Source organism: Candoia aspera, chromosome 2 (assembly GCF_035149785.1).
Source record: "Candoia aspera isolate rCanAsp1 chromosome 2, rCanAsp1.hap2, whole genome shotgun sequence".
Classification (NCBI taxonomy): Eukaryota; Metazoa; Chordata; class Lepidosauria; order Squamata; family Boidae; genus Candoia; species Candoia aspera.
The window spans coordinates 135462401-135604789 of NC_086154.1; the positions used below are offsets into that span (position 1 = coordinate 135462401).

Here is a 142389-nt window from a genome sequence, read left to right on the forward strand (position 1 = left end):
GGAGCGCTGATGATTCTGTGGAGAAAGAAAAACCTGTGTCTTCTAGCAGCAAATTGAAGGGGAGGAATGCAGTAAGGTTATTGGCACCTCCTTATGGCTCCCATGTCTGGGCTTGACGTGCCTTATAGCCCTCCTAACCCCTGCAGTCTAGGTGTTCAGAAGGCTGCAGCCTGGTTCCGTTCTCCACCTGTCTGCATGACTCAGCAGGGCCCAGCATGGCTTTCCTAGGCTGCCCGGTGTAATGCCCTGCAGTGCGGGAAGGTGTGTGGCTTTCCTTCAGATACATCCATAGCCTTAGTTGTACACTGCGATGCCAGGAATAAAGAAGGCTGCTAATGTGCCTTTAGAAAAACAGAACAAAACACTAGCAGAGGAAGAAGCTGTATCTCATGAGAAACCAGCTGCCAAACTAATTGCTAACTCACATCAGTGGATGGGAGTGAAAGCAATGCAAAAACCAAACTCTGTGTGTGTATTTGTGTTTGCGTTATGTTGACAAGAATACCCACCAGGAAAGCAAATCGAGGAAAGTGATAATGGTTATTGCTAATTACAATTATCTGCTAGACCAAAAATTTGCCCTTATTATTGGGAATGTTTCTAAAAAAAATACTAAACTACACATTTTTTTTGGATTTCCTTGGATAACGGGGCAGAGGGGAAAGAGTTTCTCTTTCTGTAACAAGATTGTCAGGACCCAAACAGCAGCTTTCTCATAACTGACCATGTTGGGAATTCTTGTAATCTATAAATAATTCACATTTTCACTTGCAATGGAATGCATAAGTCCAAAGGGAAAAATAGATTCTGGACTTTTGTATATACTGGGCATTTTATGAGCACACTGTACTTTTTAACACTGATTGGTTGACAATACGGATCAAATTCTATCTCTGCGTGATTCCATCTTTCCTTTTTAAAGGACAAGGCTGGTTTCTATACAATTTTTACCATTTTTGAAGAATGATGACATGGTGAAAGAACTTAGATTTTGAATGCAGAAGTTTTGGTTCATTTGCAAGAAAATTTTCAGTTGAAATGAAGTCTTGCTTTGGTAATCCTGACTGGAAACAATAAAGCTGATAACTGTATTTTATGAGGAAATTATTTCTGTATTGGGTTCATCTTCTTTTCGCTAATTACTCTGCATTTCTTTATAATTAATGTTGGAGCATCTTCTCCCCAGCCTCATTCCTCACAGTGACACAATATTTCATTAAAAGGGGATTGGCAGTCATGTAAGCTACAGTATGTGAAAAATTGGCTATCATTTGGAATAGGTATTAAACCAGCATTTGCTGGAAGAAATCCAACCCATCTCCTTTAACTTTGTCTCCCCCCTATGACTGTTCCGTTGTATCCCCCGAGTGCAAAATTGGGACAGCGGAGACTTAAAATAAAATGCAGGATATGATCTGATGCTACCAAATCTAGCCCTGGTAACTTCAGCCACTAAGAATGAAGTTTGCTTTGATCAGCATAGGGAACATAATCCTGAATTTTGGTCAATAAAACAAATACAATATATAAAAATACTCTGTATAAAATACAATTACAATAATTAATATAGATCAAAATAAAGTCTGGATGGCTATGATCCAATTCAGTCCTTGCATTGGAGGAGCATTTTAGGGCACTAGCCATCCCCAGGCATGACTATTCCCCTCCCCTCCCCTCCCCAAGCCAGGTGGCAGAGCCAGGTCTTCAAATTCCTCTGGAAGGCCAGGAACAATGGGGCTAGCCTCACCTGCAGGGGCAAGATGTTCCAGAGGGCGGGAGCTGCAGCAGAGAAGGCCCGCCTCCTGGACCCCGCCAGACAGAAGTCTCTTACTGATGGGGTCCACAACGTGCCCTCTCTGCATGATTGGGTGGGACGGGTTGACGTAACAGGGAAGAGGCTTTATTTTATGTCCCTCATCCAGTCCTTCATGAAGGACTTTCACTGCCTTGTCTGGAAGCGATGAAGGGGGGATAAGAGATATGAGAGAATGCAGTGTGGTATCTGCATGCCACTGCTGACATTTAAGTCTCTGCTGCCCCAATTTTGTAAGATACAGACAGCACCCAAGGATACTATTATAAAGAGAATACTTTTCACAAATGGGTCCAAGACACTTTCTAATAACCTAATTATGAAGAACATAATCTAAGGCACTTTTCCAGGTGGTGGTGGTGGGTAAAAAGTGGACTTTTTATATTTTTGCCCCAGTTATGGAACGCTGGCTGTTCAGAGAGGGCAACAGGAGACCCTTCAGGTGGTGTCAACATCCAGTTCCCAGCAGCCCATCATCAGTGGTGAGGGATGATGGGGCTTGCACGACATGACAACATCAACTAGAGGATGATATGTGGCTTAATTCTGATCTAATGCCCAGTTGCATGACTTTTATGTGAGTCTTGGCCTTGGTTGTAAACCACATCTATTACCATTTTGCTGCTCATTTTACCTGCAGTTGGTGTTTGGCCTTTGCCTTTCAGTTTTCAGTTGGTAGAAGAGAAATGTTCTTAATTAAATAAGTGCTGAAAGAGCAAGAGATACTGATGTTGGACTCCTTGTTTTATGGTGCAGAAGGATCCCGTTGAATGCACATCCCTGGCATTAATCAGAGATGCATTTCGGTACACATTCAGGTTCAGCCACTGTTGCTTCTAGCCAGGTGTGTAGAAGTACCCTGTCTCCTTGATGAGCACTCCTTATGTGATTGTGACAAATGGAAATATTATATCTAGTAGAAAAGCAGATTTCCTAAGCTGCACTGGCAGGGGATGTTGAGACTTGTAGTTCCAACCTTCTGGAGGGCAGCAGTTTGCAGAAGGCTCCATCCGAGCGCATCATAAACATAAGGCATTCAATAAACTGAGTCTTCCTTTATTTTTTATTTTTCGGTGCCTTTGAGTCAGTGTTGACTCTTGATGACTGCCTAGAGTAGTCCCTGCAGTTTTCTTGGAAAGATTTTGGAAGTGGTTTGCCTTTGCCTCTTTCCTGGGGCTGATAGAGAGTGACTGGCCCACGGTCACCCAGTTGGATTCATGCCTAAGGCAGAACTAGAACTCAGAGCCACCTCCTGGTTTCTAACCACTACACCAAACTGGTTCTCTCTTCCTTTATTACTGTATATAAAAAGAACATCAACATGGAACACACTTGTGCCCTCATTTTCAAAATTCTGCCAGACATCAACCTTTGGATGTAACATGCTCCAGTTAATTCAGTGGACTTCTCAAGTACATCCTTCATAGAATAGAACGTAAATAAACATGTATGGACCAAGTGTGTTTTGACAGTGCTAAGAAAATGGACTTATGACTGGTCCCTGAAGTTACAGCTGTTGTGGCACCCCCCACGGTCACATGACCAAAATTCAGTCACTTGGCAGCCTGCCTGTATTTACGACCGCAAGGGTGCTTCAACTCCCCCCACCCGCCTATCTTCCCCCCATCTCTGCCCTTTTGGCCACCATGCACCCTGCCTTGAGGGGCAGCAAGCAGCCCCAAAACAGTGTGGCTCTGTGGCTGCTTGGCATGCCACAGCTCTGGGGCTGCAAGAAGCCCCTGAGCCGCAGCGCAGCACAAAGCCACCCCAGCCCAGTCCCAGCTGCAGTTGCACTCGCCACCCTGTGCTCTGCTACCCCAGCTGACCTTCACCATCTTCTTGCTCCCACTGCTGACGAGGTGTGCCTGGCCTGGCCCTTCGCGCCACGAAGCCCCTTTGTGCTGTGCCGCCGGGCTGGGGCTGGGTTTTGCATGTGCAAAACTCTGGGGTTTTGCAGGAGGAAGGAGAAAGCCTCACAAACGGCCAGCAGCTTCCAACGTGAGCTGCAGAGCGTGTGCTGGAAGTGCCCACAAGCCCTCCAGAATCACATGGTTGTTTTCCTTGCAGAGTCCTAAAATGTTGTCCAATCATTTTGTAAACCCCCAAACCTTATTTCTGTTCCAAAGAAAATCTGCAACTCCGGTTAATTCAGTGGACTTCCCAAGTTCATCCTTCATAGAATAGAGAGTAAATAAACATGTATGGACCGAGGCCTGTGGAAAGGTACAAGGTCACTTAGTGTTTGTGTTTCCAAGACATCTGTGCTCTTTCCCACCATCACCAAGAAGGGCTGGATCAAAGGAGACTAGTGGAAGACCTGGGATTCCTGAGTATAAAAGAAGCTGTACCCTAAGGATAACAAGCACTCATTCACCATGCTGAGGCTTTTCATCTTCGCTGCTGTTGTCCTTTGCAGTAAGTATTGCTGAGTTTTTCCATTAGGCTGGAGGGAGCATACAAAATTTAGAATTCTTAGTAGCTGCTGCTCAAAATAATATGTGTGTATGCAGTTGCTTTAGAGATGATTTTGGGGGGTCCATCTGGCCCTATCCTGCCCGCCCTGGGCTTCCCAATGCCCCATGCCTACACAGACTGACACAACAGGTTGTTTCATTATGCAGAAGAAAATACAATGGGTGTTGGGGCAACAGCTAGGAAAGGAGATGGAAAGAATTCCAGAAGCCCAGATTTCCCTACCTGGTTAGTATATAGACTGATCCCCGACCTACTTTTGAAGGGGCACGATCCAGAAATAGGTTTTTGCTCACTGAAAGAAAAGACTCAAACTGTCTGCTCACTTCAACAACATGGACCAGTGGTTTTCAACCTTTTGCAAGGGTTCCCCAGTAAAAGGTTTTAGTCAAAGGAAAAGGATGCTCTGGATTTCCCTGCCCAAGGCCCAGAACCTATGTTCCCCCTAAGGTGCACATGTGTGATCTTTGATTGCTTCCTGTCTTGGATGCTTTGTAGATGGCGCTTATTTTAATGTATGAATGGCTGATTGGTCAGAGTGCCACACCTCTAGGAATTCTCTTGCATTTGGGGATCAGGGTTGGTCTGAGATGTCTACAGTTTCTTGGCTGAAATTGTAGTTGAACCTGTCTTGAATTTGGTTGAACTTGTTAGACAATAGATAACATAAATTCCTGCTTATTGTTCATCTTTTTCTCTCTCTCTCTCCCTACAACTGCCTGTCTTTTGTCTCATTTTTGCCAGTGAAATGTTCTTGATGTTTGCTGGTATTTAATCAATAAACATCAAGCTATATTTTTGCCAGCTGAACTGAGTGGCATGTGTGCTTGCTCTGCTCTGGATAAAGGAATTGACTGGGTGTGCGCTGGGGAGCGAGAGCCTTGGCTTGCCACACATCTGGGGAAGTGCAGCTTTGCGTTCCACCGAGATGCTTCTGCATCCCACTTATGGGGTCCATACCGATGTTTGAGAGACATTGTGTTAGATAACAGGAATACCCCTTCATGTCTCCCTTCCCTCAAAGTGGGTACCTTAACTTGCTCAGGTGGAGTATGTTGACAAGCAAAAGAAAGTGTGAAAAAGCAGACAATGTCAGGTGGAATTGGACCACACCCCCTCATGATGTCCCTTGCAGAGTCACTCCTTTCAATACAAAAGCTTTTATAGCTTGTAATGGTATGGATGGTGTACTCATGGAAGGTGATCTCTCATGATCTATTCTTGGGTTCTTTCAAGTTGCCATTTAAAAAACAATTTTTTAAATATCTCTTGAGCTTATGCTGCTGACATCCTTTTACTCTTAAAGGCTACTGCTCAGAGGAAACACAAGTGAAAAATGGACGTGTTGTTGGGGGCCAAGAGGCAAAGAAGCATTCATGGCCATCACAGGTAAAAACAAATTTCTTTCCAGGAACTGAAGGCTATATTTTCCACCTTTTGCATTTTAATAGGTGGAGAAAACAGGGATAAAGTGGGAAACAAGTTTCAAGTGGAAAACAAAGGGGAAAAGATTCTGGAACAAGCAGAAAAAAGGTTGCAGATCCTTTCTTCTCCAACTGCTTCCACTTTTGCTTCAAATTTGCAATCTCTGTTATTTGCAGCAACTGCTGCAGTTGTTCAGGCAATGTGGGTTGTGTGTAGTCTGAGCCAGATTCCTTCCAAAAGCAAAACAACATTGTGCTGGAAGGCGAGGAGAGAAAAATAAAATGTTGTCTTTGAGCTTTTCCACATGGCAGCAGTACAGTGCTGCCATCCAGTGTGGGCGCCATCAGGAAGTATGCCAGCATGAAGAAGTGCCTCAACAACAGAGCAGAACCAGGTTCTGTCTGCAGAAGAAGCAATGAAGGAGGAGGCAGAGAGAGGCTGGGTGGGACCCTCAGGGCAGGAGACGGAGGCCTGCCCAGTCGGCTAGTAGAAGCAGGCCAGGTGCCTGTTCCAAATTTTCCTTAATACGAAGCACCGCAGCCAATGCGTACAGCTTAGGTTGTGCCAGAAGAAGGTGGAAAATACCCCTTTAAAACTGGATCAGGAAAATATGAGTTCAAACTCAGGTTGGCAGTGCCTTGAAGACAACATCCGTTCACATCTTCTAGATACAGTTGTCGAGACATCTCCAATCCGCATTTACTCAGTCATGCAGAACGAACCTTTTGAATCATGGGTTTGGAAGGAAACCTTTAGGCCTCTGAATCCAATTTCCTATTTGGTGCAGGAATCCAAAGGAAACCATTTGCAACAAATGGCACTCTATGGAGCAATCACTTTGAAAGCCGTCCCATTTTCAGTATTGGTGGGATGGTCAGCAAAGCATAGTGGTTGGGCATGGACATGCAAGGGGAATCAGCCAGGACCTGCTTTCAAAGTAGCTCTGTAGGCCTTGTAAATGATGCAGTTGCTTTAATAATTTAAAGGGAACAGTTCCTAACCTCCACTTTAATGTTTCTGTCTAGAATACTTTTTGACAAGGAACTCAGGGCTCTCTTGCTTTTACTCTCTCTCCAACTCCATGTGTAGATTTCCCTCCAGTACTCTTCCAGTGGGAGATGGTATCACACATGCGGTGGGACGCTGGTGAAACGAAACTGGGTAATGACAGCGGCTCATTGTGTGGACAGGTAACAGCGGACAAGTAGGCATTCGGGTGTTTTTTCCCCCTGGGGATTTCTTCTCCAGGGAAGAAGGCTTAACACTAGATTGGCCCTGTGCAGAAATGTTTCATCTTGGCTTTCTCAGGATCTGTAACACTGAAAATACAAAATGTACTTTTTCTTCCTTGGGCTTCCTTGGAAGACAGAAAGTCCTCAATAGTAGGTCACCTTTGTTTGTTTTTAAGATATATACCCCACTTTTCATTCAGGAGCAAAAAGTGGAATATGTAATGTTCCCATTTTCCCCTGCAGCAACCGTGCTGTGAGTTTGGTCGGGCTGAGAGAGAAGGTGACTGGCCCAAGTCACCTTCCATGGCTGTGGGTGAACTGGAACCTGGGTCTTCCAACCCCTAGTCCCACACCCTAACCATCGCACCATCTATGATCTTCTGGAGAAGAGAGAAGAGAGGAGGCACTTTGCTCCTCATGAAACTGGGCTAGAAGAGCAGCTGAAATTGATTCTATACATTGGCTTCTTCCAAAATGTGTTTCATCCTTTCAGACTGTTCACAAAGATGATTCAGTGGTGGAATATTTACAACCCTACATCATATGTAGAAGCAATAGTTCCCATCTAATGGAATCAACATAGTTTGATTACTTTTTCTGTTGGTCTGATTAAACTTTCTATTGACCAGTTCTCCCTGAAAGTCCCTACTCACATCTCTTATTTTGTTCACCTTCACCAATGCCTTTCTAGATGTTTTTCCATAGAAAGGAAGTTAAATTCTATGAAACATAAGACATTATGCAGACATGACTTCTGTCATTGGTTGATTTTATTCCAACTGCTTGAGTTCCCCAGGTTACCAGTGCAAAATATTAATAAAACAACTAGGCCTTGAATCCATCTGTGAAAATGTAACGGTATGTGGCCATGACCTTGGGACACAGAACACAGACCCACAGCCTAAGCAACGATCTGATAAGAGGCAGCTCAGTCTGCAGATGGGGGAAAAGCATGGAAGCATTTCAGAAGGGACCCCCCCCCCCAGTTTTCTGGAGAGTAAATGGAAAGGAGGGGAGAAATACTTTCAGTCTTGCAAGATTCTGATTAATGTAACCTTGCAATAAAGATAGCGCTAGTACTCCTGGGTGTGCTTCTTCTCTGGACTACCTTGCAAGGCTGACAGAAAAGGATGGGCTGCAAATATCTTTTTAGCTGTCTGTATAAGTAACATGTTTTAGCTGAGTATAATTTTGAATGAACTCCATCCAAAATAATACTTTGCATTCAAAACTTCGTTTAGTGGAGCATATTCACAGGCTACCAAGTGCTATGAAAGTAGGAAGTGACTCCTAGTCATTATCATGAACTGAATCTCTTATTTACCCCAAGTACTTTGCTACTTGTGTTCAGTCTTAGACAGTGTTCGTAAGTGAAGTTGTTGAAGCTTGTGGAAAGATTCCAAACTGGTAACACAACTCCGTTCCATTTTTTTGCCCTCTTATCTACAGAAGAATGGATTTCCGTGTGGTGGCTGGCGACCACAACATTGATAAGAACGAAGGAACTGAGCAGATCCTAAGTGTGGCACGGATCTTTGTGCATCCAAACTGGAACAGCAACAATGTTGCTGGAGGGTAAGTGGAGTTATCCTGAAAACTGCTCAGTCCTACCCATGTACTTTTTAAGCCAGGGATTCAAAATTCTTTTAGGTCAGTAGGTATGTTTGGGACACTGAGACTTCACTGGAGGTTGTTCTCAAGGAATACTCCGGATGAGTAGGGCCAGTCTCTTAATCTGAAGCCAAACCAATGAGGAGGTTCCTATGTGTGATATGGATTGCAATTATGCGTAACCATTAGAAAGTTACATGCTGAATGTCCTGTACTACTGCCCAGGTTGTCCTTGAAGGCCCTGCTGCAGTTTGGCAGTGGTTTACCAAATTGCCCAAATATTGGATACAAGTGACTTCTAGCCATTGCAAACCACAGAGTCTGTCCATGATTTGCATCAAGTAAATGAAAGAAGTGTCTCTAGTGTTTGGTTATACCTACCATTGCCAGGAGAGCCAGTTTGGTGTTGTCCTAACAACCAGGAAACACACTGAGACAAGGAACTGGTCTCTAATATTTATTGCTAGTACTTAACAGGAATCCTAACAAACTGAAGAAGCGTGGGGAAAACCCAGACATATAACCCCCAAGGGTTAAGGCGGTCCCGATCTGTGTCTCTTTGAATGGCTGAACAATTCATCAGTGCTACGCATGCGCTTGACAGTCTGGATGGGAGCCCCCTGCTCGCCATCCTTACTCATGACAAGTGTCATGGGTAAGGCACCAGCCTAGAAACTGGGAGACCGTGAGTTCTAGTCCTGCCTCAGGTACAAAGCCAGCTGGGGGATTTGGGGCCAGTCCCTCTCTCTCAGTCCTAGGGAGCAGGCAAGGGCAAACCACTTCCAAAATCCTGCCAAGAAAACTGCATGAACCTGTCCATGTAGTCACCAGGAGTCAAGACTGACTTGACAGCCCGATAGATTGATAGATAGATGATAGATAGATAGATAGATAGATAGATAGATAGATAGATAGATAGATGATTGATAGATAGATAGATAGATAGATAGATAGATAGATAGATAGATAGATAGATAGATGATAGATGATAGATAGATGATAGATAGATAGATAATAGATAGATATAGATGATAGATAGACAGATAGATAGACAGATAGATAGATAGATAGATGATAGATAGATAGATAGATAGATAGATAGATAGATAGATAGATAGATAGATAGATAGATGGTAGACAGGGATGATAGATAGATAAATCATGAATGCTGGTTTGGAAACTGCAGTGCTCCAGCTGATTGCTGAAGTCAGTGGGCAATAAGGAGTACTAGTGTGGCATATTTGCCACCTAACCATTTAATATGAAACAGGCCCATATTCTTGTTTCTGACAAGTCTTCAGTTTGTTTCTTCTTTTCTCTTCCTTCTCCGGTTTCTCTATTCCTTGGCAGCTTTGACATTGCACTGCTCCGTCTTTCACAAAGCGCAACTCTGAACACATACGTGAAGCTTGGTGCTTTGCCTCCCTCCGGCCAGGTGCTGCCCAAAAACAATAATTGTATCATCACTGGCTGGGGCAGGACCAGAAGTGAGTATTATCAGAATTCACGCAATATACAAGGGCAAGGTAAGAAGATCATTGCTAGATGGCCCAGAGACATAGGTGCTCAAGTTGTTAGTCCCAATCAATCAATCAATCAATCAATCAAGATCATAAATATTGGAATAAACAAATTGTGAATAAATGTCATCATAATTAGATGAGCATTTGCAGTGGTGGTGAAAATTTATATGGAATTCTAACATATCAGTCTACCAAGACTCAAGCAAGCACTCTGCGAGCCAATATAGATAGATTTCTTTACTGCACTGATACTTGCCTTTCTACTGAGAGTTCAGGATAATGATTAGTGGTTTCCCCTAATTTCATCTCTGCAATAATTTCCCTGTCAGATCGGTGAAGCTAAAAAAGAGTGGCTGCTGTGGAGACCCAGAGAGGTGGCCTTGAAGCAAATATTCAGAAACTGTTACATAAGCAAAAAGGACAAAAAACATTCCTTAAGTCCTGGGAACAGAGATAATATTAGGAAGAGGCTCAGGCTGACTCCTCCCTGACTTGATGGGGTATAGGAGGGAGACAAGGAGAAACACAATCAGACTTAAAAATTCTGTTATTATAGCCTACCATTATAGTACAGTTCTAGTTGTCCTGTAGAGTTGATTTTTGGGTCTGGTCTATCTCATAGGGCTGACAATAGCCAAAATCACCCAGTGAACTCCCTGTCAAATGGAGACTTGAATCTGAACCTTCTTGCTCCAAGTCTAACACCTTCACTTCTACACTGTGCTGGCTGCGCAGATCTGCCATTTGCTTTGCCCTAGCTTGATCCTGATGCCTTGGAAGAGAAAAATGAAGCCAGATAGGCAATCCACCTATCCATTGCATCAAGTATGAGGGACATGTGGCCTTTCAGATGTTGTTGAACTACAGCTACCAGCCATCCCCATGTGTATGGTCAATGGTGAGGCAGTTCAGCAGTATGTCGGGAATGAAAGATTCCCCGCACTACATTATGCTCTTCATCACTGGGAAATTCTCCTTCCATTTCACAAGATGGGAAGTCAAAATGAGGTTGGGGCTTATGCTTCCTGAGCATGCTGACACCATCACTCTGGGCATTTTTGTACAGCAAATGGACAGCTGGCGTCAACTCTGCAGCAAGCCTATCTCCCAATCGTGGATCATGCTACCTGTTCCAGTCCATCCTACTGGGGCTCAACAGTTAAGACTACCATGGTGTGTGCTGGGGGTGATGGCACACGTGCTGGATGCCAGGTAATCTCATGCTACATACACTTGCCATAAGAAGCATACGCATGTTAACAACAGACGGGAGTTTCAGGAAGGTCACCACCTGCCACAAGAACATTATCTAGCCCAGCCTTCTGCCCTGCCCTGAACCACTTCAATCTGGCAGCAAGTGTGCAAATCCAGCAAAGCTAAGCTGCGCTTCCCTAAGCTACATGTTCCCCATTCCTTCGGTCTTTCTTCCTGGGGCTTCGTTTCGGGCCCTTGGTCATCCTCCTTGCTCTGCTCTGCACCCATTCCAAATTCTATGAATCCTTCCTGAGATGGAGCGCCCAGTATTGGTTGCAGAACTTGCGGCCGGGTCCGACCCAAGCAGAGCAAAGAGGAACTTTTCCTTCCTGTGATTTGAACATAATATTGCTATTCTGCAGCACAACACTGCATCTGCTTTTTCAGTAGCCCTGTCATTCTGCTGAAACAATTTCAGCTTGCAATCCTCTACAGCAGGGTTTCCCAAGCTTGGCAACTGTAAGATATGTGGACTTCATCTCCCTGAATTCCCTAGCCAGCAAACTGGCTGGGGAATTCTGGGACTGGAGTCCATCTATCTTAAAGCTGTTCAGGTTGAGAAACACTGCACTACAGTTCCAAGATCCTTTCCAAATGTGCAAATGCAAGGCCAGGTATCCTTCATCCCATATCTGTTTCCTGAGTGATGAACTTTTCCTTATCTGAGAAACGTCTGGCAAATTTACCTTGAGAATAAATCTTTCCAGAATGGGTGATAGGATCCAGTCTGAGGATTTGGTTATTTATCAATTTTTTACTTGCAATACTGTATCTAGGAAACCAAATTTCTTCAAAACAATCATACTTCAAAAGCCCTCTTGCAGCAGCTGCTTAGAAAGCACTATGCAGGACCGCACTGGTGGATCATCTGCAGGCTGCACGTCGCCTTACCTTGGTTTATTTCAGCAGGTATTTCGTGCTTTGCAGAAAAATCAGAGAACGCAATATAATTGGTGATGTAGCTCTCCCATCTTTGCTTTGTATTCCAGGGGGATTCTGGAGGGCCTTTAAACTGCTTGGTAAATGGCAGATATGTCGTCCATGGGGTCACTAGCTTTGTTTCCAGCAGTGGGTGCAACGTTTACCGGAAGCCGACTGTGTTCACCCGTGTCTCAGCTTATATTTCCTGGATGAATAGTGTAAGTTTGTCATAGAATCAAAGAATCATCACATGTAAGGGTGGGATGTGTCTCTACTGATCATTTAGTCCAACCCATAGCCTAGTGCACAGAATCCTCTGCATGTCAAGAAATGCCCTTATGGGACCTGGGTAAAGGAGCAGGTCAGACAGCCTCCAGGAGTTTTCACAGCGAATTCTGTTCAGCTTTGTTTGTTTGTTTAGATAAATGCTATGGCCATCCAACTCAAACACTGCATAAAATATTAGATGGCAGACAGTGGACCAAAACCAAAATGAGATAAAGATTTTCATTTAAAATCCAACCAGATGTAAATAGAAAACCAGAATCTCACATTCTTGCCCCCTCCAGATGGGGATTCCAATCATCTTGGCCTAACAACCGAGGAAAAACCCAGGGGTTTTTTGAAGGCAAAAGAGTTGGGGCCAACAGTGTCTCAGTAGGAGACCATTCCAGACAGCGCAGTTGATCATTGCTAGATGCCACGATTGAAGAATTGTTGAACGATGCAGGTGGATTGCCAGCTTAGCCAAACTTTGTGATGCCTCTTTAACCATAAATAAAATTTGGTTAGAGAGCTAGTTTGGTGTACTGGTCTGTGTGCGTTAGTGAAAGTTTGAAACAATTATTTATTTCCACCAAGTCCTTTCCTTAAAAGAAAGGATTCCGAATACCAACAGAAAGAAGAAGCAATTAATCTGGGTGGGAAAACAATTGTAATGATTTATTTCCTTATTAATTCATTTAATTGCATACACTGAACGTGTTGACCTCATTATAGACCTATAAAACATCCATGGTAAAATATAAATTAACATAAATCATTAACGTAATAATAGTCAAAGCATACCAAAAAGTCACACCCATCAGTAGTGATTTTAGGCCCATGAATAAAAGTTTGATTCATGTATATCAACCACAAATTGAGGGTTGGAAGAAAACTGTATTCCGCAAAGTCAATCATGCTTGTATAGCAACAGTTTCAAGTTGCCATCTGCTATCACATCTCCTGTATGATTTAGTGCATGTCTGCAAATGGCCCAGCCCATTTCCAAAACAAGAAACGACCTACAAAATAGGAACAGAAGCTTGTTCTAGAGCTAAGCCACTCCCACAGGCTGAATACCTTCACTGGGTGGGGTTCCAGGGAGTAAATCTAGTCACTGTCCTTTACCTATAATAACCCTGTCTTTCCAAAAAATGTTATTTTTATCTGCAGAGAGGTCGCTTTGGCCTGAAATACTGAGTATGGATGTTTAAAATGTTTGTATTTCTCCTAAAGATCACAAATATATTTTGTGTGTGTATACTGTATGTATTTGTGGTCACTTTTTTTCTCTTTCAGTTAATTGTAGGGTTTTTAGTGCATATTCGTTCGTTTTTCAAAAAAGAAGAGAGAGAGAGAGTTCCTGTGAGGGCATTTTGATTAGTTGCAAATCCAGAATACTTGCTTGGATATCACATTACCACAAGTTTCATTTGTGACTAGATATTGGCATTTTAAGAACTTCCTTTTCCCCTCGATTAACAGTCTTTTCCTTCTCTTTCTCCTTCTTTCCAGGTAATTAACTCAAACTGAATTTCCATCAGAGGCTACTATCACTGGCTTCTTTATCAAAAGTATGCTACACCTGTTCAGTTTGTAGAAGTGTTGTATCTGGAACTCTTCTGAAAAAATAAAAAAGTTATACATTAGACCATCTGTTCATTACTATTTTATATCTGTGCAATGAAAACATCAGAAATGGAGGAATGTTCTATTGTTATATCAATATCAAAATATCACACATTTTCTTTGTGTTCCCTAATGGTTGATGTTCCCTTGGCTGATGTTCTTTAGCTGTGTAGGACTGTAACTCTCATATTTGTCCATGTTGTCTGAGAATTCTGGGAGTTGTAGTCCCACATATCTGCCTAGGGAAGGCTGGACTACAGGTAGTCCTCGAGTTATGACAATTCGTTCAGTGACCGAAGTTACAGCGGTGCTGAACGAATGGCACTTATGCTCATCCCCAAAGTTACGACCGTTGTAGTGCCCTCGCAGTCACATGAACAAAATTCGGGTGCTTGGCAGCCTGCCTGCACTTACAACCGCAGGGATGCTTCAACTCCTCCCACCCATCTCCCCACCCATCTCTGCCCCTTTGGCCCCCCCGCACAGCAGCACTCTTCGGCAATGGAAACAACGCTGGGGCTGAAATAGAGACCTAGAGCCTTCAGCAGTCTCAGCCAGCTGCCACTACCCCAGGGCCTCTACTTCAGCCCTAGTGCTGCAGCCGAGAAGCGCTGCCTCAAGCCCGCACTGCGGCCAGCCGCCCCAGTGCCACAGCACAGAGCCCCAGCCATCCCCAACTCCCTGCGCTTGCCAGCCCTGCCACACCCAGACGAACTTCACCGTCCGCCTCCCGCTGCTGATGAGGCACATGTTGCAGAGTGCTGGAAAGCATTTGGCCCAGAGAGATCAGAAAAATCACACACCAGGCATTTCTATAAAAATAAATTTATTTACAGAAAGCTCAGAAACATATTTACAAGCTTGTGCATTCACACGTACTCAGAGAGCACCGGGTTGCTTACTCGGCTTACTCAGCTGCAAGGCTAAAAACTAAACAAAAGTCCTGCAAGCTGCCTTCCCATCAGGCAATGCAACTATTAACACCTAAACTGAGGACAATTAAATTTGACCTCTTCACCTGGCCAATGCTTAAGGAAGTACTTAATTACCATGGTAGCCAAGAGCAGAAAAAAAATGCCAACAGCACACCCAGCCTAGCCCTATGCAAGGCAGCTGCTAGCTGGGCCAGGCCTTCTTCCTGAGGCCGCCCATGCCGTTCTCCAAATAGTGCGGGCTTTTCTTGCAATGCTTTGGAAAGCCTTTGGAAAGCATCTGGCAAATTGGTTCCCTGGACCTCTGAAGGTAATTTCAGCCATTTATCAGAGCTGCTGAGAAGACAGTCCACTCTGGTTCAGGCAACTTCTTTCTTTTTCCCCAAAATTCTGCCTTTGATTTTAAAAGAACAAAGTTTTTTCCTATCCAGGAGAGAGACGAGCTGCAGTATCTGTCTTTGCTTTCTGTAATAGAAGTCATTGCCAGTGTCTGAGACAAAGCAATGTGTATTCCTAGTCTGGGAAGCTGGCTGTCATTTCTGTGAATGCAGGTTGGCATCACAGACCCATTATTGAGCCTTCTTCCTGGCGAGATTCATAAAGGACTGACTGGGAGACAGACCATGCAAACATCTCCTGGAGTTCTCATGAAAAGACCTTCCCACCATTCAAGCAGCAGCCACTGCTCAGGACGGCTTTTCATGTGACCTGAAAGGACTAATAGCAAATTAACACCTAGAGTTTGAGTGAAGCTGGCTGCCCTCCACTTGATGTGTCTGTTGGAGAAATGTTGCTTGTCTCTTTCCTTATAGGTAGGCTAAAACCCTATGGAATGCCATAGTGTTAACACCAGGGCAGTATCATAGAAATGCCACAGGGCTACCTTCTGCAGATGAACACCCAATTATGAGCAGACCAAAGCTGTTCTATCCATGCCTAACTCAGATAATCTCTCCAAAAGATCATGGCCACTGATCACTAGGAGGTCCAGAAGAATCACCATGATCACACTGCCCATGTCCCTCTCCCAGCAAAGGTCATCCTATGAAGAATTTGGATATGTATCAGGGAACTAATTCATGGGCTGTTAATGTGGGCTCTCCTTCCTAAAATAACCTGTTGGTTTTTTTTTTAAAAAAGGGGGCCATTGTCCAATTGGATACAATGCAAAAAACGCTGTGGTTTGTGGAAATTGATACAACTGATTTCTATAGAAGGTTCACAGTTTTTTTTCCCTGATAATTTGCCTGATTATTAAAATGGACTTGTGAGACACTTTTTGAATGGGTGGTGTAAATGAAGAGGGCTTCAATTGAAACTTGGGCACCAAAATTGCAGCCCACTTTGCCAATGTGTAGCCTAATGATAAACGTGGTGTCTCTTATATGTGACCATTAGTGTTGCATATTCATAGCAATTTAAATACTGCATTTTCATGTTATTGACAATCTGCTGCTTTTAACTACTCACTTGATCTATTGTTTTCTGTTTTTCAGATCTGCACACTTTTAACTGCTGTACCCCAAGGAAGGGTAACTCTTTTTGGGCAAAGCCACACTTTAAAAATATTTTTAATTAAGAATTTTAATTATAATAGTAAAAACTAATATAAACTAAACTTAGAGAAAGAGAATGGAAAGAATTAAAAGTGCAGGAAAAAAAGGAAGAAGAAAAAGAAAAGAAAGAATATAATAGAGAAAAAGGAAAGAAATATATAAAGAAGTGACTTCCAACCTTCATCACAAGTATAAACAAATTTAATAACTTTACCCCTATAAAGTTAAACAGATATCTCTTCATCCCATACACCATCCCTTCTCTATAAGCAAATTCATAAAACATCAACTTTTCAATCCTGCTGTCAGCAGAAAGTCCATAAAGGGTCTTATTTTAACATTGATCAAATAAACCAACTTTATATTCCTTCCTTTTGCTTAACAGTCTTTAATTCAATCAAATATTTTCATAGGATTTGATTTCTCTTCAATTCTTCTTTATCCCATTGCACAGCCTCTTTTGTAGATCCAATAAAAAAATAGTTTCCAGGTCATTCTCTAGGTTTATCATTTCTTTTCTCTTTTAATTTTTAAAACTTCAGCCAGTTTCTTTCATATATCCAGTAAAGCATCCTTTTCCAAATCGTTCTCTTGGCCTGTCAGTTGTAGTTCCACTTTTGGTACTTCCTCTGTCTTGTCAGGTAAATTCATTCCACATCTGTCATTCCTTCATTAACATAGTCTATCCATAGAAGCAGACATCATTACTGACAGTGTTGATATTGTGGTTATTAATTTCTGGCTTCAGTCTTCAAAGATCTCCTTTAATATTTCTGAAGTTAAACTGTTTTGTGTCATTTTGTAAGTCCCAGTATTAACTGACATCAAGAACAGGCTTGTATCTTTTTTCTTCTAGTTAGAACTGTTAGTCCCCTCTAGTGTCTAGTTTCTAAAAGCATAAAGTTGCTTTTCTTTGTTATAACTTACAATAACCTAAGACAGTGAAAATAAATCTGTTTCCCATGAGAAGCTCTTTATTTTTCATAGTTAATTCCAAAATCTTATAATAAAAGTCAATATTCCAAATTTATCCAGACCTTTAATCTGTTTATAACTTTCTTAGATAAAAATGTTGAATTGAAGACCTGGCTATGTGCCCAGGCCTGGGTCCCAAGCGTGTGAAGGGCCCCATTTCCTGGTTGTGCTGACACTGACAGATTTTAATATCTCTTGGCTGCTATTTTTATTTAATTTCTTTTGTACTATTTTAATTGTTTGACTGTTTTTATGACTGTTAACTGCCCAGAGTCACTGGTTTGAGATGGGCAGCCATATAAATTGAATACATAAATTAAAAAAAAATTCTTATTTAGCTTTTTGCTGTTTATTTCAAATTCTTTAAGTTCTTAAGCTTCTAATTATTTTGCTTTTGTTCAGAGTTGAAGATAAACTCACCCGATGGACTTTTCAAACTTGTCATTCTGAAGACCTATAATAGCTTTAAGATGGTTAATAGGCAATTTCCAAATGATTAGAAAGTGAGGTTTGCAAACTTAGTATCCTTTAAAAAGCTCTGCCATGGTTACAAGCAAGATGGCTGATCCCGTCATCTCCCAGTGCTCAAACTCATGGAAAACCACTGTCCTGCCGTCTCCTCACAAGGAGCAGCCATCTGGAGCACATATGAGCGATCTTCCATCCTCTCCTTATCCGGAGAGGTTCCAAGAATCTGGTCTACACAGCAAGTCCTTGGTCTTTGCTGTGGTCATTGGTTCCACTTTTGCAGAGCCATCTTCAGTTCACCATACCTCCCCCAGGAGTCCACCAACAGCCACATTTTGAACCGTGAAGGAATATTGTGAATGCTCTCATAAGATGACTACCAAGAGCACGGTTTACACATTCATGAACCAGCTGCAAGGCATGTGCAAAAGCTACATCTGTCAGAACAGAACAATTTGAAATGTCGTTTCTCCCCAGACCATGCCAATCTGGTTGAGCCAGAGGTTGTCCAGTGGTTTTCTGAAAGATAATCTTCCAGAATGGACACAGTTAATTGTAGCATCCCAGATGTTGTCTATCAGGCCTGTTTCATCTAGAACACCACATCCCAAACACCACAAACTGCCTTCTGAAAACCATCAGACTATCATCCCCACCACTATTACCACCACCACCATTCCCACTGGCCAGATTACCCTGGTGCAAAGGAGGAATGCAGGGTCTGGAGTACAGACCTCTATTGGCTGTCAAGGTGGGCATGGAAAGGTATAGATACCTTCAAACCATTCTTGATTCCTGGGGACTCTACAGAAGCATCTATGTAGGTTTTCTGGTAACTTAACCAGTCGCAAAATATTCCTTTTCAGAAGGCAAATTGGCAGTCTTACTCCCTGAGCCCCAAAAGTCTCCTTATCACCCTGGTTTCCTTTTGCCCTCTCTGTTTCCTGAGAAAATGGGACCCTTTCTAAACAAAGCACTGAGCTGCAATTGTTCCCTTTACTTTTTGTGAAAGCCAGCAGGGCCAGTGTGTGGTTCAGATACATGCTTGGAAATGAAGATAAGGCCGGTGGCACATTTTAAAATTGAAATAATAAAAACTAAATGGTAAAATGGTAAAATCAGATGCTAAAGGAAGCCTGGTGGTGGGAAAGCTGTATCTGTGGGCCACTGATAAGGTATTTCTTTCTGTTGTGCCTACTCTGATGACTTTTTCGAATTTTAGCTTTAATTTGGCAGAATATAAATGTTATTAATTAAATCAGTGTAGAAGTAATTAGATCTGGTCATGCACAGGACAGATGTTTATGCATAACTGGTTGTGCTATGATAAAGAAGAGGAGGCCCAATTAAATTCCCATCCTATTCAGTGTAATGTAATGATTAGATGGCATCCATTGAAACCACTTTTGGGTATACTTTCTATTTTCAGGCATAGTTTCTGTTGGGTTTTTCTATGACTGAGGCAAATTTAACTGTTAAAGTTCATTACAAAGGGGCCGAGTTTATTCTTTCTATATTCTCTACCACTTCCCCAATCCAGTGCTCTTCAAGATTATGTTGCTTTGAACTAGTTCCCATTTTATCCATGCTGGTTTGGGATTATAAACATATATAAAGACAGGAAATGTGTTTCTTTTTAATTTGTTAATGTTATTAAGGTACTCAATATGCATAGTTTAATTTTCAACATCTTGCAAAATTTCGAACTTTTGATATTCGTGCCAGTTGTGATATACAATGATTCTTCATCCTGTGTTTGTTTCTTGAGTCTAAATGTAATTGTAAACTGAAATTTAGCAAAATGTAGCAAGAAATTGTAGAGAAAACATTGAGGAGATCCAGGCTGAAAGCCTCAAGATTATCCACTTTCATAAGCATTCACCAGGGAACAAGTAACAAGACATGCATTATGATGTCACAATGCAAACACCACCTTTTACGAACTTGCATTTGACATTACAGTGCAAGTACAAAAGGTAATCCAAGAATGGATTAATATTTCAGTTAAGCCAAGCAATCAAAGTCTGAAATGAAAAGGCAAAATCAGATGCAAACTGGGTCAAAATCCATGAAGTCCATCCAAAGCTTCAGTTTAGGGTTTCAAGCAATTGCTCAGAGACGACACCAAGTATGGACTTTGCTTCTCACCCTGGCTCACATCCAAAGGGCAAACTTCATCTCCCAGGCTTTGAGCTTTCATCCAGCTGGACAATTGCTCCACTCAGTCTGCCTGTCTACCTGGGTCAATAGCAGGCAGTCATTCACAAAGACTCTTTCCCTGCAATTCCTCCAGCCACTGATTCTTGACCTTATGCCAGTGTTGCCCTTATAGGCTTAGATAATGCTTTGAGAAATCAGGGTACTAATACTTCATTAACAGGGGGCAAGTCTTCCCAGCTTCTTTATTACTATTTTCAGTCTCTGGGTCTCCCCAGAAACTTTTTAAATTCACTTTCCCCCCCCCCCACAACCTTCCTATTTAAAAACAAACAAACAAACCTCCAGTGATGCACAGTTCACCATTTTCCAGTTCCCTAAGGTTGCAGGGTTTCATCCCAAGCTTCCAAATAACCCATTGATCTGGTTCCTTCATTCTGTTTTGTTCTTTTTTTGTTCTCTGTTTTGTTAAAAAACTTTATATACATATAAGTAGGTTGTGGCACAAGAAAGTTTGAGACACTCTGGGCTCCCAGGTCTGAGTTGTAAACTGGAGGGCAGCAAAATGATACAGAAAATTCTTACTTCTCTAGATTTTTGCCACATGATCTGGTAGCTGATATGTTGCTACCTTTTATAACGATGAGACAGGACATGGTATTATATCTTTGCTTCTGCAAATATAGCAGCAGAAACATACTGTGCTGAAGACGTTATATTAAAACAGAATAAGTACTAGATATTTTAAGGATCTATCTAGCATAGATGTTCTAAGTCTACTAGATCTACCCCCAAAAGTGCCAATCAATAACTTAATGTCAGTGTCTGCAAGAGGGATGGTTTAGATGGAGAGCAGTGACCTCCTGTGGTGAGGCCTGCTAGAACAGCAGCTCTTTATATTATTTGATTGTTCCCCAAAGAGGAAGCAGCCTAAATATAAAACCTTGTCACCTCCGGAACAATCTAAAACAATACTGAAACTCTCTTACCTTCAGTATAGACTAGAAAATGAATGTCACCTCCGACAATTATTTTCTACTTACACACCTACCTCTGTAGATCAGATACTAAGGATTGTGCATGCTTCAAAAATAATGTTACTGAAATAATTGGGGCTTTTTGTGAGTGCAGCATTTCTCTGCAATTCATTAAATTGCAGAGAAATGCTGCACTCACAAAAAGCCCCAATTACATTAAAGCAGCCAGACTTTTCCAGCCTTCCAAGTGAGCTGGACAAAAAAAAATGGTGCTGTTGCTTTAAGAATTCAATTCACCAAAGTTAACGCAACTCTGAAACCAACCCCCCCTTTAAATTAGGCTCTGGCCAAGGCCTTCCTTCCACCCCACCCAAATTTGTTTGAATGAATAGCAGAGAGGAGCTGTGCTTGCAAAAGATCTAAAGCCTTCTTTCTGATCATTTTCAAAACATACAGAGTCCTATCAGGAGTCAAAATATTGAAGGAAGTAGCCCACTAGCGGCCAAAATTGTAGGACTCTGTAGGGTCAACAAGATGCAAATATTTAAAAACCAAGCAAACAAAGGCAATAGTTTTGAAAGAAAGACATCATGACTGAGTTTCATCCCATACAACTAAGACTGGCAGGCAGCAAGATACCTAAACATGAGATGGGAAATTACAAAATCTGTGCAGGAAGGGGATTTGTAACATCTGTGATAGCCATTAGGCAAACAAATGGGGTTGGACTGACTTTGACCTTTGAAAAAAATAAGTCCATTCTTAGAAGGAATAAAAGATAGGAGACATATCAGATGAGAAATCAAAGGCTAGTATGAATTTCATTGTAACTATTGAAGAGAAGATCAACAGCCAGAGAGATCTAATCAGGGCTGATGATGCATGTTTTCCATCTCTGCCTTGTATTCTTTCCAGGGGGATTCTGTACTACCACTGTGCTACCTGCTGAGTGGCAGACACTGCCTCCATGAAGTCAATAACTTTACGTCCAAGGACTACCATGTCCGTTGGTAGCCAGTGATGTTCCCCCATATCGCCATCTTTACTTCCTGGATTGATTCTTTGTTACGTATATTTATATTCTGCCTTTCTTCCAGGAATTCAAAGTGGCTCAGATAAGTAAGTTTTATGCCAGTCAGTACACCTGTTAGAATTCTAGGAACATGTTGACCAGTTAAATAGAAATTTAAGCTGCTTTTGCTAGGGCTGGGATGAGAAAACATCCTAAGGACATCACATTTCAAAATGGTTAGCAGGGCATCTTTGTGCCCCAGTTAGAGGGATGTGAGGATGAACCCTAAGACAAGCATGGGAATCTCTGGAGCAAGAGATTTTTTAAACAACCCATTTGTAAAGTAGAAAGCTGGTTGAATATTTTTGGGGTTACTATATCTCAATAATATTTATTATTAAGCAAGGGTTGGACTAGATGATCTGTAAGACCCTTTCTAACTCAATGCTTCTCACTTCCTTCTTGTTTTTAAACACCCAGCTGGGCTTGAGACACATTAATGGCCAAGACATTTATGGTGACACCAAAAGCTTAGTTATATAAGGAACTAGGCGATGAACAAATGCAAAACTTTGTAGTCTAATCAAGAGTGTGTGTGTGTGTGTGTGTGTGTGCATATCATCCTTCAACATAAATATTCACAGGATAGAAGATACATTTAACACAATACAACTCATCCATAAGAACAAAAAGAACAGCAAAAGACAGCAGATTTTAAAGTCAGTATTTCAAATAAAAGTTCAACATTTTTACAATGGCTTAAAAGAAATAAAACAATAAATTAAACAGTAGGTAAATATGAAAACACCAAGGATAGTCCATGAGAAGAAATAGCCCAGGATCCCTGGGGAAAAGTAAAAATCAAATCTATTCTGCCGCTTTCTTGGCCTTCTTGAAATGGGGCTTAGAGGTCAGTAAAGGAGCTGTACCCAAATCCTAGAAGGACAGATTTGCCACATTTCATTCTAGTATCTCAGTATTTCACCAGCTTCATGCAACAACACAACGACTGGGGACGGCAATGGCAAACCACCCCGCTCTATAGTCTGCCAAGAAAACGTCGCGAAAGCAGCGTCCCCCCAAAGGGTCAGAAATCACTCGGTGCTTGCACAGGGGACCTTTCACTCATCAATTTAGCTTAAGACTGAAACTTCTATTGTAAAACAAATACCTTAATGTATGCTCTTCCTTCATTTTTTAATTTCATTATATATTCATTATACTTAATTTTGAAGAAAAGGCAAATAATTATAATGTTTATAACATTAATATCCGAGACTGTAATTAATATTGATAGAATATCCACTCTTTACTTGTATCTACATTTAATACTCTAAGGCACCTAAATAATAGAATATTAAGCATCTTATTATATAAATATCATTGTATCAAAATAACATATTGTACCAACACTGAGAATATGGAGCAATAGATGGTCTATATGGCTAGATTTAATAATATGTTAAAGGATGGGGCTAGTTCTATATTAACATTTTATGGATACATTTTTAGTTTCTACGAATGTCACCCATTTATTCATAATTTTACATATTCAGAAAATGATTTTATCAGCACTGCTATATTTTTGGTTGTACTTTATCACATCCTCTGGTTGTTATACTTACCAATAATATATATGGATGGGATGCCTCCGCCGAATCTTAAAGATCTGATATTTCAACCACATCACCAATGAGGAGGTGTCCTGACTCCTGACAGGAGGTGCTCCAAAGGAGTGGCTTGTGTAAACTTCATAACATCGTTGCAGGTAGAAGACTCCAACTGGCTGGTCACATCATCCACATGGAGAACAACCGGATCCCTAAAATGGCAATGACTTGGACCCCCTGACACTAAACAACAACGAGGACGCCCTCGAATAACATGGTGAAGAACACTGACACACAACCTGAAGGCATTGCATATCACATGGAAGGACACCGAAACACTCGCCCAAGACCGAAAGAGCTGGAGAACCATTACTGCCCGATATGCCATGTAGCACTGATCTGGGACTATATACACACATATATATATATATATATTCAACCAGCTTTCTACATTACAAATGGATGGTTTAAAAGAGTGAGTCAAGCAAGCCAACAAACATGTCCCTGTGGGTCAGATGCAGTCAAAGCAGCTAGCAATGTCTTACTTTCCTCTGAGTACAAATAAGCTAATTTCACTGTTTCTGGAAAACTTTCCAGGCCACCCAGAGGATGAGGATGTGTCCTACTTATACAGCCAGGTAGCCAGGTGTGACACACAACGTGCAACAGCAGATAAGGCCCAAGATGAGACAACAGTGGGCTTTTAGTTTTTTTTAAGACCCATGAATTTGTTTACACGTGACCTCAGTATAGCTATTGTGTCTTTTAGTTTTCCATTTGCCCAGGGCTGGGTTTTGACCTTGATAAAAGTTTTGTTTGCTAACTTTTTTGTGGCCTGTCACACGCAGGAACAACTTTCCACCTTACGTTCTCTGTGAGGGAAGCTTGCTTTACCCAGAACTCAGCAGAGGAAGCAAATGTGCCTCAAACTGATGGTGAGGCAGAGCCCAGCCTAGTGATCATGAACACGTCTTGACTTCCTTCCTTAAAGAAAAAAAAAATTAAACCACAAATAAAGCTGATACCGAAAACAGAAGTTACACAGCAAGACACAGCCATGGCAGAAGGCAAGACAGGAGGTGCCGGCCTGTTTGCCAAGCGGGTTCAAAAGCAGCTCAGCCGGGCCCAAGAGAAGGTATTTATGTTGAAACGTTCTTTCAATTTACTGGTTTTATTATGGCCTGAAAATTATATGCATACAGCCCTTGTCTTTTTAGTTCTCTAAAACTTCCCCACCAAAATGAGAGGTTAGATAAAGTTGAAAGGGAAGTAGGGTCGTTGTTCATTTCTCCTTTCTGGACATTTTTATACTTCATATACTAAAACTATACTCGGGCTGATATACTGTACATACTGTAGAATACTCCAGTTTTATCCCAACAATAATCTTGTAAGGTGGGCTGGGCTGAGAAGCGATGACTGGCTCAAAAACATTCAGTAAAAGTCCAGGGCTGAATGAGAACCTGAAACTGGATTTCCCCCATCCTAATCCAAGATCCAAATCATTACAACATATTTGCTCTCAGCGTTCATCAGTTATCCCTGAGCCACCTCAAGCCCTTTGCCCTCTTACTTCAAATAACATCCCAATTAAAGAATGGATTTTTCTCCAACTGTTCAATATATTTGAAACAAAGAATCTAAATCCCATCTGTCACTGACTATCTAACGGCGGGGGCGGGGGGGGGAATAATTTTTATTAATTAATCCAGAGAAGGATTAGCACAACTATGCTAAAGAATTAAACAAGTAAAATTGCTATTCTCCAGTCCAGGGATTCAGCAAATGTCAATCTGTGAAGCAGGACAGGGTGTTGTGATCTCTTCCTGGAAACACTTGCTCCAAGGCAAGCTAAGTGTTCCCATGAACGGGCCTTGCTCTGGCAGACAGTCGAGGGCGGGGGTGGGAATCTTCGAAAGAAGAAAAGAAAAACATTGGTGATTCGCCCGTATCCCCCTATAAAGTCAGTTTGCCCACAGTTCAACGTGTAAGCCCATTTTGGAAACGATCTCATCTTGTAAGAACGAAGAGGCACGCTCCTGTCAGTGTTACATTGTTGGGGGGATTTTGTGTAAAATGTTTAGAAATATGTCGACATGCATGTATTTCTGTGATACCGATAGCATGTCTGTGTTCTCCTGACTGCGGTGCCTTTTATGAGCAGCATACAGATGTCATTGTTATTAAAACCAGTTGCAGTGGGGCAGTTTAACTGGGGATGTGGTGTCCAGATGGGAGGCTTGGACTGTTTCTGTGATTTAGAGCCCACCTTTCCTCCAGAAGCTCACAGTAGCTTACAAGGGTCTGTCTCTCTTTTCACCTTATCCTTTCCACAACTTCCTTCTGAGGTAGGTTGGGCTGAGAGACAGGGACTGTCCAAAGTCTCCTGGGGATTTTCTATTCCCTGGCTGATGATTGAATCAAACGCCAGCCTTCCTGGTCATAGTCCTGCCCAGGTTTACCCACTCCACACCTCTGATGAAGCGAGCTGTCACTCACAAATCTTAGGCCTCTTAATAAAATGTGCTAGTTGGAAAAGGTGCTACCAGACTCTTTCTGATTTCTGGCCTAGGACCTCAACCACTATGCTATACTGGCTCTCAGGGTTCATATTTCCTCCAAGGCTATTTCTGTCTCTTAAATCATCTTCAAGTTGCTACTACTTGCAAGAGAATTGACCCTGCCCTTGATTTTCCACCACGTCCATAGCCTAAAAACCATCATAACACCCTCCAGCATCACACAGCACAGCCTAAATTGTCTTGCTCCTCCAGAACTGTAAATAAAAAGAAGACTGATCATCTGATGGTAAACTAACTGGGAAGGGATGATATTCAGTCAAATAGCATTGAACAAAAATGACTAAATGCTGATCAGGAAGAAGCTCATAAAGTGATAACCTACATCTTTTCGCCACACTTCCCTATGGCAGAACTGGTCAGCTGAGATCATAAAGTCCGCATGCTGCAATATTTCCCACCCCACCCCCATTAGAAGCATAAACTCATAGTATTGGTAATGACCCCAAAGGACATTTAGTCCAATCCCCTGCTTGGTGCAGGATCCACTAAAGCATCTGTGACAGATGATCATCCAGCCACAGTTTGAAGACCTCTAGTGAAGGAGAACTCACCACTTCATGGAGCAGCCTGGCTGATAGCTGGTACAGTCAGAAAGTTCCTCCTGACATCTAGCCTGGACCTCTTTGCAGTTTTAATTAATCAGTTCTGATCATGCTTTCTGGAGTAATAGAAAGTAAGTCCACTGTGTGATCAGCCTTCAGTGTGACAGCTCCATTCTTCATTCTCTGATTCCTTACCTAAATTCCCTTTCTGCCACTGGTTTGCATCCATCTTTGCAATGCTGTCTTGTCTTTAATTTGAAATGTCTTGAAAGCTTCGTTCCTGAGGATGTATAAACACACACACACACACAAAGGAATTTTCGGCAGGTTTCAATAGGTAACATCTCTGCCTGTGTCCATTCCTACTACCACCATCACAGCAGGGTGTATCCTTGTGCAGCCAAAAAAGCGTATCATCTATGGATAGGGTGGGATGGATCATCAGGTTTTGAGGGGGTGGGATCCCAAGCTTCACAGAAAACAGAACTGTGCTTGGGGTCAGTGCACGTTGGCTGATGGGGGCAGGAAGGAGAGGCAGAAAGGAAAACCGAGGAATGATGTGACACTTTCAACTAGCTGGCTGACACCCTGAGGAGAAGCACTTCTTTCTGCAGTATGTGGTCAGCAGACTTACTTGTACAATGCTTTAAGGTAACACAATGTATCATGAAACTTTCCAGAAACTCAATGTTAAAGGCCTGAGAGACCCTAAGGTTGCCCAATCCGTGCTGCAAAAATGGACCCATCCACTAGATGGCAGCCAAAAGGTACAGAGAACCCTCACTCTTGGCTGCTATCTACAGCAAAGGTCTACAGCCCCAGCAGAACAAAGTCTTCATTTGGGCACCAAAAGAAGAGCAAAAGTGAGTCCTTAGCCGTCCTCTCCAGAGATGGAGGGCTGTGGAAATGCCACCATGGAGACTGAGACTTCAGCCAGGCTGGGGAATTCTAGGAGTTGAAGTCCACACATCTTAAACCTGCTGAGGTTGAGAAACCCTGTCCTAATGGAACAGGTAGGCCTAAGCCCTACAAAACATTTTGAACTACAGCTCCCACAGTCCTTTGCCATGCCTTTGATGACTGAGGGAAACTGAACCCCAAGAAGCCTGTAGTCACCAGCTTGACCATCCATTATTGGCCAGGTTACCACCATGAAGCCTCCATCATGTTCAGAAGCAATATACTATTGAAAACCAGATGCTCCGTTCAATGAATAGAGGAAGCCACATTTTTTACACCTTGCTTGCCAGCACCTGCTTGCTGTAGAGCTTTCATTTATGGGCTGCAAAAATTCAGACAACCATTAAATACAGCAAAATGATGCAGGAAACCCTCTACTATTATCCATTGGCTGTCTGGATTTGTCCAGATACAGTAACTATGCATATCAGAATGCTGAACAGAACAGACCTTTGTTTGCCTGCTGAGTATGAGGCCAAATTCAGGAAGCATCACATACTTAAAGCATGTTTTGGTAATTAACACTTGGGTTGACTTTAATCACCCCAAAACAGTCTGCTGGTCCTGATAGACACTGAAGGAAGTCCTTTTATAGTGGTAAAATGCATTTTTGTTGTTTTCTGTGCAAGTGTATTAATAGTATCGGATGGCGATGGGAGAGAAGGAAACCACAAGAAGAATGTTCCAGAATGCAGGGCATGTCATTGACTTAGGGTGTGGGCCCTGTTGTTGTCAGACGAAAAACAGCATATCTTTCCTTTTTTTCATAACTACCCGAAGTAAATATTCCATCCAAACCCCCATTAGATGCAAGCAAGGAAATAGTAACTATGCACATAGAATGCTGTGGGATTGTTCTGTTGTTTGGTGAGGGGTGTGCATCTCTACCTCTCACCTTATTGATTTGCAAGACAGGGTAATTATCAGGGCCATCAAACACTGCAGTCTTTTAATTGGAGGAATGGGGTGGAATGGGGTGCAAAAATTGGCTCTTTGCCTGGTGTGCTTTCCAAGTTCTCATCTGCAGTTGTGAGTTATATTTGCAGCTAACAGTGCCTGTGCTGAAGCTGGTCACTAGTTCATTTTGTTATTTGTATGTTAAAAATAAAGAGTTGGGAAATGCATAATACAGTATACACCATGGTATATATCAGTGTTTCTCAACCTTGGTAACTTTAAGATGGGTGGACTTCAACTCCCAGAACTCCCCAGCCAGCCATGCTGGCTGGGGAATTCTGGGAGTTGAAGTCCACCCATCTTAAAGTTGCCAAGGTTGAGAAACACTGGTGTATACTCTTCTGGATATATGACTATATCATGGGCAGTGAGCCAAAACTCGTTGGAGTGGGGCACATAAACCATTAAGCCATTGAACAATAATGATGCTGTGCAAAATGAGAGCTCTAACTGCAGAGAATTATGGTTTCTCCATTGGATAGACCAAACCTTGTTTTGGAGAACAGAATCCTATCACTGTTAATTTCTCATGAAGTTTACTGACAGAGCTCTTTTCTTCTTATGCAACAAGAAATGGGAACTAGAAACCACTTTCAACATCATCTCTAAATGCTAGTTGCTCTGGAAGTGCATGGGTTTTCCAAACTGAACCACATTGCCTGCTATTTCATTTTGTTAATGACTGCAGTTTTATCAAATGACCATTTATCTCAGGCATTAAAAAAAAGTGGTTTGAAGAAGTCCATCAAGGCAGAAGTCAATAAAATATGGAAGAGGATGTAGAGATTTACCTTATTCTTCTGTTTCAGGGTGGTCTGTGCTGAGTGGTACTGGATCAGTGGCTACCAGGAACTGAATTTAGCCAAAATACTAGGGTTACTTGATTATGGAATGCTGAGTTATGCCAATAAAGCTAATCTTTCTCTATCTGCCCCAGGGATGCCAGATACTGAACCTGGAACCTTCTGAAAGCAAATCTTGTACTCTCTCATGTTTCTTCCACCTCTCAGCATGCTCCTTTTTGAAAGATCCTGGAAGAATGTAAGGTCCAACAAAAGGACCCCAATCCCTCAGAAGAGCCATTCTTTGGATTTTATAGGCCTATCCATATGATTTAACATCAAGGATCAGTTCATTTTGTCTGTGTGTGTGTGTGTGTGTGTGTAATTTGTGGTGCTAATATCTCTTTTGGTTAGTAATCTGTATATAAGAAGGTTGCATGGAGAAACTGAGAGAGGGCAGGGTTGTGCCTACTCATTCCACGCTTCTTATCATATCCTCCATGTGGTACAAATATCTACAAAAGGAAGAGTGCTGAATGCATGTAGACTATCCCTATGAGCTGATAGATGGGCATTGCTTGGTTGTCCCAACATCCTCCGTTGCCTTCCAACAGCTCAAAAAAGCACATCTGTGATGGGGACCTCATTCTGCATCAGAAATAAGTCCATGCAAAAAAGTAGAGCTACCAGATTTGGGCTGCATATGACCTCTAGATGGTGGCAAAGAGTTGGCAGCTTCTATATCTCTTTGCTGCCCTCTCCTGGTCAGCTGGGATTTTTCAACCCAAATCCAGTATCCTTAAGAAAGAGACTTTGCCATCTCCCTCTATATCACATGGAAGATTCAGAGGGCCTATACAGGGCTGCTGTTGGGTTTCAAGTTACTGGCGAGTCCATGTATGTTTCACTCTTTGAGTTTGTATACAGACATGTGAGGGTCAGCAGGCACTTCTCCACTCTTTCTCATGGAAAGACTAATGATTGGGGGCTTTTCTGCTGGAAGCAGAACTTGATGACACATTTCTTTCAATGCAGTGCCTTTCCTGGAAACAAATGCACCAGTCACTCCATAGATGCTCATCTCTAGAATAAGGCTGCATTCTACTCACTGTATATGTAAAGGGCATGTTGTAACTGCTGCAGCTGTTCTTTCTTTCCCTGTCTCTTCCATAGGTTCTACAGAAACTGGGGAAAACGGTGGAAACAAAAGATGAACAATTTGAACAAAGTGCCTATAATTTCCAGCAGCAGCAGGTTGTATGATGGAGTCATGGGAGCGACTTGCTTTCTGGAAATTTGGGGATGGTGGGAAGGTGACAGGTACAAGTCTAGGGCAAGTCTTCCTAGCTTTCCTGGCATGCCAGAATCTGGAATACCTGCATACCAGGTTTTGCTTAAGACTCTCAAACTGCTTTTATACAAGCTCAGCCTAACTAGGCTGCTGTGAAAGATTCTGATGATGCTATGTCTATAAATTTGTTGGATGCTAAGTTTATGGTAATAAAACATATTTGGCATAGACCTCTTCTCTGCAAGTTCCTGAATTGTAAGAACACTGGGGGATGGGTTGTGAAGTCTGAGTCCTACAAAAACTCTAATGCAACGTTTCTCAATCTTACAGCCTTCAATTCCCAGAATTTTCAACATTGGCCATGCTGAGTGGGGAATTCTGGGGTTGAAGTTTACAGACTTGGTCCAGGAACAGTATCCTAATAGGAATGATGTGCAGAAATATACTAGAAGTACAATTGGCTTTTCCTTTCCCCCCCAGATTGAAGGGCAAAAACTCTACAAAGAACTGAAGGCTTTCCTCACTGCTGTGAAAGGTACAGAAAGCCCAAATCCTAGAATGGCATATTTTCTAAGTTAAGTCATCTGGTATCTGATCTTAGATGCAAGACTCCTCTGTTTTCCCATCTCTTCAGTTATCTGATGAGGCTTTGTTTCAAAAAAAAGTAAATAGAAGCTTGCCTTTTGTCTCCAAGCTTTTGTTAAGTCCATTAAACAACCCATCCTTCCTTCAAGGAGCTTCTTGGCAGCATATATGGTCTCTTTGACCCCGAATTCTTACACAACCCCCCTGTGAAGAAATTACCCAGGGAGTTTCTTTGCTGAAATCGAATCTGAAGTGGTTCCCTGTGATCTGCCTCTAACAAGGTAGCCACTATAGCACTCTGGTCATTCTCTGAGAGAACACCATTAACCCCAATATATGCACATTTATCTCATGATTAGTTCTCTTAACAGATACAGGATGGGATATCTAGGAAGTTAGGAAGCTCCACCTGGTGCCCCCAAATGCATTTTTTCCACCTTTTTATCACATCTAAGAGGGAGATTAATTTCATTGTGCAATCACAAACTTCCCTAAAGAGCTGAGGTTCCAGCAACTTGATTTAAACCCAGGATGTAGAAGATGTGATGATGCAAACAATTTGACCTAATGAGGCCCATTAAAGAGTGAAGATTTCTAGTCATTTTCCCAGTTTACATATTATGCTATGCCCTAACAAAGCTTATTTTGATTTAGTGTGTTGCATGAATCCAAACAGTATAGTTTGTAAACTGTCATTTGTGGTTTAGCATGGTGGGTGAGCCTAGTTAGTTGTGGTTATTCAGCAAGCCATGTTTAAAATATAGCGATGTTTATATATTACTATAAAATAGTAATGTGCAAATATATAGCTACTGATTCAGAGAACATGCTGACTTAGGTTAATAGTGACTTTTGCTATCATCTATTTTGCCTTTTCTAGGAATGCATGAAAGCTCCAAGAAAGTTTCTGAAACACTGGAAGAAATTTATAGTGATGAATGGGAAGGACATGAAGACTTGAAGGCCATAGTTCAGGTCATTATGATATATTCCAAGTATCAAGGTTGTGACTGTTTAAACTGAAACAGTAGACCTGAACTAGTTCCTAGCTGTAGCTATTACAAGAAACCAGCTCTCAGGACTTGAACTTCAATTATTTTCTGGTACTCTTCAGTATCCTTGCAAATATTTAGGGTATATCCCATATTTCAGTTTTAAATGGCAGTCACCATTCTTTTCTCTTACTTTTGAGTAATGTTTGTTCTGCTGGTCAATTCTAAAAACTCCAGTGGAATAAAATGGTCTACAGGAGGAAAGTAAAGCAATTCCTCTTGTTTATTCCCAGTCTGTATATGAAAGATTTATATTTTCCTTTTTAGACTTCTGGGACTTCTTGGGAGAAGAGGATGACCACATGAAGGTTATTTCAAGAGCAGTTTGAAAAGTCTCTCTCTTTCATTACAGAGCAATGATCTTCTGTGGGAAGATTATGAGGAGAAATTGGCAGACCAAGCAATCAGGACCATGGACAACTACTTGAGTCAATTCAATGAAATTAAAGTACGTACTTCTGGAGTTGGGTGTGCGATATCCACTATCTAGAACAAAATACAGTGCCAAGAACTTCAGTTTCTCCCTGTTAAAATGTTTATAGTTTACATATAAATGTCAATCTTTTTTTGCAAGGAATTCATTTTGGCCTTATCTTCATATAACTTCTTTTGGGAAAAAATGTCACAAATCTCTCAAGAAGAACCAGCTCATTCTTGAATTTTGTCTTTAATTTTTTTTTTTAATGCATGTGTGTGTGTTCAGGCACTTTTCTTATTATTTTTTTTTATGTGAATATGCACATCCACACTCACACACTTTTCTTTTATAAAAAAAAGTGTGGGTTTTTTTTTTAATATATGGCAACGTTTCTCCCCATCCTGACATATTTCTTATATTTCCTGTTTAGTATTTTCTGCCACTTTATTTCTTTAAGTTCTTTAGAATCAAGTACTACAACAGAAGTACTTGATTCTAAAGAGCTTAGAAATCATCAGATGTAGACCTATAATTCTTTTGCTAACCTGGTACCCTCCAGATTTGTTGGATCCACATAAATTCCAAGTTGGCTGGAGGAATACATCAGGAAAGCATCAGGTTGGGAAAATCTTTGCTCCGCAGTGAGCCTTTGGGAGAAAACAAACACAAGAGCATAAGGGAAGGTGGTCTTCAGTGTCAGTGAGAGAAGAACAATCTAAGTCCTGATATGTCTAGTTTAAGTCCAAAACTCTGACCACCATTGATATCAATTAATATTTATAAAAATATATTCTAAATAATCATGTAATTGCTTACATGTTCTCACCCTCTCCACGGGGTTGGTATATTTTATAATTTTGTGATTTTATAATTTTGTGATAATATTCTTTTAATAATCATTTTATCTTTTTATAATGATTGTTTTTATTTACTCACTGTTTTTATCTCACTGTTGTACACCACCCAGAGTCACCTTGTGTGAGATGGGTGTCCATATAAATGTGAGCAATAAATAAATAAATAAATAGTACAATACTTTACTATATTTATTTTTATGTCAACAAACTTACAATTTTACTTGTATTGTTATATGATTTTGTAGCTTGTTTTACTCTTGACATTCCATGCTGTATAGGTTATACTGATATTCAACGAGTTAAGTGTGACTCTTTTGTTCTGCTGGTCAATGACTGAAATAAAATCACTGACTGGCTATAAAAATATGTGGAATACCTGCATTTTTGCAATCTCGGTACACCACCATCACTGCAACCACGAATTCTGAATTACAATGGCCAGCATTCCAGAATCCAGTGATCACATGAGTTGCAAGGAAAGTTCTATCAGAAAATTCAGAAGCTCAAACTGAGAGGCAACGAGGAGATAGCTTAGAGTTTTGCCTTTTACTGTACATATTTGCTGAATGGGATTTGCATGTAACACTGAAGCTACCGTCAAAAAGGTTCCCTCCAGAATTTTCGGAACATTCAGCAAGGATTCTCTAGATGATCCTACAAGACCTTGTGCAAAGGAATCCTTACCAACACCTTGCTCTTCTCCTACATTCTGAAGGGTGCCCTGCAGATTGATTAATTTGCAGATCAGATTCACAAGGGCTATTCAGAGTTTCTTTTAAAACAGTACGCAAAGAAGGCTATTGTCTCTAGATGACCTTTGATGTGTTCTCTTCCTTTATAGGAGCGAATTGCTAAGAGAGGGCGGAAACTGGTGGATTATGACATCAGCAGGCATCACTTGGAAACCCTTCAGAATGCCAAAAAAAAAGATGAAGCTAAAATTGCTAAGGTAAAAATGCCTGCTGGAGAATCCACTTAGATGCAGATCAAAGGGCCTCTGTTCAGACATTTCAGCTTCCATCTCAGGTCACCTTGCTTAGGATCAGTAAATTGGAGGAATCTGGATGGTGGAGGAGATCTTGGTTTGATGGCAAAAAGTGTGGCACTGAAGCCATTTCTGGCCCCGCAGATTCCTCCAGTGTGCGCAGCCAAACATTTTAGCCTTTTTTTGGTTTTGCACTGGGGGAATTTCATGGAGGGAACTAAGGGGGAAAATGGACTAAGAGATCTATTTCACCCCTGAACCTCCTCCAAAAAGATTTTGTCCTGATCCATTTTGGGATTTCAGCTCTTGAGGTGGCAGATGTGCATTCCTATATTACAGACATTTACACCAAAGGACTCTGTGCCAGTTCCACAGGAGCTTTGGACTGCTGTGATCCTGTGTTGAGCCAAGCTGATTTCTTTCTGGCTCTTTTCTTGGAAACACTGAGACCCTGGACGGTCTCTTTCCCCATTTGCAAAAACTGCAAAGGGGATAAGCAGATGAGGCCAGAGGAATAGCAAGTAAACCCACAGGGGAAAGGGAACAGTCAGCTGCTTTCCTCTGCTTTTTTAAAACAAATTCTGCTTGCCTCGTTGCTTCTTTTGTCAGGAATTGCCCCTTCAATTTTCAAAGAGGAAAAGCAGAGGCAGTTAACTGCTAAAGGAGCAATGTGACAAGCAGAAATAAACAACAGATGGAGAAAGGCTGCTTCTGTTTCCCTGTGCAGCCTGTGAAGAAAAAAAGCCACATGTAAACCAGATTAAGAAAGCCCAGGAGGCTCCTTCTGGTGGCAAGCAGTGGGGAATATAGAGCTGCTGCCTCTTGCTTCTCCTCTAGAGCAGTGTTTCCCAACCTCAGCAACTTTAAGATACGTGGACTTCAGCCAGGCTGGGGAATTCTGGGAGTTGAGGTCCACACATCTTAAAGATGCTGAGGTTGGGAAACATTGCTCTAGTGATCAGTTTTCCCTACATTTTGGAAAAAGGAAACCAGAAAGAATGAAGTGCTGAAGGAAAGATGAGTAGAGATCAGTCTTTCCCAGCTGATCTCTTCCATGTGTGTTGCAACTACAGTGTCCAGAACTCCCAGCTCAGGTGGTGAAAGGGAGTTACATTTCCAACACATCTGGAAAGCATCAACTTGAGGAAGGCTGGTATAGGAAAATAGCAGGATGGGGAAAGGCAGCCCAGGGGCTCTACAGACCCCTCTGCTTTTCCCTGCCTTTCCTCCAAAGGAACCTTGCAGAATGTCAACAATCATAGACTGTCTTACACATAGTTAACTGTTTGTGTAAAGAGCATGTAGCACAAAGATACAACATGAGGCTGCCCAGCTACAGCCACTCCCACATCTTGAAGGGTTCCCTACAAAAGGTTACCGTTAGATTGTATTTTTTTTCCCATGACAGAAGGGAAAACTTAAGAAGTAAACAGAGACTAATCATATTACTGTCATACTTCTTAACTGATTAAGTTAAATTCTAATTACCATTATACTTAAGGGAATTAAGCAATATTAAACTCAGTTTTTTACCTGCCCACCCACTTACTTTTCCTGGCTCAGGCTATTTCTTGGACAGCAGCCTCCAGTCTGAAAAACATTAGGCACCTCTGCTGAAGACTGTGTAACCAGAATCTGCATTAGGAGTCTTTGTGCTTGGCAGCCTTGCCAGTCTGCAGTTTCTGTTCCTCTAATAAATGTTTGGGTCCTGCAGGCTGAAGAGGAGTTCTATAAAGCCCAAACCATCTTTGAGGAGCTCAACAAAGAACTGAGAGAGGAATTGCCAGTCCTTTACAACAGGTAAAGCAGGCTAAAGATCCAGTGGCAACTCCAGAGGAAGTGCAGTTGATGGCCCCAGGCCCCTCAGATTAGAACTAGGCTGCAAACCTCCAGGCCTTGACTTTACACTGCTTAACTAGACTGCTAAATTCAAACTTGGGAGAAATCTAGTGGACATTTCACCAACACAGCAGATAAGAACCTCTATTACAGACTGGACTGAAACCATATTAAGATGTGGATTGCCCCTTGTCAACATGAGAATACAGTTCCCACTTATACCCATGGCAGTTTAAACCCATTGCTGCTGCTTCCAACTTTTCTCATGTTCAAATGACTCTTTGCCCTGTGCTTCATCATCCTGAAGCCAAGTTATTGTTGGCTGTTGACATAGCTGACATCTCTACCCTGAAGACCTCCAGCTCTTGGCATACCTCTCACAGGAAGGATCAGGTTTGAGACCCAGAGGTCAAAGAGTCCCACGGACAACAAGAAGGGTTGTTGTCAGTGTTCAGCTCTGGGAATGGGGTCACTGACTGTGATTCAGGCAGGAGGGGAAGGAGAGATGGAGGTATAAAAATATTACAGCATAACTAAGATGCCACTTAGTAAAAAGACTGCCTCCGGATGGATGGAAGACAGTTAACCCTCAACCTTAGAAGGCAACAGTAGACCATCTTCAAGCATGTACAGAATTTGCCTCCATGACTCAACTCAGCTCCCCAGCAACTTATTTTAAAAACATGTTATAACGGTGGGGGCACATAGAGGGTTATAGATGCTCATATTATTATATTTCCTTTAAGAATATTCTATCCTTTTCTGCACCAATTTCCCACGTGGAATATATTTAGCTGTGGAATGCAGAAGCTCTTCTAAACTACAAAACAGCAGTGAGAGTGGGAAAGAAAAATATGACTTAGGTACTTCCCAGCCAAAGTGGTGAACATGGCCTTCTAAAGGGGATCATAGTTTAAAGTCTGTAGTCGCACCACTTCTGCCTGGCCATCCTGGTCTACTTTTTCAACTCCTTCCCGGGTGTCTGGCTGGCTGCTACTCCTTAACCCTTCATACAGTCCAGAAGATTGTTCAGACAGAAGAGTGCAGCAGCAGAATAAATGCAGAGAATAAGCTGAGTTTTCTCAGGACTCTGCTAGGAAAGCACGTTATGGAGCGTGTATGAGTTGGGGTTCTTAGTCTTTTCTAATGATGCTGGGGATGTACTGAGGTCTGGTGGCCATAGGATGGCAGCAAAATCCAGGCAAGTGAATATGGGCTTCTCTGTAAAGGGGGACTTAGAACCAGATTCGCTAGTGGCTTGTAGAAGCAAAAAGAAAAGACAACACAACACAAATTCTCCAGTTTATTCCTCTTTTCTGTAACACCATCCTGAAATGCCTGATGTCACCTTATTGATCACTCTGCTGCCTCTTCCCCACAAAATCAATATTGTGGCTCATCAGGTTGAAGTCTCACATTCTGAGAGTCAGTAGGAGGCATCAGTTCAGGTTTCTGACTTAAATTGGGTTTAGGTGCCAGATGCCAGTTCAGATTTCCACTCAGGCCTCCAAGTTGGATAGGCCAGCCTAATTTAACTTCACCAAATTGTTGTAAAATGTTATGGTTTCCCAACATTTTTAGGGGGAAAAACTCAACAGTGACACTCACAACGTGCACAAGCTGGGTCCTGAATTAACCCATTACGTTCAAAACATTATATCTTTGATATTTTGCTGCCCAGAGTCTTAGTGGAGTTGGGTGACCTTATGAATGAATGAACAAATGAATGAATGAACTGGCTAATGGACTGGGCCTAAACCACAAAGAACTTTAGCCCAGCTCTGCATATAGAGCAAATGCAACCAGTAGGTCTTTGGCTGACCCAGTTAAGTGAGTTCTGCAAACGCAGCCAGAGAAACTGTTATGGCATCCCTAGAAGATGCTCAACAGATGAAAAATAAAAGAACTCCTCCCAAATCAAGAAGGAATGTAAAATCTCATGGGAGTGATACAGTTCTGCCCACATTGCTTCATTGCCCTGCTGACATACAACATGTCAACCCTTTGAGGTAGACCACACTTGGAAACCAAAGTTAGGAATACTAAAACTACTTCCATTATAGGGTTACAGTAACAGAATCTCGCAAGTCTGAAAGTGCCTTCCCCGCCCCCACCTTTGTCCTGAAGGGGAGTAGGGAGGGTCAAGTCTGAGACATTTTCTCAAAGTACATTTTTGTTTGGACTCGGATTTCTTTTATCTGACTGTTCTCTTGGTTGTGGCTCTTCCTTTTCCTCCTGTGAGGTTAGTCTCACCGCCCATTACACATCATTCCACCCGTGGAATCCTCGGCCCCCTCAAAACCCTTAGGAGTGGGCCCCAGTCCCCAAATGGTCCCACCCTCTAAATGTAAGCTTTGTTCACTACATCTCAATAGTATTGCGACATTTCCCTTTTCTTCTGTTGGCCACATTGGCTTAGAAGTAATTTTCATGGCTTTCCTGTATGGAAACATGTCCCCCAAATAATTATTTTATCCATGCATTTGTTCCTAACAGTTGTATTAGTGCCAGTATCATTATGTTGGTCTTAAGTCTTCCAGTGAATTTAACTAAGGTAGTCTGCCAGGGCACAGAAACTGAGTTGTCTGAATATCAGCAGCTGAAATTGGGGCTCATCCAGATTCTACTGGCAGAAAAATTGTGTGGAATCTGGCTATGCCCTGCTAGCATGGTTTCAATCTTTCCAAATGCCCTTCACAAAAGAGGTGTTCATAGAAACTGAATGAGGAACTGACTTCTTTTTGTGTCAAGTCTGCTTTGCATCTGATATGTACAGATGCAAACACAGAGTTTGTATCTTGTGTTAAACCATCATTTGCTTAACCATGATTTATTGAATAAACTACAGCATCCTATGCCATATAAACCCATTAGCTGGCTTCACCTCTCACCCCATTAGAATATTGTGTTTGGTTTTGGTTTAGCACATGCTGAATACCTGCTTTAATATTTGAAGGATGTCAGAGTATATTTCTTTCCTTTAGAATTCATTTCAAGGGGTTTCCCAATGTGGCTTTTATCATGCCATTTCCCAGCCTTGCTCATTGAAGTTTATGGGGCCTAAATATTATGATCCTCTCTCTGTAATATTCCTAGGGTGGTGGTGGTGGTGGTGGTGGTGGTGGTGGTGGTGGTGGTGGTGGTTCTTCTTCTTCTTCTTCTTCTTCTTCTTCTTCTTCTTCTTCTTCTTCTTCTTCTTCTTCTTCTTCTTCTTCTTCTTCTTCTTCTCCTTCTTCTTCTTCTCCTCCTCCTCCTCCTCCTCCTCCTCCTCCTCCTCCAGCTGCATGGTATCTTTTGGTAGGATCCTAACTCTAGAATACTTTTTATCACCATATATGCTTTTGTTAGAGGGAAGCGGTGGCGCTGCGGGTTAAACCGCTGAGCTGCTGAGCTTTCCGATCAGAAGGTCGGTGGTTCGAATCTGCGTGACGGGGTGAGCGCCCGTTGCTAGTCCCAGCTCCTGCCAACCTAGCAGTTCGAAAACATGCAAATGTGAGTAGATTAATAGGTACCGCTTCGGCGGGCAGGTAACGGCGTTCCATTTAGTCATGCCGGCCACATGACCACAGAAGTGTCTACAGACAAACGCCGGCTCTTCGGCTTTGAAACGGAGATGAGCACCGCCCCCTAGAGTCAGACACGACTGGACTTAATGTCAAGGGAAACCTTTACCTTTACCTATGCTTTTGTTATTTCTGGAATAAATTCTAATGACCACTAATCTTAAGAACTTTATATTGCATGATTAATTTGCATAAATCCTACAGATTTATGCAGACATTTAAGGAAATTCTCCTGTATAAGGAAATTCTCCTGCAGCTGTTTAAAGAAATTCTCCTGCATAATTTCCTTAAACAATAGCAACTGGGAACTAACTTGCTTGAGTGTTCTGTGTGTAAAAAAAAAAAAATCCTTGTACAAAACCAACCAGCCCCTCACATAGAAATCTAGGCTAAGTCCAACAGGACACCCTTTCTGGTTCCACAGACAAGGAGATTGTGAAGAGGAGCCTTCCAAAATCCAACATTCCAGTCTGCAATGGTACATTTTCTGGTACTCTCCTGTGGCTGATCTCGCTGTCTGGACTAATTTGCAAAGCAGTTTGCAAAAAGTAGCAGAATCACACAATGCAGCTCTTCTGGGGTGCAACATTTTAGATAGAGGATTATGTGTTTATACAATCTCCCATGAGAATGAGGAGCTCCATTCACCCAGAAAGCTAACATTTAATAGGATAAAATATTCTAGCTAATAGTCATTGAATTATGCTAGTTTTCTAACTGAAAGGTGGGAGGGGATGGACTGCCAAATTTGCAGTGCCTTATCTATACTCTGAAGAGGTGCAGTTCCTGCTTTCTTGCTGTAATATGTAGTTTGGCTCACAAATCTTCTATTGCTTTTCCTTATTGTGTTCCTCAGCTAACGTAACATTTTTTTTGTTTGTTTTGTCTTCATTCTTCCCTAGTCGAATTGCATGCTATGTGACAATATTCCAGAATATTTCCAATCTGAGAGATATCTTCTACAAGGAAATGAGTAAGGTAAATATGCAGTGGTGGCAAACATACAATTTGTTAAGAAAAGACTCCTGATGTCTTTTTCCCACCCTTGTTTGTTTAGAATTTCTGCAAAAATAATTTTACACACATCTGAGTCCACTGGACAGGGGACGTATTAGTTCTATGTCATTTGGACAGCCTTTGGCATGATACAGGAGCAAACGGAAATCTTTCATTAGCGGAAGAGAAAATGGCTGCAGCTTACCATGAGATTATGCATGTGCAAACCAGCAAACATGAAAGCAATTATTGCTATTTAAATGGCCAGAAACCAGGACAGAGCCAGCTCTAGGCCAAATGGTATCCTTACCTGTTTGTGAAAAGTTTGATTACCTTGACTTTGTTTTTTAATTTCACAAGGCATCATTTATCCAGTGCCAAAAAAATGACACATGAAATCTGATCGGAATTGCCCACAATTCTGCACACACACCCAAACACCATTTGTTTAATTTTGCAAATTTCCTGCAAACAACTAATACAGGATTAACTATTCAAGTTATCTGCTGCCTGCATAGGTAAAGGCAAATTCCTTCTACTATTTGCTTCAGCTATTGAATGGATATGGGAATGGCTAGCTTGTGCAGGCTGTTCCATTGATCACACTGATTAAAAGTAAAGGGGTCTTTGAGTGAAGCTCAACTCTTAGTGACTTCAGGAATGTATCCATGTAGGTAAAACATGGAATTGATTTGTTTGCGGGGGGTGGTGGTAGTTCTGAGTTGAGTCATCTTCCCAATCTAACCTATGGTCTTGTGACTTTCTGGTAGTTTCCCATCCAAGTATCCACTAGACCTGACCCTGCTCAACTTTTCAAGATCAGGCAAGGGTGGCTAAGAGCCCCCACCTGCAGTAGCCATGGACACCTAGACAGAACCCATTTTCTCCCTCTGACTGAGGATGGTTCCCAAAGCAGGGGTGCTAGATCTACCAATCCAAAGACACCAGGCAACTCTTCCACATTCCAAACAGATTCAGACAATAAACACTGGGAAAGCACAGTAGGGTTAAGGCTGAGAGATAACATCCTAGGGATCTCCACCAGAACCCTGTAAAATGCTGTGCATGGGGCAGAGCAGCTGGTCAATGAAAGCCTCGCAAGGAAAAAGCCTCTGCCTGGGCCCAGAAAAACCATAAAACCATGGGTTCTTCTGTAGCAAAACTGCCCAAGTCTTTCCTTCACATCATTGCATTTTCCCTCTGCGTGGAAATGCCTGCAGGGTAGCCATGTCCCGCCAAGCCCTGTAAAAAGCAGAAAGACGTGATTTTTTATATAACATTCAGAAACTGAGATTTCTATTGTTGAGCCACATGTCCAATTTTCACTCAGAGAAAGAACAGATATTATTCAGCCAGTGCCCCTTTGAAACCCTCATCAGGAATAAATTTGGGTAACAGATTTAGTAAGTTGAATGAGTGACAACTGTAGTAATAATAAATGGTGATGATGAAGTTGATGGTGGTGATGATGATAACAATGATGATGATGATGATTGTCCTTGTGATAGTTGGGTATGACATTTGTTTTTCCTAATTCTTGCTGCTTCTAGCTAAACCATGACTTGTATGATGTAATGAGCAAGCTGGAGAACCAACACTCTGACAAAGTTTTCATAATTAAGGGGATCTCAAGGTAAGTGATTTCCTCTTCCCTACAGAGATGTTAGGAAACAAGTAGCATCCCAGGAGAGCTCAGCCAAAAAAAGAAAAGCTCCATCTCTTCCCAAGTAGCTATCAAGTGATCCAGCTTGTTTGCTTTTTTTTATGGATTAGAAGATTTAGAGCTCATCTTCATTAAAAGAGATTCTTAAGATTATTTGGTACAAAGTATTCATAAAATCAACATGATTTTTTTTTTAATTGTAAGTGGCAACTCTAGAGCAGCCAGAGATAAAGGAAACAAACACAGAAGTCTTTCAGAAGGGTATCTCAGCTTTAGAAAAAGGTAGGTAGGTAGGTAGGTAGGTAGGTAGGTAGGTAGGAAGGAAGGAAGGAAGGAAGGAAGGAAGGAAGGAAGGAAGGAAGGAAGGAAGGAAGTTTTGCAATAATTTAAATGGTCTCAAGATTTATGCCCATTGACTCTCTCCAGGTACCTGATACTATAACTTCTGAACCATTGCTGACAAAGTTAAAGCCTATTCCGAAGTTGTCTTGACACCACTGAAATAATGAGGTGATTTTAGGCAGCAACTTGAAACTAAAAGTAATTAATAATTACACAGGCTCATTTTAAATATAACAACACTTTTTTTTCATTTAATTATCTTCAAAGGAATCTTTTAATTAGAGCTAGCACTGAATTTTTTTCTATCCATTCAATAGTGTCCGATTCTTGGAGAATACCTGGACAAGTCCCTGCAGTTTTCTTAGCAAGGTTTTTCAGAAGTGGGTTGCCCTTGCCTCCTTCCCAGGGCTGAGAGAGAAAGGGACTGGCCCAAGGTCCCCCAGCTGGCTTTGTGCTGAAGGTGGGACCAGAACTCACAGTCTCCCAGATTCTAGCCTGACGACTTAACCTCTACACCAAACTGCCTCTCTACTGAATTTTTATCTGCTTTTATCTATTGGCAAATTAAAAAACTGTCTTGCTCTATCAGTCAGGGAACCAGCTCAGTTTTTGTCATCCATTCTACAGGTGAAAGGGAATCATGCAGTTAAAGGGGCATTTAGACCACACAGCTGGCACCCTGCAAAGTTCATGCCTTCAACTTCCATACTGGCTTGGGATGATGGGAGTGGTAGTCTAATACAATCTGAAGGGCATCATGTGGGGAAAGTTTGATGGGGAATAGCCTCCAAACCACCCACTCTCAGAGTCTGTTCTGACCAAACACAAAAATTAATTCATTAATAAAGTCATTCGGAATTGGCTGTGTGGTTTTCTACTATTTCAGAGTATGGCTAATGCTTGAAGACTTAGAATAGGCTTAAGACTTTAAAGCATGCTTTAATTCTTTCTCTCTGTCTTTCAAACCAACCCTAGAAGAAAGAAAACAAAAAACAAAAAAATTCAAGTGAACACTGACTTTCATCTGATGGTCCCATCAGCTGAGGGGAAAAGAAGGGGGAGGGGAAAAAATAGTGCAGCCCCTGCTCATCCAAAGTTGCCCTCCCCTGGCATAGATGCTTTTAGAATGATAGTGCAAGAGGGAATCTGACAAACAGTTCAAATTTTACCTCACTCCCTGTTCTAAAGGGCACGTGATGCTGCTTAAGATCATCCAAAATAATGGCTGGTCCCTTACACTTTTCTTCAGGATGAGATACATATTTGCAGAAATATCCTTGAGATTAAAAATAATATGGCTGATTTACTTGATTTTGAGCCTTCATTTACCTTTTTTCCTGGACTGTAACCAGTACCTCTTGTATTCCTATTCCTATTATCATTATTATTATTATTATTATTATTACCACCACCACCACCACCACTACTACTACTACATTGGGTAGGCTTGTCAGGGTTCTACCAAGGACAGTAAAAGAGGAACTTTTATTTGGCATTCAAAAAATATACATATGGCCTTCATTTGTGTATAAATATCTAAATAAGTCTTTGATCCTCAGATGGGTTGAAGCTGCAACTCCCCAAATTCACAACCAGAAGTGCAAAGTGAATTCCAGCTGAGGATTCTCAGACTTGTAATCTCAGCATATATGAAGGATGCCTGGCTGGGGAATGCTGAACTAATTAAACGTTAGATTGTTGGAGGTTGCATATTCAAATATTCTGAGACTTGCTAATTTTTTTTTCTTCCCAATGCAGCAACAGAGGCTCTTTGGTTATTTCGTCCCCAGTAAGCCCAACCAGCAACTCTTTCCTGCCTGCAGGGAATAGCATAAATAAGGCACCCACATCTCTCATTGCCACTTCCCCAAATCAAGAAAGAGAATCTATTTCAGCAACCAAGGTGGCATCCACAGCTGTTTACAGTGATGAAGCAGAAGAAGAGGTCAAAGAATTGCAAAATATAGTAGGGCATGGGGCCGAGTCAGACTCTCATGATGTTAGTGGAACAGAAGGCAAAAGCCAAGAGCCCAAACTGGAAGAGCTCAAAGTTGTTTCTGGCAGCACTCTTGAGGTAGTGGCAAAGACCCTTGCGGTGGAGATTTTATCACAAGCAATGGTTGAAGCTGCTGGCAAAGGTCAAAGCATTTCTAAAGACTCAGAAGGTCCTGCACAGCCCTTCTTGGAAGAAAACTTTGAAGCCAATGATACGTGTGGAAAAGATGGTGGTTCTCCACCCCAGGCAAAGGATGAAATCCCAACTCTACTGAAACATGACCCTGAGCATGCCAAAGACACCCAGGATGAGACGCAGGTTGAGAAGGCCAATGGTCAGGACAATAATGGGCCACCTGGGGAGAGCTCTTCTTGCCCTGAAGACAATCCCCAAGATCTACCCTCTTTAACTGAAGATGAAGACCTAGAAGAGGTCCCAACTGCAACCAATGATTCTGCTCCACCAAAGATGGAGACAGATGCAAAAGGCCAGGGCTACAGAGATGTGAAAGATGGTAACAGTAGCAGTGATGGAAGCATGGAAGAAATTGAGATTTCCCCCAAGGGTACCAATGCTCAGGTAAGAGACAAGAAGAAGCTTTACCCACACACACACCTACTTTCCAATTGCTAATTAGCATTAAAAAATAACTGCTGTGGCCAAAATATTCACATAGGGGACCCAAAATAAATGCTGCAGCAATGGAAGAATGCTTCTGCTGTGTAGTAATTCAAATGAATAGCAATATGGTATTTTACATGTTAGACACATCTGTGTGCAGGGGATGGACATGTTTGCTGAAAAAATCAGGAAAAAAATTAAATGCCACCAGCTGCCCAGAAAGAAGAGCAGGGAAACTGAGACATGATTATTTTTGTTATGTTGTTGTTTATTCATTTAGTCGCTTCCGACTCTTCGTGACTTCATGAACCAGCCCACGCCAGAGCTTCCTGTCGGTCGTCAACACCCCCAGCTACCCCAGGGACGAGTCCGTCACCTCTAGAATATCATCCATCCACCTTGCCCTTGGTCGGCCCCTCTTCCTTTTGCCCTCCACTCTCCCTAGTATCAGCATCTTCTCCAGGGTGTCCTGTCTTCTCATTATGTGGCCAAAGTATTTCAGTTTTGCCTTTAATATCGCTCCCTCAAGTGAGCAGTCTGGCTTTATTTCCTGGAGGATGGACTGGTTTGATCTTCTTGCAGTCCAAGGCACTCTCAGAATTTTCCTCCAACACCACAGTTCAAAAGGATCTATCTTCCTTCTCTCAGCCTTCCTTATGGTCCAGCTCTCGCAGCCATATGTTACTATGGGGAACACCATTGCTTTAACTATGCAGACCTTTGTTGTCAGTGTGATGTCTCTGCTCTTAACTATTTTATCGAGATTGGTCATTGCTCTTCTCCCAAGGATTAAGCGTCTTCTGATTTCCTGACTGCAGTCAGCATCTGCAGTAATCTTCGCACCTAGAAATACAAAGTCTTTCACTGCTTCTACATTTTCTCTCTCTGTTTGCCAGTTATCAATCAAGCTGGTTGCCATAATCTTGGTTTTTTTGAGGTTTAGCTGCAAGCCAGCTTTTGCACTTTCTTCTTTCACCTTCATCATAAGGCTCCTCAGTTCCTCTTCGCTTTCAGCCATCAAAGTGGTATCATCTGCATATCTGAGATTGTTAATGTTTCTTCCAGCAATTTTAACTCCAGCCCTGGATTCCTCAAGCCCAGCATGTCGCATGATGTGTTCTGCGTACAAGTTGAATAGGTAGGGTGAGAGGATACAGCCCTGCCGTACTCCTTTCCCAATCTTAAACCAGTCCGTTGTTCCCTGGTCTGTTCTTACTGTTGGTACTTGGTCGTTATACAGATTCTTCAGGAGGCAGACAAGATGACTTGGTATCCCCATACCACTAAGAACTTGCCACAATTTGTTATGGTCCACACAGTCAAAGGCTTTAGAATAGTCAATAAAACAGAAATAGATGTTTTTCTGAAACTCCCTGGCTTTTTCCATTATCCAGCGGATATTGGCAATTTGGTCCCGAGTTCCTCTGCCTTTTCTAAACCCAGCTTGTACATCTGGCAATTCTCGCTCCATGAATTGCTGAAGTCTACCTTGCAGGATCTTGAGCATTACCTTACTGGCATGTGAAATGAGTGCCACTGTTCAATAGTTTGAACATTCTTTAGTGTTTCCCTTTTTTGGTATGGGGATATAAGTTGGTTTTTTCCAGTCTGATGGCCATTCTTGTGTTTTCCAAATTTGCTGGCATATAGCATGCATTACCTTGACAGCATCATCTTGCAAGATTTTGAACAGTTCAGCTGGGATGCCATCGTCTCCTGCTGCCTTGTTATTAGCAATGCTTCTTAAGGCCCATTCAACCTCACTCTTCAGGATGTCTGGCTCTAGCTCCCTGACCACACCATCAAAGCTATCCCAATATTGTTATCCTTCCTATACAGGTCTTCTGTATATTCTTGCCACCTTTTCTTGATCTCTTCTTCTTCTGTTAGGTCCTTGCCATCTTTGTTTTTGATCATACCCATTTTTGCCTGGAATTTGCCTCCGATGTTTCTAATTTTCTGGAAGAGGTCTCTTGTCCTTCCTATTCTATTTTCTTCCACTTCCACGCATTGCTTGTTTAAAAATAATTCCTTATCTCTTCTAGCTAACCTCTGGAATTTTGCATTTAATTGGGCATATCTCCCCCTATCGCTGTTGCCTTTTGCTTTCCTTCTTTCTTGGGCTACTTCTAGTGTCTCAGCAGACAGCCATTTTGCCTTCTTGGTTTTCTCTTTCTTTGGGATGTATTTTGTTGCCGCCTCCTGAACAATCTTGCAAACTTCTGTCCAGAGTTCTTCCGGGACCCTATCTACTAAGTCCAGTCCCTTAAATCGATTCTTCACCTCCACTGCATATTCCTTAGGAATATTAGCGAGCTCATATCTAGCTGATCTGTGGGTCTTCCCTGATCTCTTTAGTCTGATCCTAAATTGTGCAAGAAGAAGTTCGTGATCTGAACTACAGTCAGCTCCAGGTCTTGTTTTTACCGACTGTATAGATGTCCGCCACCTTTGGCTGCAAAGGATGTAGTCAATCTGATTTCGGTGTTGTCCATCTGGTGAAGTCCATGTATAAAGCCGTCTCTTAGGTTGTTGGAAGAGAGTGTTTGTTATGCAGAGTGAGTTGTCTTGGCAAAATTCTATCAGCCTATGTCCTGCTTTGTTTTGTTCTCCCAGGCCATACTTACCTGTAATTCCAGGAGTCAATTGACTGCCCACCTTAGCATTCCAGTCTCCTGTGATGAAAATACCATCTCTTTTCAGCGTGTTGTCCAGTAGGTGCTGCAGATCCTCATAGAACTGCTCTACTTCAGCTTCTTCAGCATCTGTGGTTGGGGTGTATATTTGGATCACTGTGATATTAGATGGCTTGCCCTGAATTTGAATTGAGATCATTCTGTCGTTTTTTGGATTGTATCCAAGCACTGCTTTAGCCACTTTACTATTAATTATGAAGGCTACTCCGTTTCTTCTGTGGTCCTCTTGTCCACAGTAGTAGATCTGGTGATCATTTGATGTGAAGTGGCCCATTCCAGTCCATTTCAGTTTACTGATGCCCAAAATGTCTATCTTTAATCTTGACATCTCACCAATAACCACATCCAATTTGCCCTGGCTCATAGATCTTACATTCCAGGTTCCAATGGTGTGTTGATCTTTAGAACATCGGATTCGCCGTTCACCACCAGCACTGTCGGCTACTAGCCGTTTTTTCGGCTTTGAGCTAGCTGCGTCACATCACGTCTGGGGCTAGTTGAACTCATCCTCTGTTCCTCACCGGTAGTATTTTGACCATCTTCCGACCTGGGGGTCTTATCTTCCGATGGTATACTGACATATCTCTGGTTGTACTGATCCATTTAGTTTTCACAGCAAGAATACTGGGGTGGGTTGCCATTACCTTCCCCAGGGATCGCATTTAGTCTGACCTCTCTGTCATGACCTTCCCATCTTGGGTGGCCCTTCACGGTTTAGCTCATGGCATCATTGAGGTGCTCAAGCTCCAGCACCACGACAAGGTAACGATCCTTTGCTGAAGATTTTTGTTATATATATATCATAAAACTGATGTACAAAACGCTTTCTCAGTTCTCATCACCAATTAACATCTTACATCTTCTCCAAGCAGCAGGCCCACCCTCTCTTCTTCCTTTTAGTAGTACAGTAGTACGTGGCCCAAAAACTGTTTTTATTCCTTTTAGATTCTCTGAGAACCTAAGTTCCTTTTGTACCAAACTTTTTAAAAATCTTTCTGCAGAAATTAACTATTTGCTGGTATAGCTCCCTTGATCGTTAAACCATCTTCCATTTCCTATACATACATCTTTTAGCTTGATCAAAATTCCCTAAACATCCATAATGGTTTCCTAAGATACCTCCATTGGCTTCTGGCCATTGAAAGATAGTGTGCAGCTCTTCCTTCTTGCTTTCCTGAATGGATTTTCTGTAGTAAGAACATGACGAGAGAATGTGCTGGAAAGGTGGGCAACGTGAAGGGCCATTTTATCATGCCTGGTGGACTCAAAAAGAAGCCAGGAAATTTTGGGTTCAAATACACACAGTGATACAAAGAATTTTAAAATCAACATTCAACCGAGACGAGAACTTTTCTTCCTGGGACTAATGGACAGACAATTAGAAAAGAGCTATGGAACATTGTTTTTGTATATAATCACTGCTGCAAGACAGTTATACACACAGAAATGGAAAGACTCTGAAACACCCACAGTGGAGGAATGGCTGGTGACGATGACAGAATTAGCAGAGATGGCAAAATTGACTTGTCTGATTAGGGAAAGGACAATAACCTCATTTATTATTGACGGGAAACCCGTTATGGACTTTTTGCTGAAGAAAGCAAAAAAGGAACTTGTGATTTATGGGTTTCACAATTATAAAGGGTAAACTATGGAAAGAAGGAGATTATGATGTAATCTTAGAGAGGGTAAATGCATTTATAATGCATTTATAACTGCTGTAAAGATCAAACGCCACTTCTTTACAATGTTCTTTTTTTTTTCTTTCACTTTTCTTATTTTATTTCTTATCTATTCACTATTTTTCTTTATTTTCTTTATTTCTTCTCTAAAATCTGTATTTTTTCATAGGCAATTGACCAATAAAAGTGCTGCCTGAGAGCACCCAAATGTACCATTTGAACCCTGGGATGATACGTTTTGCCCAGACGTATTTCCTTGAGTGGAAGTTGTATACATATTAGTAATCCCTGGACATTCATCCCTGAAAGAAATGCTCCTCTGGAAGTGAACTCCTAATTAACTTTTAATATGCTTCAATTAAACTTTTCCATAGCACTCATATAAATATTTTAAATATTTATAATTCACTTTTTTTACCACAATATTCAGGGTAGGTAATAAATCCTCAAAAGAAATATGAAGTCCCTTTAAAATAATAATAAAAATAATTCCAAAGCAATGTATAGCTGATGGTCTTTAACAAACTCCTACATTTGCTAAAGGTTTGCCCAAGCAGAACAGATTTGCCTTGGTGTCAGGATGATAATGTGAGGGAAGGAGTGGAATGCAAATATTTTTAAGGGAAGGAGCTCCAGAGTCCTTTTTTTTAATAGTAATTTTATTAAAAATTACAAAGATAAAAACTAATACAAACTAAAAACAAAACAAAAAAAGAAAAAGAAAAATTAGGAAGTGCAGAAAAGAAAAAATAGAAAGAAAAATAGAAAAGAAAAAATAAGAACATAATAAAGAAAAAGAAAAGAAATAAAGTGACTTCCCCCTTCATCACAAGAAGTATAAACAATTTTAATAACTTATCACCTTCTCTTAAAATGCAACAAATGATCTCTTCTTCCCATATCCCATCTCTTATCTTTAAACAAATCCTTAAAGCCTTGTCACTTCAGTCCTGATCAGCAAAAGTCTGTTAAAAGTTACCAGAATTAACAACATATCTATTTTAACCTTGATCAGATAAACCAACTTTATATTTCTTCTTTTTACTTCTAACCATTTTGATCTTTAGTCCCTTCAAATAATGTCCTAGAACTTGATTTATTTTCATTTTTATTTTGTCCCTTCTCACAAAATTCTTCAAAGCTTTAACAAGCCTCTTTTGTAAATCCAACACAGAAAAGTTATCCAGGTCACTCTCTTGGTTTGTTATTTGTATATCCCTTTTAATTATTAAGACATCAGCCAGTTTCTTTTGTATGTCTAGGGTAGCATCTTTTTCCATGTCATTCTTGTAGCCTGTCATTTTAAAATCTACTTTCAGATCAGTTTCAATCTTGTCCAGTAAAATGTGTTCCTCTTCCATAACATCTTTTAAACAGAGACTATCTATAGATGTAGACACTCTTAAAATTAACTTCTGGGTCCATTGTTCAAAAATATCCTTCAATATGTCCAGTGTTAAAGTATTTTGCTCCATTCTGTATTAATAGGTCAAATTTAAGTTTTCTCCTCCTTTAATTGTAATCTTCAGTTCCTTATGGTTCCCTCTAGTGTCCAACGTTCAAAGTCTCATCCTATCATGTTGTTTTTTAAGAGAATTCAAAACAAAAGCATTTTCCCATGGGAAGGATTCTTATTTCAAATCTATCTGGACCCTTAGCTTGTTTGTAACTTTTCAAAATCAAAGTTCTAATCACCCTTTTGCTGTTTATTAAAAAAAAATTTTTTTAAGCCCTTAAATTTTATTTGTCATATTTCTTTACCACCCATTTGTAACAACGTCTCTGGGAGGTTTACAAACAGTTAAAAATAGAATAACATATTGTTAAAATAAAACAATATACATATACATATAAATACATATAAATATAAAAGTGCGAAATATGAAATATGAAATTCAGGATGGTGAATAACAGTGTTATCATTGGCCCCATCAAGGTGCCAACCACCCCTATGATTGGGTATCTCCCCTCCTACCCCAAGCAAGGTGGCACAACCAGGTCTTAACCCCCTTCTGGAAGGCCAGGAAAGTGGGGGCCTGCCTTACCTCCGGGGGTAACTTCTTTCGCTAAGGATTGAAGGAAACTCACCTGGTGCTATAAAACCTGTCAATCCAACGGTTCTAATAGCTGAAAAGCAGTTAACAAGCAATTTGTGGAAGTGATTAGAAAAGGAAGCACGCGAACCCAGCATCCTTTGGAAGGTGCTGACTATGGTTTGAGCAAAAAGATGGCTATTCCCTCATCTCCCAGAGCTCTAAACCCACTGGAGACCACTGTCTTGTGGTCTCATCATGAAGAGCAACTGTCTGGAGCGCTTGTGGGCGATCTCAAGTCCTCTCCTTGTCCCAAGAGGAATTACGAAGAGCTGGTCTACTTGCTGGCTCTTCATTCCGCCACGGTCGTTGGCTCTTCTTTTAGTGGAGCTGTTGTCAGTTTGCCATTTCTTTCCTGGAAGTCCTCCCCTGGCTTCTGATATTGTGGGCCTATAGGCTGTAAACCTAGTTTAAAGGTTAATAATTACATGGGATGATATTTCCTATACAACAATGCAGTCCTCAAAGGCGCATGGGAGAGACAAGCAGAAATACAGGCACAAACTCCAGATTGAAAGAGTTCTGGGCCAAGTATTAAGGAAGGAGGGAGAGATCCTTTATAAGAGTCTAGAAACTTGAAGAAGAGGGGTGGTTGGCTTGGGCTGAATGCTCCTGAGGAAAACAAGTGAAGGTAATACTATTGCTCATGCTTGAAGGTGTTGATGAAAATGTGTTTTTGTCTACATGTAGATCATGGTTAGTGTGAGTTTGAATAACATGATATTTGATTTAGTGCGAATTGTAAATTGATATCAGGTCATGTTTAATGCAAGCCAAAATTCAGTTAATGCGAGGCTAGCGCATGCATAATTGAAGCTAGCGCATGCATAGTTATGGCTGGGGTTTTAGACACTGATAATCATCCAACAGGATATTGGAATGCCTCGAATCTACAGTAGAATTTTTTTGCTTTGATTTTGCTTTCTATAACTGTGACTTCGTTAACTATAAATTCAAATTAGAAGTATATTCTTTTTATCCTTTACTGTAATATTTCATTAATATACATATAAAAATTTATGATTAAAATTTTTCATTGCCTATTTCCATTAAGCTGGAACCAACTACCATAGTTTCCATAGAAATATCACTTCAAATAGCACAAATTCGAATAATGTGACCGTTTCATGAGATTCATTAACTGCACTAATTGAAACCTATCTGTACTTGTAAAAGGTACCCAGATCCCCTAAGATCTTAGGAAATTGGATGGAGCCAATGAGAATAAAAAACCAAGCAGAATTTGAACAGTGGCTTGCTAGGCTAGGTTCTCTGTAAAAGAGGGAAAAATAGAGAGCTGGTACTGGAAATCACAAGAGAGAGAGAGAATGTCAACCCTTTGAGGTAGTCCAGACAAGAAACCAAAACCATGAGTACTAACACTACCCTTATTGTTAGGTTACAGTAACAGATTCTTGCAAGTCTGAAAGCCCATCTCCCCTCCTTTACTTGTACTTTCCAGAGAACTAGGGAGGGTCCCTTTTGAGATGCTTTCTTCACCCCTATTCCTGCTGTGGGCTGCGATGTCTCTTATCCAACCATTGCCCTGGCTGTGGCTCTTCCTCCTCCTGTCTCTCAAGGATATTCCCACAGATCATTACAGAGAGAGATCCCGGTGTGAAAACTTGCTTACTAAGTGGCCCATGCCAGGGTCCCTTAGCTATTGCTGAACCATCTTGTGCATAGGCTGGAGGAGCCAAGAGGATCTGTCCATAGGCAACTGCAACAAACCGAGTTTAAATCAAAACAATGTGCACCTGTGATGTCATTCTGCAAACTCTGACCTTAGCTCCTTGCTTCCCAGTGTCTGACACAAGTACATCCATTGTGGGTTTAGCATCGTGCTATCATAAGGCACATTTGGTCACTTACCCCTTTGTCCCCTCTGGAGGACACCTCTGGTTAACAGAAATGGCCAGGAAGGAAGGAGAGAGAAACGTTACAAACAGGGATACTGAAGGCATAGGATCAGAGAGCACCAAGGCTGCTCCAGCATTTGTAGGATGCACAGCACCAAAGAGGAAAAGAGTTAGCTCTCCAGTCTTTCCAGGGCAGGGGAAGGGATCAGAGGTTCGACTGAATGCCTTGATTTTGGACAGAACCATGACAAGCTCAACCTCCTCCACATACTGGAGATCAATTATCTGCAGAAGGGGTATGGCCATATGCAAGTAGGTGTCCCACTAAATGGAAACCTTGCCTGTAACGAAACCCACAGAAGGACAGTCCGCATTCTCTAGAATCCCTTCCAACATAGGAAGCGCATCGGCTGGGAGATGCATTAATAACTGCAACAGAGTGAGCTGAGCCAGCTAATTCATGTCATCCTCACCGTGTGAGGGAGTGGGCCTATTTCTGCATGCTGCTAATGACTAAATTATCAATGCAATTAATATACATACTGCAGCGTTTCACTCGAACAAGAAATTAAACAGCCAGAATCATAAGGGGCTAAAACAAAGGGATTCTAAAGAATGCGGGCTGTCCTTCTGTGGGTTTCATTACAGGCAAGGTTTTTATTTAGTAGGGAACTCCAATTACAGTAACGAAGTCTTTCTTTCACCTGATCTCTGATTGTAAAAAGTCACTTTGAATTTTTAAGGAGGCATTTTTGGAGGTTTCACAAGGAAGGAATTCTCCCCCCCCCCCAATGGTAGTCATCTCTCCTTTCCATTTCCTTTAGGCACTAAGCTGGGATTGCACTGAAACCAGAATTTAACCATGATCTGTTGAATTTACTGGCCTGGTTCATAATGGTAAACCATAATGGATAGGTCCATACATCAGCAAGCCAAAAGCAACCAAGCTACATGGATTAACAGCAGGGGAAACCCTGGTCAGAATCTTGTCTGTCTGTCTGTAAGATGCCGAAAGCCCTTCTCATTTTATTGCAGAAGGCTGCTACCTCTTTAGTCCCCAGATATCTGAAGATCAGGGATCTGATTTCAGATCTCCTGACAGTTAGGTGATATCCTTTTCCTCTGTCCCTTAAATAACCACATGGTCTTTTTGCTTCAGATTATTCCTAGTTTTTTCCCAGAGGATAAGGAAGAGAATGAGAATAAGCTGCCCTTGGGTTTCCTGTTCAAGGTAAGAAGCAGCAGCTGGCTTTTAGGCTTTCCCAGTTAAAGTGTAATGAGTCATAAAAACCTAGGTCTCGATTAAGGGAGGGTGTTAATCCCAAACCTTGGCTGCTGAGGCCTGTGTTGACTCTTTTTTTTTACTTTAAATATTCTTTTCAGCCTTTTCTGTGCTATTAAATTGGGGGCAGGTGATGGATGGATGAGGAGCTGAATTGCCCATTCTAAGCTGCATTCTTTTATTACTTTCACATTTTATGTTCCAGGCTCAAGCAACCCAGGCTCATACTTCAGAGGATGACAACCATCTTCAGTTTGGGGAAGGAGAGATCATACTTGTCATATCAGATGTACAAGCGGAGGTAACATCAGGGGACTTGCTTGGCATGACAATTTGAAATGTATTTGGCAAATGAGGCTTTAACTTAGAGGTGGGTGTCCCACAGTTCTCCCATTTGTACTGAAATGCTGCTCCCAGCAGATCCAGCCAGCATGGTCAAATCCCTCTGCAGTTCCTAGACAGGACTGATAGACGTATTTATTATATTTAGGTGCTGTGTTTCCTCTGACAATGTTTTCCACTCCCCCTCAGTCCTCATGAGGTTCGTTATGCTGAGAATCAGTGCCTGGCCCAAAAGCATCCAGTGGCCTTCCAGGCTAAATGAAGATTTGCGTTTGGGATTTTACAGTCCTAGCACAGCACTCATAGCTATCTTTTTTTTTCTGCCAGTCTGGTGAAACCAAATTCTGAGTAGTAAACACTATTGCGGTCGGGCAAGGTAGTAAACTTATCAGCTCTCCTGTCAGGTTCTGCTCAAGATGCATCATGTTCTACTCTGCCCACTGATGGGTCACATTCTGCCCAGATGCAACTCCCATCTAACAGATTCTGATAGCTTCCTGCCTGATCCACCAGCTACACTCTCTTGAGTCCTGGAAGTTTTTTTTTTTAATCAAAGGTTGGCAATGAGTGATGACTTCAAACTCATGGTCCTTGTGCCCCATGCAACCCTCTTTTTTCTGCAGCTTGCAACCATGTTTCTAGGCACTGAGGACACTGTGCAGCAAAGCCAGTGAGTTGAATACCACATAGACACACAGGATGGGCCATGGTAAGGGCTCTGGCAAAAGGAGCAACATGACAGGAATAACCTTACAACTTCTTTGGCCCAACTTGGAAAATCTGCCACCAACACTGGACCCTGAGTGACTGGGCTGTGCAGGTGATGCCCATAGGCTTCTCGTACAGAACAGCATTATCCTCTGGGAATCCCCACCTGTAGAGGGCACTAGTAATGGCCTTGAAGTATGGGAGGAAGAGCTGCTACCAAGGCAACACTCGGATAAGAGGGGCTTGAATCCAGGCCAAGAAAGTAACTTGACAAAACATCTCAGAGGGGGAAGCACATCCAGACTTGTAAGACTGTCACTATAGCTGTTTCAATAAAAGTAGTCCTGACCTATATGGCATTGATTTCTTGGTCTACCTGATTGGGCTGACACCATCTGCTGATGCTCTCTGTGGCAGGTGCTGCTTCTGAGGTGGGGCAGTAGGGAGGCAACACTTGGCCAAGGAAGATGGACCATGGGGCTGGGCTGCTCGAGGGAGGGAGGGAAAGAGGTATTATTGAAGAGGAAGACCAGACCTGGTCACCTTGTATGAGGGTCTCGAGTGGGAAAGAGCATGCACACAAGCTAGATTTTTCTGCTAGGAAGGAAGGACTCTGCCCAGCACAGAGAAAGGAGAAGGGAAAGCTAATGAGGAAAACAGCAAAGTAAAGCCAGATCTCTCTGCTCAGCACAAGAGAGAAGAAAAAGAAAAGCAGGATTTGGGCAGTTCTTGGTAAGACAGGATTCCTAGATTATATCACCCTACATATGATATTGAAAAAAATGCAGTATGTATCAACCCAGTAGCAAAAGCAAATTGAAAAATGCTGCCAGCTATGAAATGGCTTCTTGGTAATTTTTTAAAAAGTGTTTAATACATTTATGTTCAAGAGCATATGGTAATACCCTTTGCCTGTAACTCATCAGGGACTTTTATATCAAGGTACCCAAAGGTTTCAGTGTTGTGGCCCTTGAGCTAATGAACTAGTCCTCATGCACACTCAAGATAGTTTTGAGTCTGAACCCCTGATCTAGAACAATTCAGGAGGGGCAGTCACTGTACTGAACTACAGAAGGCACAGAGGTTAGGGACTGCTCAGAGATTAAAAGGAAGAGCACTCGGAGGAGCTGATTTCTTGATCCAGTCTTGGACTCTGCATAGTTTGGGGTGATGTATGCCTTGCCTTCTTCAAGCATCTTGAACCCTGGGCCTTCTCCTCCTTGCAAAGCAGGACCTCCGTTTAACAAAAGATGAGATATAATTTGGAGTTACTTGTTATGCAAATGACATAGCCTTGCTGAAAGTGCCATGCTGTTTAGAGAGACAACAGAGCTGCTATTGCTGCTGCCATAATGTTTTAGGTCTATTTACTTCTCTCTCTTTGTATCTATGTGTTTGATATGACAATAACCCTCCATTAATCATTAACTCTCTCGCTCTCCCTTTGGTAGAAACAACACTGATCAGTCCCTTCCCACAAAAGTAGTAATGTGTGTGTGTGCTTGTGTGTGTGTATGTGTGTATAGAGAGGTAGAGAGAGAGATATGAGAGCCAGTTTGGTGCAGTGGTTAAGGCACCAGGCTAGAAACTGGGAGACTGTGAGTTCTGGTTCTACCTCAGGCATGAAGCCAGCTGGGTGACCCTGGGCCAGTCTCTCTCTCTCAGCCCTGGGAAGCAAAAGGGCAAGCCACTTCTGAAATCTTGCCAAGAAAACTGCAGGGACTTGTCCAGGCAGTCACCAGGAGTCAACGCTGACTTGAAGGCACAAACAAACAAACAAAGGCAAATTAGCAGTTTTAGATATGTGGAAGCCCTTAGAGACATTGATCTGTTAGCATAATGAAGGCCATCACTTGTTAGGTCCTACGACTAGCATCTTTGAAGACTTGTTTTCTATGCATAAGGACTCAAGTCACCTTTCTAATTTCTAAATCATAACAAATAGGGTTTGTGCTTATGGGAAAGCTCTGGCTGAAGTTTTTTTTTTCCTTTCCTTTTCTTTTCTAGGAAAAAGGATTTTGGATGGGAATAAAGGAAAGTGACTGGAAGGAAAACCAAGACATGCTGCAGAAAGGCATTTTCCCCCAAGTCCTCATCAGATCTGTCCCTCTGAAATAAGCTCAAAAGTTGAGGCAGCAGCTGAATGAAGACAGGGAAAGCCATATTTTCCAAAATCTGGTTTTCTGAGGTCGTTATTAAATCTTTATTTTCCTTCAGCCTAGCTGCCTCATGCCAATACAGTATAATACCATATAGCTGGCAATATTTATGATATATGTACCTTTGAATAATTTGGATCCCATCTACTATGGGTCAACAACTGGCAGCCTTTGAGAGAAATCCATCTCTCTGAGGGCCTCTGCTTGGCCCTTTAAGCACTTTTTTGAAATGGAACATCACCATAAAGGGTCATATGACAGAATGTCTGGTGGTCTACTTTGCAGGATGCGGTTGGGAGTTTTGGCCCAGTTCCCCATACTGTCTGCTCAGAGAAGTTCTCTGTTGAAACTAGTTGCTGACTCAGTAACAATACTAAATGAGATTTCATTGCATTCATCTACTGGAAAATAATACGATTAATAACTCCAGTTCATTCATGCTTTTCTAGTATAAGTTAAATGATGATTCAGAGAGTGAGAAGAGTAAGAAGGCTGATTAACTTCTGTTTTGTAAAGATGAGAGGGAGGAGAAACCTAAGGAAGCTTTACATGATGAAGTGATCACTTCGGAATTCACACGTTAAAGTTCATGTATAAAACATATTGCACAGAGAAAACATATATATCAAGAAAAAGACTCCTCCCTCAACATGTAATTCTGTGTGTGCAGGGATTTTTCTCCCATCTATGGGGAATCACTTAATTATGCCATTGGTCTATTTGTAGTTTGAAGCTGTTTGTTATGGAACAATCTTACTGCTTTTTTGTATATAAGAATCTCTAGTCAGGAGCTGGCGTTAATGAATGAAATAGAGGATGTTTTTGAACTCCTTTGAATCCTGGAACTGCCTCCCACGCTCAACTGCTGCTGGGCTCTTCCCTGTTCCTCCAAGATTACCCATTTTGTCATGTTGTCAAGCACATTATATTTGGTTTTCTGTCATATCAGACCACACCTCTAACTAGAGATGTCTGGTTTAAGCACCTACAAACAAGGCATTAGGATTACAGCTCTAACCGTTGTTTGCTTGAACCATCTTATTATGATCATGGGTGGTAAACATTGATTGACCTATCTCCTCCAGCTTGATCACTCTGATACCTTTCTATGTATTGTAAATATATCTGTATCTGTAGAAGTTGATATAATGGTAGTTCTTTTCTGCCTAACACATAATAAAATATGTCTGCATTTCAAATACAAACACCTTTATCTGATTCCTTCAACTCGGTGCTCTATGCATCTTTCGAGGTACAATTGCTTGCGGGCTTGAGGGGACACTAGTTTGGGGAAAGCTAATCTCACCCACAGAACATCTCAGAAGCATTTTCTGTGCAGAGATGCTGCACGATCCCCAAACTTTAGCAGCTCACTATTATGTATGTTCCGCTGATCCCAATTTACGTGACTCCAGAAAAAAACAGTGGTTTGGGGCTACTACATAAGCTGTACTGGTTTGCATGAATCTTCCCCCCTTCCACCCCCATCTTTTCTTTTGGTAAAATCAGCAGCTTTGAATAAAGTGACTCCTGCTGAACCAAACTGTCCTGTGTTATTAATAAGTGACATGAGAATATTGTGGGCTTTGTCTTCCTGGCTGTCTCTCTCTCATTGGCATTACAAAGAGTTAAGGAATAAGCATTCTGATGACTCTGCTGTTTATTATCAACGCAGCGAAACTGGAAAGGTGAGATGGGCAGGGGAACGCCTTAGACTACCCACTAGAAAGCTAGAAAGCAGCCACAGGAGGAAACCGGAGTAAGAAGAAATATCCATGCTAGCTGGAGCTGGGCAAGAAATTCAGCAAATTTATCAAGCCAGTATTACTTTCCCCCCACCCAGGATCATTTCAATCAGGTAAGAACTGGTTAGGGAAGGAGCTTGTTTTTTAAACCCAGGATTAATTGAAAATAAAATTATTTCTAGATATGGGATAGAGTAAATGCTCTGAACTACGTGATCAGAAAGCTTTGAAACCTGTAGAGATAAAATATAAGTGAGGGCTTTGATGCAAAGTTTTTTCTTTTTCTTTCATTCTAATTGCTTTTTGATTTGGCAGGGTGGCAATAGGGGAGTCTAAAAAGAATCAGCTGATTTAGCCTTTTGCCATCAAATTCTTCATAATTGCATACTCTCCAAATCTGGCATCCATCAATATGAGTCATCTATATTTTATGAATTAATGAGGAACATACAGTAAATAGGAAGTCAGAAGTGTAGAAGAATCACCATGACTGCTTCATTCTACAGAATTGGTTTCACTTTTTATAAAAACAAAGTAGGTATGTGAGGATACTTTTAATATGCAGCACACTTAATTTACATTGGTCATTTTAGATCAATCCCTCCATCCTCATTTAAGTGATAAATGTGTGCTGATCAAGAACACAAGCATATGATATCAGGGAGGCAGGAATAACTAATATATTTGTTCTCAAACTTATAGCATGATATCTGCAGAACTGAATTCCTGCGCACCTTCTGATTAGTAGCCATGCTACAGATTATGTGCAATTTTGTAAAATGCAATTGCACAACTGTCTTCTTATCCACTTCACCACATTTTTTAAAGAATTCCCTTTCTTGAAAAACTACTTTGGGAAAGAACAATTGGAAACAAAGGAAGAGCAATGAGAAGAGATAAGCACTTTTGAGAAGAAGGGAGACAAATGATCAATTTATTAGTAATTTAATTGTAATTAATTGATACGGCCATGATACTCAATGGTAGGGTGTGCAACTTTCCTAGCTCTTTTCACAAAGCTCATCAGGAGCTAATGAGCAAATCTGCTCTTCTCCCCAACATCAGCCCCTTGATAAGCTGTTTAGCTGAAACACATATATGCTACCACCTTGCAATCTGACTAGAAGGCAACAGATAGGGAGCAATTTCTACACTGCAGATAATACTTGCTTTCCTTGGCTAATGTAATAGCTTCCTGCTTCTTTCACAGTTCTTTCACATATCTTTCATATTTTACTCCTGGACAACTTAATCAGAAAAACCAAAAGCTGCAACAAACATATATTTGATCAGTTCCCCCTGCCCCCCAAAATTGTGTTAAGGCTACCAGAATTGCAAAAAAACTGGATTGCATTCAGATGACTACATGTGGTTTGGATATATCAGTGATTTGTTGAACCAGCCAAATAATGCTGTTCAAATTTTTCTTAGTGGATTGTGCTATTTGTCTATCTAGAATCTGGATTCACCCAGTTGTTCAAAACAACAGTAAAGCACCTGCACACAAGCACATAACAAAATCACTACCATCATCAGAATCAAATAATTCAAACCAGGCTTGAAGTTCTGTGAGAGATACATATTAGGGAAAGGCCAGCTTTAAAAATCCGTTTTTTTATAACTTTCTTGAAGGCCTTGGACCAAAGGTAAAAGAAATAAAACCACACAAAGGGATTTCCACAACTCAGAAAACTCTGCTGCTTCTCCTCCCCAATATTGGTGTTCCAACCAGCATGAGCAGAGACCTTGTCGGTGACCTAAAGGACCTAAATTATGGGAGGAGTGAGTGCTTTGTATGCAGCTTGGAGCTCCTGAATAAAAGGTGGAATATAAATCTTATAAATAATAACTGAAGTGCTTAGATGGGTGAAGGTGATTCTTTTGTTAACCTGTGGTGCTTCAGAGGAGGCTTTTATTGTATAATGGCTCTACTTGGACCATGAAATCCTACAAAAAAAAACCCCAATTATCATAATCTTCCATGTGTATGCTCCATACTTCCACACTGCTTCTTCCTTCTTTTTTTCCTCTCAACTCACACACACAGACACAATCTGTGAAAGAAGAAAAGTTGGAATAGTTGTGTGATGTGGTAATGGTAGAAGCCATCTGTCTCGAAGGACTTCCAATCCCAGAGAGTTGAAGTCTAAAGGCCATAATTAGTACTTTGAAACAGACCAAAACCAAATTGGTAAACAGTATTGTTGACACAAAGAGGTGCTACGTGTTCGTATTTTCTGTTCCTGTTGGCATTTGGGAAGCTGCTTTGTGGGCCCGTTAGAATTTCCAGCTAGCCGTAGAAACCTCACCTTAATCTAGTGCAGAGATAACAAAGCAGGGTTAACCCACAATTTAGTGAAAAGAAGGAACTGTTCCAAGTGGCAGACTGGGATGTGGCATTAAACTGAGGCCAAATGACCATCCCTTGCAACCTAACTCACAACTGGAGAAGCCTGCTTGTTGTCCCTAAGACACAAAGCTCTTCAGACTGTCTTGTTTCCTTGTGTGTGTGCCTTCGAGTCAGTGTTGACTCCTGGCAAGATTTCAGAAGTGGTCTGCCACTGCTTCCTTCTCAGGACTGAGAGAGAGGGGCTGGTGCCTAAAGCAGGACTAGAACTCCCGGTCTTCTGGTTTCCAGCCTGGTGCCTTAACCATTACACCAAACAGGCTCTCTTTTTTCCTTACCAGTTGCCTATGCAGGATATCCTGAGAGTGATGTCCAGAAGGTGGCTGGTCCATAGGCCTAATAGGAGGGGAGAATGGTAGGACCGGCAACATCTGGAGGAGTACAGCCTCCTCTAGTCTTGAGTAGCAGGTCCTTCTCCTATCTCTGGGAGTGGTAGATTGTTCTGCTTCTAGATGAGACTCTAATTGCACAATCTCAATCACAAAAGGGGATGGGTAGAGTGGGAGGGTGGAGGTTTCCAAACATAATTTGTCTTCCATGTTTTTCTATTCTTAACACAGAAGCATGGTAAGAACTATGACAGCACCACCCATGAGTAGCAGAGCAGGGGACTCTGACTCCAGATGTTTGTAATCCAGAGTGGCAGCTGGCATATTACTCTTCACTGATAAAATAGGTTTCTTGTATTTTTAGCAGACAGCCTGAAACCCAGGAGAACTGTAAAACTGTGTCTCTAATTCCTCAAAAGAGGTACAACTCTGCCTAGGAGTGGCTTGAGGCCACACAGAGAACACCTTGTTTCCCAAGCTACATATCCAAATTAAATGCATATAAACATACATATCCATCATGCTATTACCTTTTGGGTAAGCAGCATTATGCAGACCACAGAAAAGTATGAAATAGTAAACCAAAAAAATTACAGGAATGCAAAAGAAATATATAACAAAATCTACTTAGAACAACACCATTCATTCTGATTCTTTATATCTTTCTGTCTGTAAAACCACCCCTGCTTCCACCATCTCCATACACTTATATTTTGCTTTTTGTTCTTTATTCAGTATCCATTTTATGGCAACATCCAACAACTCATCCAGATGTTCATATATATAAATATTGATCTGTAGCTCAGCACTCTATTTCAGTAATAATTGCATGTTAGTTTGCTTTTCAAAACATAATTTTGTTGTTATACATATGCATGTTGTCCCCTTGCATGATTCTACAGCTTAAAACCATACCACTGAGAATTGCTTTGGGGAATGCTAAGAGCATCACTGGCCAAAAATTAGAACTGAGGATAAGAATAAAGTGAAATTTATATGTAATCAAAAAGGAATAAGTAGTGTAAGTTTGCACGGTGGTTTTTCTCAGACTGGAGTGTAATTCCTTACTAGGTGATGGGGGTTGTATTTGCAACAGTATGACTTCAATATGACTCAAAGATGACATAAAAAGCAACCAGTATTGTCCTGAGTTTGGAGAGAAGGTCATGAAGATTAAATTAGCATAATACACGATGGTAAGTAGAGATAGAACGATGGCATCAGCTGTCAACCCAAGAGCAGCCCATCTCCTTTCAGTCATCATTGCTGCAATTTCAGTGGTTAAAGAGGCCCAAGAGATGCTTGCTCTTAAAATCTGGGATTAGCCATCGTTTTATTATTGTAATGTGTAGGTGAGAGGGTGGCAGCAGTTCTAAAACTGGGAAGGACATTTTCCCTATGAATGTGATTACCTAAGAATAGATTATCTTTTCTCAACAAGAAACATCTTGATTATATGCCTTACAAGTAAGTTGTGGAATATTATAGACCAACTTGCTTTTGTTTTCTTTTTGATACCTAATCCTTCATTCCATTTAAAGATTTTTTTAGATTTCATTGCTCGTTAGACTTTAATGCATACAGCGTTGTTTATTTCTCAAGGATTCATGTCTACCACCCCTCTATGTTGTTCACTTAGTAAGACAACAGGGGCTGCACTAGCTCAGGGGTGATGAAGAATGTCCACGTTACCTTCTAGATAAAAAGGGGTGTTAAATCTTACCAATCTGGGGTGTAAACCAAGGAGTGGTATCAATAGCAAACAAGGGAGAAGTACTACATCCTGACCCAACTCACAGAGCCAATGAGTGCCTTCTTCAGGAAGATAAAAATTTCATTGGTGGCTTTCTTTAGCTACAATCAGGCATGGCATAGTTAAGCGGGCATGTATTTTTATCGTTTATCGATACGACTTTGCCTCTTAGCACCAAAGAAATTCTTGGAGAATCTTCATATGTGCTTCTGATCTTTTCTTCTAACCATTTTCACAGATACAATAGCATATGGATGTCCTATTCATTTATTACTGTATTAGTATGTTTAAACCATCCCTCGAATGTATTCATTTACAAAATGAATGAAACAACTAAAATGTAAATAAAAAACATTTAAGTATTAAAAGCATACAGCTATTTTTTTTAAAGCATAGCATTGTTTAACCTGCATCTCAGATCTCTCAGAAAATAAAAAAATGGTCTTCCATGCCAAAATGACCATTAAGTAGATGTGTCACAAACCATTCTGGGCTACGTGTGGTTGTTAGTGCTGGATAAAATGTCCAAGAGGAAGAAGTATGACATGCGTGCACACACTCACCCTCTCTAATATATCATTTTAAGATTCACATTTGGGGATGCCTTTTGAAAATTTGAAACTGGAAATAATAATTAGCATGGAGAAATGATTAATGGAGAGCAGCTAATCTTGCCATTCCAGATTCCATTTCACATGCGATTCCTTTTCAAAATGTGCTGTTTCAAACTAGTTCCCCTTCCAAGCTTTCCTGTGATATATTATGAGATCAGTACATTCTAATGAAGGGTTGTTGTGTTGCTATTGTCATGACACACCAAGGACAGTGTGCTTCCTATGGCTTCGCAGCAGAGGCCTGACACTCAAACTTCCCAGTCCTCCAGTTCCTGACTTCCTGCCCTTCTCTCTCCTAGGCCAAGACCAGAAGGTGTGGCCTCTGGTGCAGATTTGCCTGGCTACTCAAGGCCTTGGATGGGGCCTGGCGGGGACCCTCTGCAGCTCTGAGCTTCTTCAGGGAAGAGAAACCAAGACCAGGAGGTGAGGCAGGCTACCTCCTCCTATGGCCCCTGCTGCTCTTCTCTGCCTCCTCTTCCCACCAAACTGAATCTGGCCACCATTGAACCAAAACAGCCCTGCAGAGGCCTAGAAGCTGGGGCAGGCTGGGTTCACACAGCACATTGAACGAGGGCAGTGGTTGCATTTGCACAACACACTAAGTGTGCATGGCTTAACATGTGGGGCAAATCTAGTGCATGGAGTTAGGTTATTGTATAGAGTTGTGGGCTAGCTCAGACAGTGGGCTGTGTGTGTAACCCAGTTAAATGTGTGGGATGAACCCAGACAGAGTCAATCCACGTTAGCTCCCTTTTGCTTGCTAAGTCTGGAATTGAGGTTCCCTCACCCCCAAAAAATACAGTGACCATACCTTCTTTATTATAAAGGACAGTCCTTTATTTCAGAAAGCTGTCCTTTAGATTTATTTAATTTAATTATTTATTTTCTTGGTTTGCGCTTGTATTTTCCTTTGTAAAGCAAAGTTATAAACACAAACAATATATTTTTTTAATCCTTCTGAACCTCTTTCAGATTTGCCCTTTAAAGGTTTGTCCTTTATTATTTTTGCCAAGAAAATATGGTCACCGTACTGTACTAAAAAAGCAGTTAGCTTTGAAAGCTTGACTTCCTTGCCTGTAGTTAGTTCCCTTTTCCCTGTTGAATATATGGGGTGAGCTAAACCCAGTAACCCACCCCGAATTTTAAGTCTGGACATAGATCTGTCACTTGTTCCTCCTATTACAGAATTCCTGGAATTCAAGTTGGATTTTTCTGTAGTCGTTCTAATCATTCTATGAGTCAACTGCTTTCTGCCATCTATCCTGATCTTCATCTTTTAGCCTTTACCTTTGGCCTAACTGCTTCTTACTGTCATGTTCCTGGTCTTATCTCAGAACTGTCCTGTCTCTTAATTTTTCAACTGTGCAGTTCCCCCATCCGATCATCTTTTTATCTCTTTTTATACCACTCCTTTCTCACACTTGTTCTTTTTGTGATCTGTGAGTCTATAGATGTTGACGCATTTGGCTTTCGTTGTTTTAGAAATGTTAGTCTCTTTCCTCAACTCTTTATGGTGATAGTCAACCCCTTGGCTTGTTTGTTCTGTTATCCCAGCTTTAAATGTATTACAAGCAGGATTGCTTCTGAAAATAATCTGAAAGTCTCATTCAGAGCAGGATGCAGCAGTCAGAGATGTGATTGCTCCTGGTTGCTCTGATAACTTGCCAGTTTTAAAAGAACTTCACAGGTTGTTTGCCTGTTCAGAAGTCCTAGTACTTGCTTTTAACCAATCCTCTCCTTCCTCCCTTTTTGTAAAGAACCTCAGAGTCACAGATAAAACTGCACTGCTAATAATTATTTAAATTTTAATGTAGTAAGCTCCTTGGGGTGTACTCCTCAGTAAGCCTGTTTAGAAATTCAGTCAGTATTACTTAACACTTCTAGTCCTGCCTTAGGCCTGGAAGCCAGCTGGGTGACTTTGGGCCAGTGAGTATCTCTCAGCCATAGGAAAAAGGCACTGGCATGCCACTTTCGAAAAATGTTGCCAAGAAAACTGCAGGGTTGACCTGATGGACCATAATAAGGTCCTTAGGGTGCACTTTTTAGTAAGCCTGTTTAAAAATGCAAGCAGTATTACTTATTAGAATTACTAGTCTGTAATTGATATGTCAGAGGAGAAGCAGCAGCTATTCATAATATCAGCTTGCACACTGGGGTCAGCAGTAATGATGAACTGGTAAATTTCTTTTAATAGCATTATCTAGAAATCATCCATTTTGGTTTTCTTTGTTTTGGCTTTTTCAGCTTCAAAAAATTGTACAGTTTTAAAAGTTAGGACAATCCAAGGAAGAAGGGTGATGCCATGGCAGCTATTTCAACACCATCACCAGCCACAGGTAAGTGCACTGAGGAATAAGGGGATGATATGATAGAAACCTTTTTTAGAGAAAGGAAAACTTGCTGTTATAATCTGTCATTGTCTAGGGTGGAGAATAGGCTACTTTGCAAAATGATGGATGTGGAAAATTATTTTCCCCCTGACCCACTCAAATGAGCAGCTCGGAGTCTTTTTTTATTGAGAAACTGTGGATAGGGATTTAAAAATATATGTACAATATCTAATAACTATATAGCCACTTTATACAAATTATTAGGGGGAGGGGGAGAAGATTGTTATCTTCTTTCACTTTTGAATCAAGAGGTAGAGGTGGCAGTAGCAAAACAAAGGAGAAAATCCTCAGGAGACATCTTCCTTCTAGTTGGGCCCACATAGACAAATAAACCCATAGTTGGGTTTAAACATGGTTTGTTCAATAAATCATAAAGCATAGTGTAATATGTAAATCTAAGCTATATATCATGGTTCCATTCCATTAGATTTTGTTTGTAATCAGAGATTTTTATAATAAAAGATAAAATATAACTTGCAAATCCAAAGCAATTTACTGTACCATCTGCAGGTTAAACAAAATAGTCCTCTAGCTTTAATTTTCTTTATTTGCAACTGCAAATAAAACTATGTGAGTGGTAATATAAATATTGCAGACTACAAGAGAGCAAGCTACAGATTTTCTCAGTTGGTGTCCTGCCCAATATTCTTCTAACCAGTGGATAAAGAAACATTTCCCTGGACTTGGAATTCAATTAACCCTACAGTAATCCTAAGGCTTGTGAAGACGTGCAGATAAAAAGCTGGTTAAATATTGGAAGTTTAGTGTATTTCCCATTATAATAATCAGAGGCCATAGTGACAAAGCATAACTCTGTCAAAGCCTTTTACACGAATTTCAGCCCAGTTACTCCTACTGAGCAATAAATAGCAAAGTTTAGATGAATGGCATGTCCACCACCCTTTCAGATGAGAACAATATAGCTACAATTACCCTGATGGAAAGGGACGGAAATCCTTCTTCAGTTCTAAGGACAGCTGCTGTTGTATAGGCTGGGAGTGCTAAGATTTAACCTATACTGAAAATATATGCTGAACTTTTTTTCAATTCACCTAAGTTTGCTTAAGTCCTAAATGTTTACTCCACAAGCATTCTCAGTGCAGGCTACATCAAACGACCAGGTTTTTGTGCGTGTATGTGTGAAAACCCAGCTTTCATTCCTGTTGCTGTGTTGGCTTACTGGGTTGCTTCTGGCATTCTCAGAATCTGAATTCAGAAAAAGTGAATGCTGAAGTATTTAGAGAAATTGATATATTCAGCTCTGCACTATTCCTCAAATCTGTGAACAGTAGATGACAAGATAGTACAAAAGCTATGGAGTACAAGCCATATGACTTTGATACACGCATTCAGGGGCATATATGCAGGGGGAGGGCAAACAATATTTCATGTGTCATGATGTCAGCACCCAATCATCACAAATTACATTCTCTGGACATTTTGGGGTATGCAAAATGATGCGAGTATGTAATTCACAATTTGTGTAAGTGTGTGTAATTTGCACAATGGCATCATGACACTTAGTGCATGGTTTTGTTACAACCGTGGCTTCTACCAGAAGCCCAAATCAAGGAAGCTACATTACGGCTTAGTGTAAATTGTGAGCCCAAATGATAAGAATGTGGATGTCTTGCCCAAATGATAAGAATGTGGATGTCTCTGTGCATATAAATATTTGTAGAAATGCTTCAGCTTTGTTTCTGGCCAATTTCCTTCCTCTTTCATCATTCTGAAAACATAGGGAAGTGGTGTTCCTCTGCTGCTGAAACAGCCATGAAATGGAAGGGAGGACTCATCATACCCTTCATTGACTGAAGCCCATTTAGCTGGTATTTCCTCTGTTCCCATGAACCTGTATAAGCACTAAGCTTGATACACACATAAATTAATTGTTAGGGATCACCCACTGTACTGAGCCATGATTTTTAATCATGGTTTCCTGACTGAGCCAAAATAGGTTATATTCGTAAAAAGCTTGGTTTGCAAATCACAGCAGCTACTGGGACAACATGCTAAAATGGAAACCAAATAAATCAGATAATGGCTCAGTGCAGTGTTTCTCAATCTTTTCAACTTTAAGATGTGTGGACTTCAACTCCCAGAATTCCCCAGCTAGAACTGGTTCATAATCTGGTTCTTTCTGGACACAGAGATCCCACACCAGTCAGTTTGCCTATATAGCATCAATGCTTCAAGAACTGCACTGGTTACCAGTTTGCTTCTAGGTAAAATTCAAGGTGCTGGTTGTCACTTTTAAAACCCTACATGTCTCAGGACCAGGGTATCTTCAGGATCACAAAGAGAAGGCTTCCCCTAGCTAAGGAGTATCATCAGCAGGGATCTTGGGGTCATGGTATCTCAATCACTTTCTCCTTTCTCTAGATAGGAGATCAAATCACCCACTGCTCTTTGGGGCTTTCAAAAAGTGATCAAGACTTGGCTTCTTCAGCAAGCTTCAGAGTCTGATGCAGTTGAAATTGGGCTGTACTACTATGACTTTTTTGGTTACATTTTTAATTCTACTATTGCCCTCAAGTATATAAGCCACTCAGAGACCGCTATGACTAGAATGGCATATAACCCTAGAAAACCAACAACCAATCAACCTGAGTCCTGGAATGCCAACAGCTGCCTAGAGTTCTTCAACTGATGCTAGGCTTGACAACAGAATGGCTCAGGTTGGACAATAACCTTTCTGTTCACACTCACATTGCATTTTAAACTAATATTTGTTAAACAAGCTACAGTGTTTCAGCCCATGCATTACGCTAAGCCTTGAACCATGGTTTACCAGTTACAATGGGCAGGTTTATATTTTGCATTAAGCCAAACCATGCGAACCACATCAAGATTCAGTGTCTCGTATGAATCTGGTTCAGGAGGTTCCGTAGCTGTTGATGACTGTCTTAATGTTTCTGCACTGGGAATCTGGGCCTGTGAGCTTCTTTAAACTTCCCAGAAGGGGCTGTCCTGAGATATGTTTTGTGAACTAGCCACTGTGGTTTGTTAATCGTAGTTTATAGCTTAGCATGTTATGTGAATTCATTCAACTGTAAGCCATAGTTTATCACTGTGTAAACTTGGTTGTAGTTATACCTATACATTATGCAGTGTTTAAAATGCTGGCTTGTAGCTGCATATGGTTGTCATGAAAAAAGCCTGTGATCAAATAATTTACTAAGTAAATACTTCTTAAGCCTCAAGTCATCTCTGTTTTGTTTGTAGAACAGAATGTTAAATAGTGGTATCTCTTTTGTAATCTATATTGTGGTAATCTAGCCCATTCTATAACCCAGGCCTCTAATTCCCCAGTATATTGCGTATATAGGCAAAGACAATCAGACTGAGGATCATTCCTACCACTAGCCATCCCTCTGCTCCTTCTCTGGGAAGGAGCTATAATAATTTGCAACAAATGTCAGGAAGTACATTATAGCACTTTGAAAGGCACCCAAAAGTTACCATTCCTACTATCATTTGTTTCTTTGCTAATATATGCAACATAGATTGTGAGCTTTGCATGCATAGGAAACCCATTTGTTCATTCAGCTTTTTTTTCCCCCCTCTCCTCTGACTCTGTTTCGCTTACTCCAAATAGTTACTGGATGAACTGGTGATAATGTCACAGAATGTTTGCAATTGGTCTAATGTTTCAGGAAAAGTTCAGAGTTCTTCAGGGAGAGCAGAGCCTATTTACTGGGAAATAAGTGTCTCTTAAACAGCCTAGAAACTACATTTACACATCATGCGGATTCATTGTCGGCATAAGCATTGCTTACTGAATAGACTAAAATTAAATGTATTCACACAACATACTAAGCTAAAACCAAACAAACTATATTATGGCTTAGTGTGTGATGCCAAACAAAGGCTGGTTCCAAGAGAGACTAAGTCAAAATGTGGTTTGCTTGTTTGTATTGTTTTAAACCCAGGCAGCGTCATTTATAAACTATGGGTTATGACTTAAATTGGGTATAAACTTGGCCCTTTATGTTCTAGTAAAAAAGACATGGTTAAACAAACGTTGCCTTAGCATGTTATGCATACATAGTCTAAACATTATTGTTAAACAGATGCTCATTTCTGCAGAAGTGGAAATGCTGGATAACCTGGAAAGGGACAGGAACAAAAGGCACGATTCCACGCATCAATTTTAGCTAACCAGACAAATCTATAGATTGTTCATGCATAATATTTTTCTTTGTGCCTACTGATGATTTTAATTGGATGGACAGAGTATAAATTAGTGCTTCGTAGATATAATCCAATATTGCAGCAGGGGAGGGGAAAAAAAGGGTGAGATGTGTATGTGGTTGGATCCCTTGGAAGAAAACGCAGTTTGGAGGGAAAAGGTCTTTATCTGTGGCCTGAAAAACATTGGTCTGGCTCAGAGGCCCTTATACGTATAAGATCCCTGTCATACATTCTTGCAAAGCGTTTGGCTCCCAAATATAGTTCTAAGTAACTGGCAAGTTTTCGAAATCTTTAGAAATGAGCTGCTGGCAGAACATTTGTTCCTGCTGGCAATTCCACTGCTGTACATAATTAGATATTCACTGAGTAAGCCTGATTACCTAAGCCCTGAAAACACTACAGAACAGACCTGCTTCTGCCTTGTAACTGGAGCCAAAGGTTGAAGGCTTTTATTGAGCAACTCTTCCATCACTTCAGCGGCACTTCTCTTCCACTTGCATTTTGGCCGTGGGTGCCAGTTATTTCATCAAAAGTATTTGTCCCTAATCATTTTAAGTTCTTGCTTTGCAATTGTCGCTGCATATTATGCCTTCAGCACTTCATCTTGCTGCATACACTTTTTTCCTGTAGAAAAGGAATGAGTGTGTGTGTGTGGGTCTGTGTGTGTAGGATGCATGCATGCATGCTTCTGAAAGACTCGGTATATATATATTAATATATTTAGTCTCATCCCTTCCCCAAGGATATCATTGCTCCTTCCTGCTCTTCTTGTCAGTCTAACAACTCTGGGCAGTAGGTTAGACTGAAGGGAAAAAAACAGCTACTGCATCCATCCCCTCTGATTTTCACGATGGAAGGGAATTTGAATCTGGATTTCCTGGTCCAAATCAAGTGCTCCATCTGCTGCTATATTGACATCTCCCTCTTTTCTCCTCCATGAAGGGGTGCTGACCAGTCCATTTATGAAGAAGATGAACACACCTACATCACAAGAGGATGCCAATATGGCTGTTATAGGAGGTATTCGCAGTATCTTTCCAGAGCTAACCAGGGGCTGCACGCCAACTCAGCCACAGAGCACTAATGGAAAGCCAGTAGCACAGACTGCAGGTGGTAGATGTGCCTCTGTATCTGATGTGTTAGAGCCTTCTGGCTGTACTCCTAGATCAGACCAGCATACCTTTGACACAAGGGCAGGAATTTTTTTCAGCCAATGGCTGAGCTTTATGTATGTATACGAGTACATACACACACACATGTACATAGACATGCACAGTGTGAACATTTTGGGGCATCCAAGGGCAAGTGGGTGATGCTGGTCTTGTTTATCCCGAGGGTTTTATTTATTTATTTATTTTATTTTATTTAGTATCCCGCCTTTATTATTTTTATAAGTAAATCAAGAGGTGGCGAACATACCTAATACTCCTTCCTCCTCCTATTTTCCCCACAACCACCACCCTGTGAGGTGGGTTGGGCTGAGAGAGGGACTGGCCCAAGGACACCCAGCCAGCCCACTTAGCACACTTTATATTCCTGATAGAAATCTGCAGGGCATTATACCATTCATTTTTGGCAGTGTGTCATTACCCTAGGAGTAGTGGCAGCTTCCATCCCTGATCTACACTTTTTTAAAAACCTTGCACTGGTATCATCCAAGTTCCATGTTCCAAGGCAGGCTTCTACCTCCTGTGCATGTGTTTCATATTTTGACTCAAAGGAAATGGTAAAGAGCTCTGCTGGGGAACAAAATCACTCATCTAGTACATGGGGCTATTATGCAAAACTTCTTTCTTGTTTACCCCAGTGCTGAAACCTTAGCTAACACCAGTGAGTTTTCAAGCCATATTATTTAACAAAACTATACTGCCACCCTGCAGAGGAACCAGGCATATAGTTCTGGGTAGGGAATTCCACAATCAGGGGACTACCACCTTAGAGGCCTATTCTGCTGCTATTGACATAACCTCTGAAGGAGCCACATTATCTTCCCGTTAGAGGCTAGGAACTTAAGTCTTTTGTAGATCAGGGCTGTAATTCTTAAAGGGCGGAATCCTGGCAATTTCAGCATTTGTACTGTTATGGAAATTATGTAACCTTGCCATAAATGAATCTGAAAAGTGAAGGCTTGCAGATTCAGGAAGAATGTGACTTAGTAGGCAAAGGCGGGGTTGGTACACAAATATAAAAACAGCCAGGATAGTTTGGTTATAGGAAATCCATTTGCTGTGTGCCCATTCCTTCAATGGGAGCCCAAGGTAGATCACAATTAGCGTTGTACAGTGGAGTTAGGGTTTCGATCCTGTTCCAATTCCCATGTTGTCTAAAATCTTGTATATATTAGAGCAGTGTTGCTCAACTTCAGCAACTTTAAGCTGTGTAGCTGGCTGGGGAATTCTGGGAGTTGAAGTTCAGATAGCTTAAAGTTGCTGAGGTTGAGAAACATTGTATTAGAGGTTTAAATACACCCCTGAGCATAAACCCTGTTTACTTTTAATCATAAATAAAAGATCATGAATGGGCTGTATGTTCCTTCCTCCATAAATTCCTCATCTTTCAGTGCTGCTTTGCTTCATTTCTTTAATCTTGTCCTACCATTCAGAGTCATAGGCAGGAGGTCACTCAGCCTGAAAAGCTCTGGGGTCCCTAGATGGCTATAGTTCTAACCACTGTTAACGTTAGCTGCCCTTAACAAACTCACTCTAGATTTTACTTTGAAATTTGTGCTCTTAATGCCAACAAACACAATGATAGATAAAATGGTAAAGGGAAGGAGGGATCTCTGTTACAGAGAAACAAGCAGGTAAGGTAGCAGCTTGTTCTCAGGCTAATGATAACTGAAAGCTTGATCTGTTAGATCTGCTTAAAAACTATCGGTTCTAAACAGTTTCCTTTCTCTATTTTGTTTCAAGCTGTTATCGCCGTGGTTTTTCTCACTCTCCTTTCAGTCTTCGTGCTAATTGTTATTTACCTGTACAAGAATAAAGGCAGCTATCACACTTATGAACAACCTGAAGCAGATCCAGAGGGATCAGTCCAAATGGAAGACTTCCCCTATAAACGTGAAAAAGAAGAATATTTCATATAGAAGATACTAGACTGCTGCCATGTTTTGGACTGTCATATCTTAAATAAACAAAGGTATTAGGTTTGTCACTCCTTTAATCAAGGAATTAAAGCTGTATTATTTAATTTTGTTTATATACTTATGGAGCTCAGGCTTAAATAGAGCAGTGAAATGGGAGTTATAAACCTTGACAGCAGCACACAGGCTGACTATTTATGGATTGCAGTGATGCAACCCTGAGATAGGAAAAAGTCAGATTACAATGCAGAAATCTACTGTGGTCATCACTCTGTCCAATTCCAATTACTTAAAATTAGAATAGGCAAACAGAGGATCTACCACCTCTTAACCCCAAATAGTTGGCTATCTGGTATAGGAAAGAAAATGCCAAGGTGAATATTGACCTAAATGGTAGCTATCTATTTTTACGTTTTATCCATCCATACAGCAAAAATAAAACCCATGCCAATCCAAATGTATGATATATTTAACATGTAAAACTGCTTCTCTGCTGTTACAAGCCTCCACATACAGAAGTGAGGCGTCAAGAACTTCTAGTGCCTCGTGAAACTGCCCTACAGGTACTGCTTTTAGTTGAGCAAACCTACTCCAAGGCTCCGAGGAATGAGCTGCCTTGTTTCCTCTTAAGATGAGTATTTCTCACCCTTTCCCTGATGGCTCTTTTATTCAATCTACTCCCGCAACGAGCCAAGGATCTGTGCACAGCAAGCCTTTGGTTCTATGAAGAAACGTCTGCATTCCCAGTTTCAAACAGATGCTTTACACTCTTAGGGAAATATCTACACTTCCAGTATGGCAAGAGGAATGGTAATGAAATAACATGTATGTCCATTAATGCATTGCATGAGGGCAAATATTGTCATAAGTGCAGGAAGCAAGAGGAAGAACTTAATATGTTAGCAGCTCTTGACAGAAGCAGGCGGAGCGGGGAGGGATAATTGCCATCTTTAAAATACTTGGAAGAAAGTGAAATAAAATATTTACTTTCATATCAATGCATTCAGGACTACAGACCGTTCTAAACATTTTTTAAGAAGCGTATCGGTTTACTGTATTCTTATTAACAGCAGAAGCAGGAGGCAAATATCCATTGGAACTGTGGCATATGGAAAGGAAAGATTTTAACCCTTTCTTCCCCTGCCTCAATCCTAAAGAAAATAATCCACTCTATGTTGCTGCTATCTGAGAAAAGAAAGCATTCATAGCCGTTAACGACAATATTTTTCTGGGACTAGCAGCAGTTTCAAGGAAGGGGGGGGGATTTTAACTGGCCCTGCATTAATTTTAAAAAATACTAATGGGCTTCCTAATGACACACTTAACATTACATGTAGTGATACATGTGTTAAATATTTATAACATCTCCTGTATCATATAATTTATAATTTTTCACACTGACAGCACAGTGAACAAAGGAACAGATACAAAGGCAAAATCAGTTTTAAAACTTGCAGCATTATAATGGACAGGAATTTAAGAGGCTAAATTCAACTTTGTCACTTTATTCAAATTTTCAAAATAGCCTTTATTCTACTTGTTTTTAGTATAAAAAGTCCACAAGTTAAGTGCACCACAGTGTTTACAGAGAGACCTAGAATCCCAACCTTCCATTAACAGTCAGCTGTATGGATGACCATGACACATACAACACACAGAAAATTAAGATAAAATATATTCACCAAATCTGATAATTTTTAATTCATAAAAACAAAAGCAACAACAACAACAAAAGATTGAGGATCCCTGAAATATTCTTCTTAATCCTAATAAGACTTCATTGTACCCAAGTCACTTTTTAAATGTTTGCATCTAAAAAACAAAAACAAAAAAAACCCATCAATCCAGCAAACTTGCACACTGATTGACATCTACCAGACATTTTTGTCTCTCTAGCCTGAATAACATTCCACTTAAGAGTTTTGTTATTACGACACTGGGTTGCTTCCCCCCCTTTTTAAAAAAATGGTTTCATTTTAAGCTCTTTTGTTTGTTTGTTGAAACATACAGGAAGCATTTAATGAAATGTTGTATTTCTGGCACCAAAACATGGCTTCAGTTAGATTTTTAATGTGCAAAGGAGTCCAAGATCACTTAAGAATATATAAAAAAGGACATCCTGGGACATCGCTCTAGCTGCATACTTTCCTAGCAAAGGAACAGAGAGCAAAGGTGAGTAGAAGGAACCAACCGAGGGGTTCTGAAATGGAGAACTGAGCCCCCCCATCACACTCTTCTAACAGGCATCCACCACAGATGCCCCCCAAAACATTATGTCTGACTATCTTTCTCCCCAGCACCATTGATTCTAAGGAAAAGGACAGGTGTATCTTACTCCTATTCACTGGCAACAGGTATATCTGATCTGCAAGCTTTGTACGTTTGATATATGGAAGCCAGTTTTCTTCCAACTCCCATTCCTCCCTCCCCTGGCCATTTCTCATCCCTACCCCCCAGCCCCATTTTTATATATGTAGTTGATCAATAAAAGCCAGACACAGAGAAAGAGAGAGCCGCAATGAAAAGCACTCTCTGGTGGAACTAAAGGGAAATTTGAGGGACAGCTTAGCTCACATTCATTTCACAATTTAACCCCCAAGGTTTAAGAGAGGCACTCCTACCATTGCATGGTTTTGTATTTTAAAATTTGCTTTTTTTTTTTTTTTTTTTTAAAGAAAAAGTGCCTGAAGGGTCAGGGCACCAGGAAGACACCCCGCATCGTCATGTGTCTAAATTGCAACTCCAGGTTAATACGACTAAAGCGGTTACATTGTGAGAAGTGCTGACAGTATGTGATGTCGTTCCTTTACACCAATGTAGCCCCCCTTCCTTCACCAGATGGTGTAGCCACCATCAGAGCCCCCCATGAAGAAGTTGCCCTTCCGTTGCGTCACTAGCACGTTGGCACCCTGCATGACAGCCAGCTGGGCTGCATTGGGAGGACAGCCAGGAGGAGGAGGCTGAAAGAGAACAACAGCAACATATTAGAGGGATGCTGTATGACAATGCTAACACAGTGCAGACCACAGATTAGACAGGGGCTGCCAAGCTGGGCTGCAAAAATTGGGTTTAGCAAGCTTCTTGCAAGGCTTCCAAGATGCACAAGTTACACTAAGCTAGGTTTTTCAAACTGTATGGTTGGGTGAATAAACCATAGCAGGCTAGATTTTTTTTTTACCTGCCTCCCTGACAATTCTCTAGATAAGTTATGTTTGCCAGTGAAGCAGGCTACCCTTTCAGAAGGGATAATTCCCCAATGAAGATGGAATCTCTACAAGATCAAAGCATCTTCAGAAGAGCCCTAGTGTTACCTTGAGCTCAAGGAAATTTATGTATGTTATCATTCTGACTAACTTCTATAGACAGAGATAAAAGCATAAGAGAAACTGTACCCTTGTGGGCCTTTTTACTGTCTTATCTCATAGTTTATATCATGTTAATACTTGAGGCTGAAAATCCTTAAAATCCTTGCAGATATTTTGCATTTACAATCATGAAATACAGAGAAAAAAAATGATTTCTTTTACATCCTGGTAATTGCATGTACATGATGATGTACCACTACCACCATGTAAGGTGGGGAAGGGGACTACCTTCATAATCCCCTTTCCCAGATAGCAAATACAATATTCTGAGCCTACTTACAGGGATATTAGCAGGAGCACCAGTTGCAAACCTTGCCCCAGCATCAAAGCCACTGTCCACAAGTACAGTAGATCCAGGAGGATAGACAGGGCCAACAGGATAAAAAGCCACTGGAACTGAAGAACCCATTGGCCCCATAGCTACAGACTGAGCCACAGGAAGGTACAATGAAGCACCAGGGTAAGCTGCAGACATGGTAGGTACAGTGGCAGCTCCAGGATGTACAAAACTTGGGCGGTACAGCTGAGGAAGAAAGCACACATAAAGCATCCCTTATTCCATGGCTACATACTCAGGGATTTTCCATCTCAAAGGAACTGGTTCTACTTAGGAAGATGCTTGCCACTGATAATGGAAATGAGCTTCCTAAACTAAACAACAATAACAACATCAATTTAGACCAGCTGGCTAGATGTTTCTGGGAAGTTCACAACAGGACATACAACGTTTACAGCCTTCTCCCATTTGTCCTTCACCTTGCATAACTTTTCACTTTAAAAAGTGTCTGAACCAAGGGCCACACTTGACCTTAAGTGCCAGATTCTGCAGTTCCAAAAGTGGAAAAGGTCATATTTTCATTTCATTTATGTTCAGTTAAAAATTAAATTGATTGGAATTAACAGGAGTACTTCCCAGTCCCATATGCAATAATTTCCCCCTTCTGTCACTTTAAATATGACAACAGAACTTTAAAAAGACCTCTTTCGTGGTCTGCATGCAGCTCTAGGGTTTCAGCTTATACACATCTGCTTTTGGCATCAATGGATATCTTGATCATCATGCTGACCCTGGACTTAGAATGAAGTGTTCAGGCAGATGTATAGTCTGCATATGACTGAAATCACAACTCAAACAGTGTAAAATTTTGGCAAAAGCACCACCAAAGGAGGAATTGGAAACCTTCTAGAGAACATCCTTGTCACTAAATCGGCTGTGTGGTAGCGTCCTACTGATGATAAGCCATCTGGATCATCAAGTATCAATCACAACTGTTATTTTAGTAAGTTAAAAGATGTTTTTGATGTGATCCAGAAAGTCTCATGTTATTTCTTATAACAGAAAATGATTGGAGTACATACTTCTGAGTAGGCAGGAGGGGCATCAGAATAAGGTGGAGCCTGAGGAAGTTGTATGGTCTGCGGGAACACAGATGGATTACCAGGAGGTTGAACTGGATAGGAAGGCTGTGTAGGGTATTGACCTAAAAGAAGAAATTAATCAATATCAGCACAATTGTCCTTCCTGTAAAAGGAACAGGAAGTATATGAAATCAAGAAGACCCTCTCCTTTGGGAGCCTTATCTGAAAGAAAGAAAAAGCTTCCTACAAAGAACAATGTCTAAACAGCAAAAGATCCAAAGATAGTGTTTTTGCTCTTTAATATGCGAAAGACTCCATAGATGAGATCCAGGTGATGTCATTCAAACCAGCTCTCCCTCTAAGCTTAAGAACAAAGGTAGTCAATAATTACACTGTATTTTTAAATGGACAGTGGCATCTCATGGGCACCATAAATCTTTCAGAAGTCAACAAGCAACCATTGCTTAACCATTATTCTCTCCACTGGATACCAGATCCATTTCAAACCTGCTGATTTAACTATCAAGCAAGCAAAAACACTGATATTTGAGGCTGGTCTCTTCACAACACAATCCTGGGCTTTTCTACTGAGAAATAAGCCCCAATGAGTTCCACAGGACTAATTCCGAGATAAGGGTGCATGGGATTGCAATGCCAGCATTTCACACAATATGTATGATATTGTGCATATGGCACCTTTACCCAGTTTGTAGGGTTCTTCCCCCCAACCCAGCCCCCAAGCAGGCTGCCTACCTTTTGATGTTTCCAAAGCAGTCGGACTGTTCAAATGCCCCACTCTGGCCTGCCACAAACACAACCGAAGGACGCATATGCAGAATTCAGCTACAGGAAGCTAGACTTAAATGTTACACTCCAGCCTCCTATAGTTGAAACTTCATGTATGCTCATTCATTAGGTTGTCTGTACAAGAAGATAGAGCTTTAGTTTGGACGGTATGCTCAAACAGTCAGATTGTGTTTGTGGCTTAAAAGAATTGAATTGATCTTCTCTTGCTAGGCAGTATTCAAGCAATTTATTCTTGAAATAAGGTATTGAAAAAAGTCATAGGAAGCAATGAGGGACAAGCAAAGGACATACACAGTTAATACCATCAATTTGTGAAAAGCCATTAATAACTTAAATGAATTCAGTTGGGGCAGCCCCTTTTACTAGGAACTATTTAAATAAGCTTTCTGGCTCAGAGAGACTTAAGTTCAACTAGCTCATATTCTGAGCTCTTCAAGAGACCATAACGTCTTAAGATTACTCAGATTTTTTTAAAATCTGTGTTTTGTACTTTTATTCTCAGTAGCTTATACTGCCACCTTGGACATTTTAAGAAACATACTGAACTGTAATGTTTCATTTTGGAACGTGTCAGATTTAAACAGATGCAGGATATCTCATTTAGGGCAATGTTTGGACTATGAAATCTACCACATCAGTTCTATCTTTTTTTTTTTAATTCATGAGCGGTAAACTGTAAGCTTGGGTATACCAGTTCAAATGCAAGCCTTGAACGTGGCTAGGCTTGCTTCCAGATAAACATGAAGAGGACTGGACTATCAATGTACTATTTGAACCATATCTTTATGTGTCCCCACTGTTCAAATACCATCCTGTAACCTGATTTCCTTTCTGTTTAGGACCTGCCAAGCCAAAATGCCCAGAGTTAAGGGCAAATGCAAGGCAACACCTAACAAGGAACAAAAGGAGAAATGAGTGTGAGTCCTTCCTGGGGCACCCAGATTTTGTGATTTGCTTCTGCATTCCTCGTGTTCACTGTTCATTTCTTTCCCATTTTAATCCAAGGGCAGGTACAATCCATTCTGGTGTCAACCTCCCCCCCCTCCGAGGATCAGACACAATTTCTCTTCAGTTACGGTTCCAGCCTCTGCCCAACCTCAGCCTCCCCCTATGACCCTGACGTTTACAAAGGAAATAAGGAAGCTTATAAGACAGAACCACCTTCTAAGAGGAGAAAATGATGTCCATTGGCCCCTGCTTGTGTACAAACTCTCAACGCACTCTTTGCAAGCGAGGAGAGAATCTGCCTACATTTCAAGGGATTCTATATAATGCCAGGAGTTGTGGATTCAGAACAAGAATGGTCGACTACTAGTTCTGGACTTCGGCATCTAAGCCCTTTTCAGGACTAACGAGGAGGGCACAGTATTAGGCCCCATGCCTGCCCATTGCAGTCCTATGCCAAAAGGGAAGCTCACACCAAATCTTCGACTTCAAGGGACTTTCTACTTGTCAAAGCTGCGGTCCTCTCACAAAGCTCTGGCGACCAATCTCTACCCTTCTCCCAAATTTCAGAGTGTTCACGTGCATGCGACACCATGGCCTCCGTTCCAAGAAAGATTATGCCACCATAAAGCCTTTCACCCGTACGGTGTCTCCGGACTCGCGTTTCCGGTGAACATCTGGAAAGGGAAAGAAGGGCTCTCTTGGCCCACGAACACCCGTTCCAGCGGCAGCCAAAGGGTTAACAACCTGCCAAAGAAGGTTACGTCATAGCCACCTAACATGAGCCCTTCCCCCATTGCCTTCACCCCGACTTTGCCTGGCTTTCCATTGGTCAGGGCTCCCGCCAGTCATTGAGTAGGCCCGCACATAACAACACTGCGGCGGTAGCCTTAAAGGAGCTCCGACCCTGCTAAAAGGTGAGGCGATTGGGTGGGGTTGTGGGGGGGAGAAGGAGGAGGAAATCAGCCTCTTGCCTTTGCTGTTCATGATGGCGGCGTTGAAAACGAACGAACAAGAAGGACGGTTCACCCGACTACGAAAGGTTCAGGAGACTCGCTAGCTTTGGCGGCGGCGGCGGCCCTCTTCGCTCAATCACTTCCTTGTTGTTGTCGCTGCAGCCCTGATGAAAGGGGTTACGTTAAGCGCGTGACGTCACGCCGCAGCGCTGCCGCGAGGAACGGAACAGAAAGGACCGGCTGTGGCAAGGGGTGTGGCCACAGAGGCGAGGGGGCGTGGCGCTCGTTCTCGAGCAGCAGCGGGCGGGGGAGGGGAGGTGAAGGCGGAGGTCTACGCGTTCCGTGCCGAGAACGAAAAAAATACAGCCTCATGGGCTAATTGCTAGCCACCTATCCCTTCATGGTTATACAATTTTATCTACTTATTTATTTAGCATATTTACATAGGCTCCTATTTCACAAACACGTGACTCTGGGCGGCAGTACACCACAACAGTTAGAAACGTAACAATCTAAAAACAATCAAAAATAAACAGATAAAGTAAACAGATAAAACCCAGGAAAGCGGGAGAACAAACATCACGTAATCTCACGCAGCCACCTTGCAGGGTCCCCATGGGATCCCCAACGCTGATGGAAAAAACCCTGTTTTATGGCCTTCCGGAAGGCTAACGGAGATGGGGCTAACCTCACCTTGGCGGGACTGATGTTCCAGGGGGCAGGGGCCATAGCAGGAAAGGCACGCTTCCTGGGTCCCACCAGATGTTGCTCCTTTGGAGATGGGACCTGCAGCATACCCCTCCTGTCTGACTTGGTGGGACAGGTACTGTAGGTGTAACCAGGAGAGGCGGTCCCTCAAATATCCTGGCCCATGCCATGTAGGGCTTTAAAGGTCAAAAACAGCACCTTGAATTGCACCCAGAAGCAAACTGGCAGCCAGTGCAGCTTGGGGAATAGAGGTGTTATGTGTGCCCTCTTAGGGGCACACACAACTGTCCATGCAGCTGTGTTCTGCAACAGCTGAAGCTTCTGGGTAGTCTTCAAAGGCAGCTCCATGTACAGCACTTTACTGTAATCCATTCTGGAGGTGACCAGGGCATGGGTGACTGAGTAGAGCCTCGTGATCCAGGAAAGGGTGCAACTGGTGCACAACACAAAGCTGTGCAAAAGCCCTCCTAGCCACAATTGCCATCTGCTCCTCAGAGAGTCTAGAAGGACCCCCAGAAGATTGCACACCGGGGCTGCCTAGAGTAGTGCCACCCCATCCAGTACCAAAGGTCCCAGAACCAGAAGACCCAAAAACCCAGAGCCACTCAGTCTTGCCAGTAAAGCTTGTGGTTCCCCATCTAAATCCCTATAGACTCCAGGCACCAGGACAAAATGTCAACCACATCACTTAGTTTGCCAGGGGCGGATATATAGTCTCACCCCATGGTGACAGATGACACCACACATTAATAGGAGCGAAGAGAGTACCAAACCCTGCGGAACCTCACATAATAAGGGTCAAGGGCAGGACTTCTCACTCCCAACTATCACCGACCAGCACCATCCCCAGAAAGAAAGAGAAACAGCACATTACTGTGCTGCCCACTCCTAGCCCACAGAGCCAATCCAGAAGGATACCATGGTTGATGGTATTGAAGGCCATTGAGAGGTCAAGGAGAGCAAGGTCACATGCACTACACCTGTCCTGCTCATGGCAGAGATCATCCAAAAGCATGACCAGTCCCATGTCCAGGCCTGAATCCCGACTGAAAGGGCTCCAAGATAATCTGCTTCATCCAGGGCCCGCTGAAGCTGCTGTGCAACCACCTTCTCCACGACATTCCCTAAAAAAGGGAGGATCGATACTGGATGAAAATTGTCCAGTATGGTACGATCTAGTGATGGCTTCTTCTGGAGACGGCGAACCAATCCCTCCTAAAGAAGGGGGGTACGGAACCACTCCCTTTCTCAAAGAAGAGTTAATCACTGCTAGCATCCAACCACACAACACCCCCAGGCAGCCTGAACTAGCCGGAAAGGGCATGGATCTAAGGAGCAGGTGGCTGAGCTCGCAGTCCTAAGGACCCTGTCCACTTCCTCAGGTCCAACAGGATCAAGCTGTTCCCAGATAACAGGCAAGACTGTACCCCAGGCATCTCCCCTGGACCTGTACCAAAACTGGCATCCAACCTGGAATGAATGCAATTTTATTCGACAGATGCTCTGCGAATTCTTCTGCATGACCTTGTATGCCTTGTAGGTACACCTCCAAGTCCTTCTTCCCCAAGAGGACTCAGGTCACCTTAAACAAGGCCTCCGGCTGGCTATCTGCGGATGCAATAAGGGCAGAGAAGTATTGCCGCTTCACCACCCTTACCACCACAAGGTAGGCCTTAATAGCCGCTTTTACCTGTGTTTGGTCGAGTTCAAATTGCCAAATAAAATAAAATACAAATGCAATACAATTGTTGTTGTTGTTTATTCATTTAGTCGCTTCCAACTCTTCGTGACTTCATGGACCAGCCCACGCCAGAGCTTCCTGTCGGTCGTCAACACCCCCAGCTCCCCCAGGGATGAGTCCGTCACCTCTAGAATGTCATCCATCCACCTTGCCCTTGGTCGGCCCCTCTTCCTTTTGCCCTCCACTCTCCCTAGCATCAGCATCTTCTCCAGGGTGTCCTGTCTTCTCATTATGTGGCCAAAGTATTTCAGTTTTGCCTTTAATATCGCTCCCTCAAGTGAGCAGTCTGGCTTTATTTCCTGGAGGATGGACTGGTTTGATCTTCTTGCAGTCCAAGGCACTCTCAGAATTTTCCTCCAACACCACAGTTCAAAAGCATCGATCTTCCTTCTCTCAGCCTTCCTTATGGTCCAGCTCTCGCAGCCATATGTTACTATGGGGAACACCATTGCTTTAACTATGCGAACTTTTGTTCTCAGTGTGATGTCTCTGCTCTTAACTATTTTATCGAGATTGGTCATTGCTCTTCTCCCAAGGATTAAGCGTCTTCTGATTTCCTGACTGCAGTCAGCATCTGCAGTAATCTTCGCATCTAGAAATACAAAGTCTTTCACTGCCTCTACATTTTCTCCCTCTATTTGCCAGTTATCAATCAAGCTGGTTGCCATAATCTTGGTTTTTTTCAGATTTAGCTGCAAGCCAGCTTTTGCACTTTCTTCTTTCACCTTCATCATAAGGCTCCTCAGTTCCTCTTCGCTTTCAGCCATCAAAGTGGTATCATCTGCATATCTGAGATTGTTAATGATTCTTCCAGCGATTTTAACTCCAGCCTTGAATTCCTCAAGCCCAGCATGTTGCATGATGTGTTCTGCATACAAGTTGAATAGGTAGGGTGAGAGTATACAGCCCTGCCGTACTCCTTTCCGAATCGTAAACCAGTCCGTTGTTCCGTGGTCTGTTCTTACTGTTGCTACTTGGTCGTTATACAGATTCTTCAGGAGGCAGACAAGATGACTTGGTATCCCCATACCACTAAGAACTTGCCACAATTTGTTATGGTCCACACAGTCAAAGGCTTTAGAATAGTCAATAAAACAGAAATAGATGTTTTTCTGAAACTCCCTGGCTTTTTCCATTATCCAGCGAATATTGGCAATTTGGTCCCGAGTTCCTCTGCCTTTTCTAAACCCAGCTTGTACATCTGGCAATTCTCGCTCCATGAATTGCTGAAGTCTGCCTTGCAGGATCTTGAGCATTACCTTACTGGCATGTGAAATGAGTGCCACTGTTCGATAGTTTGAACATTCTTTAGTGTTTCCCTTTTTTGGTATGGGGATATAAGTTGGTTTTTTACAATTGGATGGCCATTCTTGTGTTTTCCAAATTTGCTGGCATATAGCATGCATTACCTTGACAGCATCATCTTGCAAGATTTTGAACAGTTCAGCTGGGATGCGGTCGTCTCCTGCTGCCTTGTTATTAGCAATGCTTCTTAAGGCCCATTCAACCTCACTCTTCAGGATGTCTGGCTCTAGCTCCCTGACCACACCGTCAAAGCTATCCCCGATATTGTTATCCTTCCTATACAGGTCTTCTGTATATTCTTGCCACCTCTTCTTGATCTCTTCTTCTTCTGTTAGGTCCTTGTCATCTTTGTTTTTGATCATACCCATTTTTGCCTGGAATTTGCCTCCGATGTTTCTAATTTTCTGGAAGAGGTTTCTTGTCCTTCCTATTCTATTTTCTTCTTCCACTTCCACGCATTGCTTGTTTAAAAATAATTCCTTATCTCTTCTGGCTAACCTCTGGAATTTTGCATTAATTGGGCATATCTCCCCCTATCACTGTTGCCTTTTGCTTTCCTTCTTTCTTGGGCTACTTCTAATGTCTCAGCAGACAGCCATTTTGCCTTCTTGGTGTTCTCTTTCTTTGGGATGTATTTTGTTGCCACCTCCTGAACAACGTTGCGAACTTCTGTCTAGAGTTCTTCTGGGACCCTATCTACTAAGTCCAGTCCCTTAAATCTATTCTTCACCTCCACTGTATATTCCTTAGGAATATTAGCGAGCTCATATCTAGCTGATCTGTGGGTCTTCCCTAATCTCTTTAGTCTGATCCTAAATTGTGCAAGAAGAAGTTCGTGATCTGAACTACAGTCAGCTCCAGGTCTTGTTTTTACCGACTGTATAGATGTCCGCCACCTTTGGCTGCAAAGGATGTAGTCAATCTGATTTCAGTGTTGTCCATCTGGTGAAGTCCATGTATAAAGCCGTCTCTTAGGTTGTTGGAAGAGAGTGTTTGTTATGCAGAGTGAGTTCTCTTGGCAAAATTCTATCAGCCTATGTCCTGCTTCGTTTTGTTCTCTCAGGCCATGCTTACCTGTAATTCCAGGTGTCATTTGACTGCCCACCTTAGCATTCCAGTCTCCCGTGATGAAAATAACATCTCTTTTAGGCATGTTGTCCAGTAGGTGCTGCAGATCCTCATAGAACTGCTCTACTTCAGCTTCTTCAGCATCTGTGGTTGGGGCATATATTTGGATCACTGTGATGTTAGATGGCTTGCCCTGAATTCAGATTGAGATCATTCTATCATTGTTTGGATTGTATCCAAGCACTGCTTTAGCCACTTTACTATTAATTATGAAGGCTACTCCATTTCTTCTGTGGTCCTCTTGTCCACAGTAGTAGACCTGGTGGTCATTTGATGTGAAGTGGCCCATTCCAGTCCATTTCAGTTCACTGACGCCCAAAATGTCTATCTTTAATCTTGACATCTCACCAATAACCACATCCAATTTGCCCTGGCTCATAGATCTTACATTCCAGGTTCCAATGGTGTGTTGATCCTTAGAACATCGGATTCGCCGTTCACCACCAGCACCGTTGGCTGCTAGCCGTCCTTTCAGCTTTGAGCTAGCTGCGTCATCACGTCTGGGGCTAGTTGAGCTCATCCTCTGTTCCTCCCCAGTAGCATTTTGACCATCTTCCGACCTGGGGGTCTCATCTTCCGATGGTATACCGACATATCTCTGGTTGTACTGATCCATTTAGTTTTCACAGCAAGAATACTGGGGTGGGTTGCCATTACCTTCCCCAGGGATCGCATTTAGTCTGATCTCTCTGTCATGACCTTCCCGTCTTGGGTGGCCCTTCACAGTTTAGCTCATGGCATCATTGAGGTGCTCAAGCTCCAGCACCACGGCAAGGTAACGATCCTTTGCTGAAGGGAATACAATTAAGAAAAATAAAACCTTAAAAATGGTGTAAGTTCTTCCATGCACTGAAATGGCACATCTCACAAGAGATGTGAATTGTCCTCAGGAGAGCACCCCAAAATTGAGGTGCCACCATAGAAAAGACCCCTATCCAGTCAGTAAAATGTTTTAAATTAAAAAGTCACATTTTGTTTTCTTGATCTGTTGAACATCTTCCCACCCTCTCACTCACCAGGTGTTTCCTAGGAAAAACTGCTTCTAACCAGGAATCAGCTGAGCTCATTTCAGTGCAGTAATTGTACTAGAGAAAAGGGCTATTTTAAATAAATGGGTTTGTTTATATAAATTGAGTATGAACAAACACACATTACATTCAAAGCATGTAATCCTAAATGCCAGAGCATACAAAAGGTATGACAAATATGAGTGCTTAATTCTGTAAATATTTTATAGTATGTTTCTTTGCATATTTGCTCCAGAAGCAGTCTCAGTTTGGCTTATTCCAAATAAATGTGAGAAAGTCACATTCCAAATTGCTTGTCAAATGTGGCAAGGTACAATCAAACATGCCCCTCTGTGTAATTCTGTACGCTGAAGGATCTCAGTCAGATGAAAACAGAGGCAGCCTTCACACATCTCTTTCAAGAAGTAGCTGTACATAACTCATCGTACAGCAGTTTGGTTGCAATGAAACCTGGAAAGAGCTCACAGCACAGACTTGAGGGTAAAGAATGAACAGCCATTAATTATGACCAGCTTATGTCTCCTACAAAGAATAAGGAAGAAATTTGACAACTTTTCTGAGGCCACCATAGGCAAAGATACCCAAGATCAGAAAATACTCTAATTCCAAAATGCTGCACAATTATATGTATTGCAGCCGACTAGCCCTCTTTTACCTGTCACCATCAGCAACTCCCATTAATCATGCCAGTTATGGATAATTGTAGTTGTAGTCCAGCACTCATGGAGGGAGCCAGGCTAGGATATGCTGTGGTAGGCCAAAATTACAAGTGCAAAGCAGCACATTCCCCTGAGACATAGTTTAATTTAATCCCAGTTTGCTGAATAAGCCACAATGGTTGATTTCCTATATTGTGCTAAGCCCAAACCCAGCAAATCACATTATGGCTTAGTGTGATGTAAGAACTAGGCCTTAGTGTTACATTGACTCTGAAGCCAATAAGGGATCATATACCAGCCCCCTGTAGCCTGTTGGCAATGTATTATATATTAAGAGGCTGTTTCCATAATGCTAATCAATTTTGTTCTCTTTTGCTGCAAAACAACAATTCTCAGGGAGATAAAAATCACACAGGAAATGTCCTTTGCCCTCAGGAGTTACTTTCCCAGCTGAAGAACTGCATACATGTCCAAATTCATGCATATGAGATCAATGGAAGGACCTTGCACATACGTTTCAAGTTTAATTAAGCCACAAGGCTTTTAATTTGCACTAGAGAGTATTTGTTTTTCAACATCAAAAGCATGCTTTCTCATGCTGCTGTTTTAGCATCAGCCTTAGCTAATGACAGCTACTTTAAAGGCTAACCCCATGGATTTTATCTTAGCAGAAAGATGGTATACTGATCTCCATGCCCTTGGCTGCTTCCTAGGGGTAGGCAGACTTCCACAAAGGTTCCTGGTTCTTACTTGCAACATTTTCTTACAAAATACTCACTCACTCTGAGAACCATGATCAGCCTTTCAGTCCAGGTAGTCCTTCACATTCATTCTTTGAAGTGTTATAGTACATTTCTTTTCCAAAACCCAGTTGGTGTTAGCTCTTCTTCTTGGCTTCCCTCATCCACCAGATGGCTGTACTGAGTTTTCCAAACCCCAGTGTTGGAAATTCAGCCAACCCCACCTTCGCTCGATGCTTAGGACCCAGAAATGTTTGTTTCAGGAATCCACACTAACAAAATGAGGTTTGAATAGCCATGATTGGAGGCTTGTAAAAATGTGGTGTGAGTTCTTCGTTAAAAGAAGTAATAAAAACATGCAATTTGTTTTCTTGAGGTGAAAATAGACTTCTGCAATGTATTACACATAGAGCTGCATCTGAAGAAAGCTTGGAAGCCTCATTTACTTCAAATTGTAGCAGTTACGTAGGAGCAGGTATGTGGAGTTTCTTCCACCAGTTTTTCAACAATGCCATTGTCTTCCAGTCCAGTTTATGGCATCATTTCAAGCACTGGTGCTGAATAATAAAGCTCAAGATTCATCTGCTGGAATGTCTTGCTCACCATAGGAAGCTCTTCTTTGACACCTTCAAATATTTAAAATCAGGTACTGTGTGCAGATCTAGTAAAGAGAGTTTTTTCTCTTACTCATAAATGTAATATCCTCCTCAAGGTAGCCTGCATAGCACCAACTGATATCATTCCAGCATCATCTGGAGAAGACATTTTTATTTCATCAGAATTGTTAGCATGTTCCCTGTTGATTTTTCATTGATTTTTTTTTTTAAAATAGTTGTATATTTTGTTCTATGTCACCTTGATAGTTTACTGAAGGGAGATTCCAACTCATAGCATAATCCTAAACAAATCTACTCAGAAATTAGACCCCACTGGCTCAGTTTTATATGACGTCTTTCCCAATAAGTGTGCACTGCATCGTAACCTAACTTGAGGTATGGATTATTACCTGTTATTAGGCTTAAGTGGTTATTATAAAGCCTCAGCAGATGGCAACATCTGGTTGACCTTCCCTGGGCTCAGGTGCTAAGCAAGACTGGGCCTGGTTCACACCTGGATGAGAGACTACTAGGAAAGCCTTTTGGGGGAGATGGGCGGTAGCAAAATTTGATTAATAATAATAATAATAAATATAAATAAATAAAGCAAGCAAGCAAGCAAGCCACAGCTGTATGTTAGGCAGGGTAGTTGAAAAACATCTTGGCTGAAAACTGCATAGTTTATGCCCATGTAGTCACCAGGAGTCAGGCTCAGCTAGAAGTTTTTACTTTTCACTCATTATAGCTGTAATGCAAAGGGGAAAAACACCACTATTTATACTTTCCACCTTGTCATATCATCTCTTTTGAGGAACACCTAGAGTTCTGGAGTAGGGTGGCGGTGGTATATCACAGCAGAATTTCCTGGTGAAAATGTAAAATTTACAAATGTTAATTCCCACTAATTACATTTGCTGTAATTAAGTCTACCATCCTATACACACTTCTTTGAGAGTAAGCCCTGAATGTCTTCAGATTTCTCTGTAACTATAGATGAGCTCATTCAGGAAGTGATCCATACAAGACAGATTAAGGACACAGGCTGCTTGTATTAGAGATTTTAAGGACTCAAATAGACATAATGGGATTATTATTATTATTATATTTTAACCTGCCTTTTTTATATATAACTCAAGGTGGCAAACATACCTAATACTCCTGCCTCCTATTTTCCTCACAACAACAACCCTGTGAGTTGGGTTGGGCTGAGAGAGAGGGTCTGGCCCAAAGTCCCCAGCTGGCTTTCATGCCTATGGGAGGCCTAGAACTCAGTCTACTAATTTCTAGGCCAGCACTTTAACCACTACCCCAAACTTTATTGACATGTTCTTTCACACCACAGAGGAGTGAGTGTGTTTACTAGGAGAATGTAGGGTGGTAAGCTGGAGTCACTTATTGTACTAAGGCATGATTTACTTAATCATGGTTTGTTGACTAAAATATCATGCTTAGACTATGGTCTACAGATCTCAGTGGCTGAATTCACCCAACACGCTCAGTCAAAACCAAGTAATTCATATTATGGCTTAGTATCAGGGTACAGTGTTTGGTCTCTAACAGCACTACTTATCTGCATTACCATATCAAAACTGAGTTCAGTGGAGTACAGCAAAAATTACACCAATCCTTATACAATCATGGGAGAATGATTGTATGAATGGCCTTCTGCATTTTGAGGCAGCTTTCTCCTAGCTAAGTTCCTCCAAGTGTGCAAGACCACAATTTTCAAAAATCCCAGAGAGTACAGCCAGGGGGGAACCAGGTTGCTGACCATGGTTTTGATGGATTGAATTGTAGGCTTCTGGTTTAACATAAAGAAATACTGTAGATTGTGGTATTAATATGTGTATTTTCAATTACATTTGATTTAATGTGTCAGATTTCCCTATTATTTCATATATGGTGAAATAATAACTCCTGATGCCACCTAAATGCTAGCACTGGCTCAAACTGGGGACCTCCCCATTAAGTGCCCTCTATCTGGAATTGCATCCCATTGAACAAAAAAGAATTCATTTCTGCGTAAATGCATTTCTTAAGACAATCCAAACACAGGTCTATCATTGTATCCATTTCTGCAACATTTTGGGAAGTATTTATTTGGTGTCCACACTTCATAAAATACTTTAGAGTTTGATTGGGATCCTCTAGATCACTGTTTCTTAAACTTTTTGCTCTCAGGAGCCCTTCCCACTTTTAAAAATTATGGAGGACCCCAAAAGAGCTTTTGTTTGTATGGATTGTATTTATCAATATTTGTGTGTGTGTGTGCCTTTGAGTCAGTGTTGACTCCCTGCGACTGCCTGGCCAAGTCCCTGCAGTTTTCTTGGCAAGGTTCTTCAGAAGTAGTTTGCCCTTGCCTCCTTCCTAGGGCTGAGAGGGACTGGCCTAAGGTCACCTAGCTGGCTCTGTGCCTAAGGCAGGACTAGAACTCCTGATCTCTTGGTTTCTAGTCTGATGCCTTAACCGCTACACTGCATTGGCTGTCATCATCAATATTTGCCATATTAAAAATTAAAACTGATGCATTTGTAGAGTATTTATTTATTGAATCATGTAAAAATAACCCCATTAGATATTAACATAGATAAAATATATTTCATGAAAAAACCTATATTTTTAACAAATAAAAAATAGTAATGAGAAGAGTGACATTGTTTCAAATTTTTACAAATATCTTCAATAGCTGGCAAATAATTTTGATTTCGTGGATTCCTGAGAGGGTCTTGGGGAACCCCCAGGGGTCCTTGGACCACGCTTTAAGAAACACTGCTGTAGATCATAGTCAACACTGAATTATAACACCCAGCATGGCCAGTGGTAAGCCTTCTTTAGCAACCTCTGAAGGACCATAGGCTTCCTACTCTGCTTTAGACAGTCTTAAGCTTTCTGATCAACGCTCTCTATTTACTTGCTATGTCATTTCACCTCTTGTATACTCATGAATGTGCAGAGCAGACTGTTAGGCACGGAGCTTAAATAATTCATGAGTAGAAAACATTCTTATTTTAAAAGGTGGGAGAGAATCCTGGATAAATTCAGAGTAAAGCCAGGCTTGCTGCAAATTCATTGTGGCTGCTCACTTAAAAGGAGAAGCAGTTGGAAAGCAAGAACTAAGTTGTCAGAGATACCTGTTGCCTCATTCATAGGATTTTCCTGGGTAGAGAGAAATGGATTCCAGATGAGCTTCTCTTCCCATTGAAACCATCTGCATTTTCCCAGCGCTTTCTTCTTTTCTTTTTATGCACAAAAAGTTGAAGGAAAGACAGAAAATATCCACAATATTTTTTGCTTGGTGGAGGTGTGGTGCTGAAGATATCCCCTGCATTTTTTTCCTTGACATTCTCATGCCATTTGATAAAAAAAGAAACTGCTTTTACATCCTCAAAAGACAGGCACATTTTGAAAGATTCTCATGGCTGGAGTATGGGATTCTTGTATTTAATCAGTTAGCTGATGTAAACATCCCTCATCTCTCTGCTTTCTGGTTTTTCAATTAAATGTGACCTGAAGATTTTTTTCCATTTCTCTGCTAAATTGGAAACTATGGGCAGAGGCTTTCAAAGTGATGGAGCGATGTATAAGAGAAAAGAATAGTACCAGTTGTAGCATCCTCTGTATAGTAGTTTTCTTCAACCTGCTGTATGCCAAATTTTTTGTATATTGGCGAAGCTGTCATGAAATTACAGAGGTTGAAATTTCTGGGCATCATCGGGAAAAGCTTGCTGCTATTGCAACTCAGAATTATTATCCTCACTGCTTTAACCACACACCGTTATTTCTAAAGGCTAAATATGTTATAGGCGAATGTATCTATTTATTGAATTGATATCCCACTGTAACCTCATGACTCTTCGGGGTGTACAAGATATGAAAAGAAAAAAAAATTAGAACAGCCCTGGGAGGATTAAAACACAAACAACGTTTTAAAAAAAGAACCAAAATAAGTGGACAACCACATGCACCATAACAGTAAAAGTTAAAAAGTAAAAGGTGGTGCAGCGAGTGAACGACAGTCCCTGGAATGCTCTCTGGAAAGCCAGTTTTTAATAACCTTCTGAAATTTGTCAAGGGGGGATAGCCTGGTCTCTGCAGGGAGGCTGTTCCACAACACCAGCGCTGCCATTGAGAAGCAGTACTTCCTAACCTCCCTCACTGGAAGTCACCCAAGAAGCTTATCGTTTGATGGTTTAGTTCAGTGTTTCTCGACCTCAGCAACTTTAAGATGTGTGGAGTTCAGCTCCCAGAATTCCCCAGCCAGAAGTCCACACATCTTTAAAGATGCTGAGGTTGAGAAACACTGGTCTAGTTGATTGGGCCAATACCGTGCGGAACGTTGCAGTTTCCACGTTCATTTCAAGCACTTGCAAGCTTTCAAGTGTAATATTCTAGTTTAACCCTTTTGGACTGTGCCTATTCAACTCACAATTGACCATGTCCTGGTCACTCAGCAAAGAGTCCCACTGCCACAAAATAAAGCAATGCTATGGTATTACAAATAGAGTAAAGCTTTAGACACTGAAGAGATATTGCAGCACTCTGGTGGATCTTGGAAAAGCAAGTAGGATCAAGCCTGTTGATATTGGGACAGAAGACTTAGCAGGAAATCCCAGAGGGTGGGCTACGCTTCAGGCTACACCGGGGAGAAGAAAACAAACCCAGAAGGTGGCAGTGGCAAACTACTTCCGTACAGGTGCCAGGAAGACTACATGTCCATGTCTATGCAATCTCCTGGAATCAAGATCAACTCAAAGCAGGTTTTTCCCAGAGCTCACAAAGTGATTCTTGATACTACAAACATGTTCCTATTTTTACCTGCAAAATGTTGGAGATTATCTGCCCAAACATGTTAATTTGGTGTCAACTGTAGTACCATTTCCTTCATAGTTTTGCATTCTAAACTTAATTTTCTTCTCAGGTAAAGATTCAATCTGCCTACAGGTAGGTAAAACAAAGGATACCAGAATCCAGTCTTCATTTACGGTTGCTTCCACATGGGGCTCCAGGTAGTTTAGTCCAGAAGCATCTGGAGAGTTGCAAGTTACCCAGCTTGGATGAAAATATCTTTTTTCAAACTTCTAAAAAGCTGACTTTAAAAACAAAACAAATCAGCGTTGCTCTGTGTGTGTGGATTGCTTTTAGTTTATGCCCCTGTCCTTCTTAAAACTGGCATGATTTTCGTCATATATATACCACTGGGTGGACCACCACAGCGGTTATACTCCCATATATCTTTACGTCAAGCACCATTTAGCCACCTTTAAAAAATCTGTAATTCAACTTGGGCTTTTGTTGTTGTTGTTGTTTTAGTACTTAGGCAACATCTAAATGAAAAGACATTTTAGTGCAAATTTAGCTGGTACTAATGGCTGCTGAACATATGCAAGTATGGTTAGTAACAGTGTCAGGATATTTCAAAATGGGTATATAATGAAAAATTGCAGCAGTAAAGAAGATACCTGTCAAAGGACGCAGAGAGAATGTATAAAAGGGAGCTTTGACTATGATAGAGAAGCAACTGATACCTGGGAATACAGATTTGTTGAAAAAGTAATAAAGATCTATGAACATTTCCTCACAGTGGATTTAATAGCAACTAGAAAGAAACAGCTTTCAATTCTTAGGTATATTTTTGTCCCCCTTCCTAAAACGTTGCTTTAGAAAGAATTCTGCTGATCTCTTGATTGAGCTAAAAAATTAATGTGCTCTATTTTCCTGAATGTATTATATTAATAGTATGCCAATGTATGTAAATGAGCTTAAATTCAGCAAGATGGATGTATTTAAATATTCATAATCACCAGGCAGCCTATGCAAACTAAGTTCTTAGCTGAATTGCAATATGATGTCTGAAAACCAGCTGTATCCGAACAGAGGCATTTTACCATAATGGATTCAGTTGTTACTGAAAATGTTGACAATGTTACTTGGGTGTTCGTTACAGAAAAAGAATATGCAAATTATTAATGTTCATGTGCTTGATGTATCTGGATGCAGACAACCATTCTTTTGCTTTGATGGAAAATGTGGTTTATTTTCATGCTTAGAAAAAGCAGTAGCCAGCTATGTATGGAGAATGTGACTAAATTTTCTGGAAGCCATAAATTCAGCTCTTAGTTATTAATTTGTTTCCACTAAATTCTCATCTCCTTTCTGCATTCATTTACTCAGAGCACAGTTTTGATCTGGTGTTTATCCAATGTGAAGCAGTCTCTTTGGCTTGAAGAAGTCAACGATGATTAGCACTCTAACATGCCAAAGTACATTGTAATTTTTCGAGGGTGACCGACGGATACGTATTGCTGCCATTTCTTTGTCAAAATGCAGCCTGTAACTCTGTCTTTTGCAAAGGTCCCAGATTCAGTCTCAGGAGGGACATTGCCACCAAGCAGATATAGTACTGAGCTAGGTGGATCAAGGGTCCAGCTGGATACAAAATGACAACTCAAATTATATGCAAATGGTTTTATTCATCTGGTATTTTCTCTATCATGACTGAAATTATTTGTGCAAAGCAGAGTTTAAAATGCAAAAAAGCTTGAATGGCTCTCTGTTAAGCAAGCCTACCCCTTTCTGGGGCAGACCTGGAATACAGAATGCTAACCAATTTCTGTACTGCAACCTGTCATATCCCTTTTGTTGACTTACAAAGTTGGAACAGTCATTTTTTCTTGCCCCTAAATCCCAAAATAAAGATTAGGATTTAAGTACTTTTTGGAATCACAGAGGGATAGATACCGTAGATAGGCAGAGTAAAAAACTCAACTGTGGTCTCTGTTAGAAGAGTGAAGGAACATAGATCTGACCTTGGGAATGGGGAAGGAATGAGTGAACCCTTAAGAGGGACTGTTGAGAAAAGATGACTCAGTCCTGAAAAACAGGAAAGCACGGGAAAGAAATTCAAAATAACCTTGGCTTGATATTGTTCACTATAAAATGGGGCAGGGAGAATCTCTGGAGGGCCTTCAAGCTTCTGTTATTCTACCCCACTACTATAAAGAGCCTTCCTGGAATCCCTGCCATGTCTGTTTCTTGACCTGGCCTACCTTGAAGGGCTGACAAGAAAGGTGCATGACAATTTATTGCAATCGAAAGAGAGAGATTAGCTTGCTCTTTCCCTGGAGACAGTTCTGAATTATCTCTTTTTCTTATCAAGCCAACAGCAGTACAGTATTGGTCTTTCTTGGGTATGTTTTTTGTTTTTTTTGTTTTTGCTTTCCTTTTCTCTTTTGCTGAACCTTTGGGTATTTTTTGTACTGAATTTCCAACCATCTCCCAGTGTAAATCTATCATATCTTCCATCTGTTGCAGTGGAAATACTCAGGAAGCTTGAGTCAAACTGGATTTTTGTCTGAGCTACAGCACAAACGTTTGCCTGAGAAAGAAAATGGGGCAGCCTCATCCTATCTGCATGCTTATTCAAAAAAAAAAAAAAAGCCCTACCCTGCGGAATGAGGGTTACTTCTAGGCTAGGATATACTACAGCTGGATTTCTGCTTTAATTCTCTAGGTCTTTACAGATTGTTTACCTGTCCTTCTTTTTCAGACTGACGCAGTAATCCATCTGAACTTTTTAAAAAAAAAAATAGCACATACATCCTCCAAAGCATTTGGCAGGACAGGAGAAATCAGATCTGCCTTTAAAGTACATTTGACTTTGAAGCTGAGAGGGGAGATTTACAGGCATCAAAAACACACACTACTGTACACCTTCAGTTTGGGCTTTTTTTGCTTCTCTGACTTGATGAGAAGGGAAAAGAAAAAAGGAAAGGGGAAGGAGGGTATGAACAAGAACACCCCCCCCCCTCTTTGAGCGTTGTGGGTGGGGAAATGAGACGGGAGGGAGGGGAAGCCGGCTGGAAAGGGGAGGGGGCTCTCTGCTCCACCTAGTGGCAGCCTCGGGGGTATGCAGGATGCGGCAAAGGCCTTTGCATAAATTATGTTCATGACGCAGCAGCTAAAAAATCCCGAGTATCAAAATCTGCCCCTGCCTTCTACCCCCCAGGCAGGGCAAGAGCTTCGCTGGCTGCAGCTGGAGGCGGGGAGGGGGCATTCCTGATGCGAACCCTCGGGGGCTGCGGTTGCAGCAGGACTTGAGGCCGGTAGGGCCTGGGGGGGAGCGCTGCCTCTCTGCCCCCCCCCCTTTTTGTGTGTGCAGCAACCTTCGCTCCAGCAGCTGTGAGATGAATTTTTAATCATTCCCAGGGAAAAAAAAAGTGGGGGGGAGATCGGCTCGGCGGAGCCCCAGCCCGGGCAGGGGGCAAGCGTTCTCTCCCGGCTGCACAGCGGTGAGTGGGGGTGCGGCGGGCCGGTATGGCGTGGATCGGGGGGCGGGGGGGACCCTGTTCGGTGAATATGCAATGGTCTTAATTAGCATAATTTATATATTTATGATAAAGAGAGGGGAGAATACAGGGAACGGGGCGCAAGGGAACGGGGAAGACGGGGTTGGGACAGCCTTGTCTGGTCGCAGCAAGGCTGTGAAAAGATATTGTGGTGGGGGGACATCCGATCGGGGAGGGGGCTCGTCCTGTTGAAAAGAATACAGGGACTTAAGCAGGGGAATCCGATCGAATGACCGGGAAATTTGGGAGATAGCCGGGAAGTTGGTGCTCAAAAAGAAACGGATCTTAGGCGGGGGTGGGAGGTCCCTCCCAAATAAATGGGTTTTCTCGAGATCGGACTCTGGGGGACGATCCGTCGCTTGGATGTCGGAGCCTGGGGGGACAGGGACAGGCTGCTTAGGGAGGGATCTGGTTGAGGAAGTCTGTTGGGAATTAGGCTAGTGGGGGAGGCAGGGAAAGGGACGGGGTTAGTCCCCGGGGATGGCAGCGGGCTGCAGGAGAAGCTGGGGGTGCGATGGGGGGCCCGTGGAAAAGGCGGCGTTTCTGGGTATTCAGAAAACGGAACTGCCGGGAAATGGGACACGGAGAAGCACCCAACCGCGGATACCTTGTTTGGGCGAATGGGGGGCGTGCGGGGAAAGGTTTCGGTGGGGAGCGGTGGCTGGATCGCGCTCCCTGCCACGATCTGGGTTGCGGGGAACCACCCGAGGAAAGCCTATTTATGCCGGCCAGAGGAAGGCAGAGGCACGGGATGAGGGGCTGTCGTCTGCCGGGCACGTCTTCCCAGCTTTCCCTGGGAGTTGGAGAGTTGGGCGTTGGGAATGGCGCCGGGACACGGGTGGGCAGCAGGCGGTGGCGGGCGAGGGCTTGACCTGGGTAAAGGCTGGAGGGAAAGGAGGCGAGAGCGAAATTGGAGTTCGCAGCCCGAAGGGGTGTATCGGCATTGAGGCAGGTGGAAAAGAGCTCCCCGCGAACGAAACTTCCCCTCCAAGCAAGGGGGGAGGCAGAGGCAGAACTGGGCTGCGGATGGGGCGGAGGAGCGGACAGCGAAGAGAAGGAGAAACTCGGGGCGGTAGCGCTGCTCGGAGCGACAGCTGAGCCCCAGGGCGGGAAAGAAGAAACTCGTTTGAGCCCCTGCTCAGCCCTGGAGCTTCCGTTCAGTGCCGGAGCTCGGCCCGAAATACATAAATAATGAGAAAATTCCAGAAAGGCAGAAGCTGCCAGCAAAACCAAGTCCTGTGCCGCGTGCAAAGGCGACCACATTTATTGTGGCGCGAACTTTAGAATCTGACGCATGGGATTTTCCGGGCGTCCTTGGATGTTATTTTGTAGACGGATTGGTGGGCTGCTGGGCATATAAACAAGAAGACGCGAAGCCAAAAGAGTTGGAAAAGCGACGGCGTCCCCCTGCGCCTAGTTTAGGAAAAAGTCGGAGCAGTTTCTTTCGGGCTATTTATAGATTCCGGATCTGAGCTCCGAATTGCTGTGTTAGTTGTACAAAACAGTCTTGTGTCTGGCTACTCAGAAAGCCCCATCGACTGCAATGGGGGCTTAGCTATAGTCAGGGCCTATATTGTAGCCTTCAAAGCATCGGGGCGGCAGGTTGGGTGCGTGTGGGGAGGGTTGAAATGTGACATCTGGTGATGTTTTTAAATTGCAGCAGTGGGGGGAAAAGGAACCGGTAACTGCCCTTATTTTATTCCCTTTCTCTTCAGTCTGTGGCTAATACAGTAGTAGCTTCTATCAAATGATACTCATTTGGAGAAAAGTCACAGAGGAAAGGATCAGATATGCCTGCTCCCATATTTAGCTCATCACCCATGATTGTCTAAAAATCCTTAAAAATATCCAGTCGTAGATCTTTCATTGAGTCACATAATTTTAGCCTTGAAAATATGCTTTAAATCCTGTGAAATATGAAATTAAGTAATGGGGGGATCAAGGCCAAAGGATACAGATTCCAGAACAGCTTCACTTTGAACACCCTTTCCCTCCCTGCTTCCTTTTCATTTTACAAAGCTAGCAACAAGCTAAAGACCTGGCTGTTAATGTGGTGGTAAAGCCACATGAACTACACCGCTTTTGAAGCAAGCATCGATGCTTTCCTGAACAACTGCATCCTAAAACTGCGTTGCATAGAAATCCAGATGTAGAGAGACACATTCTCCAATCACCTTCTCTCTGAAATGCTAGTTCTCCTGTTTTCAGTTACTTGGGTGCCTACCTGCAATCTGAAGTAGTACAACAAAGACACTATCCTTTTAGTAAGAACTAGGCTAGAGGATTGTAGAAAGGAAAGGGCTTGGAAAGGATTCATTGAGTGAGCATGTGCTTTACATGGGTACATTTTGATCAGCACCTCTGCTACCTAAAACATTATGCATAGAAAACTCTTTAAAATGAGATCAGGTAATATAGCTGGGAATGTCCTATGTAGGAAATTTGGAGGAATCATTGCCAGTTAGTTGTTGATGATTTCTTGTCTTCATCCAAGAGACATAAATTATTCACAAAAATATGTTAATAAATCAAAATCCTTATGTCTGTCATTGACTAATATAGCATCAAAATGTGATAACGAGAGCTAATCATTCCAAATTGTATTTGATAGTGTTGTAAAAATAGGCCTCCTGTTGAGCAGGAAATGAGGAAATGGCAGCATTGTCTTAGTGCCTGCTAAACTACTCTGGCCACATCCTCTTGGGCTGGGTTGGTGGGAGTGTTTGTGCAATAGATGTTCACACATTCTCAGATACGTAGCTGGTGAAGGACCGCTCATTTCTGCTCTCCAGGGGACTCCAGGGCAAAGTGTAATAATGTAATAAGTATATGTGTAAAGGCTACAGTGTAATGCAATGCACAGGCTACTATCCTAAAATTCAGGAGACTTAAGTTCAAATCCCCACAGCCATGTGAGATTGGACCACCCTTTCTCAGCCTGACCTCCCTCCCTTAGTATTAGTATGAAGGTAATATTGGGAGATGGGCGAGACAAGAGAGCCTTGTAGCTGGCCATGAGCTCTTTGTGTAGGTAAGAGAGAGAAGGAAGGAATCTTATTTATTTGTTTATTAGTATATTTGTCCCATTTGTATTATAATGTACTGAAATCTGCCAGGGACTTCTGATGGTTTAGAGTTATAAATTGAGACTTAAAACATCCATGGTAAGTAATAATCAACCAATTTAAAACATCTGTGCTAATTACATTATTAACAAATACAACACTAATATTAACCAATCAGTAATAATATTGATATCCATTTCCATTTGGGATGGATTCTTCTACATATTCCATTCATATGAAGATATTACATCCTTTAAAATAGGTAAGTAATGCCAAAAAGGGAGAACTTGTGAGAAGGAAGAGTCATGGGTCTGGCAGCACTTTCACCACCTGTACTGCTATTCCTTTGGTAGTTTATGATTATATTTGTCTGAGGTGCAATGCTGGAAGGGGTTGCAGACAATCTCAGGCTTTGTTTTGTTTTATTTGCTTAGGGCTAGCTTGACATCTAAAAATCAACACATTTCACTTGGGTTAACTTAAAACAGCTCCAAGGTTTGGAAGACACTTCACCCAAAAATACTTGGCCCCATCCCTTCTTGCATTTGCAAGCTGGTGAAAACTGTTTTCCAAGCATGCCTACATGCTGATAAACTACAAGCTGATTGTAGGTGTCCATCATGGGCAGGTTTCTATTATGAGTCTGTTGATGCTATTAGATATTATACCAAGGATTATTTTATCTCTGCTTTGATGTTCACTGCCTGATATATGACCAGATTGGGGCAGTCTACAGATATTATAAAGTAAACAGATAATCTGTGCATCCATTGTGCCATACCTTATTTTAAAAATGTACATGGAACTCCATCTTTTAATTCACCATTCTGCATATTAGGACAGGAGGGGCAAACTATTGGCAATGTGCTTGTCTTTTTTAAAACCGATATTCAAACAATTATTAAATGCGTCAGAACAGTAATATTTGGATCTGACCCTTCATTTATACTGGCGGCAATATATATTTAGTAGATTTACATATTAACATTGAAAACCTGTTAATCAACAATAGTAGACTATAGTATTATTAGATGTCAGCTTCTCTTTTCCATAACATGGAATGTGAATGCATTGCCCTCATTTAATTCAATATTGTATTAATATGTTGTTTTAATGTGCCTCTTCCCTTGTGTTGAAAGAGTAAGAAATAGCTTTTATCTTTTTATTCCACTTAACTGAATTCATTGCAAAAGTAAGCAAATGTTTTACCTGAAATAAACTGAACAAAACAGCTAAAGTTTCAAAAAACTATAAATATCTCTTGCTCTCCTCTTTCGTAGAGCAGGTGTCTCTCGCAAGTGAAAAATGCCAGGAAGGAGTCTTCAGTTTTCATTTTAATATGAAAGACTAAAGGCTTGTAAATTGCCATATTTCTTTGCTGTGTAACAGGCATATAATATTGTTCCAAAACAAGGAAGGAAAAGCCATCAGAACCTGGATTGGGAATTCATTCTGACCCCTTAATAGCAGCAGAACTCTGGGTCACATGACCACGAGGGAGGCGGGCTTAGAATGAGACAGCAACATTCCAAGTCACAGCCCAATTGCCTCTCCCATAGAGAAGCGCTGGGGACATCCCCCCCCCCCCCCCGGCAGCTGGCCAGATCTGACCCATTTTTATATCTGACTTTTCTTTTGCCAAGTTCTCCCCCAACATCAAATTTGGCCTCATTCTGTTCTATGTTGTGAAATTACCTTGCTGGCAGACAGACAGACAGAGCCCCCTTAAATGATTTTTTAAAAATATTCTGTTTGGTTGGAAAAAAACAAAACACAAGATTCCCCTCCCTGTGAAGCAATAATTACAGGAAACCTCTAAAATGGTACTTTTTGCTATTTGTTTGCTATGGAAGAAAGTTAGTAAATATCTTTATGTTAGTAAATGTTCTTTATACTTTACTTCAGAAGTGATAGCCTTACATGCTATCAAACAAAATGTACACAGTGATGATAGTGCTTAGTTTTATTTCGGTCCAGGAAGTTTCTGCTGCTCTTGAATAAATGTGAGTCATGTTTGTGAAAACCTCCAGATATAGAATTCAAAGTATCATTATTTGTGGCAGAAGAAGTTTGTTCTGGCTCTTATATAGAACATTATTCTTCTCCCATTGCCATGTAGATTAAAGCAATAATTTTAAGTTTTATATTGTACAAATATATTTAACTTTAATTGGAATTCCCTACCTCCTCCCTACATTTCTCATAACAGGTTGGTATTCCAGTTTTAAATTAAATGGAATCACTTAATTCTACCTATTATGTTCAGATTTTGGCAGTTAGAGAGCTTTGCGTTGGATCTTAAGAACTTAAATAATAAGATACTTTGAAAAATATGGCTTTGATATGCATACACTCTTGTATAATGTATTGACAGCGACATGAAATGAATGAAGATTTGAATTGATGTGACAGTCAAGTTGCTTATAAATACAGAGTTTGGTCTCCAGTGCAAAATTTGGTAAGCTGACAATTTCAGGATTCTTTTTAGGTCCTCATGTTTTTTCAGGAATTGAATGGTTGTGATATGCTACTTCTATTAAGTTTTAAGATCAGAAAGGCTCAGGAGAAAATGCAGAAAATGAATTTAGGAGATTCAAATTCACATACATTATCCTAATTAGTCTTGTATCTTATAGTGGATTTTCTACTTTTCTATAGCAGCTCCACCATTATGAGATCTAATCCTATTCCTAAACATGGGCCTCATCCCATAGTCTGTAGCTTGCAATGTTCTGAAATAAAATCTGTATACAATTCTTTAAACATCCAACTACCAATGTTTTGTTTTCTGACTATCAGATCTGAACTATTTGGCACAGAATTCTAGACCTTTTTTTAAAAAGTATTCCCATATTTCAGTCCTAAACATTATTTTCTTGACTATGTTAATTTAATGAAGGCATTCCATTTTTATTCAAAGCAAATAAAGCAAACTTACCTTGTTTCTTAACAATTGCTTATGATATGGATGGGATAAATCAACTACAATGGGAAACAATCATTAGGTTCACACAATATGTAATACCATAATGTGGTTTGTTTGATTTTATCTTAATGTATTCTGTGAAGAAAGCTACCATGATTTATATCTAAGCGTTGATGAATCCATTAATTCTGATTTAACCTACAAATCATGGTTAAGAAAATCATTGCTTAGTGTGATGTGTGTGAATCTACCAACTGTTTTTGTATAGATAAAGGTTGTTTTGTTTTTGTTTTTTTGAAGCTAGAATTTGAACCAGAGATGCATTTTCTTCTAGCTCATGATATACCTGCAAATCAACAATGTGCCTACTGCAATTTATTTGCATTTTCATTGTGAACATATTGGGTTACTGCCATGGCTCATGCTATGCTAGGAGACCAGTAAGATGCTGCAGCTTATTTTTATTTAGGAGGATTGTTTTGCTGACTGCAGCTTTAATTATCTAGCTTAGATGTCAGGTTCAGTGTGTTGCTGTCATTAGTAACTTGGTTTTATTTTAGGAACTGCCTAACCAAACTAAGTCTCCAATGTGATGACATTTTACTTTATAATTTGGGATTATATTCCTCTGACCCACCCCCCACCCTCCCAGCAGCTTTAAGCAAATGCTGTGGTATCTCCCCTTACATTCTGTAAATGTGTTTTCAGAGGCTCAGCCAATAAAGGCTTTTGTAAGTTGGCCATCCCAGCATAGTCTTTCCAGGAATAAGAATGCGTCATCTTGAATAAGATTGGAAACTCAGGATATTGGAGGACAGCCAGATGGGATCCAAAAACTGCATCAGCAAGATTCATTGAGATTCTCATTGGTTTTGATCATTTTTAAAACCACCAATAACAAGCTTTTACCTTGAGTATTTTTTTCTTGTTTCCTCTTTGTGTTGATCCACATCCTGGATTCCAAGCACGAAATGCACATCTCAGTATGCTGTGTAGAGCATGTTTATCGGATAAATGTAGGTTTAAAATAATCCTCCCAGCTATCTCTCCCAAAAGCTTGCTCAGAAGTACCTGCCAATATTTTAAAACGCAAGAAAAGCAGGATTCAGGACACTTGCAGATGAGATGGAGAATTTGAGAAATGGATACATCAGCCTTCTGATCTCAACCTCTCTGATTAAAAATTAAAGCCACTGATTATCATATAAAACCAATCAAGCTGTTTAGAGGTTGCAGCCCTACTGCCAATAATTTGTTGTCAATGCCCACACAGGAATTTTTGTTTTATCCAGGAAAAACCACATTGGCTCCTTGAGAAAAATGCCATCTGTACTGTCCCTCTCTTTCTCCACTGTCACCACTTTCCAGTTGTCTAACCGCATTGAGAGGGAGTGCTAAGCAAGTACACTCTTTCCCATTTGGTTTGTGAGTGCTTCTGGCCTCAGGTGAACAGGCAGCAAAACAAGGATGAGGACAGCTGAAGAACTAAGAGGCTCTGTGATGGCCCGCCCAGCTGCAGGCCTTGGAGTTGTATTGGGACTACAAATATTACCATCCATTTTGAAGGAATCACAAAAGTTATGGTCAGTACCACTTGAAAGGTATCAGGCCAAAGAAGGCTGTTCTGTGGAGGAGTCCTCAGAAGAGCCCAAGATGAGCAGGAGGAAAACAAATATTTAAACATACTGTAGTTGTAATTCAGTTTTGCCCACATCAAAGGCTGAAGCTGGAAATTTACCAAACATGTATTTAAATGGTGCTGTTCAAAAAATGAGTTTTGAATAAGTTTTGTTCATCAATTATGAGGACAATATAAGTCCAACATTGAAAAATTCAGTACTTTTATACTAAGTCTTTTTCTTGATTATGTGCCATCAAGTCGTTTTCAACTCTTAGGAACCACATATATAGATTTTCTCCATGACAATCTACCCCCAACCTGTTCTTTCCAGTCTCCCAACAGTGCACTTATCGCCATCGTAACTGAGTCCATCCCTCTTGCTGCTGGTTGTCCTCTTCTTCTCTTTTCTTCCACCTTTCCCAGCATTAGAGTCTTCTCCAGAGAGTTCGGTCTTAGCATGATGTGTCCAAAGTAGGATAATTTGAGCGTGGTCATTTGTGCCTCATGTGAGAATTCTGGGTTGATTTGTCTGATGATACGTTGATTTGTTTTCTTAGCTGGCCACGGTATCCTCAGGAGTCTTCTCCAACACCAGATTCAAAGGTGTCAATACGCTTCCAATCCTGCCTCTTCAAAGTCCAACTTCCACTTCCATAAAGTGTCACAGGAATACCTTGCACAATTTGATCTTTCCTGTTGACAGATAGCATTCACATTTTGCAGTCCCAGCAAGAGGTATTTCACTGAGACATTACCTCTCGCACTTATTGCTTTGCAAAGTAGCATGCTTGTTCCTCCTCAGGCAGGAGCACAATCTAGAAGCAGGAACTGCAGCTAACAACTAAGAACCGCACTCCCCTTATGTTATGAAAACGTGTACTTTGCCTTTCTAGAGGAAACTCAAGGTAAATGACAATAACAAATGAAAAAAAAATAGAAATGTAAAATAAAATAGCAGTTATAAAAACTTCCATCTCCAAACAAGTTTTTTTAAAGGACTCAAAAACCAATAGCATCATAGTTACATTCTTGGACTCCATTTTAAGATGATCTCTTCAAAGCTCAGGAGGAAGCAGATGCTTTAAAAGTACACCTCTGTTCCAACAAATCATATTTCCTTTCCAGGGCATTGAGTGGAGCTGTCTGCTAAATCTTCACTGAGTAGGAAAGAGCAGTTAAGTGGCTGGTCCAGTGGACAGGGAAGTCTTGCAGCTGACTTCTTAGAAAAAGGAAGTCTTCTTTTCAAAAGGAGACTTTTGCTGGAACAGGTGTATTGCCCAGTGACAGCGTTATGTTTTTTAGGCTTGGAGAGTTCGCACAGGGCCGCAACTAGGGTCACCCAGGGCAAACATGGATTCTGCGCCTATTTTGGCGCCCCCCCAGCGCGGCGCCTGGGGCACATGCCCCGGTTGCCCCCACCCCCCTGGTTGCGGCCCTGAGTTCGTACAACACTATCATCATCGCTTGACATCAGTGGCAGATCTGCCTGTTAGGAATGGGCAAGAATGCAGGGAATAAGGCACAGGCAAGCCGTCTCACCTTGTGCTGAGGCTAAAAAGGAAGCATGATTAGGAGAATGTTATAAGGAAGAAGCTTTACAGCACATGTGCCTTGCTGTAGACATCATTCCTGGCCCTCCTGAAATGGGTAATAATCGGTAATGCACAGGTTGAAGATCCCTGGATGTTAACGCCTTCAAGACCTCCTACATGTGCATGGATGCTATCAGCTAAGCATGGCTTTTCCTGTTGCTCAGAAAAAGCAAGGGGAAAAAATGCAAGCGGCATCCTCATCTGGCATTCTAGCATAACTTGAAAAGAGATCATATCTACAGAAAGCATTCCCCACATCTCTAGCTTGTTTTCACACATGAATCAGAAATACAGTTGAGAGCCTTTGGGCTTCAATCTGTATTGCTCGGGTGTTTTGCCTTGCTTCTGACACCAACATAATGTGTAAATAAATGGGTAATCAAAGGCACCATCCGGTTGTCTTGTCTCATCTGCTTCCAAATTGAAGAACCATTTCTGTGTAGGGATAATCTACAATCTGCTTACAGGCCAGTTCTTTTAGAATTAGAGAACTAGGACACTCTTAACAGTTTTCCAATGATATATTTCTTACCTAAGGTAGATAGAAATAAGATTCTCCCTGGAATGCTATCTGGGACAGTTTCATGTCTGACTCATCAGCACTTGTAATTAAACTTGGTAATTATATTCACCATGAGGCTTGGAGTGTTGCAAATAATCCTCTCTCAATCTCTCTCTCTCTCTCTCTCTCTTTCTCCCTCTCTCTCGCCCTCTCTCTTTTGCACATTGTCAATTCTTTGTCACCATCTGCTGTGAAATGGCTGGATTTTTTGCAGTGCACACATAACACCGCCATCTGGGCAAAATTACTTGTCCCATTAATTGCAGAAATGTATGGAGAAGCAAATGAAAATGCTACTACACGCCAGTAGAATGTCGGCTAAATGAGATCCAGCCCACTTGTGAACTACAGAACATGCACAGAGCTTGACATTATGAAATGTCTATTTTAATAGCCTCTCTTGCTAATTGGTCTCTGCACAGCATCGAAAAAATAGCTCTCCGCTTGACTCTGTCCCTCAGGGAGGACCTAAGAAGATCTGAGTTTCTTTGCAAATGATAAATACCTCAGTTTGAATGTTATCCTACCATGGCTGCCTTCAGACTTTTCCTTATCATTTTTGTGTGCAAGGAGAATCTAAAAGTAACCCTTTGATTTGGCTTGTTACCAAAGCTTTGTCTAATGAGGAACCTTTTTGTAAGGCAGGGGTGGGTAACTTTCAACACCCCCCCACCTGAGACCTTGGTGTGAAGCAGGCCTTTGGAAACTACACCTGTGTTTATGCACACATAATACTACCTTGACACCCCCACGCCTTCCAGAAGTTTTTCCCTCTGTTGAGAGGAAATGAGGACATATCTGAATGCTTACTGACCTTAACAGCAGAACAATTGAAGGCTTTTCACTGCTTTCCTCTTCACTCTCAGCTGATTTTCCCAGTGTCTAGGGCAGGCTACCTGTTCATCAGATTCTGAGGGACTTGATTGTAAGGGGACAGATGTAGGGTTTTATTCCCTCCTGACCCCTCTCCCCCCAGCCATGTTTCCAATACATTCATTTCTCCTCTGGAAGGAACCTGGAGCAAAGAATTCATGGCACTCTTACCAAATTACAGTTCTGACTGATCTCTCATGAGCAATTGAATTGATCACCAGGCTGTGCTAAATGAATATAGAGGTCCACTCTAGAGTTTGTTTATATATTTATTTGTTTGTTTGTTTATATTTCAAATTTCTATCACCGCCCATCTCTCCTGAAAAGGGGACTCTGGAGTTGTTGGAAATGGGTCTTTATCAACCCTGCATCTGATTTCATTTAAGTTAGTTAAATTAATTACGTGCAGTTTAACTATATCTTCCCCATATGTTTCATGATCCTCTGTCTTCTGTCACATTAAAGATTACACTTTGGTGGCAACCTCTGGAGAGGCTCCAAGTACCACATACGTACTTCTGGGGCTGCAGATCCTGCCTAGCTGCTGTACGATGCTACATGACAGGGCACTTGGTGATGAGTTGCAAGCTTTGGAAGATGCAGTGCAGAACTAAGAATTATGGGGTGGGGCAGGCCTTAAAAGCTGCCTCAAGCACCTCATCTTCCTCAGTAAAAAGGACCTCTAGTCTATTCTCTTGGTGGACTTCTTATCTCTGGAAGAAAGAAAGCGAGGGGGAAGAAGAAAAAGTGGATTATTTCTAGATTCATAGAGGTACTATGGGTTGCTGTTTCCTCTGTTCATGCTGGATTTCTGGACTGGGATCCATCATGTGCTCATCCCCAGATTTTTAAAGATTCCCTCAATTTGGACTCAACTCCTGATGATTCATTACAAAGATATATCCCTATAGACTTCGTATCCTTTGATATATACAACAAACCAATTCCAGAATATTTGCCAAGCCAGTGTTAGTCAAGCCAGTAAAAGAATGCAGATTAGGATTTTCCATTATAAGCACAAAGGCAATGCATTAATACAGACTCCCATTCCTATCTGAGCAGCCTAACTGAGAGTGGGCAAGTTCTCCATTCGGTTTCTGAATAAGTCCATCTTATGTATCAGTGAAGGCCCCTAGAAATCTCTTGCAGCCCCAGCACCCGCAATGCTGCAGCTTCCAAACCCTTGAGACCATCAGGCATTTATTTGATGTTGTTATACTTTTTGGTTTTGTAATTTTAATTTCTTTGGCTTCCCTTTGGAGGACAAATAAATGATTGCATGCATGGTAATTTGTCATGGGTGAGGTGGCCTAAACTGGTAAAATTACATGTATGCTTAGTAATAAGTGTGTAGGACTATCTGTCTGTATCTGTGTAGTAAATCTAATTAAAATAAGGATACTGTTCTAAGTTAACTAATGATTTGAATTCTCCTTTCTTGTAAAGCAGAGCTTACAGGATAATTATCTCTGTGCATTAATCTTTTCCTTCTCTTTCTCTTCATCTGAAATCCACTTATGGAAGATGACACCAAGTTGGTATTCAAAGGCAGATAAGAGCAAGGTGTTTCAGAAATGTAACATAGGAAAAGGGAGAGAAAAGATGGGCTACAGAGCTGGCATGTGGTTTTAAATAGTTTGCCTTGAGGGACTGAAGGTTGACCTGAGTAAATCTTGAGGGGCTCTGCAGTTTAAATAGATTCAAATTGTACATAAAGCTCATATCTATATCCTGGTTTTTATAAAAAACAGATGGTATGATGTATCTGTTTCTGCATTATAAGATTTCAAACTGCAGACAGTGGCAGATTTTCTGCACATAGAGCATAAATAGATAGAAGTACATGTGCATAGATTGGGAAACTATGAACAGAGCATCTTAGTTAACAAAAAAATCTGATGCTGAATTAACTCAGGAAATGTCAACAAATGGGAAAAGCCAAGGACTGTATGAAGAATGACCTAACCCATGCAAGTCTTCCTAAAATATGGGGTTTTGGAAAACGGGGAAAGCTGAAGTTATATTGGAAGTCTTTTGGGATGGTAGCTCTGCTCATGAAACCGAGTTAGCATCTCTGTTTCAAATTTTCTCAAGTATTGTGAACTACTCAGTGCTGGAATTTGTGGTCTCCTGTGTAGTTGCATGAAGAAGTTCAACTCCTGCATGCATCAAGTTGAGATGAATGCCATCCAGACAAACTAGATATGTGCATCACAGAGATACTCCTTACAAACAATGAAGCAAGTCTTTTATGAAGACAATTACCTTTCCACAAGGCAGTAAAGGGACTGTATGTGAGGTTATGAAAAATTGGCAATGGAGTCTCTCAAACACAGCAATCCAAAAGAAATAAACTGATCGGGCCTGACAAGAATAAAAATAATCCAAAACTGGGAGCCTTTGGAAAAAATGCAGTGGTGACAAAGGAGATACTGAGTTGCTGTTTTGTGTCTTCCAGGCAGTAAGACATCTTTAAAGGGCTAAAAATTCTGCAGAAGGGTTTGAAGATCAGCTTGCATCAGTGTTTCTCACCCTTGGCAACTTTAAGATATGTGGACTTCAACTCCCAGAATTCCCCAGCCAAAGTTGAGAAACACTGGCTTACATAATTATCTTTGGCTTGCTTTGTTCATAGGTAGTAGAAATATACATAATGAAGTATGTACTTTGGATATCAGGAAACTGGCTTGAATAAGATCAGAAAACAATGCTAAGTAGGGTTCAATGGCTGAATATATTCACAGGCAAAGCCTCAAGATAGGTTGGACTGTCTGTAAAGCAACTTATTCAAGCATGGTCACTGACAAGCAACTGCAGTGCAAGGGAGAAAAATTGCAGACATCTAGAAAAGCCAACCTAGGTGCAGAAAAATGCTTTATGGAGCACTGGAATTATTAAAAGAACATGTTTAAGAAATGGAAGGGTGAGTACAAATAGCTCGCACCTACAGAGACAGTTGGAAAGAAAGCTAAGAACAAGTCAGGACTGGGGAGGAGTCCTCAGCACAACCCCCCCACCCCCCCAATATCTGAGTACTTGAAGAAAGGGATGGAATTGATAGGTCCTCCACTCAGTGAGGATGATGGAAATCTTAAAAAATAAAATGGAAAAGGTAAACCTGACTCTTCTTAAGACAAAAGGGAGACTATATTCATGAATTAGTACCATGGTTGGTTTGAGATCAGGGATACAGTTCAAAAGTGACAAGATATTTATCAGGAATCCAAGACTTTTGGGTCAGACAATTGCTTCTCAGGTTATTAAAGGATCTTGCTAATGTGTTCTCAGAAAATCTGTCATTATTTTTGAGATGTTCTGGGGAATGGGTGAGATGCCACCAAACTGGGAAGGAAGGGCGATAAAGTATTTAGCAACAGAAAAGAGATAGATGAAACTACAAACCAGTCAAAGTGACTCCAGTATGGGAAGTTACCAGAACAGATTACAGTAATGACATTTTGAGGAATAATTAATAAAAGCCAGTGCACCTTTGACTAGACTCCTGCCAAATGTGTTTTCAATCAAGTTATTACATAATGGATTGTGGTAATGTTATGGATGTAATGTATCTTGATTTCAGCAAAGCATTGGCCAAGTTCCTAGTGATAATTTAGCTAGCAGACTGGTTAAATGTGTGATAGATGATCCTAGGATGATTCAGGGCTAGCAAGCCAACCATGAAACAGAGCCAGTTTGATGTAGAGGTTAAGGCACCAGACTAAAATCGGGGAAACTGTGAGTTCTAGTCTCGCCTTAGGCACAAAGCCATCTGGGTGACCTTGGGCCAGTCACTCTCTCTCAGCCCTAGGAAGCAGGCAATGGCAAGCCACTTCTGAGACTGCAGGGACTTGCCCAGTCAGTCACCGGCAGTCAACACTGACTTGAAGGTAGGAGGGAAAAAAAGCCAACCATTCGTACAGGATGTATTCACATAACATGCTTAACCTGAATTAACTGAACTGCACAATGGCTGCAGGAGGGATCAAGTTCATCTTCAGTGGAGGTCTTGAATAGATGGCTAACATGCATCTCCTATGGATGCTCTCACTCTGGATTTCCTGTATCAAGTAAGTGTTTGGGTTAGATGGCCTACAAAGCCCTTTCAAGCTGTTTCATTCCTAGGTAATTTCTTTGTAGGCCCAAATTTGGCCTATGGTACCAGGGACCTTTGTGTACCTGTCTTTTTTTCCTGAGCTGACACACAAGAAAAGTCTTTTTAAAGTTTTCCCCTCCATTTTCAACAGTATGGTGTCTATCCAACTCCAGCCACTATGCACGCACATATCCCTTTCACTGTAACTGCTTGCTTCTGAGCACGAACCAACCTTACCCAGGTTAATTAAAGTTAGCAGTTGAAGTGGAAGTAATTATATAGCATCTGTTGCAATCTATATTTGTCATAGTGTCAGGGAGAATCTGAAAGGTCAAACAAGGCATATCTGGGCAATTAAGAGTTGGCATCAAAATCTCTTGTCATGTAGAGGTTGCCTGAATTTTTGCAGTCCAGCTATGGCAGTGTTTCCCAACCTAGGCAACTTTGAAATGTGTGGACTTCAACTAGAATTCCCTAGCCAGCATGGGAGTTGAAGTCCACACATCTCAAAGTTGTCCAGGTTGGAAAATACTGAGTCACAGCACAGTGGTACTGTATAGGAAGAACTGTGTGGGTTTATAAAAACCAACAGGTTGGCATACTGCTCTTCAGCCTCTTCTTAGAAGAACCCATCCAGTTCATAGGTCTTGGACCTATGGGAACTCAAGTGCTACTCAGGAAAGGGGGTCAACAGCCGCTTTCTCTACCACGAATATTTGCACAGAGTCAGCAGCTTTCCATTTATTTCTCTGATAAATACACAACAATTTCACCTTGCCTATATTTAGCTTTCATTGAAGGCTATCAAATACCACATAAAAAGCAAGCAGGATAATACTGGGAAGTCGCTCAGGCAAACACTTCCGTGATTCACTGGCATAAAAGAAGGAGGGGAGGTAAAGCACAATCAGACTTGCAAAATTCTGTTGTTATTCCCTATTTCAATAAAGTATAGTTTTAGCCTTCCTCTGGAGTTGATTTTCTGGTCTGGTCTACCTAGTGGGGCTAATATACAAGCAGACGACACAACCATCTGGGATGAGCATGTCAACAGAAGGGTTGAACAGAATCAGATGGTGATGGAAGAGCCAGGTGAAGGGGTTTCAGAAAATGCTTTGCCAAGGCTGGATGAAGTCTAGCATGGAGAATAGGATAGGCTAAAGTTGAGTCTGGTTTGCAGATATACACATATACTACTATGTTGCTTTTCAGTATGTGACCCATCAGTTGCAGCACCCATTTTCCAGCACTGAATCATGGACACTGAAACTGTACCCTCACAAGAAGCTTCCCTGACTGTTAATGAGCAGGTATGTGTCTCCCCGATCTTCCAGGGTGATGTGGAAAGGGAGGAAAAAGCTGGAGGAAGGCAGAGTATGAAGCAAAGGCACTGATTTGCTTCAGTGTGGTCCTAGTGAGAGATCTCCACACATTATATAGAGATAGTGTGTGTGTGTGTGTGTGTGTGTATGCAAGAGGAGTATGCATTTAGCCATGTGCTTGATTTGTGGCTGCTAAAGATTTTTATGGGCCTTATGCAGCAAGATGGAAAGTCACATCTAGTCTGACAGTAGGTCCACCTGGTTTAGTACTGTCAACAAAGATCAGCATTTCAGGCAGAACGTTTTCCAAACCTCCTTGGGAGTTTTGGTCTGCCTAGTAGGTGTCTGCCACTGAACAATGGCTTTCCTATTTAAGAATCAGATGCAGATCTCCCTAGATGCTTCTCTCTGCCCACTGTATTGAAGATTTAGGTCCACTGATATCCCCGTATCCTCTTCTGTCTTTTCTCAGGTGATTGTGATGTCAGGACATGAGACCATTAGGGTGCTGGAGGTGGGGGTAGATGCTCCTCTCTCAGTAAAAAATGAAGGGAAAACGCTGAAAACAACAGCTGCAGCATCTGGAGGAGAGGCTTCTGTGAACTGCCCTCCAGAAACAAGTAAAACAGGACAGGAAGGGGTACAGCAAAACCCAGAGAAGGCATGCAGAGAGTCGGGCGGTAAGTGGCACTTTATATCCTTCCGGTTGTTTGGTCTTCTCCATCACCATCCTGTTACCCAAAAGGTTAATATCAGAAACGTTAAAGGTAGAAGCCATATTGTGCTATGGGGCAATTTCAGAAGAAACATAGAAGCAGACTGTGGGGCTCTCAGCAAGGGTCATTTATGGGTATCACTTTGAGCTTTCATGGTAAATTCTGCATTCATAAAAAAAAATCCCCCTACTCTTTGGTCGTTAAAATGATAAGGTGGAATTGGAGGATATCTAGCCCTCAAGAACACATAAGCTGAACCATGGAGTTCTCCTTAGGTCCCCCTTCCACCAGATGAGATTCCCTGGTTTATTCTTCTCCTGTAGCCATGGGATGCTTCCATATAGAGGGCTCTGGGGCTAGCCATCAGCAAACATTCTGCAGCTGTCCTGGCTTAAGCAAAGACCATGCTGAGATGAGGAGAATGTCTCTAGTGTTTATTAAACTGCTATAGTAGACAGAAAATCCTACCAAACTGAAGGAGTGTGGGAAAACCCAGACAGATAAGCCCCAAAACTCAAGGCGGGTCTGTTCTGGGTTTCTTTGAATGACAGCTCAAAGTCTCTAAACTACGCATGTGTTTTCCCCCCTGGATAGGGGCCCCCTCCTGTTCACCATCTGTACTCATAACAACAGCTCTTCTTTTGCAATACGACAAAAGATGGAAGAAGCAATGAGAAAATGCAGGAGAGCTACAAATGTAAGACATTTGGACATCCTCTTCCCCCACTCTAAAATATATGACCGAGGCAGGGAGATTACAAAATAAAAACTTCCTCAGGAACAATCCAGAGATTCATTGTGAGAGGCAGGCAAAAAACACAGATAAGCTGAATAGAGAGTGGTGTACCTAAAGCCTATGACCAGGTGTTCCTTTTCTGGGCCTTTGTACACAGTTAAGTGTTCAGACAACAGTGATGGATGGAAGCAACCAGGTAGCTGCAATGCTGGACAGTCCAAATTGCAAACCCAAAATAACAATTGATAAGCAATGAGCCAAGGTAGAGATTAACAAAGCAGAAGAGGTTGAGGAACAGAGAGGTGGACAAATGAAGAAGGCAGCTGGTTGGCAGTGAGGTAGGACCAGTCAAGTGATATTTTTGGCCACAAGAAGTTGCTCAGATTAGAAAATGGTAGTGGAGGTGGAGGATGATGGGTTTGCTTCATGATGTGATTTCCTGACTACAAATATTCTACCCAAAGTATTCGACTAACTGGCCTGAATTCTGGCTTCTTTTTCTGAAGTCAGATAGATATGAGATAGAGGGTAAGATGTAAAGTTCCTTGCCTGTGGGCATTGGGCTGCCCGTGTGTAGTGCCAGGATCTGTGGCCCTAACAAGTGTTACGTTCCTTATAGTGACTTTGCTGCTGGCCTTAGGAAGAGTCCCCTTGCAATGTCTGTGATCCCTTGACTTTTTGTGTGTAAATACTGCATGTTCTTAAAGACCATTTAACGCCCTCTGAGGGAAAAACATCATCTGATTTATTTTAAGCAACCCATCTGATAGTCTAGAACTTGCAACAGAAAAAAATCATAAACATCACAAATAACTGAGAAATTCAGTTGCTAAAGTTGGGGGTTTCTCTCCATTTTAACAGGAAAAATTTCTTCCAGAGGAAAATCCAGATAGGAGATGGGGAGTAGGGAAGGGGCTGGTTGATGTAACTTAATCTGTGGAGTCCTCGGTGCTCTCTGAACTTGGTTGTTTGCTTGCGGACGTTTCATTACCCAACTAGGTAACATCATCAGCGTCTCCCATTTGGTGCTTCTGAAGCATTTGATGCCCGTATGTCGTTCCAGGAGAAGAGAATATCTGTAGCTCAGGGTTGAACTGTGGAGTTTTTGGTGCTCTCTGAGCTTGATTGCTTGCTTGCAGTCATTTCATTACCCAACTAAGTAACACCATGATACTACAGATATTCTCTTCTATTGGTCATTTAATCCTGTAACTATCAGCCACTTTCCTTGTTCAAGTAGCTCCTGTAGTAAGTCTTTCCTCCTTGAAAGATCCTTTCAAGCCATACTTGCTAGTTATGTATGCCCCTGCACATGTGTGCCCATCATTGCTATTCCCTTTTGTGGTATGCAACGCTAGGCAAAGCACAAACAACACGTAACAAACAACAAGCCAAAGCAATTAAAGGTATGAGATTAGAAAAGAAAATCCAATTAAATCTAGTTCACAGCTATACCATTATATTTTTAGGCCTTTCCATGAAAACAATGTTCAGTGTTGAACCATTTGCTAAACCATCCCTCCATATTTACCTAAGACTTTATTTCCATTATTATACTCATTAACCCCCCCCTCATCAACTTCATATTAACGCAAAACATATTTCATGCCTACCCACTTTGTCATATGCTTTCTCTAAACCAACAAATATACAATAAACTTTCGTTCGTAATGTTTCTCCAAATCCTGCTGAACTGCAAAATTTATGCATTTATTCACACATTTTCTTTGTTTGTTTGTTTTTATCCCGCCTTTATTATTTTTATAAATAACTCAAGGCGGCAAACATACCTAATACTCCTTCCTCCTCCTGTTTCCCCCACAACAGCAACCCTGTGAGGTGAGTTGGGCTGAGAGAGAGTGATTGGCTCAAGGGGACCCAGCCGGCTTTCATGCCTAAGACGGGACTAGAACTCACAGACTCCTGGTTTCTAGCCCAGCACCTTAACCACCACGTGCATGCATGCATACAGTTTATAGGCCACCCAATTCCCAACAACTCTGGCCAGCATACAGTTAAAAATTAAAAAATTACAAAACACAAAGAAGGAATCATGAACAGACCCAAACAACATAATAGTAAACTTAAAAAATAAACATAAAACAGCAACACCAAAACATCCAGCAGGGGTACCAATCGAAGCGAAGGGGCTCAGCCATCGTTCTGCCCTAGAGCCTGGGAGAATAGCCAGCTCTTTAACAGCTTCCTGACCATCATCAGGGTGGGTGAGTCAAAACGGTTACATAATGCATGTAATTAGATAAAGAAAGGATAGACTAAGTTACCAGCCTTAGTCATACCAGCATTCTTTGTTAATAGTCAGGACAATAACTGGTAGTTTGGGCACATTTTGGCCAGCGTGCCATAAGAGCAACCAAAGCCCAGCTTTGCCCAAAGCATGCTCATGCTATTCTACATAAGCCAGGATCTCTAACCCAGATACTACTTTGCCAGCACACAATACTGTTGTCAACATCCCACCAATTTGAGGTACATATAGTCTATTGACACATGCTCAGGATGTCCTCTTCAGCCAACAAAATTAACTTGGTTTGATATACAGTATCCAGGATGATATTTGAAGAGGTTAACAGAGTAACTTGTTTGCTCCTTTTAAGGTGAAGTCAAGGCATTGCCTGAAATAACAGCTGTGCCTATCCCAGGAATTGTGCCGTTTAGCCAAGTGACAAGCCAACCAACACAGACTTTAACTCCCATCACAGTGCAAGCAGCGCCACAGGTAACTACCCTCTGGTTCTAGCCTTCATAAAGCGGGGGGAAACCTCTTGGCCAGTGAACAAAGGAAATAGTGCATTCAATTTCTGCAGTGGAGTTGGGAGTTCCCACTTCTGGAGCAGCTGGGCATGGGCAGGATGCTTAGACAGAGGCAGATTCTTTGTTAAAAGTCCACAGCAACATTCCCAGAGTGCTATGGAATTTACAGGTTCTCAGATTAAAGAGACATCATGATGTTATAGATGGCTCTGGTACTCTGGAATGTGTTCTCATTTTTTAAGGATGCAGTTGACAAAGCTTTGTAGAAATTAAATGCACTCTTCCAGTGTTTTCTTGGCCGGCATCTGGGTTGTTGTTGTTTTTTTTTAGAGTGCTGCAAGAAACACAGGATGCAACTTGACATATGATATCCCTTATATCAGAGCCCCACACAGCAAAACTAAGGAGCTAAGGAGAAACTTACCTTGTTTCTCTTCTACAAAGCCTACATACATTTTATTCCAAACAAGCTCTTGCAGAGCAACAGTTGTTTAAGAAAATTACTGTAAAGTGCTTCACGGTTTAGAAATAGGAGAACTGCCTTAGTTCAGTGATATGAAAGAAAACACAAGAGGAAAATATCCAAATGTGCCGTAGAATACTAGTTCTGTTCTCAAAAATAACACACTGAAAGTGTTAAGGGTGTCAAATACATGAGATAACACCCTTTTTTAGCTCTTGGAATGGGATGTAGAATTTCTTCGCTTATTTTGTGTTTCTCCAGAAGAAGAAAATTGTCCCTGACAAGAGCTGAAAAGTTGAACATATTCAGACATGTATAGAGAGTGAAACTGGTTTTCTACAGTATCTTCTGATTTTTTCCCCCTGTTGTCCTGTGTTTTATCCTTATCACACAAAGAACAAGGCAGTTCTTCACCTGCTATACCAGGATGGCGTTTTGATACTCTTTGCATGGCTTTGGAACTTAAAGGAATGGATAAAATGCCTTTGAGTTCTGATTCATTTGATCGTGATGTAAGCACCATTATATTAACACCTTAATACAAAGTAATCCTCTTCCATACTCTGGACAATCTCACCTGTCTAGAAAATAATGACAGAGGCAGTGGGAATGAATGTTCTCCATCCAGGTGGTGCACATAGTTTCATAGCAGATACGTTTAAATTACTTACAACTGCTTGCCAAGATGGGAAAAATTCTCCTTCCTCATGCCTCTTCTTGTCAAAATATTTTAAACTGTGGTTGGCAGCTGCAAAGAGAGACCGTTTTTTCATTGTCAAATAAGTTTTTCAGCTTTGCTGTGAAATAGCAGGCTGGAATACATCCTAGAATTGGGATGAGAAGAACATTTGGCCTTCCAGAATTTGCTGAACAACAACACCCAGCCTTCCTTATCATTGGCCAGACTAGCCAGGGCTGCTGGGATTTGTAGTTCAGCCACCTCTGGAGGGCCTCGAGTTCCGGAAGGAAGGAAGGAAGGAAGGAAGGAAGGAGTAAGAGAACTGTTGGTGAGGAAGGCTGTAGCTTGTACCATGAAATGATTTCCCAGCAGGAAAATCTGCTGCCCACCTTTATGGGGATAAACCCAGTGCTGTTTGTAGCATGTATTTCAGACAGATTGTGAACACAGCAAGAAAATGACTTCCTCTTCCCTCTCAGTCTGCACTGACCTGTGGGATGGTCATGCAATCCAGGATGCAGTACAGTAGCACCAGTTTTCTAAAGGAGATGTTCCTGGGCTAAAACTGGCCTAGCGCTAGCAAACTGAGATAACTAGGGTTTCCTGTGCTATGCTTTGGGCATTGCCCTTTGAACCAAAAAGGGTTGGTGAACAGACAGCAGAGGAGATTGGTCAGTGCTGGGAATTTAAAAAAGGATGTCCCTGGCTTCTTTCATGGTTGACTTTGAACCGGCCCCCCACTGGAGTGTTACAGAGCTGGATCTACCCAGCTGCTGGCCAGGGGCGCCAAGCCACACACGGCACAACTCAGTCAGGCATCTCCTGGCTGGGCTGGGCCTCTGGTGGGCTGGCTGACGTGACTGCCGCACTGATGCTGTCTGCAGTGGCGTTGATTTTGTTTTCCCTTTTCTTTTTTACATCTTGTTTACTTTTGCAGGTCTTGACTCAGGAAAACTTAGCAACAGTTGTGACAGGCGTAATGGTTCCAGCAGGGGCAGTTACTCAACCTCTTCTTATCCCCATCAGTATTGCAGGTCAAGTGGCAAGTCAGCAGGGGCTGGCTGTGTGGACATTTCCTGCAGCAACGGTGGCTGCCCTCCCAGGACTGACGGCTGCCTCTCCTACTGGGGGAATTTTCAAATCACCTATAGCCAATCTGCAAGGTAACCAATGTTTCTTAGAAGATCACATTGGGGGGCAAGAGACCAGCACTCAGGCCTAGCAAGAAACAGCCTTAATCTGGGAAGGCGTATGTTGGAAGAGAGTCACTGATAATCTTTTTGAGTTTCAGGAAGGAGGGAGGGCAACCACTTCTGCTCTATGTTAAAGGCCAAGTTTCCAGTCCAAAGCTCTAGGCATCCCGTGAACAGGCTTCCCCATTAACTTGAGTGGAGGAACCAGATCCATTGGTAGAAAGGGATACACCTCCATGCCGCTTCCCCCTCTGAAATGAATGGGGACATCTTCAAAAGCTTCAGGCATGCATCAAAACCCCCAACCCACATGATGTTCCCTTGCAGACCAACAGCTTCTTGGGTAAACAATGGCACTAAGTTTCTGGTCAGTGTCCCAGCAGAAAATACTGGGCTTGTTAGTTTCACTGGTCTGTTATTTAAAGGAAGCTGTGGTTCCAGTCAGTCATCCCTGCAAGTAACTTATTTTCCAAAGACTGTTAAGGCAGCAATGTTAAAATATACGCCACACACAAAGCAGTTAATTTTAAAATGTAGAGCTAGCATTAATTCCCCGGGCACTATTTCTCGCTAGCAGTTAATTCACACAAAGAGCCAGTGATGCAAAGTTTCCGGGTGGCTGTAGTTACTCTCAGTTGCAACAGCTGCTCCAGCAGTGAGGGAGCCCAGCCCACCAGGCTGTTGGCTACTTGTTCCAGTAGCCTCTGATTTCACCTGGCATTAGAGAGAGAATTTCTAGCCGCAGGAGAGAGAGGGGGGATTCCATGGAACTCAAAACCCTTCCCGTCTGTATCAATATAATCAATATAATAAAAGACACTGTTTTGTGTGTGGCCTATATTTTAACTCAATCTGGTACAGCAATCCCTCTGAATATGAAATATCTGCTGCTGTATTTTACCCTTGAGCTTCTGCTCTTGGCTTATTAGATGTTGAGAAGTAACTTCTCCCACTGCTTTTCCATGGATCAAACCAAGAAACTGCGTGACAAGCTTAATTTGGAGACTGACTCCCCGCCAAAAAGTCCGTTCCACGATGACCCAATATTTAGTGCATCTCTTTCTGTCTTGCTCTCACAGCCGCTGCAGTGCTGAACACAGCATTGCAAGCCCCTTTGCAGCCAGCCCAACCTTTCCAGGCACAGCCAACAGCCCAGCCCCGGCCAGCCGTCCAAACACAGACTGTGTTCCAGCCACCAGCTCAGCCAGCCCTTTTGCCACAGCCGACCACAGTAGCCGCTCCGCCTGCCGCCAAGCCACTGGAAACTCAGACCCAGATCACGGTTCAACCCGCAGGATTTGCAGGAATAGTAAGGCGTTGGAAAACCCCTCCTTTCTTCTTGAAGATGACTTTTGAGCTCCATTGAAAACAGGGTTGGGAACAGGCAAAGCTTCTACAAATACATTTCTGACCCAGCTAAAGGTCTTCCATATCACTTTGGTCTTTTTTGATTTTGCCAAAGAAGAAAACCTCACGTACATTTCTATTATGAATTCAATACTGAATAAGTTCAATAAATCTAGTAAACATATTGAATAAACATCTGCACCGATAATGACAAATATCCATTTGTCTGATCCATAAAAATTGATTTCGGCATCCCTGATACGAAGCCTTGAGTCACAACCTACTGTGCATTCTCTCTCCATTTCGAATGAGTGTATGATTCACTACCAACTTTAGCACGTATGTGAATGTGAGCCAGTGTGGTCTAGTGGTTAAAGTGCGAGGCTAGAAGTAGGGAGGCCCAGGTTCTAGCCCTCCCTTAGGCATGGGAGCCGGCTGGGTGACCTTGGGCCAGTCACTCCCGCTCAGCTCGAATCAGCGTCAGGTCCTACAACAAGCTGGCTGAAAAACAAAAACTCTCATCGTATCGTGCATCGATAGCTTTGCTGTGTGAACTATCGAGCGCACGCAAAGCAAGCAGGCACTGCAACAAAGTGGGACAAATGCTGAGAAGAAGAAAAACAAGTATTCAGGAGGTTCTTGTCTTATTGAACAACGCACTGGCCTTTGCAGTAACAAATCACATGTTAGCCCTGTTCCAAGGTCGGTGCCAAAATGGCAGTCATTATGTACAGAACGTGTTAACTTAGAGCAAGGCTACTCAGACTGGGTATTAAGAAGACAGACAGCTTTATTCTTTAGAAAATTGACCAGGGGCTGGCCGCCTCAGGAGTGATTGGGGCCCTTAATACAATAAATGCTTCGTATCTACAGAGCATAGAGTGACAGATTTCTATATAATTCTGCCTTGTGGAGAGCAGCACAGAGGCAGCTGAGGCAGAGAAAATGTCTCACTTTGCATGAACATGTAGAGGGTCCTAACCCTTGACCTTTGTTTTTATTTGTTGGTTTGTTTTGTTGTCTCTTGCAGATCAGTGCAGCTTCTCTTGGAGCCCCAACCCAGCTCCTCAGCTCACTGGCTGCCACGCCTGTCATTGCAAACACCATTCCCAGCGTGCAAGGAATAACTGGACAAATCCTGACTAATGCTCAAGGACAAGTAAGTGCTGCACCATTCCAGAAACAGAATTAACGTAATAGAAGGCCATGCTTAAAGAGCACACAAATGGATTTTTGCCTGCTTTTGTTAAGACAAAACAATAAAATGAAAACAATGGTCTCTTGGTTACAAAACAAAATCATTTCTGCAATTTATTCATTAACGTTATTCCCTGCCTTTCCTATGAAAGCTTAAGGCGCCTTATAAAGCATTTTCTTTATAGTGATTAACCCAAAGTCATCCAGTGAGCTTTCACAGTCGTGGATGGACTCAAACAGGGGTCTCCTTGGTCGCAGTCCAACACCCTAAACATTATACTGCTTTGTCTCTGCTACAGAAATCGTAATGGGAAAACTAAATCGGTGTTTTTGATCAGAGACGGTCGGAAGGTTAACACATTGCAACCTTGGTGCTCTTTAGCTGGGTGTCTTCCCTTGCCTTCTCCTCCAGGTTATTGGAACTCTTCCATGGGTAGTGAACCCAACTGGAATTGCCACAGCAACTCCTGCCCCTGCCACATTGCCAGCACAAAATCTACAAGTACAGGCGGTGACACCACAGCTGCTTTTAAATGCCCAGGGCCAGGTCATCGCCACCTTGGCTAGCACCATCCAGACAGCAACCACTGTCAGGAAATCAACTCCCCCAGAATCTCCAGCCAAGAGTGAGGTGAGTCCAACTAGCAAAGCTGCTGGGAAAGTCACCAGAGGATCTTGCAGCAGAATCACCAAGATGCAACTGTATAGAGAGGAAAGTAGACCGTGTTGGGTTAGAAATGGGGAGCCAACTGCTCTCGATATGTTGTTGAACTACAACTAGCAGCAACCCAACTGGCATGGCCATAGTCCAGGGATGCTGGGAGTGGTAGTTCAGAGACACATGGAGAGCCACAGATTCCACACCCTTACTAAGGTCTGCTCTCAAAAATGAAGTTCCTGCTTTCTTCTTTTGCACTCCTTGTAAAGCTTCTTTTCAGGATGAAAGTCAGACTGGTAAGGTAAAGTCTCCTTGAAGTCATGCCCAACTCCTGCTGATGATATGGGCAAGTTCATGGAATTTTCTTAGCAACAAGATGGAAGTGGTTTACCATAGCCATTTTTCTGGCCTATAACTGTAGCTCTAGGATTCTCTAGTGGTCTCCTATTCAAGAACTAACCAGATCTGACCTGGCTTAGCTTTTTCAAGAGCAGCCAAGCTTGGTAACGTGCTGCTACCTAGTTGGGCCATCCCCAGATTAGCGGTATGGGCCTGCTATTACATTAATAGCAGAGGTCTATCCTCAAGTCTTCAGTCAAGGGCAACTAGTTGCTGTGATGGAGGACTAGAGTAATGCTGGAAAAAAGTGTCTTTCCCAATTTCTCCAGCAGCATTCTGTGTGACAGGCTGTCTGATTCCATATAATTCTGGACTTTTGAGAGATTGTTTTTTTAAAAAGAAAATACATGGGGTCTGGGATTCTGATAACTTCTATCCTAATTGGCCAGGCTCCATTAGAAGAGCAAGTTGGCTGACTTTGGAAGTCATGAAAGAGCCCCAAATTATGAGTATTTTTACTGCTGAGGAAGAGGAGGTGCACCAGTGGGATTTTGCATCTCACCTGTCAAATTAGCTAACCAAGCCTGGGGTGTCACAAAATTGGCTGGAAGCAGGAATAGCATTTCCTGTTCTGCCTCAGGCAGCAAAACATCTTTGCTTGGCCCTGACCCTTGATGACTTGATAGCTGAATGTGCAAAATACTCCTCTTGACAAGTGTTGCTTGAGGCACGAGAAATGTTATATCTGTGTCAGGGTAATCAGGGGGATTTATATGCTAGATACTGTATAGCAACACTGGTGCTCAAGTTAGACCTGAGGCCCATGTGCAGAGAGCCCTGGCTGAAATAATTTCATCCTGGATTGAGATGAAAACAGAAGCAGTGTTTTTAGAGCCAGCAGACCACTTCTGAAAGGTCCTCCCTCCATTCCATTTGCCTTTCCAACACGAAGCTCTGGAAAACTTGATCCTGCTCCTTTTGCAGCTGAAATCAGTGATGCCTAGCATGGACTGGCTGATACCCATGGTCATCAGTAAACCCAACAATTACTTTATAAGGCAGACAAGAGTGGCCTGCAGCTGAGCTAGAATCTGATTGGCTAATCTGATGCCTGGTATTCAGTTGTGAAGTGGGAAGGTGGGGCACTGACCCTTCAGGTAAGAGCTCTTGTAGCACGCACTTGAAAGTCAAGATATGTAACGTTATTCAAACAGTATAAATCAAGCAAAATAAGCAAACATAGATGTATTTCCTAATCTGGCACAATTCTCCTTGGCTAATGGACCTTCTCTGACCATGACGGCAACCAGCATAATGACTAATTAGGCCATTCTTCACCCATTTTATTTGTTTATTCATTCATTCAATTCATGTGGCTGCCCATCTCAAACAAGTGGCTCTGGGTGGCTTACAACAATTTTAAAAACTAGCAAAAAAAAGCAACAAACAATGCAAAATAAATAGACAATTGACAGCCAAGATAAATAAATAAAAGCAGTGTTAAAATTGTTTCCATCTGAACATCACTTTCTTCTGCTATGTTGCCAGGTCCAGCCAATTCAGCCTGCCCCAACTCTCTCACAGCCAACTGTGGTCATTGCAAGTCCTCCCCCAGCATCCAAACTAGCTTCTACTCCTGTCCCCATCACCTCCTCGGAGACACCAACTGTTAGCCAGCTGGTTTCAAGTAAGCATGTTGCAATCACTGTTATTCTTGTAGCAGGCAGAGAAGGAGGCTGTCATAGGACCAGTATGGAGGCTGGTTCATGATCACTTGCAGTGGGAGGTTTATGGTAGAAAGCCATTAAGGTGAGTGCCCGATTTCTGTGTTAAAGGGGCATTGATATACCCTACAGCTGCTGAGAAGAAGCCTGGTGGTGATGACATCTGCAAGTGTTAATGCAAGCCACTGTGCTCCTAATAGCTAACAGCAGCATACACAGAAAAACAGACTAATAAACAATATATGTTATAATGACATTGAGCAATGGGGTGAATACCAAAATCTAACATCTTGCAAATTCTCTCTCCTCTCTAACTCATTAGAGAGGTGGTAGTTCTTATACTGTATATGAAGACAACCTGCTCAATAAGATGGGCACTACCATTGAGAAGATCCTGTCATGGGATCCCTGTAGATGGAACTCCTTCAGAGACAGGACCTCGGCAGGGCCTCTGTCCCAGATCTTTCCAATGGGAGATGGGGGTGTATTAAGTTCAGAAAGGCAGTCTCATAAATAATCTGCACCTGAGCCATTAGGGCTTTAAAGATGATAATCAGCACCTTGAATAAGGAAACTGATCAGCAACTAGTGCAATTCCTTGGATACAGGTGTTACTGGGCAAATCTTGAAGTACCCATTGCTGCTTGGGCCACTGCATGATGAACCAGATGGTTTTCAAGGCTGGGCCCATGTAAATTGCAGTAGTCCAAGTCTGAGGTGATGAGGGCTAGAGTGACCGTGTACTATGCCTCTTGGTCCAGGAAGGGTTGCAGTTGGCACACCATATGTAGCTGGGTGAAGGATCTCCTGGCCATGGCCTCCACTTGCTGTGTAAGCAAGAGCCATGAGTTCAGGAGAATCCTCATATTGGAAGCCAGCTCTGTCTGGGGGAGCACAGTACCATCCAGGATCAAAAATGGTATTTCTCTAGAGTCAAAAGGCTTTCATTCACACAACTATTCAGTCTTGGCAGGATTCAGTCTGTTCCTCCCCGTCTAGGCACCAAATCAATGTCTCCACTATATCACTTGTCTGGCCTGTGTTATCAATGTATAACTGGATTATTGTCCATATGCTAATGATACCGTACTCCATGCTGCCATATGACCTCTCTCAGCAGCTTCATGTAGATATTAAATCAAAGGAGGGAAAGAGCTGAGCCCTGTGGCACCCTGTAATGAAGTAATTGTGGGCTCAGCCTCTTCCTACCCACCACCGCTGACTGAAACCAATCACTCAGGAAGGAGAACCACCACCACACAATGCTTTGTATTCCTAACCCTTGCAGCTAGGGGTATGGAATACCACTGGTAAAGCAAACAAGTCCAGGAGAGTCTCACTTCCTCATTTGAGTCTTGACAGAAGTCATCAAACGGGAACCATTGCAGTTTTGATCCCATACCCAGGCCTGAATCTGAACTAATAAAGATCCAGATAATCTGTTTTCTCCAGAATTCTCTGTGGTTGTGAGCCCACCACCTTCCCTACCACCTTTCCTAAAAAAGGCAGATAGTACACAGGGTGGTAGCTATCCAAAATAGGTGAATTGATGCATGGATTCTTGAGAAGGTGGCTCACTAGCACCTCTTTCAAGGCTGCTTGAAAATACTTCTCTTCCAAGGATGTATTTACCACCTCTTGTATCTTTCTATTAGCCAAGAGGGACAGGGATCCAGTCCACAAGAAGCTGGGCTCACAACACAGAGAACCCTATCCACTGCATCAGGGTTTACTGACTGATCCCTGGTAACTAAGCAAGACAACGCCACCATATCTAGGTAGTGTAGTGTCCTACTCTGTATGGATACTGAGCAGATTCCTCACAATGACCCTGCAACAGTTCTATTAAGCCTAATGGCCTTAAAAAGGAATGGATCACTTTAAATAAAGCTATTGAGTGGCTATCCGTGGAGCTTCACTGCTCTTATGTTACAGCATAAGCTCGATTAAGAGCTATTATCCATGTTCAGTTGCATTTGCCCTTCATTTTACACCAGCGTTGCTCTTGGCATCTCTTCTGGCAAGTTATCTTCAAGAATTCTTTGGTAAACCAGGGAACCCCTATGGATCGGTACACAAGGAGAGGCCACTCAGGAGCAGTTCTGTCAAGAGCTCCTGTTGACCTTAGATTCCACCAGTTGACTAACACCTCCCTAGAACTGCCCACCAGAGCTTCAGGAAGCTCCCAAGCACCCTTTGAAACCTGCTTGTGTCCAGCAGGCACCTAAGGCAAACCAATCTAAGAGGCCCTTCCTCCCTGTGGAGAGTTGTGGCTCAAGAGAAATCCAAGGAGACCAGAGAGTAATCTAAGGGATTGATGGAATGTCCCCCATTTTCAGATCATAACTCAACTGCTCTGAAATAAAAACTATGCCCTGCCCAGTAGCATGAATTGTTTATGTAGCTGCAGGAGAGAGGATTTATAGTGCTATTTAGTCAGAAGCTGCAAAATGGAACAAGGATGTCATTTTCATTCTTTCTCCTACCAGAGCCTCAACCTCCAAATAGTGGAAGTGATGAAGATGGCATAAACCTGGAGGAGATCAGAGAGTTTGCCAAGAACTTTAAGATTCGACGTCTCTCTCTAGGTCTCACACAAACTCAGGTGGGGCAGGCATTAACTGCCACCGAAGGACCTGCATACAGCCAGTCTGCTATATGCAGGTAAGCCAGCCTGTTTCCCTGTGGCAGATTACACTGGGTGAATGCAGCCCTCAGTAGAAAAATAGGTTGCCCAGTCTTCATCTGAACCAACACTAGGCCTTCCCAGTTCTTTAAAGTAGCTCTGTACCATCAAAACAATAGGATTGGGGGCTACCAATCTGGGCTGCAAAAATTCAGAGGACCACTAGATGGAAGCAAAAGAGATAGAGTTGTTTGTATCTCTTGGCTGTCATCTAGTGGATATCTAAATTTTTGCAACCCAAATGGAGTATTGTAGCCGTAAATGGGATTCCATTATCTGTTTCTAATCCTGAATTAAGTGGAGTGTTGTTACGATGGCAGTTATTTTTAAGGGAAAATGTACAGCCCACTCCTTTTGAGCTCTGCTCTGCCTTAAAGGACTGATGAATCAAACCTGAACATCAAGACATTCATTTCATCAGGGCTGGGTAGCCAAAGGTAGCAACAAGACGCCCTCCCTGCATTCCGTAATGGTTTCTGCTGATTTTGCAGATTCGAAAAGCTGGACATCACCCCCAAGAGTGCCCAGAAGCTGAAGCCCGTGCTGGAGAAGTGGCTGAGCGAGGCTGAGCTTCGGAACCAGGAAGGCCAGCAGAACCTGATGGAGTTTGTGGGTGGGGAGCCTTCCAAGAAGCGGAAACGCCGCACCTCCTTCACCCCACAGGCCATCGAGGCCCTAAATGCCTATTTTGAGAAAAATGCCCTGCCCACCGGTCACGAAATCACTGAGATTGCCAAGGAGCTCAATTATGACCGGGAGGTGGTCCGGGTTTGGTTCTGCAACCGGCGACAGACACTCAAAAACACCAGCAAACTCAATGTCTTTCAGATCCCTTGAGGGCCGGAGCTCGCAGTGAGAGCCTCCCTTTCCCTCCCTGGCTGCCGTAAGCACTTTGTGGCTAAGTCTCCCCTGCCCCTGCCACCCGTTTATAGTGATGACTGAAGTGAAAGCGGGGAGAGAGGATCTCCTCTTGTTTTATTGTGCCCCGGCCTACTCTACTCGTCAGCTGCTTCCTTCCTCCCCGATGACTGCACTGAGCTGTGAAGGCTTAGGAGTCCATTGGCGTTTAGCTTCTTCCTGTGTCAGACAAAACATGGTCAGTTAAAGAAAAAAGGTTCCCCTTGCCTGGTTTGTGTGCATTTTTCTTTCTTCTTTCTTTTTGAAGGTAGCGTTAGGACTGCCACCAGCAGAGCATCCACCAGGAATGATGGGCAAAACCCTTTTTCATTTTAGCCTCTTTTCATAGGCACATTACCACTTCCTATCCAGTAACAAGCCCCGCTTGTTATATCTAAGCAGAGTTGTGGCGTAATTTATATATCCTTTTCCGTGTGAATATAACTATGATGATTATCATGCAGAGCACTATTAAACTGAAAAGTGTTTTATTCGTTTTTTTCACCTGCCAGGACCCTGAAGTTTAATGTCCTGGTTCCCTGTTGTTTCTTTTATTTTAAGACTGATTTGCTAGCTAAAGTTTCCCTTCCAGAAGAAGGCTGAGAAGAAGAGGGAGGCAGGTACAATTGTTTATGTCTTGGGATATTTTAAATCTAGGGAATATCATGCCAGAAGAATGGCACTAGAAATAACAAGTAGGCCTGGGCTTAGCCTACTGAAGGGGCAAGGAAGATCTAGCCAGGCAATAATAAAAGAAGAACAAGAAAACTGCCTTAAACTAAGTCAGACCATTGGTCCATCTGTTGCAGTAATGTCACTTTTGCCTGGCTTTAGCTCAACCTAGAGCTTTTATGCAGTTTTTCCAACCCTACCTGGCAATACAGGTAGTCCTCATTTAGCAATCGTTCAGTTACAACCGTGATGAAAAAGTAACTTTATGACCAATCCTCACATGTACAACCTTTACAGGTCTGTAAAGCAAAGGAAAGCTGAAGTAAGATCGTAAACACAGTCGCAATTTCAGTTAGCGACCACTTTGCTTAACAACTGAGTTCGCTAAACAAGGATTACCTGTCCTAGGGATGCAGCTGGGAAACTCCTGTTAGCAGATTGCTAGGAAAGCCTTTGGCCCAGGAGAGATCAGAAAAGTCACACACCAGGCATTTCTATAAAAATAATTTTATTTACAGAAAGCAAACATATTTACAGGCTCTCAGTGAGAGCTGCTTAACTCTCTACATGCCTACACAGAAGAGAAACTGAAACTAAAACAAGTCCAGGCAAGTTCTTCTCCCCAGGTGCAAAAATTAACATCCGAAAAGAGGACAATTAAATTCAACCTCTTCACCTGGCCAAAATGATTAGTTACCACAGTAACCTTAATTTGTAGTAGAAAACATATTAACACTCCCCTTTTTATACTACAGAATAAGATGCAAACCAGTTTTCTTTGAGAACTCTGTCTTTCCATTCACAATATTTTAACATTATCTCCCCTTCGGTTTAACAGAAAGCTACCATCCTTCTTCCTGTGAATTTCCAAACCTAGGTAATTTGTTACAGTTACAAGGCTTTTTCATGTGAAATGGCTTTTCATGCAGGCTTCAAAATCAAGCCTTTGTTTTTTTGTTGTTGGTGTGAACAGCAGCAAATCATCAACATAAATACACAGATACATACAGCCTTGTTTGTCTTTCTTCACATATACACATGGATCTGCTTTTCCTTTTTCAAAACCAAAATTCTGCAGTTTTTCATCTAATTTTTGGTTCCAGGATCTAGCAGCTTGTTTTATCCCATAGATTTGACTTCTGCAGTTCAGACTAGATTCTCCCCTTTTTCATAGCCAGGGGGTTGCTGCATGTATAACTTGTGGTCTAAATCACCATAGAGGAATGCAGTTTGAATGTCATAGTGGTGAACTGATATTCCTTTGAGTGCAGCAATTTTTAACAGTAATCTAATTGATTCACCTTTAGTAACTGGTGCAAAAGTCTTGTCAAAGTCTAAATCTTTCCTTTGAGTGAACCCTTTTGCAACTAACCTTGCTTTATATTTTTGGATTTTGCCATCAGCATCCCCTTTCAGTTTGAAAACCCACCTGCAGCCTAGACAGCATTCATTGGGAGGTAGATTTACCAGTTTCCATGTTTTATTTTCTTTCAAGGATGCTAACTCCTGTTGCATGGCAGAATGCCAATTTTGTGCAATCTCAGGTGGTAAAGCATTCACTTGTTCTAAAGACTCAGGTTCTGTGAATATGTGAAAAGCCTTTACTCTTTCAGCCTGAAAACGTGGAGGAGGAACGCCTTTATTACTCCTCTGAGATCTGCGAGGTAATACAGGGCTTAAATTTTGACTCCTATCACTTTCCTGAGAAGCATCTGTCTCATCAGACAGATCTTCAGTTTGCTTTTCTGGTTTAATGTCCTCATCAGGCAAAAGATCACTATCAGCAAGTCCTTGCTGTTCTCTTGTGGTGGTCAGATCAACTGGAGAGCTAGAATTTAATCTCCCCCGGTTCTATTCAGCAAAAGAAGCGCTTTTGCTAATTATTAATTTCTCTCCCATTATGAACCTGTAGCTCCTTTGGCTTTGTTCATAGCCAACAAAGATGGCTTTCTTTGTTGTGGGGCCTCCTTTCCTTCTCTGTTGTTTTGGAATGTGAACCCAAGCAGTGCTACCAAACACTCTAAGATGGTTTACCTTTGGTTTCTCACCATAAAACAAATGGAATGGAGTGTCCTGAATCACAGAGTTATACAATCTGTTTTGTACATAACAGGCAGTAGATATTGCCTCTCCCCAATACTTAAAAGATAAATGTGAATCTTTAAGCATGCATTCCATTGCATTTTGCAAGGTTCTGCCCTTTCTTTCAGCAACACCATTTTGCTGAGGGGTGTAAGGGTTAGAATTTGTTCTATCCCCTTTTCCACTAGGAACCTTTTGAATTTGTGAGAAAGGTACTCTCCTCCTCTATCACACTGGAGTGCAGATACAGGCCTAGGGAATTTTCCATTTGCCCATGTCACAAAACTTTTAAATTTCTCAAATGCCTCATCTTTATGTTTTAAGATGTAGATAAATGTGTATCTTGAGAAATCATCAATGATGGTCATTGCATACCTTGCTTGTCCAAGACTTGGAGCAAAAGGACCAATAATGTCAGAGTGTACAATTTCCAAAGGTCTAGTTGTAACTGTCACTGTGCTTACTCACAGGAGCTTTTAGTGTTTTGCATTCTTTGCAAACTACACAATCTAAGTATTTGTCACAGGGTTTTATCTTTAGGTCAGCACACAGCTGTGGCATTTGTGCTATATACTTGAAATTAGCATGACCAAATCTGTGCATCAGGTGTACACATTGGTCATGATATGGCATGTTGCCAACTGCAGCCTTGCAGCTTGGCTTCCTTGCATTTTGCACCATGTGCAAGGAGTCTTTTAATATACCACTAGCACACAATTTTCCATTTTTACGTATCTCACAACCATTTTTCTTAAATGTTATGACATACCCTGTTGCAGCCAATTGTGCCACAGATAAAAGGTTTGATTGTAAATTTGGCACATACAACACACCTTTTACAGTTTCTCCCAAGCAGGATAAATACAAGTCACCTTGTCCCATAATTTGGTCACAGACCCATCAGCCAAAGATACACTTTGTCTTTCAGTTTTAGACAGTGACACAAAAGAGCTTTTACAATTACATAAATGACAATTGGCCCCAGAATCTAACACCCATACATCAGAATTACCCTTCTCAGCAACCTGTGCAATTTGGGTTGTCTGAAGAGCCTTCTTCTGTGTTGCCCTTGTGTTCTTCTGCTCTGTCTTTCTACTCTTGGGTCTCATGGCACAGTCTCTTTGCAAATGTCCAGCTGAACCACAAGTGAAGCATCGCTGGCTTGCTAGCGCTGTGGCCTCAGGTTCCTTTCCCTTCTTTTCCCTCATTTTCTGGTCTTGCAGCTTTCCAGAAGAGATGGGGGGGAATCTTTCCTCTCTCTTCTCCCATTCAGCGAGTAAGCGCTGTGTAACATACGATGGGGTGAGGTCTGCTTCAGGCATAGCCTCCAGGGTACAAATCAGCGTGTCCCACGTTTCATTCAGTGAGGACAGGAGGATATAGGATTTTGTGAGGTGTAAATTCCATTCCTCTCTCCTGCAACTCAACCAACAGCTGCTGAATGTAATGTAGGTGCTCAGGAAGGCTATCTCCTTCTGCAAGGTAGGCTTTGTACAGTGTTTTTGTCAGGGTAACTTTACTACCTGCTGTTGCCTTTACATACAAGTCTCTCAAAGCTTCCCAAAGTTGCTTTGCAGATTGCATACCTCGCACGTGGACTAGCTGATTGTCCTCAACTCCCAGGATAATGGTGGCTCTAGCCCGCTCATCCTGTCCAAGCCATTCAGCACTGGGATTTGGGGGGGGGGGGTTGCTCACCAATTGGCAGCCAAAGATTCTCTCTGCGAAGATACATCTCCATCTTCAGGGCCCAATTCAAATCATTGGTCTCTGATAGGCGCTCCAGAGGCATCGCTGAGGGCTGGGAGGTAGCCATGGCTTCTTCCTTCTTTTGCAAGTCACCTCAGCTGGCTTCTTTGTCCTGTAGACCGGCAGTTGCTGGAAAATCTCCAGGTGTCTCCAAAGAAAATCTTCACAGGTCTTTGCTACCTGCCTTTAAATTGTGCATGAGGTGTGGAGCTGATCTCTCTATTCTCTCTGGGGTTTTACTGGGCTTCTTAGTGGGTTTACTGGGCTGCTTACTGGGCCCATTACCTGTTAGCAGATTGCTAGGAAAGCCTTTGGCCCAGGAGAGATCAGAAAAGTCACACACCAGGCATTTCTATAAAAATAATTTTATTTACAGAAAGCAAACATATTTACAGGCTCTCAGTGAGAGCTGCTTAACTCTCTACATGCCTACACAGAAGGAAAACTGAAACTAAAACAAGTCCAGGCAAATTCTTCTCCCCAGGTGCAAAAATTAACATCTGAAAAGAGGACAATTAAATTCAACCTCTTCACCCGGCCAAAATGATTAGTTACCATAGTAACCTTAATCTGTAGTAGAAAACATAATAACACCTCCTACATATAAGTCTGGTGTTCTACCACTGAGCTCCTTTGCAGCGAAAGAACCCCTTGGTGATGGCTTTCCCAAATCCAGCAGATTCCTGGCTGCCAAACCCCTTGGGCAGATGGTCCTGATTTGGAGCTCGGAATTGCTGTCAGAGCTCAGAGGACTAGGACAGGTGGGAGTCACTGCAGGTACCTTGCTTTCCTCCAGCGGTACAAGTTTAGGGTATCAATAAGTGCTTGCTTCATGGGAGGGATCCGTTGAAAAGTATGTGAGAATGCCATCTTCTACACAGTTCAGCTATTGATCAAAGAGGGTGGGAGGAATATGGCTGTGTTCCTGAAATGTGATGATGCCAGCTTCACAGGCCGGGAAATCAACTCCACGGGAAGGCTAGAATTAACTTTATTGAGATTGGCTATAATAACAGAATCTTGCAAGTCTGGTTGTGCTGTAACTCTTCTCCCTTCTTCTACTCCAGTGACTCAGGGAGCTGCCTGCCTAGGCTGCTTCCCAATATTATCTTATTTCTCAGGGCTTAAAAGATGTTTCAGCCCCCTTGGTCTAGGTAAGAGTTCTTGCTTATTTCTGTCAAGGTCATCTATCTTACTCTCTACAGGTAGCAACAAAAACTAAATCTGCATTTGAAACCTGAGTTATCTTGTCCTGTTGAATCCCTCAGTCTGATTCCTCTTCCTGCCCCACCAATTTTGAGCCAATTCCACACATTTCACCTTTAACTTTTAAAAGTATGTGAGCTGAATTGCACAATATAGCAGGGAGCTTATTTCTTAGGGAGAAATGATCGCTTTCTCTCTTTATAGTAGAGATCTTGCATCAAGAAAGAAGACTGCTGATGGGTAATTCATGAAATAATGCCCTCCCAATACATGCATAATTGATGTGGCACTACTAATAATGCAAAAATTGCATTATTACTAACTGAGCATGTAAAAAGTAAGTGTCTGGGGAGGCCTGTTAAAGCAACCAAGGAGAAAGAGATGATTCCGTTATTCAACATTGCATTAATGTCATTTTTTTTTGTACCAGAACCAAAGTTAATTTTTTTTTTCCCTGAAAGGGGTATGTGTTCTCCACCTCACTCTTCCAAATTTGATTTTCTTGCAAAACATCCGTTTTTTGTTTTTAATTTGTTGTATTCATGCACATCACTGAATTTGGGAATATTAGGGGGGGAAGGGGATATAAAATGTTGCATTTAGCAAGCTGGGGTTTGAAATGATTGCCTTAAAAGTAATATTTGAAGTTTACAGTAAAAAGGTTTGTCAAAATCAAATTTTGAAAGCAAGATTTTAAAATTTTCACAGATTGAGTCTACTTGCTGCATATTTTTAAAATGTTCACCTCTAGCACATCCTGACCAAGTTTTAGATTTCTTTGGTATATGCACGTTGCATGGCAGCTTTCATAGCATGGAAGGGCATTCTGGAAGAAAATATGGAGCTGGAACTGGAGCTGCTCCACTAAGTTTGATTAGCATGCAGTCTTTCAATTAGTATCTAGGCATGTATTCACAAACCACCATCCTTATTTCACCCCTGCAGTCATTTTTGGTACATTTCCATCTACAGGGATTTCCCTTCCTAAAATTTATTTATTCAAATTTTGTTACCGCCCATCTCCCCCAAGAGGGACTCTGGGCAGTTTACAATAATACAATAAAATTGCATGTAAAAATTAAAAAATGTGGGTTACCAGAAACTCAATACAGGGACTGTGATACAGGAGTTCGACCCAATTGTCCTGATGGTAGTTGGTGTAGGAGCGAAGAAATTGCTCCACGGTTGAGTTAAGAATCTCAGTAGATCCGTCCGTCTCCAGATGTGATGCCGTTGACAACGCTTGTTCGGTGCCAATTAATTTCAAAAAGGATCGCCAAAATTGGGAGGTAAATTGTGTGCTGCGGTCAGTCACCAAACGGGAGGGGCAACCGTGGAGACGGTAGATGTGGAACAGAAAGAGGCGAGCCAGCTGCTGAGCAGACGGCAGTGAGCCACACGGAATAAAATGGGCTTGTTTGGAGAAGAAATCCTTTACAACCCAAATGACAGTTTTCTTTTGGGTGGGAGGTCCACGATAAAGTCCATAGAAATCTTGGCCCAGGGACGAGATGGGTTGGCAACAGGCTGGAGAAGCCCTTGTGGTTTCCCCACTTTTCGTTTTGACATGGCACAGACAGGGCAAGAAGCAACATAGTCTTTAACATCCCACCGCAGCGAGGGCCACCAAAATTGGCAGCGGACCAAATGCAGGGTTTTGACAAAACCAAAATTGCCCGCCAATTTATCATCATGGGAGTGGTGCAACACCGAAGCATGCAAGGTTTCAGGCACATAAAGGTGGTGGCCGTGCAAGATCATCCTTGAAGGAAACTTTGTCTCGATTAGCCAGCAACCAAGTGTCAGATTTCACTGGAGAAAGTCGGTTTGCAACTGACGGAGCGACAGTTTTCGGGTCTGAGGGGGTGGTGCCCTGAGCTGGCGGGGCGCGGGTCTGGCTTCGGGTGACAGCAGCCAGTCCCAATTGTGGTAAAGAGAGAACAGTACCAACCACTTGAGGGCTTTGGTCAAAGTCCTGAGGCAAGCGGGACAAAGCGTCCGCGAGAAAGTTTTTCTTGCCAGGTATGAACTTCAGTTGGAAGTTAAACTGACTGAAAAATTGAGCCCAACAAATTTGTTTGGGGCTAAGGCGGCAGGGGGTGCGGAGAGCCTCCAAATTCCTGTGGTCTGTCCAAACTTCGAACGGGTAGGCAGCACCCTCAAGGAGGTGGTGCCAAGTTTCTAAAGCAGCTTTAACAGCAAAAGCCTCCTTTTCCCAAACATGCCACCGGCGCTCAGTCTCAGAAAATTTCCTGGACAGATAAGCGCAGGGTTTTAGGATGTTGTCAGAGTCTTTTTGCAACAATATAGCCCCAATAGAAAAGTCAGAGGCGTTGACTTGTACAACGAAAGGTCGTTCAGGATCAGAGTGCCTCAAAATAGGTTCTGCGGTAAAGAAAGTTTTTAGTTTCTCGAATGCAGCCTGGCATTCTGGTGTCCAATTCAACACTGCCCCAGGGTGTTTTACCTTGCGTGTTTCTCCCAACCCTTTCGTGCGAAGGAGGTCAGTGAGGGGCAAGGCAATTTCAGCAAACCCTTGGATGAACTGACGGTAATAGTTGCTGAACCCCAGAAAACTTTGCAGCTGCCGTCGGGTACAAGGGCGTTCCCAAGTTAAGATGGCCCTAATCTTTTCAGGGTCCACCTCGATCCCCTTGTCAGAGACTCGATAGCCCAAATAGTCAAGTTGGGTTTTGTGAAATTCACATTTGGACAGCTTGGCATACAGCTTGGCTGTCCTTAGTTTTTCCAACACCTGCTTAAGAAGGTGTTCATGTTCTTCCTCGTTTTCAGAGTAGATAAGTACATCGTCCAAGTAGACCAAGACCCCTTTAAATAAGTGATCATGCAACACTTCATTAATCAATTGCATGAACACTCCAAGCACACCGGCTAAGCTGAACAGGAGGACCTTGTATTGGAAGGAGCCTAAGGGGCAATTAAAAGCAGTTTTCCACTCGTCTCCAGCTCGTATGCGTATGCGAAAGTAGGCTTCGCAGAGGTCGAGCTTAGAGAAAATTTTCCCTTTTGATAGGTGGGCTAACATGTCTTTCATTCGAGGCAAAGGATATTTGTTACATAGGGAGACTGAATTAGTCCGTAGTCCGTACAAAGTCTGAGTGTGCCATCTTTCTTTTCCCGAAAGAGCACAGGCGCTCCAACTGGGGAATTGGCAGTTTCAATGAACCCCCGTGCCAGGTTTTTGTCAATGAACTCACGCAATGCCTCTAGTTCTTTCTTAGTCATTGGGTAAATTTTTGGTTTGGGCAGTTGCGAGTTGGGAAGCAGCTCAATTGCACAGTCAGTTTTGCGATGGGGTGGCAGCTGGTCTGCCTCCATTTCCCCAAAGACGTCCGCAAAGTCTTGATAGTGGTCTGGCAGTCCTTCCAACTGCAGCAAGCTGGGGCGCGGCGCTGCGATTGCAGCCCTTGCCCCCCCCCCATTTAAGGGTCTCCCCACTGTAGGGGCTTGGTAAAACCCATCGCTAAAGGTAAGGGTCCGGTGCTCCCAATTTATATATGGGCTTCACCAAGTTAACCAGGGGATCCCTAGAATTACATGGGATCGCCAACAGGTGCAATGATGAATTTTAAAGCCTCTTTGTGGCTGCCCATTTGCATTGCTACATTTCCAGTGAAATGAGTTGCTGGACCCCCCCCCCCCCACCATTGACCCGTCTAGCTGGGTAAAGATCAAAGGCTGCTGGAGAGGGAAACTAGACAGGTCTAGTGCAGCCACTAGATCCGGCTGGATGAGGCACCTCGAACACCCAGAGTCAACCAGAGCCCAAACTTCCGTGGTTCTAGTGCGGGAGGCCAGCTTCACTTTCACTGTCAGAGTGGGGCAATCAGCACTCACCATAGCGTCCTTGCGCCCATCCTCCACCTGCCCCAGGGCAGTTCAGGGCAGGTGGCTGGCATTTCCCGCTGGTTCTTTTGCAGCATCCTCAACCTCTGCGTAGAGATATATGTCTTCAATATTGGTAGCACCTTTGGCCGCGGTCGTTCGGCACAATGCCTGGGGCGACTTGGCTGGGACTTTCGTCACTCGATCTCCGGACTTGAGTTTCGGGCACTCGGCGGCTCGATGGCCTCCTTTCCCACAGCGGAGGCACTGTCCTCATGCATAGTGGCGATCCTTCTCCTCGTCTCCAGCTCAGTGGGGCAGCCGTCGCTCCGCTCTGGGGTCCCTGCGTCAGGGTTGTTGTTTTCTCGGTTCGCCGGGTCTGCATGTAGGTGCGCTGGGCATGCTCAGCCTTACTGGCTAAACAGATCCACTCGTACAGTGACTCTGGGTCATCCCTGCCTAGCGCCCATCTGAGGACATCTCGGTTAAGTCCTTCTTTAAATCTCTCAATGAGTGTTGATTGGGACCAGTCGGGAACCTTGCCCGCCAAAGCTTTAAATTCTAGGGCATAGTCGGCTACCGACCTGGGTCCTTGGGTGAGTTCCTTGAGTGCTTCCTTAGCCCTGGCTTTGGCTAGGGGGTCCTCAAAAAACAGCTTCAAGGCGAACATGAAGTCTTCAAACGACCCGAGTTCAGGAGCATCAGCCTCCATTAGTTGGACATATCAGTCTGCTGCTCTGCCCTTCAGCTTAGGGGTAATGGCCGATATCTTAGCCTCCTGTGAGGTGAAATACGACCCGTATTGCTTCATGTAGTTCTTCACGTTGGTTATGAAAAAGGATAGTTTGGTGGGGTCCCCATCGAATTTGACAGCAAAGTCCTTCACCACCTTCCCGGTTGGAGGGGAACCAGCTGCGGGTTGAGCGGTAGGGCCCCAGGACACCCCAGAGGACCCTCTTCATGGTGAAGCTCCGTTGTGATGTCTCCTGCCTCGGACCACCGGTGGTCCGCTAGGAGGAAGGGGAGAGGGCTGCAGGGAGCGAGGATTCTTGTCGCGGCTTCCCTGGTCACCCATCGCAATTGACAGGGTTTTCAACAGGTCCTCCATCGAATCCATCCTCACCTCCAACCTTCTCATCCTCTCAGGGGTCACCAATTCTTCCCCCCGTCAGGTGTCAGGTCGTTTCTCTGGTGCCACTTTGGTCGATTCCCCCTCGGGTCAGTGGGAACCGGTACTTCCAGGAAGCCCCAGCTGCCTCTGCCTTAGGTTCTCCCTCATCGCTGGATCCCCCCAGCTCAGGGCTTGAGCTAGAGCCCCTCGGGTAGAACGAAATGTCAGGGGGAAGGGGGCTCTTTGGTGCTGGATCAGCTTGCGGTTCCAGCACTCCGCACGTTGGTCTTAGTTCTGTCATTGTTAACTATTTTCCTCACAAGAATTATACTTGGAAGGAGTTAACGGGTATCACAAAAGATTCTCAGCTTTATGTAGTGGTTGCCTATCCTAAAGTATTCTCAGACTCACAAGCAAGAGCTTGAATAAAATCTGGTTTATTTAAGAATAGCATGCCAAGTACAAAGAAAGCTGAGAATGAGCAAAAGCGCACCAAATACAAACTAAAAACCCTCGGTGCGAATGTAGGCCCTCCCCCTCGTACAACTGTTTCAAATTCCCCATCCCAGGTGCTCCTAACGAGTTCTGCTAATCAACGGAGGAAAAAGGACCTTGAACACAAACGATAACCCAAACACATTCCATCCCCATGAAAACAGAGAGCCTGGTACAAGGTCTCCCAGCAGCTCCCTCCCAACCGGAATGCGCGTCAGCACCATGGCATGCGAAACGTTACAATGAACATTAAACATTGCAACGATGAACATGACAGTAACTTCATGGACCAGCCCACGCAGAGCTATAAATATTAGCTATTAACACCTGTGGACTGGTCTTTTTGCTAGTCAATCTTAAAAAACAAGAATATTGTTTGCTCTGACCCAACAATCTATTTTTTTTCATATGGTATGTGTTGCTTTTCTGTTGCCCTTACTGATTATATCTTACGTATATAGGGGTGTACATCCACAGACAAACCCAGAGAAGGCTAATAGGTGAACTGTACTGGATGAAGAGGGAAGAAGATGGGAAGATTAAAATTGTTCCTACAGAAAAGTTTTACAAACCACCATGTATTCTCACAACTGGGGGAAGGCAAAGGAATGTAAGTGCCACATTTCTGCTAGTCCTGAATATCTGATTTGGAACATTTTAATTCTTAATGATTTTCAAATGCATATATATCTCCTTTTGCCTTCACCAAGGTCTAAAGAAGATGGGACCACAGCTACAACCTGTTGGTGGCAGCATTGTGTCAATGAGCATGGAAAAACAAGCTTAAGATTGCTGAAGGAGATGCAAAATCATTAAAAAAAGGCCCACATTTGGAAACAAACTACTTATCTCTCATTTCATCTCAAAGACTTGGGTATTCAA

General features: G+C 42.2%; 5 protein-coding genes across 9 annotated transcripts; 4 read left to right on the forward strand and 1 right to left on the reverse strand.

Moving 5' to 3' along the window:
* Window positions 1-3996: 3996 nt before the first annotated feature.
* CELA1 (chymotrypsin like elastase 1) lies at window positions 3997-14164 on the forward strand. The gene is made up of 8 exons (XM_063293768.1): window positions 3997-4228; window positions 5592-5674; window positions 6800-6900; window positions 8392-8517; window positions 9904-10040; window positions 11143-11288; window positions 12320-12469; window positions 14031-14164. Exons 1-8 carry the CDS (start codon window positions 4189-4191, stop codon window positions 14046-14048), a joined length of 801 nt encoding a protein of 266 aa, XP_063149838.1. The 5' UTR covers window positions 3997-4188; the 3' UTR covers window positions 14049-14164.
* A 10694-nt stretch (window positions 14165-24858) lies between these two features.
* Window positions 24859-59893, forward strand: BIN2 (bridging integrator 2). 2 transcript variants are annotated; one of them, XM_063293771.1, is made up of 13 exons: window positions 24859-24966; window positions 30828-30908; window positions 31426-31480; window positions 32411-32505; window positions 32935-33030; window positions 34699-34806; window positions 36557-36642; window positions 41147-41222; window positions 42791-42873; window positions 45004-45820; window positions 55352-55423; window positions 55680-55775; window positions 58532-59893. In XM_063293771.1, the coding sequence occupies exons 1-13, from the start codon at window positions 24889-24891 to the stop codon at window positions 58640-58642; spliced, it is 1854 nt and encodes a 617-aa protein (XP_063149841.1). In that variant the 5' UTR covers window positions 24859-24888; the 3' UTR covers window positions 58643-59893. The 2 variants fall into 2 exon arrangements, with proteins under 2 accessions (XP_063149841.1, XP_063149842.1); XM_063293772.1 differs by lacking the exons at window positions 24859-24966; window positions 30828-30908; window positions 31426-31480 and adding an exon at window positions 31701-31811.
* Window positions 59894-60384: 491 nt separating this feature from the next.
* SMAGP (small cell adhesion glycoprotein) lies at window positions 60385-75280 on the forward strand. Of its 2 annotated transcripts, none has more exons than XM_063293778.1 (5): window positions 60385-60541; window positions 65831-65968; window positions 67792-67867; window positions 73058-73135; window positions 75028-75280. In XM_063293778.1, exons 3-5 carry the CDS (start codon window positions 67834-67836, stop codon window positions 75201-75203), a joined length of 288 nt encoding a protein of 95 aa, XP_063149848.1. In that variant the 5' UTR covers window positions 60385-60541; window positions 65831-65968; window positions 67792-67833; the 3' UTR covers window positions 75204-75280. The 2 variants fall into 2 exon arrangements, with proteins under 2 accessions (XP_063149848.1, XP_063149849.1); XM_063293779.1 differs by lacking the exon at window positions 60385-60541 and adding an exon at window positions 62088-62250.
* A 1409-nt stretch (window positions 75281-76689) lies between these two features.
* On the reverse strand, window positions 76690-82859 carry DAZAP2 (DAZ associated protein 2). Of its 2 annotated transcripts, XR_010067225.1 has the most exons (5): window positions 82651-82859; window positions 79925-80046; window positions 78846-79088; window positions 77970-78160; window positions 76690-77012 (listed from the first exon to the last, which is right to left on the reverse strand). XR_010067225.1 is itself a non-coding variant. In XM_063293777.1 (4 exons), the coding sequence occupies exons 1-4, from the start codon at window positions 82661-82663 to the stop codon at window positions 78032-78034; spliced, it is 507 nt and encodes a 168-aa protein (XP_063149847.1). In that variant the 5' UTR covers window positions 82664-82859; the 3' UTR covers window positions 76690-78031. The 2 variants fall into 2 exon arrangements, 1 of the variants encoding a protein (XP_063149847.1); XM_063293777.1 differs by having other exon boundaries at window positions 76690-78160.
* Window positions 82860-98443: 15584 nt separating this feature from the next.
* On the forward strand, window positions 98444-131392 carry POU6F1 (POU class 6 homeobox 1). 2 transcript variants are annotated; one of them, XM_063293769.1, is made up of 11 exons: window positions 98444-98825; window positions 114827-114924; window positions 115409-115616; window positions 119007-119128; window positions 121243-121468; window positions 122578-122807; window positions 123876-124004; window positions 124455-124673; window positions 126588-126726; window positions 129253-129427; window positions 129941-131392. In XM_063293769.1, exons 2-11 carry the CDS (start codon window positions 114871-114873, stop codon window positions 130284-130286), a joined length of 1848 nt encoding a protein of 615 aa, XP_063149839.1. In that variant the 5' UTR covers window positions 98444-98825; window positions 114827-114870; the 3' UTR covers window positions 130287-131392. The 2 variants fall into 2 exon arrangements, with proteins under 2 accessions (XP_063149839.1, XP_063149840.1); XM_063293770.1 differs by lacking the exon at window positions 98444-98825 and adding an exon at window positions 109781-113588.
* Window positions 131393-142389: the final 10997 nt, after the last annotated feature.

Bases quoted from the DNA above. Each gene is read 5' to 3' on its own strand.
- CELA1 (XM_063293768.1), top strand. From the start codon at position 4,189: ATGCTGAGGCTTTTCATCTTCGCTGCTGTTGTCCTTTGCA. The intron at 4,229-5,591 runs GTAAGTATTGCT...TTACTCTTAAAG, and splicing joins CGCTGCTGTTGTCCTTTGCA to GCTACTGCTCAGAGGAAACA. The intron at 11,289-12,319 runs GTAATCTCATGC...TTTGTATTCCAG, and splicing joins GCACACGTGCTGGATGCCAG to GGGGATTCTGGAGGGCCTTT.
- BIN2 (XM_063293771.1), top strand. From the start codon at position 24,889: ATGGCAGAAGGCAAGACAGGAGGTGCCGGCCTGTTTGCCAAGCGGGTT. The intron at 33,031-34,698 runs GTACGTACTTCT...CTTCCTTTATAG, and splicing joins GTCAATTCAATGAAATTAAA to GAGCGAATTGCTAAGAGAGG. The intron at 55,424-55,679 runs GTAAGAAGCAGC...TTTATGTTCCAG, and splicing joins CCTTGGGTTTCCTGTTCAAG to GCTCAAGCAACCCAGGCTCA.
- SMAGP (XM_063293778.1), top strand. From the start codon at position 67,834: ATGGCAGCTATTTCAACACCATCACCAGCCACAG. The intron at 67,868-73,057 runs GTAAGTGCACTG...TCCTCCATGAAG, and splicing joins AACACCATCACCAGCCACAG to GGGTGCTGACCAGTCCATTT. The intron at 73,136-75,027 runs GTATTCGCAGTA...TTTTGTTTCAAG, and splicing joins CAATATGGCTGTTATAGGAG to CTGTTATCGCCGTGGTTTTT.
- DAZAP2 (XM_063293777.1), bottom strand. The intron at 79,089-79,924 runs GTATGTACTCCA...TTTCTTCCTCAG, and splicing joins CCCCTCCTGCCTACTCAGAA to CTGTACCGCCCAAGTTTTGT. The intron at 78,161-78,845 runs GTAAGTAGGCTC...GTTCTCTTTCAG, and splicing joins GTGCTCCTGCTAATATCCCT to CCTCCTCCTCCTGGCTGTCC.
- POU6F1 (XM_063293769.1), top strand. From the start codon at position 114,871: ATGGACACTGAAACTGTACCCTCACAAGAAGCTTCCCTGACTGTTAAT. The intron at 121,469-122,577 runs GTAACCAATGTT...TTGCTCTCACAG, and splicing joins ACCTATAGCCAATCTGCAAG to CCGCTGCAGTGCTGAACACA. The intron at 129,428-129,940 runs GTAAGCCAGCCT...CTGATTTTGCAG, and splicing joins AGCCAGTCTGCTATATGCAG to ATTCGAAAAGCTGGACATCA.